This window comes from Lichenostomus cassidix, chromosome 20 (genome assembly GCF_008360975.1).
Source record: "Lichenostomus cassidix isolate B80296 chromosome 20, HeHo_3.0, whole genome shotgun sequence".
In the NCBI taxonomy this organism is placed as follows: domain Eukaryota; kingdom Metazoa; phylum Chordata; class Aves; order Passeriformes; family Meliphagidae; genus Lichenostomus; species Lichenostomus cassidix.
Genome location: NC_139500.1, coordinates 2,246,228 through 2,358,968, shown reverse-complemented (window position 1 = coordinate 2,358,968; position 112,741 = coordinate 2,246,228). Strand labels below are relative to the sequence as shown.

The 112,741-nt window shown below is 45.3% G+C and overlaps 7 protein-coding genes across 8 annotated transcripts; 2 read left to right on the top strand and 5 right to left on the bottom strand.

Annotated features, from left to right (window-relative positions):
- Window positions 1-4,545: 4,545 nt before the first annotated feature.
- RTF2 (replication termination factor 2) lies at window positions 4,546-28,854 on the bottom strand. Its single transcript, XM_085079443.1, has 9 exons — window positions 28,714-28,854; window positions 27,751-27,845; window positions 27,556-27,649; window positions 26,693-26,832; window positions 25,567-25,645; window positions 10,780-10,893; window positions 7,678-7,735; window positions 7,191-7,283; window positions 4,546-5,741 (listed from the first exon to the last, which is right to left on the bottom strand). The coding sequence occupies exons 1-9, from the start codon at window positions 28,780-28,782 to the stop codon at window positions 5,548-5,550; spliced, it is 936 nt and encodes a 311-aa protein (XP_084935569.1). The 5' UTR covers window positions 28,783-28,854; the 3' UTR covers window positions 4,546-5,547.
- LOC146428535 (putative beta-1,3-galactosyl-O-glycosyl-glycoprotein beta-1,6-N-acetylglucosaminyltransferase 7) lies at window positions 14,807-21,832 on the top strand. Of its 2 annotated transcripts, none has more exons than XM_085079442.1 (6): window positions 14,807-15,161; window positions 17,388-17,676; window positions 18,195-18,273; window positions 18,969-19,993; window positions 20,420-20,515; window positions 21,238-21,832. In XM_085079442.1, exons 4-6 carry the CDS (start codon window positions 19,024-19,026, stop codon window positions 21,510-21,512), a joined length of 1,341 nt encoding a protein of 446 aa, XP_084935568.1. In that variant the 5' UTR covers window positions 14,807-15,161; window positions 17,388-17,676; window positions 18,195-18,273; window positions 18,969-19,023; the 3' UTR covers window positions 21,513-21,832. The 2 variants fall into 2 exon arrangements, with proteins under 2 accessions (XP_084935568.1, XP_084935567.1); XM_085079441.1 differs by having other exon boundaries at window positions 17,388-17,736.
- Window positions 28,855-30,336: 1,482 nt separating the features above from the next.
- On the bottom strand, window positions 30,337-38,128 carry CASS4 (Cas scaffold protein family member 4). Its single transcript, XM_085079026.1, has 6 exons — window positions 37,587-38,128; window positions 35,168-35,272; window positions 34,191-34,340; window positions 32,347-33,681; window positions 31,530-31,589; window positions 30,337-30,903 (listed from the first exon to the last, which is right to left on the bottom strand). The coding sequence occupies exons 1-6, from the start codon at window positions 38,025-38,027 to the stop codon at window positions 30,490-30,492; spliced, it is 2,505 nt and encodes an 834-aa protein (XP_084935152.1). The 5' UTR covers window positions 38,028-38,128; the 3' UTR covers window positions 30,337-30,489.
- An 11,657-nt stretch (window positions 38,129-49,785) lies between these two features.
- Window positions 49,786-56,887, bottom strand: CSTF1 (cleavage stimulation factor subunit 1). The gene is made up of 7 exons (XM_085079346.1): window positions 56,752-56,887; window positions 55,867-56,028; window positions 55,084-55,279; window positions 53,565-53,842; window positions 52,466-52,663; window positions 51,607-51,997; window positions 49,786-50,302 (listed from the first exon to the last, which is right to left on the bottom strand). Exons 1-7 carry the CDS (start codon window positions 56,869-56,871, stop codon window positions 50,043-50,045), a joined length of 1,605 nt encoding a protein of 534 aa, XP_084935472.1. The 5' UTR covers window positions 56,872-56,887; the 3' UTR covers window positions 49,786-50,042.
- Window positions 56,888-57,385: 498 nt separating this feature from the next.
- Window positions 57,386-64,446, top strand: AURKA (aurora kinase A). Its single transcript, XM_085079347.1, has 9 exons — window positions 57,386-57,511; window positions 58,010-58,121; window positions 58,782-59,064; window positions 59,605-59,704; window positions 60,313-60,504; window positions 60,709-60,847; window positions 61,196-61,344; window positions 61,896-62,070; window positions 62,369-64,446. The coding sequence occupies exons 1-9, from the start codon at window positions 57,420-57,422 to the stop codon at window positions 62,552-62,554; spliced, it is 1,428 nt and encodes a 475-aa protein (XP_084935473.1). The 5' UTR covers window positions 57,386-57,419; the 3' UTR covers window positions 62,555-64,446.
- Window positions 63,507-68,697, bottom strand: MIMS2 (mitochondrial inner membrane scaffold 2). Its single transcript, XM_085079348.1, has 3 exons — window positions 68,497-68,697; window positions 66,431-66,603; window positions 63,507-65,357 (listed from the first exon to the last, which is right to left on the bottom strand). The coding sequence occupies exons 1-3, from the start codon at window positions 68,623-68,625 to the stop codon at window positions 65,141-65,143; spliced, it is 519 nt and encodes a 172-aa protein (XP_084935474.1). The 5' UTR covers window positions 68,626-68,697; the 3' UTR covers window positions 63,507-65,140.
- A 31,212-nt stretch (window positions 68,698-99,909) lies between these two features.
- Window positions 99,910-100,965, bottom strand: MC3R (melanocortin 3 receptor). The gene has a single exon (XM_085078969.1). The coding sequence runs from the start codon at window positions 100,885-100,887 to the stop codon at window positions 99,910-99,912; it is 978 nt and encodes a 325-aa protein (XP_084935095.1). The 5' UTR covers window positions 100,888-100,965.
- Window positions 100,966-112,741: the final 11,776 nt, after the last annotated feature.

Sequence of the window (112,741 nt, the reverse complement as noted above, 5' to 3'; positions counted from 1 at the left end):
CTTTTTTTGCGGATTTCGCGCACCGGAGCGCCGGGCTGGCGCTGCCCTTGGAGCTTCACTGCTGAATCCAGCGGGACGGGAGCGCTGGGAACTGTTTAGTGATTCCTTAAGGATTCATACATTGGGAACATGCAAACCAAATGAGCTTGGAGCGGCTTAAATCCCAATGGGGGAGTAAATGGCTGCGGCTTAAGGGATCCGAGCAGCGCAGCACGGCTCGATTCAAATGCGAGCAGATCGGGCGGCACTGAATTGAACAGCGCTTGTGCAAATATTGGGAAAGACAGGGAAAAAATCTATTGGAGAACTAAATCCTGCTGTGCTGGATGAGCTCCACGGAGTGACTAAGCCGGGGTTCTGTCCTAGGAGTCACCAAATAGCTGAGAAAGGTGCGACAGACACCTCATGTCCCCTGGGACCTCAGGGGGGTGATAGTTAAGGACAACACAATAAATATATATAAGTGGGTAGTCCAAAGTGAAATATTAGAGCTCAGCTTCATCCGGATGAACAGCCAATGCAGTTTTAACCGCCTGGTTTTCCATGTTGTTAATGCAATTTATTGGTGCCAGTCAGCTGCCGGCAGGGAAGAGGAGCCCAGCTTGAAAGGGCAGCTCTGTCCTCACCAAAAATCCATGTATTCCCATCAGGAATGCCATGTCCTCACCATGCAGAGCCTGCCTGGCAGCTGGAGCAGACGAGGTGGCAGCTGGGAGGTGACACCGGGAAATCCGTGGGGTGAGAGGAGCATTTGCAGGCAGTGCGGTTGGCCCGGCCGCTGCTAATAATCATTGCTATTCATAACCATTACGGAGTCAAGGATTCCCACCGCCCCGCTGCCATTTGAAAAGGATCTGACCTAATTATTACCATCCCTGTTGTGTAAATTCAGCACTTTGTCAGGCTGAATAAATGTACATTAGCCTTAACATGAGCGAAACAAGTTTAAACAATGAAGGCAGCTGTGTGAAGCTCCCTCGCTTTTTAACTTACTTGACACCACACTAAAGAGCCCATTTAGACTAAAGAGTTCAGCACATTTTGGGACCCATTAAATGCCCAGGTTGAGACTAGATATTCCCTTTCTCTTTTTTTTTTTTTTTTTTAATTTGTCCTCCCTGGTTGCTCAAGTCAGCATAACTGAGCAATGAGCTGCTTTGCATTTCTTTAGCTTGGTAGTCAAGTTGCAAAAAGCTACACCGATCCCGGTCAGAACAGCAGCCTTTCCAAGGCAGGGCAAACCCCACTTATCACTGAGAATATGGCATTCCTTGGAATTAGTTTTAATTTTAAAAATTGCTTTTAATTAAAAAAAAAATGAAGGAGGAAACTCATGGCATAAAAATGTGATATTCACGACTGTTAGGAAAACTTACACTGTCAAATTGTTTCTATTTTAGGCTAATAACAGGATTTAGAGTCAGGGCAGCCTTTCATAGAATTATGGAATCATTATGGTTGGAAAAGACCTCCAGGATCATCGAGGACTCCAAAGCTCCCTGGGCAGCCAATCCAAGGCCTGACCACCCTTCCCATGCAGAAATCCCTCCTGACCAAGGAGTGACAAACTCCAAGTCCCTCCTGACTCCAGCTGTTGTCACATTTGGGACATGGCCTGGAAGATGGAGAATGTTCAGCCTGCCTGGGCTGCAGGACAAATCAGGATCACCCTGATCATTCCCTGCCCTCCTCCATCACTGAACAAAGCACAGCCTGGTTTCTGTGGGCAGCAGAAAGAAAGAGGCAAACAAGAGGGAAAAAAGGGAAAAACTGTTAAAAATAGCAGTGCAGTCAGAGCTGAACCCTCCTGCAAGGGGAAGGGGTTGTTCTTCACCAGTCAGCTCTTGACTTTTGAGAAAACCTCTCACAGATACCCACAAAGGTTGGGTTCTGCTGGGTGTGTCACAAAGAACCGGCAGGGAAACATTTTAAAAAGAGAATTTCATTTTCCTTCAAGCCATAATGAAACCGGTTCTGCCCCAAATGAGATCTGTGGTCAGTCTGTAAATTGAATTCTGTCACTGACCTGTAAGAGATACTTTAATCCACACGAAGCTCAGTGCTTGACAAAGCCACAACTACGACATTGGCAGCAGCACCTCCCCAGGAGCTGGGCAGCTGGATGGATATTTAAATTAAAATCCTGGTTTATAGGCAGAGCTGGAGATGGATTTGGATTCCACCCCTCTTACTCACTTGGAAGCTTGGTTAAGTTTGAAGCAGAGAAAAAACCCAACTCAATTATCATTTCTAGCTGTCAGGAAGGAATTCCATCAGCTCCATCCTCCAGAAGGAAATCCACACTGTCTAGCAGTAATCAGTTCCATTTGTGAGCCTCCCAACAAAACACTTCTTGTCTGTGATTTGTATTCAGCTTAGGACACGCTGATTTCAGACCCTCTGTGGATTGTCATGTCTGAAGAGCCCTTTTTATTTTGAAATGCGACTAAGAAACCATTTGGCAGCGTCTGAATCTGGAGGAAAATCTCCCAACTCCAATGGGGTCTGTGCTGCACAGCCAGGCAGCACTCAGACAACTGCATTTGTTCACTTCAGCTAAGAATAGGACATCAGCAAGAAATATTTTCATCGAACAAGCATCGTGTTTTAAAGGGAACTTGCAGCTTTTTTGGCCAATTTGACTGGCATGGGATGATCTCATGGTGTGGAGAAGCTGCAGTTCTGACCCTGATAATGGGCTGAGCTCTGCGGGGTCAGGATGTGGGAATAGCCTCAGGTTTTGGGAACAGCCTCAGGTTTTGGGAACAGCCTCAGGTTTTGGGAACAGCCTCAGGTTTTGGGAATAACCTCAGGTTTTGGGAATAATCTCAGGTTTTGGGAACAGCCTCAGGTTTTGGGAACAACTTCAGGTTTTGGGAACAACCTCAGGTTTTGGGAACAGCCTCAGGTTTTGGGAATAATCTCAGGTTTTGGGAACAATCTCAGGTTTTGGGAACAGCCTCACGTTTTGGGAACAGCCTCAGGTTTTGGGAATAACTTCAGGTTTTGGGAACAGCCTCAGGTTTTGGGAACAATCTCAGGCTTTGGGAACAACGTCAGGTTTTGGGAATAACCTCAGGTTTTGGTATTCAGAGGCACCAGTGTGGAAAGGACTGAGGCAGTTCCCAGCAGGGTGACTCAGGACACAGAAGCTCCCAGCCCCTTTCCAGCTGTGCACATCTGGGCCAGGTTTCACCTCCAGCCTGTGAAGGAAGCTGCTGCACTTCAGCCCAGTCCCCAGTGGGCAGTTCCACACTACAAAACTAACCCCTGCTATACAACTGGCCCTAATTGGATCTTTTTTTAGGTTTTCAGAAGAAAAGCCAAGGCTTGAACAGCATGGAAACAAACCTAACTGTCCCATGAATTGCCCAGAACAGCCCATGGATGCAGTGCTGAAGGACACTCAACGTGGCATCTCAAAAAAAAATACACATTTCAGATCCTAACACTTCTGCAGCTCTCAACTTTCACCAGCATTCAAATTCACCTCCGTTAAAAGAAAATTAAATTGCCCTCCCTGACAAAAAGCAAACCACAACAAAGCAAACATCCTCCAGCAAGCTGTTGCCTCGAATCCATTAAAAACTGCCAAGTCAACGTTGCAGTGCCCATCCTGGGCTGCCAGCAGCTCAAGTGGCACTTTGGGCTCTGCTTGGCACCAGCTGTGGCAAAAACTGCACCCCATGCCAGCAATGCATGCCTTGCCAACAATATTTCACATGCCAAGGATATTTCACATGCCAAGGATATTTCAAATATATCATCACAGTCCTTCACAGCTGGAGTTCTGCAAGGGGAAGGAAAAGCCCTCAATGAAAACATTTCCATAAACCAGAAGGGTTTGAAGAGCTCCACGTGGGGATGGATGGTGAATATTGGACACAAGCCTGACAGAGAGGCAGAGCAGGAGTTAATAAATCCAGAGGTATTGAAGAATTAGCCAGGAGTTTGTTCTAAAAGTGAGCAGATCAGAGTGGAAAAAGGAGTCACCATTATGGGCAGGAAAACCTGTGAGCAACAGCTTGGACTCTGCCTGGTTTATCACTAGGAAAAGAGGAGCAAAACTGCATATTGTGTTTCCTTGTGTATTTTTTTTTGTGTTTCCTTGTGTACTTTTTTGTGTTTCTTTGTGTATTTTTTTGTGTTTCCTTGTGTACTTTTTTGTGTTTCCTCATGTACTTTTTTTGTGTTTCCTTGTGTATTTTTTAGCAAAATAATAGCTAAATCAAGAGCATTAAATTAATTTCTCTGAGGATTTCTAGCTGCTGTAAGGAGAAGCAATGTGCACTCCTATAAAACACAACCAGGACTTTAACATGTGTTGTCAAACAGAATTAAACTGCAAATAAAAGGCCTACTGTGGGACACCTTTTTCATTATCTGTAAGCAACAAACAATAAAGGATAATAATAAGAATATAGAGCAAGGAGAACAAAGCTGATTCCTAGCCATGCATACAAAATGTGGCTGAATGCTTCCTGGAAGCTCCAGCAAACCTCAAACTGTTTGATGTGCTGGTAAATAAAAATTCTTACCACCATATAAATCCTACAGCAAGCCAATTTTTAATTACACCTATCAAAATAATAATAAAATCCCAGCAGTTCCATTCACCACGTTGGAATCACAGAGACCACCTATGCAAATATCGACACAGCATTTGAATCTCCAGGTAACTACAGCCAATTATAACTGGGGACACTTTTAAAAATTAATTACTGGGATAATTAATCATTTTCACACACAAAGGTAACAAGGTAACATCATGCAGTGGTTTTTAAAAGCCTCCTGCCTTCTGCATTTCTGTTCTGGTTAGTTTTGTGCCAAGATTAGAAAAGCAGATTTCAATATTAAAAGAGGGAGAGAGGAAGGTGAGAAACTTCCCTCCCTCCCTCTGCTCATTCCAGGTAGGAATTATTGGATTCAAACATTAACCAGGGAATATTCTGCTGTTCAAAATGAGCTACAACACCATGGACAAGAATTTTCATGTTTGTGCTCTCATCTATTCTGTCAAAAGGTGAATTATTTGAAAATATCTACAGAACCTTTTAGAAATATATAGTTTTACTGAGGGCCCAGTTAGCTCAACAACAACAAAAAAAAAGTATAATTTCTCTTTTTGCTGTCATAAAGCTACAGAGGGTTTGAATTCTGTAGTAACACACTGGAAATTGTAATTCCAGTGGTGGCAGCAATCAGCAGAGGAGGAGAAAAAGCAGAAACTTCTCCCCTCCCTCCTCCTCCTCAGGACACAGCCTGAGACTGAGGGTGACAACATCCAGCTGGGAGGAGAAAAGTTTTGTGCAAAAAAATCCAACATTTTGGGATGAGATCTGCTGCTACAACGTGGATCCTGCTGGTTTACTTCTCATTTACCAGCAGCTAATGCAGGTTCATTAACTCTGAACAGCTTTACACCCAACTTACACAGTGAGTAAGTGCAGAGAGGATCAGCTCAGCACCAGAGCTCTCCATCAGCTGTACACAGACAGCCCTGGGGGAGCAGAGCAGCAGGGGATGCTCCAGAGGCTCCTCACTGGCTCAGAAATAGTAAGCAGTGTGAGTAACCCAGTTGGAACATTCCTCCTTGGAGCGTTTGGCTGAGCTGTGAGTTGTGAAAATCGATTTGTAAGCCTCAGACTTGTCCTCGCTGTCTGCAATGGATCTCTTGGTGGTGCTGCTGGTGGTGGAAGAAGCTTTATTGACTTTTCCTGGCATTGAGGGAGCTCCATTCTCTGAGAGGGAAAAAGGAACAGATGAAGCATAACAGCTTAAAGTGGGTAAAAGTATTTAAATAAAGGTGAAAACCGGTGTTTGACAATGAAAATATATACATTTTTGAGGTCTCTTGTAAAGATTGCCCATAATTGGACTCAACAGCTTTTAGAATTCACACTCAAAAAAAACACATTTAGAAATCTTGAGAGAGGAATTCTGTAAATCCCTTGTACTGCAATTTATTGCTCTAAGTGAGAAATGGAATCCCAAACCCTGCCAGAATTGTGTGTGCAACCCCAAATCACCCCAGAATTGTGTGTAACCCCAAACCCTCCCAGAATTGTGTGTGCAACCCCAAATCACCCCAGAATTGTGTGTGCAACCCCAAATCACCCCAGAATTGTGTGCAACCCCAAACCCTCCCATAATTGTGCAACCCCAAACCCTCCCAGATCAGACCCTTTTCAGATTTGCAGAATATTTGCAATGCCACCAACAGCTGTCTGGAAACAACTGTTTCAAACAACAATTGCCAAAGCCTGGATTTGGAAGGATTCAAGTCCAGGAACCTCAGGGTGCCTTGTTCACAAATTCCTTCCCATGCCTCTGCCATTCCTCATGGATTTCCCTTTATTTTCCCTCTCTCCTCTGAATCTTTTGCTGGTCAATAGAACTGCAGCCAGAAGCAGCAGTTTCAAAAGAAATTTTCATATTTTTGTTTTTCTTTTACACCCTCAGAAAATAAAAAAAATGATTGAACACTTAGAATTACGAGGTTGCTCAACATTCAGGAGCAATTATAATCCTGTGGAATGAAATATTTTAGAAAGTCTGTCCTGTATAAAAGCAGACAGTAGAGGGCAGGTCAGGCATTGCTGGTGGAATTTCAGCTTCTCCCAGTTTGTCTACACATCATCATTCTCAGATTCTTCAAATTTTTCTGATCTTCCCTGTGGCTGTTATGTCCAGGATTTAATAGTTCCCACAGAAACCTCAGACTGACCTGAAAAATGCACCAATTCTGCATGAAAATAGCAGTGTGGAGGCATGAAATAGCAGAATAAATATTAAATAAAGACAGGCACCATCCTTTGGGTTTAAGGGCTGCCAAGTTTATTCAAATAAACTTGGTTTATCCTTCAGTGCAGCCTGAAGTTCTGTTTCTCTGTTCCCAAGGACACACAGGGAAATTAGCAGATAAAAAGAGGCCTAAAAGTCAAATAATTAGGGATTTTTAACAGACTTCATCCAAATAAAGTTCCATAATATAGTTGGTGACCAACTGGACATCAGGGAACTAGTAATTCTCCTCCAGCCAGGAGAGCAGACACATCAGACCCTCAAGTGTGGAAATAATAAAATTTCTAATCCCATTAATTCAGGTTCCCAGCAACCTAAAGCAAGATCAGAATGACAGAAACAAGCCAAATCTGTTCCCATTTTTCACATGAAGATGAAACACCAACCTGAACTTTTGGTGAAGATAATCTGCCTGTTTTCCCCAGAGCTGGAATTGGCACAATCCTTTCCATTCTTAATTTTGGAGGGACCTGGAGAATCTAAAAAAAAAATTTAAAGAATTATTAAAAACCAAACAAACAAAAAAATCAAAAACCAAACAAAAAAACCTTAAAAACAACCCAAAAAAAGAAAAAGAAAAAAGAAAAAAGAAAAAAGAAAAAGAAAAAGGAAAAGGAAAAGGAAAAGGAAAAAAAGAAAAAGAAAAAGAAAAAGAAAAAGAAAAAGAAAAAGAAAAAGAAAAAGAAAAAGAAAAAGAAAAAGAAAAAGAAAAAGAAAAAGAAAAAGAAAAAGAAAAAGAAGAAAAAGAAAAAGGAAAAGAAAAAGAAAAAGAAAAAGGAAAAGGAAAAGAAAAAGAAAAAGAAAAAAACCACAAACCCTGAATCAGCTTCAAGGCTCAGAAGGTGACACAGAATTTTTCTGCTGTGACATTACCTGCAGAGATCTCTTGCTGAGAAGCTGCTGCTGCTGCTGATTTGCCTTTCTTTGATTTCTGAAACAACACAAGCAGCAATCTGGTAATTAACTGAAGGAATACAAAACCTCCAACTTGTATTTGATAGATCCACAATTGAATTTAGTACATTTTAATGTCTTACCCAGCAGAGCTTTTCCTTTCACATTTTTTGTATTATCTCTGCATGGAAAAATGAATAATCTGGGAAACCCTGCAGCTACATTAAAGAAAACTGTGCAGGAAAAAATTGGATTTGTTTGGATTCAGTTTTTGGTTTGCACAGTTTGAAAGGAGGTGTGTTATTATCACTAACTGATAATCTGAACCCACACAGCAGGACAGTAAATTGAACAACATTAATAAGACACAATTGTAATCAATAAAGATGTTTTTCACTAAAAATTTCAGAAGAATCCTGAATCTCATACCCACTAAATTTTGTTTAGTCCATAAAAAATCCATCCTGGGAACCAGTCAAGAACTGGACCCTCTGCTGCAGGATTGGTTGGAAACAAAATAGGCAAATCGTTAATCTAGATTTTTTTAAAAGCATCTGTGCAGCAGATTTTCCAAATTAATTTATGTTTGTCCAGATTAAAAAAACACAGAAAAACCTAGCAAGAATCCCATTACTGGCTTTGATTAAATAAATGCCAAGCTGCAAAAAAAAAGATGTATTAACAGCCATTAGCATGATTCTCACAAAAGATGACTGGATACAAAATTCTGCTTTGTGCACGTGTTTCAAGACAGCTGCACAAAGTCGAAGAAAATAAATACATTTAATTCTGTTCTAAAAATCAGGATGTGAAGGAAAGGATTAATGCTTGAGGGCAAAAATGCCACAGCAAATGCTGCTGCAGAGCTGAGCCAGGAGGTGGTGGCAGAGGGTTGTGGATCTGAGTGCAAACTTGGCTCTTCTGGTGTCACATCCAGGGGATGGTTTGGGTGGGAAGAGCCCTAAATCTCATCCCATTGCAGCCCACCATGGGCAATTTCCACATTTCCACTGTCCCAGGGTGCTCCAAACCCCATCCAGGGAAAGCTGGAAAAGCTCAGGGCAGGGAATTTCCACCTTTTGTTATGGATGGATTTCCAAAGAAAAGTCACCTCCCATGTGTTTTTAGCCATATGGATGCATTTGTTCATGATGCATAACATAGATATTATATTATCGATATTATAGATAATAATAATATTAATAATATTTATAATAATATAGATGATATATGATATATGATATATGATATATGATATATGATATATGATATGATTGATATGATATGATATGATAGATATCAGAGCTATTTCATTATGGGCACTTGGGACACAGCTGAGCTGGAATCATTCTTAATATTCATGCCAGCTGCATCTTCCTGATGTTTTGTCTCCTGGGGATAAAGAAAAGGAACTTGTGCTTCATGGAAGGAAGGGAGGAAGGACTAACAGAAGCTGGGAGTTGGGGCTGGAACTGCCAGCTCTCAGGGGGTGACAGTGGCAGTGCCAGTGGCAGTGGCAGCAGAGGGACCAGCTGGGGCACCAAGGTCATCACTTGAGGCTGAAATCCAAGAGGCTGCTGAGAGATTTGCAAATGCTGTCATGTCATTGCTCACTAACCAAACCAATGCCATTTGCATGCTCCCCCAGGGCAAAGAGCCCCAGGAGCAGGGCACAGTGCCCTTCTGTGCTGCCACCATAAAGCCACAACTGCCCTGCACACTCAGCTACTTCTCTGCTGGGCAGAAATTGTGGGCAGCATCTGATTGCAGGTTATTCACAATTGTTTGACCCAAAGCTCCAGGTGCTTTGTTAGGGCTCTGTTCCTACAGAAAAAAGTGTAACCAAGTACTGCTTTTGGGGCTGAGCACTCATCTGCTGAATTCTGCAATAGTGTATCATCAAATTATAAATTCGTTTTTTTCCAAATGTGCAATTGCAATGTACTGAGGGGAAAAAAAAAAAAAAAAGCAAGCCCATCTGAATAGACACCATGAGATTATCACTCTTCTGCCAGAAGCTATAGACACAACATGCAGAGACTCTGAGAAACAGGAAACAGAACAGCAGGATTTTTATGGAAAACCAGCCTTTTGATGTATTGCCCAGGCCCAGTGACTCTGCAGTGGCACAGATGAATAAAGCCCCTGTGATGAGAAGGAATCATATGCTCCCTGGCTTGGAGTAAACAAGTATTTGCTTTAAAACAAACGAGAAAAATATTTGCATGCCATGGAATCCCACAGCAGACAGAACCAAGGGATGAAACCTCCAGCTCAAGTCTCAGATGCTGAAAGCACCAGACAGTGATTCATGTTGCTGAGATCCACACTAGTCTGAGCAGCCTGAGTCAGCACTGAAGCTCTGCTTGCTTTGGCATCCTCCAGGAAGCACTGGCAGCTCAGGGAAAAACTGGAAAATAGCAATACTGAGAAAATTCCCATAGGCAGAAGTGTGATTGGACATCCCAACAGCACAGAACAACTCACACCTCACAGAGCAGTGCAGCAGAGTGCACAGCAGAGCTGCAAGGACTTCATTCCCACTGCATTTTGCCTGGTCAGATAAAGAGATGTAAAGGCCTCAATAATGTGGTGGGAATTAGCAGCAATTGCTGAGGACTGTGAGAACCGCAAAAGGTGATAAATTTCCACCCTCAGCCCAGGAATGCACAGATCTCAATATCCTGTTTGTGACAGAGGCCAAGAAAAGCCACTCGGAGATCAAAATATTGATGCCATCATCAGGAACCACCAGGAGGAATTCAGGGATGATGGAGATCATTACTAGAATGAATTAATTTCAAGAAAACCCTGAGGTCTTGCTGGCACAGAGTCCATTTGACCCTTTCTGAAGCACAAAGCACTGCCTGCTGGTCAGGAGAAAGTTTGGGATTTACAGCTTCAGGATGTTATTGGGAAAACACACCCACAACCCCACTGTTTTCCAAAGTGGTGCTTAAATCCAACACAGCTCCCAGAGAAAACTCTTCCAGCTGCATAAAGATTAGTAAATCCAAGAGCAGATTCATTGCACACAAGAATTCTTCCAGTTTTATGTCAAATAATGTATCAAAATCTTACCTTTTCTAATTTGCTTTTAAGTCTTCTCTCCTCCATCCTTTTCTTCAAAACTTCCACATCCTCTTTGTTACCATTAAGGACAATCACATCTTCCTCTTGAAAGGGAACACCACACTTGATAAAAAAAGGACAAAGTTGCATATTTATTTCTTTGATCCTATAACCAACTCTGAACTAATTCTTCTTTTTTTCATGAAAAAAGGTCCCTAAGTGTATTTTCTGTTCAAGGGTTCCTTATTTTACTGGCATAAATGTATTTAAAGTATTCCTAATTAGAATCTACTCAATTTTCTGAACCCCACAGCTGAAACCCAAAAGTACTTTCTGATTTATAGTTGTGAATGCATTCAAGACCTTAACAATACAAGAAACAACCACTGATTGTTCCTTTACACTGACCAGGACAACACCATATGTGTTATTCCTTCACATGTAGAACAGACAGAAAATTTTTCTCTTCTGGTAGACAGGAAAATGTGAAGGTGTTTTATTTTTATTCATGAGAAAAACTTCATTATTATTATTATAATTATTACTTTAAAAGGGCTCCTAAAAGCAGAATAATGCATTACCCTTGCCTTGCTGTCTCACTGGACTGTACCACAGAGACCATACCCTTATCTGATTTATCAAACACTCCCAAGTTTCCAACTACTTTCACAAATTAATCTGGATAATGGCTGTAACGTGCTCTGTGTACTTCCACAGTAGTTTCATGCTTGAAGGCACAGATGTTTCCCTGTGCACATTTGCAATCATTTGATGCACCAGCACATTGACCATGATGTTTTCTGTTCTAAGATCTCAATTTGCTTTTATTTTTTTGGTGGCTTTTTTTTATTATTTTTTGGGTTGGCTGGTTGGTTTAGGGGTTCTTTTTTTTTTTGGTTATTTTGTTAAATGCAGAAGCTTTCTGCTAATCTGCAAGATTAATTTATAATCCTGCCTGTGCCATTACTCTTCTTTTTTCTAAACGAAGGTTTCGAAAGGTTACTCCTGTATTTGCAGGAGGAATTAAACAAATGAAAGGACATATGGGCAGGACTTTGCTCAAGTGCTGAGCACAGCTTTGAAAATGAACCTGAACCCAAGTGGCTGGAGATGGAGAGGAGAAAGGAGGGTTAGAGAGAGGCACAGGAGGTCAGAAATCACACCCAAGAAATGGGGAAGTAGCCCAGATTTTCCCATTTCTGCTCCATGAGAAATCTCAGCCTGGTGTGATCTCACACTTGGCAGTGAAAAGGCTCCAAAATCAAGGATTTCAGTCTCCATTCTCAGAAGGAGAACAGCTGACTTGGTTCTAAGGAAGCCTCACAAATCCATTTCTAGTGGGGTGTTTCCTAATAACAGCATTTTTGACATACATTCTGTCAGCAGCACTCTGATTTCAATAAACATTGCATTTTGAAAGAGCAACCAAAGGCAGGTTCTCATGTGGAAAACACAGGTGGGATTGGTCAAAAATAACAAGTATTTACAAGAAACAGGGGAACAAAGGCACTGTTCTCTTTCCATTCCCCAAAACAGATTATTTTTTTTTTTGCCATGACAACATTGGGTCATGTCACAGAGATGAAGATTTTTTATCTTAGTGTTTTAATAATGAGAGAAAAAGCAGAAAGAAATCAGAGTTTTGCAGATTCTGAAAGATTGTTCCTTAAAGGTCTTTTAGGGCAGATGTTTGTTCTGTGGGATCACAGGGTCTCCTTTGCTGTACCCTGTTTATCTTGGGACTTTGCATATATATGAATGTACTTTCTGTAGTTCTTAGCACCTTGACTAGAGGACATTCCTAAATGAGGTATTTCTTATCTTTTTTAAAGTATCAAATACAGGATTTTAAAAGCAATAATGAAGTCTTGATTTAAGATGATTTCCTGAATTCTAGAGTTTACAGTTTCTTATGTTTCAGCTGCCTAAGACATGAGTTTTACTTTATTTCTTGCTGTAAACTACATTGATTCTTTTTTTTATGGCATCTAAAATATAGTTCTATGCATGACTACTCCAGTCTTAATATAATACAAATAAACAACAGGCAAATATGTTTTCACATCCAAATGTCACAGCATACAGGTTACAGTTTCATAACCAGTGTCACAGTTTAATGTCTTCAGAGAAACTTAAAATCCCTTTTTCAAATTTTAAACAGCGAGTGAACTCCTGCAGTCCTCCTAAACGTGATCATCAGTGGGAAATGCACAATTCCCACCAGGATATGGAACATGGATGGCCACAACCTGAGTTTCCCCTCTTTAAACAGTGCAGGTATTTAGGAATAGGATTGAATATCCATGGATCAACTCACTGTTCAGCTCCCAGCCACACAAACTCGTGCATTAAAGATTACTGATGCTTCCCACAGTTAATGAAAATGGGGTTTAAGACAGAATTTTCCAGAGGTTTATCCATTACAAGTTCAGCAGTGTAAGATTTGCTGAACATGTTTTTTTTATACTGTCACCCAACCCAGACATGCAATGGGTCAGAGAGTAAAGGACAACTTGGGAGCAGTGGAAATTTCCCACCTCCTGATTCCCAGAAATGAACTGAATTTCACTCAGGAGCTGCAACATCTACTACAAAACCAGCCCAAGACAAAGCCTCGATTTACAGAATTTCTCTTAAAGTCAGTGATTATTTTGTACTTCTCATACCTGCAGCTGTGCCTTAACTTACTTGAAAGTTTTCTGTTTATTTCTGACCAACGTGGTATTTTTATCTGAATGTTTCCTCCCAATCCCAGTACATTTAAGTTCAACTTCCCCCTTATTCAACTCCCCAAGAACCTTTAAAAGGCTGTAAGAAAAAACAGTCTGTGAAGGATGATTCAAAGGAATTCACTCCACAGCAGGGAAAGTAAAACACACATTTCCTGGTGCCAAGAGAACACGGAGGGGTTAACTCCTCCCTGGACTTGTCTGCCTGTGGTTCATTTACAGGGTTGGATCATTTTCCAGTTGTGGTGTCTGCCCTTGGTTGCTTACCTAAAAGTTACATTTTTAAAAGCTGAGTTCCTAGACAACTTGTGGTTTCTGGATGTCCTGGTTACACAGTGCACACCTGATTTTACTGTTACAAGACTTACATTCTGTTTATAACTATGTTATTATTACGTCCTTCTGTTTCCTATCCGTTACAACATAACTGGTTTTTCTCGCCTTTTTTTGTCAGTTCCCCTTACTTTCTTAGCCTACCACGGCTGAACCTTTGCTTACAGAATCATTTTCAGACACAGCAATCACACTTAAACCTCTTCCTTATCTCACCCCACCGCGCTAAACCCGATTTTGGAGAAGTGGCAACAGTTACATTGAAACCCTTCTTTCTTTTCTCCTTCACTCACTCAGAGCTTGATTCCTGTTTTGCAGAGGTGGTTATAAACATTTATAAGAGGCACTCACACTTAATTCTTTTGCTAGCTTACACATTAATTCCTTTGCTAACTTATACCTTAATTCTTTTGCTAGCTTATACTTTAATTCTGCTGACCTGCACCTTAATTTTTTTGCTAGCTTATACCTTAACTCTTTTGCTAGCTTATACCTTAATTTTTTGCTAGTTTATACCTTAATTCTTTTGCTAGCTTATACCTTCTTTTACGAATTTACACCTTAATTCTTTTGCTAGTTTATACCTTAATTCTTTTGCTAACTTACGCCTTATTTTTTTTGCTATCTTATAACTTTTACTCACTTACACCTTAATTCTTTTGCTAACTTACACCTTAATTTTTTCCTAGTTTATACCTTAATTCTTTTGCTAACTTACACCTTATTTTTTTTGCTAGCTTATACTTTAATTCTTCTGCTAACTTACACTGCAGTGCTTATCCCAAATGTGTTCCAAGGAGACTTTTCTTTTATTCTCTTCCCACCTCCAGCCCCTGGAAACGCCCGGCAGCAGCAATTCCCCGGAGCTGTTGGCTCCAAACTGGAAAGTTTCGGCAGGCGAATGGTTAAGGGCAGAGGGAGGAGGAGGAGGAGGAGGAGGAGGAGGAGGAGGAGGAGGAGGAGGAGGAAGAGGCTCGCAGCTTTCCCAGCCAGCGGGCTCAGCCGGCCGAGCACAGGGCACAGGTTAAAGGCTCGGGGCTAAAGCAAATTCCTGCCAATCCCCAGCCATGTTCCCATCGCATCCACCCCTCTGATCGCAGCCTTTTCCAGGAGAAGTTCTCCGCTTCCTGCCGGGCGGAGCTGAATCCAGGCACGGCGAATTCCCGCGGGATAAATATGCTAAGCACTGCAGGCAGGCAGAGGGGATGAAACCGGTTAATGGTTAACGTGTCCCGCCGTGGGGCTGGGGGACAGCGCTGGGGCTGAAGGACAATGACACCCTGCCTTCATCCTTATTATGCTGCCGTCTCCTGGACAATTCTGCACCAGGTAAGGCTGCAGCAATCCCAGCCAGTTTTTGGCTTTTTTTCCCCCCTGGGTAAAGCGGCGATTTCACTTTATATTTATTTATTTCTGGTTTTTTCCCTTCTTTACCATGTCGCGGATGCACAGAAGGATGGAGGTCATTGCTACTGATTGTTTGTATTATAAAAAAATCACAGTATTTATGCAACTTACTTTTTTTACAGCCCTCTAACTTAAGGGTTTGAATAGCTTTCATAGCATTTGTTTTAAATTACTGTGAGGTCAAATATACAAGGGAAAAAAAACTAGGAAAAACAGCAAAAATGAACTCTAAAACTCCGTAAATTTGCTGAATATGTATCAGTAAATTCGAACGCAGTGTTTTAAAATAAGAATTATTTAAATAACTGGGTTTGATGAAGAAATGTTTTGACTCAATGCATCTCAAAATTTAGAAGCAGACTCCTGTATTCTGACCCCTGTTTAAATAAAAAACAAAGCCATGCAAAAAGCACTTAAAAGCACTGATTTTAACATTATTTATAAGGATTTAATTAGTCCTTCCTTGTTTATAAAATGTCTGCATAAATGCCTGCATAAATACCTTTCAAACAAAACAAACAAAAAAAAAACCAACCAAAAACCAACAGATATATAAAGAGTTGGAAATAAGTATTTAATGCCTTTTCAGCATTTTGTTAGAAGATGATGCATTCACAAGCCGTTTGTCTCACTCAATTAAGAGGTTGCACCAAGCAAACTTTATCTAAACTGTAATATTAGGCAAATGCAAAGAGCACGGAGGAAACAGAGTATTCAGGGATGCAGTGATGCATCTTCAATGCAACGGCAGGGAGAGAGAGCAAAAAGCCAAATGAGTAGTTACACAAAATGCAGAGGCAAGGCTGTGCTAATGGGGCCTCAATGAGCTGAGCTGACATTTCACAGCCTTTTCCAGGCATCATCATCATCATTCCCCTTTCCTCTAGAGTTTACTTTGTTAATTGAGATGGAGTAGCTTAGGCTAACAACAATTTTCTGTTAAGTAATAGCCTTAAAAGCATCCACAAAGGTGCTTGAAAATCCCTTTTTTTTTTTTTTTTTCCAAGAATGTCACACACTATATGCAGGATTTTAAAACATTAATACAGCTTCACAGCTTTAGAAAACCTATGCTTGACATAAGAAATGCTGAGTTTCAAAGCCATTCTGCTCACAAAAAATACCTTTCATGGCGTTCTTGCATAACAAGACTCAAGGGCAAGATAGTCCCAGGCTGGGTTACCCATGGACAGTGGAAATTCCTAACGGGATGTATCGCTCCTCAAGGGCAGCAGGAAACCTGGGAGAACAATCCTTGCCAGCAGCCAGAGGGGAGAGCATCCTGCTGAACCACAAATTTCCCATCCAGTGGCACTGGCAGCTGCGATTGCAGCCCTAAATTTGGTAAAGCACCACCAAAAACCCCTTGCTTTCATTCCACAACATCCCCCGAGGCTGAAAGATGTCCAACTGTGTTCTTGCAGGCTTCATCACTCAGCCAGTCCCCACCGCAGAGGAATTGCTGCCTCTTACCTGATGATGGGCTGTTTGTGTACTTTTATGCTGCCATAAAAATACAGTTCCTAGATGTCACACAGTCCAGTAGGAAAAAATCCATAATGAACACCTAACAGCCCGAAACAGCCCCAGAAGCTAGGACTTGAAGGGTCATAAAAATTCAAGTGTATGAAACAGGCAGGTTACAACTTGGCTCCTTAGAACAACACTTTGCAACCTGTCCAAAGTGTATTTAAGGAAAAAAAAAAAAATCTGCCAAGAATCCTCATTCTGGACAGATTGAGAGAATATTGTGATTTGGAAGGAACCAAGGGCCACTGAGTGCAGCTCTCAAGTAAATGAGCTGTGCAGGGAGCCCACAGTCTTGGTGGTAAGATGTTTTATTTTATTTGATCAGGTAGAAAATCCCAAATATTTCTACAGCTGCCCAATGTCCTATATTGAGAACGAACCATCCCTGTGCCATAGCAGAGATCTCATGACTTTCACCACTCAGAGGAATCTCAATGCTCCTCCTGCAATAATTCCCTCAGAATAAAGAGTTTGTCTGAGTCCAGCTCCACAGAAATCAGTGTTCCCCCAATTTCAACCCCTGGCTACACCATGATCCTCACAGAAATCCCCTCTGGGCTCTGGCACAGGATACAAAATTCCATTATGACTGCAAAACTCCTGCTTTTCACCTTGCAGTGGCATCCCTGCTCTCCTGCTTTCTGCACAGCACCCAAAGGTTGACACGCACTGGATCTGCTGCAGCTTTCTGCTCCGATGGATGCAACTCTCCCATCAAGGTTGTTTACTCAGTAAACGGATCCCTGAGGAGCTCTAAGGCAAATATATTCTCCCGGGAGCTGATTTCCTCGTGTTTTTCTTGGAGCTGCTGAGAGAACATCCCCGGGAAATGGATGAGTTCTCCACCTAACCCGGAATGCTCAGTGGAAAAGCGGCAACCTTCCAGCATGAAATCCAGTGCATTCCAGTAAGGACCAAAAGATAAATACATTCTTTCCCAACAGCCTAACAGGATCTTAAAAATGTGGTAAGAGAGAGGGTTCCTTCCCTTGGTTTGATTTCTGTTCTCAATGCTTTCTGAATTTTGTCTCGTTGCTATTTTAACTGCAATGCCATTTCTATTTTCAAGCTTTTAAGGGAGATAGTGATTTTTCATTTAAAAAACAAACTATTTTCCACTTCTTTCTAATGAAAACCTCGAGCCTTCTAACTACAGTAGCATTCCTGTAATGAAACTACGTCTATAAAAACCTATTTTTCTCTTTTCCTATGTAAAGCCAAATACTTTGTGATTCTGACAGCTGCAAAGTGTAAAATATTTCAAGGTGAAATGCAAATTTTGTTTAAAAAAAATCATTGACTATAAGAAAATTAATTACCTTTAGAAGAAAATTAATTAACTTTAAAATAAAATGAAAATCTTTTAAAATTTAACTGTTAAGCTTCATGGCAGTTGATGGATTTTCTCCTCGATATTTTCTCCAGGAATTTTGACACCAAATGCTTCAAGGATAAATTCGTGTAATTGCTTCTGCACTCTCATTCTTCTGACTGTTCAAACAAGGTAAGGAAAAAATCCTCAGTGGAAAAACTTCTGTGACAATATGCTGTGAATTGGTTATCTCTGAATGCCAATAGTGGCACTTGTGTCCTTATCTCAGGGCATGAACACATGCTAAAAATAAGAAATGAGTGTTGTCCCCATGTCCTGCTTTCCAAAGCAGTAATACAAAGATGTCAGAGGGGGAAAAAAAAAAAAATCTCAAGAGTCAGAAACATTTGCTGACTTTATAAGGATAAAACCCAGTGTATTCCGTGGATTACGTTTTAGTCTCTTCCTTCTGTTTATTTAATAAAGTTTTCTGTTGATTTAATTTACTGAAATTCTGATCCTCTGGCGGAACTTCAGGTTTCCCAGGCCTTGAGGAAATCTCAGCAGCACTCAGAGCTCCCATCTTCCCTGGGGTTCTGCATTCAGCACCACCTCAAAGCCCAGCAGGCTCCCACCTGATGGGCTGAGCTCCCCTTGCTCCAGCAGGGAAGAACTCAAAGCCATTTTTGGGTTCTTTTGTATTATTCTGGAGATGATTTTGTCCTGGAAAGACAAAATTTCTGCCTCGTGGCTCTGCAGGTTCTATTCCCAGGGCTGAGTGCCTCCCAGTAGTAATCCCAGCAGTTATAAATGCAGCACTATCATGACATCTATTTAAAAAAAAATAACAGAAAGTTTCTCTCCATCTATCTCACTTTTCCTTTCAGATCATCTGGATGTTTAACTGGACTATGCTAAGAAGACAGGATCAGGAAATAAAAGATGAACCCACTTCATGCAAAGAAATCAAGATTTTTAGTGTGTGTTGCTGTCTGTACTTTCACCTTCATCTACCTGAAGGTTCCACTCTATGAAGAGCCAAATGACCCAAAATTCCGTGTCAAACAAGCAGAGTGTGGTTTTTACCCAGATGAACTTTGCTCAGCTCTTTTCGTGGGGAAACCTGCTGCCTTCAAAATTGGAAACTTTTGTCAGAAGTCCTACCAGCCCAAACCTCTCAGCTGCATTCACACTTCCTGCAGCTGCTCCACAGTCCTGAAGACTCTGCATTTCATCACCAAACCACTGTCAGAGGAAGAGGGAAATTTCTCCTTAGCATATATAATTACAATTCACAAGGAGCTGGAAATGTTTGTGAGGCTGCTGAGAGCGATTTATATGCCTCAGAATATTTACTGCATCCATATTGATGAAAAGTCACCCAGAGATTATAAAACTGCTGTAGAGAACATTGTTAACTGCTTCGAAAATATTTTCATTTCCTCCAAAAGGGAACACGTTGTTTACGCAGGGTTTTCGAGATTACAAGCTGACATTAACTGCATGAGAGACCTAGTTCATTCCAGAGTTCAGTGGAATTATGTTATTAACCTATGTGGGCAAGATTTCCCCCTGAAAACAAATAAAGAAATCATACAGTACATGAAAAGTAAGTGGAACGGTAAAAACATCACTCCTGGGATAGTCCAGCCCCTCCACATGAAATACAGGACACAGGTCAGCTACAGGGAGTTCATCCACTCTGCAGTGCCATACGTGTATCCATCCAAAAGCAGGAAATCCCAACCTCCCCACAACCTGACACTCTACTTTGGCAGTGCCTATTACATCCTCAGCAAGGACTTTGTGCAGTTTACACTGAGTGATCCTCGGGCCAAAGCCCTGCTGGAGTGGTCCAGGGACACCTACAGCCCTGATGAGCACTACTGGGTCACCCTCAACCGCTTACCTGGTAAGAGTTTGGCAGTTCTGCCAGAAAGAGCCCCAGCAGGGCAAGGCTTCTGCCAGGGAGAGGGTTGGAGCTCCAATCTGGAGCTTAACAGCACTGAATTACAGAAATAAAGTCATTTTTTCAGCCTTTTGAAAGTCACATCTGGTGGCTGAGAAACCAAGCTTGATTGGAGGGAAATGCTACCTCAGTGCAGACCATGCACTAGAGAAATGCTGATTAAAATGGTTTTTTTGCTGCATGGAAGCTTTTGCTCTCAAGGAATAAAAAAAAGCAATAATGCTGAGAAGGATGTCTGCTTTAGGATATAAATATTTGCATATTTGCAAATAAATAACTAATCTGACTGCAGTTCAATGTCTTCAGCAGTGAAAGTTTTCCCTGTAATGAGTAGAAGAGAATCTGATCAGAGCCTTTTGTTTTTTAAAGATGCTCCAGGGGCTACACCCAATGCAGGCTGGCAAGGAGACCTAAGAGCCATTAAATGGCAAGATCAAGAAGGATCCTCACACAAAGGCTGCAAAGGTAATGTGAATTTTGATAATAAGATTCACTAATGAGCATTAATTGGTGAGTGCATATTGTTTAAACCAGCTATTAAATATGCCTCAGTGGTCATCTATAATTTATTTTGGAAGTATCAAATAAAACAGGCACCCTACTAAATTACTGTGCTATATTTAATTAAAGAGATTTTGAGATATACATTATATTAAGAAATATACTAATGGGTTTTTTTACCTAATAATTGAGATTGATATTTTATATTCTATATATTTTGAGGTAATCACATACACTGATAACTCTTCTTTCAGCCCCCAATTACCAATGCAGTAACTCAGTTTTCAGTGGGAGGGCTTTACCTGACAAGGATATTTGCCAGATATTTCCATCAACATTGGGTTAAATCCCTTCAATTTGATCAACAATTAAAAAGAATAGTGCTGACCACACGGAAAACACGCAGAAATCATTAAAATCTGTAAGTGTGCAGGCTGAGCACAGTGTGATTGAACAGGAGATCAGAACATCTGATGCCCAACTACAAGATTTTATTAAGCAGAGCAGCATGGCAGGGAAGCAGCTGGAGGTAACAAGAGTCTGTTTACATAAAACACAAACCTTTGTCTTTATAATATTGCAGCATTATCCTCCAAGCTCCATTTCCACCGTGAAATCAAAAGGTGACACTCTTTAAAAAATAATTCCGTTTGTTTTCCTGCTGATCCCTCCCTTTATCCCTGCAGGTCACTACGTCAGAGACATCTGTATTTACGGCCTGGGGGACCTGCAGTGGATCATTGAGTCTCCTCACCTGTTTGCCAACAAGTTTGAGCCCGGGAGGTACCCGCTGGTGCTGCAGTGCCTGGAGAGGAGGCTGCGCCTCAAGGCGCTGCGCCAGGCTCAGGTGCCCATTGAGCAGCACTGGCGCCTGCAGGAGCACAGCTACTTCAACATGCAGCTCGATGGGGGGAGCTTAACCCACACCCCAGGAGGTGTGCAGAATGCTGATGGGAAATAGGAATATTGACAGCCACTGGCTTCGCTCCGTGCACTAAGGGTAAAGCACAATCCTGCAGTCGCCGAGAAATAAACGGGTTTTATTTATTCTGCTAATGGGTTAACTCCCAAAGAATGTCTAAATCGATACTGGTTTAGGGGTGGGGGGAAGTTCATCATCTATTAAGTCACTTATTTAGCTGGAGAAGTCAATATTCCTCATGTTCACAGCCAAAGCATGACTAACTGGCATGAAAATCATAAAATGGAAGCAGTGACTGAACAAAGATAAAATATGGAGAAATAACGAATTAAAGTCATGGGGCTGGATCTCTTATGAAATGTTTTGAATAATGAAGTTCATGCTAAAATTTCAGAGCTGACAGCCAGTTTCTGACACAGTCCATGCCACCGTGGGGTTTGGGTTGGTTTTCATTTCCCAGCAGCAGCTGCATCCCTAATTTCATTGTGTAGCATGGCAACATCCCTGCTGCCCTGCCCAGGCTTTGCTCCTGGTAACACAGAGATCCTGCAATGCCTGTTCATCTCAAAATCCCTGCTCTGAGTCTCTGCAGAAGTTCAGGGCAAGGAGGCATGGAAAATTCGAGGCTAGGGATCCAGGAAAATGAGCACAAGGCTATTTTTCAGTCATTTTTCCATCCCAGTGTACCTGAGTGAGGGAAGCAAGGAGCCTGCAGCAAGGGCAGAACACCTGGCAGGGAGCAGGGGAACTCACTTGATGAAAAACTAAAAATCACAAATAAAACTCTAGAAGCAATTTAGATATCAGCTTAAATCACATAAACCATCCCTCAGTTTTTACAAGAAAACTGGCTATAAATTGAGCCTATTCCCAAAAAAAAATCAAATTAACCAAGAACAGGACATGAAAGTTTCTCATTACAAACTCATTCCCAGGTTGCTGGCACTTTGCTGCTCATTTTCTGACATGAAAGTTTCTCATTACAAACTCATTCCCAGGTTGCTAGAACTTCACTGCTCATTTTCCCACACGAGTTTCTCGGAAACATCAACTCTTGCAAATGAACTTTAACCCAAAGAAAGGCCATCTGGTCCCTATTTATTTACAAACTCAACCCAAATCATAGTGCTCAGTTTCATGGACAATCCAGGACTTATCTTGGGGCTAAATACTGCTGGAGATACTTTTTTACGGAGGGAAATAAAGCTAAAAGAGAAAAGGAAAATGAAAAAAAAAAAAGCTCTCAATGCTGAGCTTGTTGAGAGTCTCTCTCCAAACCATTACTGAAGCTAATGGGTCTCTGGCATGTATTAATCATAGCAATATTCATAATTAATTTCTCTCCAGTCCACTGTAGGGCACTGCCAGCATTTATCCACTGCATGATGTGTTTTCAGATGGGAATGGAAGGTTCCTTATTGCCATCATTGCAGCACATCCAGGCTCCAGCTCTCACCTCTGGCACCAGCACCCAGAACAAGTGGTGTGCATCACCTCCAAATTGAATTAAAATTAAGAATTCAATAGCAAGGCACTGTAGAACATGGGCTGCTTCTGCAGAAATTGAGCCAAGCAAGAACACTGTACAAAAAACTCTCTTAAAATACAATTTTGGTATGATTTGAGACATGTCAGCCTAGGCAAATCTTTGCAGCATAACCCTCCTTCTTTAAAGGATTTTGTATTGGTAGGAAAATCATCATGAAACCATTCTCCACAGTAAGAAATAGTATTCAACTCATTTATTCTGATTATCACGACCATGCTGCCTCCCTGAAGCACACATGGAAAGCCTACATAAATTCTGTGTCATTACGAGTTGATTAATCACAACTTTTCGAGCTCAGCAAGGAATGTTTGCTGATTTTGGTGCCCTGAGAGCACAAAGTGCCAAAGTGACTCTGTTCCAGGAACCAGGGCTGCACAGCCAGCTCTGCATCTGACAGCAACCTGCACCAACTCTGGTTCAAAAAGCTTTCTATCTAAATTAAACATGGGGTTAAGTGTTTGATATGGCACAGTTTCATAGTTAGGAGATTATTTCAAGTGGAGATTTAGTTGACTCTGAAAACAAGTCCAAAGTAAACCTTGAAGTGATACAGGAAAGTACATTTTAAATGGAATTTTGTCCTTAACTTCCAAAGTGACTCCCAGAAGGACTTCCACCACCAATTCCATAACCTCCATCCTGTCTCCAAACCACTTCTAGCAAACTCTTACACCAAACACAACTTCTTAGAGACTCAACTCCCAAACTGATGATGACTAAAGTATATTTTTTGTCAAATAAGAAACTTCCAATTAGCAGGTACCACAAACTGCCCCTGCAGGAACAGAAGTTCCAAAACATTTGGGCACCAAAATCCACAGAGCAGCACAGATCATCACAAACTTGCAATCTCCAACATCCCATCAGACACAAAAACAGAGAGTAGAGACAGCCTTGCTTGCTCTTTTCATTTTACTAAAATTAAAATTTGAAATTAAAATTAAATCCTCTGTTGGAGAATTAACCACCTTGCTCCAAAGTGCAAGTTTTAAACTGACAGATCCCATCAGAAATAATTCTTCAGAGCTGCTGCTGCTACAGAATCCACATCTGGAAGCAAAGTTATTCCTCTTCCTGCTGACTGAAATGTGACTAAGTCACATTTTAGCATGTGACAGCATTGAGAGTTTAAATTTTGCCTTTTTACTGATCAAAAGCTCCCAAATATGGCTGAAACAAAATCCACTTCTGTGTGAAAAGGTATTACAAGATGGATTTGCACTCCTAAGTTGCTGTTTCAGACAAAAGCTGTTTTCCAACTCTTTTAACTCTTAAACAGAAGCTACAAAATTTGTTCCAAGCATTTTGTCTGCTAAGTCTGCTCTCCAGCTTAAACCAGCACTACAAAATTCTGCTCTTGCAAGAAATCTTTGGCCAAGTTTTCCATCCTGGCAGGACAGTTCAAAGGATTTACCCTGCAGGCAGTGAGAGACAAATCTCTCAGCTCTGCTCCAGTGTCTGACTGCTCCTTTGCCTCTGGCTTTTCACATTTCAGTGTCATTCTTTAAGATGAATCCTTCAAAATGCTACTTAAGAGGGAAAAATGTGGGATCCATTTAGTTTTTATAAGGTTATCAGACTGGCCAAACCATGGACAAAACATCTCATTCCTGCATCTGCTGCTCTGGTTGCACCCATCCATCAAGATGAATTCAGATCCAAACAAAACACTTCATTAAAAATAAATTAGTGTCTGCCAGGAGGAAACAAAGCCATTAGGACAGAACAAAGTGAGCACTGAAAGCAGCAACGTGAGAAAATAAACCTCACAATATCCAATAATTTACCAAGAGAAAAGTTTTTCCTTCACAGGTTTTGTTTAATATAAATATACTCTGTGTTTTATCCAATATCAATGTGTTGCCACAAAAATAACTGCCTAAAGGTGGCAAATCTCACCACAAATCTTGCTGATAATAAAAGCAGTGATAGGAAAAAAAGGTATTTGCAATTTTATCATTTTTAGCTACAAAAAAACCTCTACAGAGATCAAACCAGCAATGTGAAATGAAGGCAGTGTTTGCTACAATAATTCATGGAGCTGCTGGAAATCCTACAAAGTTGGCCCCAACCAAAAATTAAAAAAAAAACCAACAACATCCTTTAAAAATACAGAGATCAATACATAACCTGAACATAGAACCAGTTTAAACATAGAACAGACACTAATAAAACACAAGCCATGTGCATTCAGGAAGAAAAAATAACCAACCAAACAAAACCCCTAAAATCCCAAAACAAATTACCCTTTTAAAACTGAAATTAGAACCAAATATTGGGAAAAAGAATGGAAATATTAAAGTAGTTAGAGAATTCTGAGAACAGAAATGCTATTTTTTACAATTATTTAGAAACCTTTTTTATTTAAAAAGGCCATGCAGAAATACTTGAGGCCATCACAGAACAGAACTTTTTCAAGCTCCATTTCAACCTGCAGACTCAGATTACAAGCACAGTAAAAAATAAAAATTAAAATTGCAGTATTGGCTGCAACTGCACAAACACACACATGGCTCCACTGCTGCTGGAGCTGGAAAAACTCACCTTGTGACAAACTTCTGATTTGATTTCCTTGAGAGCACGCTCAGAGAACACACAGCCACAGTTCCTCAGGAAGCAAAACCTTCAGGGAAAAGACAACACACAATGATTCTCAGAAAACTAAGAGGGATCTGTGCAGTGCTGACTGGGCTGGCAGGTCACAGCTCCCTTTCTTTACAAGTTCTTGCCCCTAATCAATTATTGCCCCTAATTAATTTATTATTAATTTGCACAATGTAAGAATTGAATGAAAAATGTCGGGTACATTAAAGCACAATGGGTATTTTATTTTTTTTTATCTTATCTCCTGGCTAATCCCTCTCTGGAGGAAGAAATTCTTTGCAACCACTCAGCTGTGAATTCATTCTCTTCTCATCCCTCAGGTGACAAAGAAGTTGCTGCTCTGGCCAAAGCAGGGTGTGAGGAAATTCCCTGCTCCAGAGCAATAAAATATAGACATATTGCACAATTAGAACAAACAATCCATCTCCATTCTGATCCTAACACAGGGAGAGGCAGAATGTGAGGAAAGGCTGAGAGAATTGGGATTGTTCAGCCTGGAGAGGAGAAGCTTTGGGGTGAGATAACTGTGACCTTGCAGTGCCTGAAGGAGATGCAGGAAAGCTGGAGAGAGGATTTGAAAGGGATGGAATGGCAGGACTCAGGGAATGGCTTCACACAGACAGAGAGAAGGGTTAGATGGGATTTTGGGAAGGAATTCTTCCCAGTGAGGGTGGGGAGGGGCTGGGATGGAATTCCCAGAGAAGCTGTGGATCCCTGGCAGTGTCCAAGGCCAGGCTGGAGCACCCTGGGACAGTAAAGATGTCCCTGCCATGGCAGGGTGGCACTGCATGAGCTTCCAACTCCATTCCCACCCAACCCACTCCATGATCCCACCTGCCTGATGTGACACAGAGGGATGTCAAATCTTCCCCACCAACACCTGGCTCAGGACATGATTCACACCACCATCCAGCCCATTTCCCCTGCTCTGTGCTCAGGACATGATTTCCACCACCATGCAGCCCATTTCCCCTGCTCTGTGCTCAGGACATGATTTCCACCACCATCCAGCCCATTTCCCCTGCTCTGTGCTCAGTTTAACCCCAGTGAGCTCCTGAGCACTGACCTGTGCCTGCCATTCATCTCCAGCCCCACCACGGGGCAGATGAAGCGTGCAGACTGCAGGTCATCATACTTGTCCCCTTTGATGCTCTCCTTGTCCCCACTCCAGGCTGGGTTGTCCACCAGGTTCAGCTCTGTCACATTCTGGAAAATAAAAATGCAAACCTTCAGCTTGTCCCAGGTTTTGAGCCATGATAACATTTCCTTATAATATAAGCGTTATTAATTATGTCATTATTAATACAATTCCCTTATAATATAATCCCCTTATAGTATAAGATTTATTATTAATTATGTTATTATTAGTATAATTCCCTTATAATTCCCTTAAAATATAAGATTTATTATTAATTATGTTATTATTAGTGTAATTCCCTTATAATATAAGCTTTATTATTAATTATGTTATTATTAATATAATTCCCTTGTAATGCAATTCCCTTATAAGATTTACTATTAGTTATGTTATTATTAATATAATTCCCTTAAAATGTAAGATTTGTTATTAATTACGTTATTAATAGAATTCCCTTAAAATATAAGATTTGTTATTAATTACGTTATTATTAATAGAATTCCCTTAAAATATAAGATTTATTATTATGTTATTATCAATAGAATTCCCTTGTAATATAGCTCCCTTATAATGTAAGATTTATTATTAATTATGTTATTATTAATATAATTCCCTTATAATATAATCCCCTTATAAGATTCCCTTATAATCTTTCCATTGTGTTTTGCTATTTTTAGCACTTTAATACATCCTGAGAACACAAGAAAGTAGAGATTTTACAGTTTGACTGAGCTTTCACTCATGATTTCAACATTTTATTTTCATTTTCATGTTAGACAAAACCTGTTTACCTTAATGCTCTTGATATGGGATGCAGATTCCATGGGGGTTTTGTCAGGGGATTTGTCCAGCAAAAATTCGATGATGGCATCTTTGTTATACAACCTGGAACAGCAAAATTGCAGCAATTACACTGGGTTACCATAACATTTTTATTTATAAATGTATTTCTAAGTGATTTTCACTGCAGAGCTGCACATCCTCACCTGCCCAGCTCACAGGCCACTATGGGTCGACGCAGCTTCTCCTGGCTCAGGGCACAGTAGAACCACCTGGCCACCAGTTCAGCAACTTTGTCAACCTGCAGGGAAAAAAAACCTCATTATTTAGAAATACTTGTCACAATTGTCACAATTATTCAAGCATAAAATCAGGTAGTACTTGAAGCATTCATCAAATCCCAAAGTTTCGTACCAAACCTGCTTTCTGCACTTGAAGTTAATTCATAAAATATCTTCAGCAAAAGGTTCTGGCAAAATTCATCATCAGCTCTCCACCATCTCCCTGGGCAGACCCTTCGAGCTCCTGAGCACCCTTTTCAGGAATAAACTCCTGCTGCTGCCCAGCCTGAGGCTGTTCCTCTCCTGCTGTCCCTGTTCCCTGGAGCACAGCCTGACCCCCGGCTGTCCCCTCCTGGCAGCAGCTGTGCAGAGCCACAAGGTTCCCCTGATCCCCTTTGCTCCAGGCTCAGCTCCTTTCCAGCTCCCTCAGGATTCTCCAGCCCTTTCCCAGCTCCATTCCCACCCTGGACACCTCCAGCCCTCAATGTCCTCCCTGTAACAAAAGCCCAGAACTGGCCGCAGCATTGGCGGTCGCTCAGCACTGCCAGCACCGCAGCAGGGTCACCGCGCTGGCCGTGCTGCCATGTTTGGCACAGCCCGGCTGGCAGTGCCCTCCCGCCCCGCTGGGCTGCTCCCGCCGCTGTCACCGGGTCCGTCCCAGCTTCCCCTCCCGGAGCGCTGCGGGGGCTGTAGTGACCCCAGAACCGCCCTGGCCCTTGCTGACCCTCATGCCCACCCCGTGCGGGATCCAAAGCCCCGCACTGCAGTGCCACCAGCGCCACAACCCGCCCAGCGGCCCCAGCAGCGCCACGCCCGGCTCGCAGCACCGCGGCACCGACCGGGGCTCCCTCTCCCCGCAGCGCCCCCGCCATCGCGGAGCCCTCGCACCTTCTCCACTTTGCGGGGCCCTTTGACCAGCTCGTGCCGCTTGGGGATGGTGCCGCCATCGCACCCCATCGCGCTTCCGGGTTCTCCTATATCGCACTTCCGGGTGTGGCGCGCCACTTCCGGCGCACATCATTGACATCACTGTTGCTTAGCAACGCGCGGCTGGGGGCGCGGCTGAGGCTCCTGGGCGGGGCGGGAGGGAGAGTCCATCGCGGCGGGGCGGGGGGTGCGCGGAATGTACCAAGTGAGGGCAGGGGGGTGCTCAGCGCCCTTCCCGCAGGTTTATTCCTTGATTTTATGAGGAAACCTCTCGGGACACCCATTTTGGGGGATTTACTGCCAAACGTGGCGGTCTCGGCTCGGTCGGGGCTGGCGGGGCGCTGAGGCGGCACGTCCCGCCCTCAGCGATGTCAGGGGCACGGGCGGTGACAGCAGCGAGTTTAATCCACAGCGGCAGGTTCCCGGCGGGATGCAAACACCGCACGGAGTGTGCAAACGGCGATAGGGACTCGTGTGGGCGATAAATCACGCCAGAAGCACGGGGGATGGAGGGAAAGCCCTGGGCGGGAGGATGCTGAGGGGAGCTGCGGGAGGATGCTGAGGGGAGCTGTCGTGGCGGGAGGATGCTGAGGGGAGCTGCCCGGGCGGGAGGATGCTGAGGGGAGCTGCCGAGGCGGGAGGATGCTGAGGGGAGCTGCCGGGGCGGGAGGATGCTGAGGGGAGCTGCCGTGGGAAGGGAGGATGCTGAGGGGAGCTGCCGCGGCTGCTCCGCCGTTCACTGTCCCTCTGAGGGAACACGGCCGGCAAAGGGCAGGCTGCGGCATTTCGGCTACAAATCGCGAAATAAACTAATTAGGAGTACTACAATTAACGCGGTGTAGCCACGCGGGGCCGCAGTGTCTTTGTCGCTCTGTTTCACACCCAGAAATTGGGGATAAAGTTAAAAAGCTGCGCGGCCCGAGGCACTGAGGGCTGCCGTGGAGCCCTGGGAGCTTTGCCGGGATTCCAGCCGGGAATAACATCACCTTTCCCGCTGGGGGAAGAGCTTGTCCAAAGCCTCTGCATATTTAATACTGAAATACATTTTTCCCAGCTGGAGAAAGGCTGTGAGAGCTCCGGGCTGAGACAGAGGGTGACTGAGATGCTCCCTGTGGATTTATCAGAGCCAGGACTTCTCCCAAAGCTTTGCTCTGTGCTCAGGTGCCAGCCTGGAGCATTTCCTTGTCTTTGTGTAGTGCCTGCTAGATTTTTTTCCTTTGTATACTAAACCCAAAAATTAGCTTTGCACTTGTTTGTTGTTTTTTTTTTTTTTAAAAAAAACAGACCTGTAATTACAGATTTTGAGTCAAGTCCTCAGGAAACAATCAATATTGGGAGATCATAAGTTACAGAACGTTGTGCAGCTACATTAAAAGAGAGACTTTACGTGAATAGAAAAAAAAAATAAAAAAAGGAAAATACATTTATCTGACGTACACAGAGAATAAAAATAAGAAACCAGTCCAATAAGAAACCAGTCCAATAAGAAACCAGTCCAATAATAAACCACTTTTGCTCCAATACACAGCAAACATCCCCACCCAGCCACCGTGCCAATGATACTTCCAGGCAAGATCAGAACAGTGGAGAAGAAAATACAAATTTAATTCTTCCACATCTGCTGCCGTGGGGATCTGCAGTGCACCAGGCAGGAGGAATTCCCAGCAGGAATTCTGAGAGGTGACTGCAAACTGATGCCAGGAGGAGCAACGACAGCGGAGATGGTTTGCAGTTCCCTCACTCCATCATGGCCCTGAACTGCTGGATGTATTTCGCCAGCTCCTCTGTCTGATCCTGCAGCTCCCTGGTGGCCTCAGCGTTGGGGTATTTGATGGCTGCACTCTTGGTGGCCAGCGCCAGGTTCTTGAGGAGGCTGCAGAAGCGGCTGCTGCAGTGCAGGACGTCGCTCCGAGCCTCCCTCTCCTGCGTCTCCTGGCACAGGGAGTCCACCAGCTTCTGCCCCACCATGATGATGAGTTTGCTGTGGGAGATGAAGATTTCGGGAGGCTGCTGGTTGCTCAGGCTGGCGGTGAACACGCCGAGGGCTTTGTGCAGGGCGGCAAAGCACAGCCTGCCGGCCTCTGGCAGAGGGATTTTCCTGGCAGGGTCCTGCCTGCTGGGATTCACAGTCTTTTTTGCACATGGCAAAACCTGGGGAAAGGGTTAAAATAAAAATGGGTTCAGCCTGGTGGCACACGCTGGTTGGTTTTTTTGGTTGCTCTACCCTAAATTCTTGTGGTCTCCAAATTGCCCCACCCTGGAGCCTTTACAGTAATTTCTCTTTCCGTAAAGTGTTGGAAATTCTCCCGATTGCCTTTTTTCCCCCCTAAATACAATTTTAATAATGGCACACAAAGTGCTGGTGCCAAACACCATTCCTTTACACAGGCAGGGCTTGAAGCTTTCAAATAATACAAAACATTGATCTTTAATGGGCTTAATCAGGGTTATGAATGATTAAAATGCACAAAACAAGAGTCAATTTTGTGCCAGTGCAGGATAAGATATTTTGAAATGCTAATTGTCACAGCCTTATCCCAAATGATGCTGAAAGGCAATAAAATGAACTGTATGACTTTAAACTGGAGTTGTTTGTTTGAGGAAAATAAGTGTTTTTCACAGGTTTTCAGCAGTAATTCTGGGAAGATTATTCTGAGAAGCAAATAAGTCTCTGTGAATAGATGTATGTCTGAATGCAAATTACTCAGAGTTTTAGCAAGCACAGAAATCAGCGACTAAAAGGCCTCATAAATAACAGTTTTCAAAGTCAGAAATACCTTTGTGTTTGACTCTGTGCTCTTCTTTGCTACTTCTTTACCTGAAATGACTTTCTGTGCCTGTTACAAATTGAAATGAAAGCAAAGTTGAAACAACTACATTAAAGAATTTAAATACAAATGTGTTTTTCTCTTATTTCATGGGGAAACAAATGCTTGTTCTGTAGCCTTCATGTTCCAGACAGAAATGGTGAATTTATTAGAAGGAGCTGTAGGTTTTTTCCTCCTAAAAATGTGTTTGGTCCTGCAAGATCTAAGACTGAAACCAACAAAACATTTCAATATAACATTCCCTAAATTTTAAGGACAAGCAGCATTTCTTTGGGAAACCAAGGGAGATATTCTTAGTAGGTATTTTAGTAATTCTAAAGAGATTCTAACAATCATCCAGAATTATTCTAACAAATAAATGTAATAATTCAGAGTTTAATTTCTATGAGAACAGGATTTCCACGACACCTCAAGTTAGGAAGGAACATCTCTTGTCATGCCAGAGCCAAACACAATGGAGGGGCAGGAAGACAACTGTGAGGGAAAAGAGAAGACAGGAATTGCTAACTTCCAGATAAAATCTGTTTCCCAAATGGATTTAAACTGGCATGATGGAAAAAATGTTTGATTTTCTCTATTGATTAAAATTACTGCTCACTCTACATGTGCACTGTCCCAAAATCCTGAATCCTGGAAAAGTCTGGAAAATGGGATGTAGTGCAAACTGAACCTGGCACTGGTGCAAAGGTACAATAGTGCTGAGAGTGAATAGCTTCATATCTGCAAAAGGTGAAGAATATAATGAGTAAATCCCAGTTTCACTGACCTGTAACTGGACGTAATCACAATCCTCAGTGGCATTTTCTTCTGGTTTCTCCGAAGGAACCCAGCACTGGCTGGGTTTCTGAGGAGCATTTCTCTGGAGTGACTCAATTTCCACCCTCCTTGGCATTGGGATTGGTTTTGCCATTTTGCATTCTGGCTCCACTTTGGATTGCTTGGTCTCTTGCTGCTCCTCGTTCTTCCTGAAGAGCAGCTTCCCGTTGGCGATGATGATGGATACAAACCTCTTGATATCCTCTGGAATCGTCCTGGCCACCATAACGAAGCGATCCAGGTCATCAGGGCTGTTCTGGGGCTTCCTGAGCACCAGAGCCTCCAGGGACCAGCTGCAGTTGTTGAGAGCTTCCCTCGTTTCTGTCAAGATTTTGTAGGAGTTCATTAGGATTTCAAGCTGCTTTTTAATTCTGGCCTGCAGGTGGTTATCAGTGAGGTTGGAGGCATTGCCCTTCAGGCCTTGAGCGAAGGCCAGGAACTCTCCCATCGACACCTTGATGTGATCCACTGCCCTGTGGATCTCCTCCAGGCTTTTCTCCAGGTGCTCCTGCAGTCTCCACTTGCTGCTCACGAAGATCATTAAGCTGGCGATGGAGCTGTTCACGCTGTGCTGCAGCCGAGTCAGGGTCTCGATGGCAGCTTCCAGCTCCAGTTTGATCTCTGGCACAGCCTCTGGTGATGGGGACAGAGTAGAAAAGAACTCAGTAGAAGAGCTGGAGGATGAGGAGAGCGTGCTGCTTCTGCTGTCCACACCAGAAACACACAAACTGTCTTTTTCTAGTTTGGCATCCACAGAGAGCTGAGGAGAAGCACCACGTGCTTGGTCTCCAGCGCCATCACTGTTCTCCATCTCCTTCCTGCAGTGCCCAGCACTGGGCAAACCTTTGGGAATATCATAAACATTCTCCTCAGAGATGTGATTCTCAGCCCTGGCAGCCAGGAGGCTGGGGGGAACCTCAGAGCTGCCGTTGTGCAGCAAAGGGAGAGCATCCCGCGAGGATGGAACGTCATAAAGCAGGATTTCCGTAAGCGTTAATTTCCTCTGGCTCGGTGGAATGTCGTATAATTGCGGATTTCCAGCCTTGGCCTCGGTGGTTGTGGTGTGGGCTTTGTACCTGGCTGGGGGAATGTCGTACAGCACCTGCTTCTCCACACACTGGCCGGCAGGGTTCGGCTTGAATCCGGAATTTTCGGGGGATACCGGAATATCGTAAATCCATTCTGACTTCCGGGGGTTTGGCAAAGTGTTGTAATGGCCCCAGCATTTTTTTGGAGATTTGTTTTCGGAGTCATCAAGGTCTCTTTTGGGAGGGACGTCATATAGCTGCAACAGAGCACAGAGGGCTTGTAAACAGTCTTTTTAAACAAGAGATGAGAAACAAAACTGAATTATTGGAGCACGGATATATGTGCAGCTCCACTGATGTCAATGGAACTGCACCACAAAAAGGCTGCCCATGTTTTTTATTTTCTAACATGCACAAGCTGCAGGTATAAAAGGTAAAATATTTGGGGCACGGGTGATTAATTCCTACAGTCCGCAGCCAGTGAAATCAGTAGACATTTGATTTTTCCCATTCCCATGCATACCCTGACAAACAATAAATCACCAACAGACACCACTGACTCTTCTCAAACATCTTCAATGAATTTAAATTTTCACTTGATACAGATATGTGTGTGTACAGCTGGAGTCCAAGCTGGAAAAGGGAAAAGCAGGACCATTTGCTGTGTAAGAAACAGTGGGGAAGAGATGGGAAACCTGTCCCTGCTCCAAGCCAGGCATCCCAGGAGTGACAGATTATTCTCTTGTGTTCACTAAGCCTTACTTACATTGCCTGCTGGTGATTCTTTCTGGCTGCCAGCTCCTGTTTTTTCGGGGTTGGATGGGATGTTGTAAAGCTGGCTTTGCTCTGCCTGGAAGCTCTCAGTGGATCTGCCAAGCCCGGAGCTCCTCCGTGTGCTGGGGGGAGTGGCACCGCTCTGCTCAACGGGAAAAAAGGGTTGATTTTGATCCTTTTTAGAGCCTGCTGGGGACTTGGGTGGGATCAAAGGGTTTGGCTCTGAGCAGGGATCACCCCCTCACACCGAGGGGTGACTGCAGGAGATGTGTGGGTAACTCGATAATGATGGAGTGAGCTCAACCCTGCAGTGCCAGGGGAGGCTCTCTGGACATTCTTCAGTCCCACTGACACCTTTGTGGGGTGGGTGACAGCATGGGGCTGGTGGCTGTCCCACCCTGGTAACCTGCACAGGCTGAGGGGTGGAGGAAATGGGACAGTCACTGTCCCCAGGGGAGTGGGACAGCACTGAGGACAGGATTGTGTAACAGGACACGTCACGGGGACGTGACCAAACCCAGGGTGTGTTTTTCCCAGGAGGTGGGTGGAGGGGGTGACATTTAGTTTCTTTGAGAAGATGCATTTGTGACTCTTCTCTGACCATCCCCAAATCCCCCCGACCCAATGACACAACCACATTTCCTTGTGGGTTCCAAGGCAGAGAGGTTGACACTGATACTGTGAATTCAGGAAGACATCAGTAGTGTCAACCTCTCTGCCTTGGAATCCATAGGGAAATGCCTTACTAATAGAAAAAATGGAAGTGTTCATTAGAAAAGCACCAGATTTAAGACACGTTGCTCTAAATTCCTAAGAAACGCCGGAGAACTGAGGTTTTGAGCTAAAAATAGATGATTTCCTTCCCAATTTTACAAAAAGCCAACAGAGTGAGAGTAGAATTGCCCTCCAGATCTATTCTGAGGTGCTTCAGGGTGCCAGCTGCAGGGAGGGGAGCAGGGCAGGACTCACCTGGGTGAGCAGGGACTCTTGGGGCTGCCTGGAGGGGACATCGTACACCTCAGCCCTGATGTTTGGGGCTGAAGCTCGGCAAGCTCTCGGCAGAGTAAACAGGTGCTTGGAGGGGAGAGAAAACAATTCTCATAAAACTGTGTCGGTAGGAAGGTCAGAACAGCTTTGATAAACTCATTTAGCTGAGCATTCACTCAGTGATTCCAATGAAATTTGGAGTAATCATTCTTAAGTGATAAAAGCCTTCACCTCTCCACTGAAGGTCAGAAAGAGGAACTGACCTTACAAGCAGAAGGATATTTATTTCCCCATAATTCTCCCTTGCCAGCATTGCTGGTATATTTTAGATAAGATCAGAACTGGCACACACATAGCAAAGACAATCTGCCTTACTAACCATGGGACAGAAAAGGTTTGGAGAAAATCCAGCTGCAGTTATCACTTAAATCTTTCGACTGCCCAAAAGCAGAACCACTTAAAAAAGGAAGTGGGGAAATTTTGACTTCTCCAAGCCCACAGAGTCACTGGGTCAAGCCATATTTGATGTAAGAGCAGCAGAAAGGTGCAGGCTGAGTATTATTCAGTAGTTATGAATGTGGAACCATGGCAGTAGAACTATGGCAGGAGAACCAGAAGGTGCCCTGTGAGTGAAGCAGGAGAGATGAAGCTTCTCTGCGGGGTGAAAACACCCAGGCTCTGAGGGATTTCTCTTTGTTTCATTGCTCAAAGGCTTGGAGTGGCTTTTCCCAGCTGCTCAGAGGACAGCTGAGTATGCCAGGAGCTTTGCCAGTTGTCCCACAGGATCTCTGTGGGTTAGTCTGGATCGTTCTGTGCTCCCTGAGCTCCCCTGCCTTGGGGACAGCTTGTGACCACCAGGGTGCAGCTGGTGTGGGGACAGCTGGGACACTGTGCCACAGGCAGCCCCACTCTCAACTTCTGGATGATAATCACAGGCTGGGACATTTCTTTTTCATTCTTAGTTAGACTAGAAATGGCTTAGGTGGATAAATTAATGAAGTGAGACAGGGAGAGCCAAGGAGCTCTTCTGCTGGGCCATTCATCCAGATAATGACCAGATGACATTTTCCACCTGATTTGCTGGTACAACATGGAAAATTCGTAGCAATCTCTCAATCAGTTTGCAAAAGGCTCCTTTAGGTCAGGGATGTGGAGAAATCAGATCACAGCGAGTGCAAAAGGGTCTCCTGTAGCTGTTACTGGGTTTGGGTTTGAGTTATGGTTGTGCACTGCAGCTGCAGTGCTGAAAATGAGGGTTTGGTCAGCAGGAATGCCCTGGGTTTGTCTGTTTTCCAGCACCCACCTGCCACCCAGCAGGAAGAAGTATCTTGGTTTCCATTGTTTGCTTCCACACAGCAGGAGGAAAGGTGGCTGATGGAGCCCCATAAATCAAATGATCATTAAATCAGCCTCAAAGGCTGTGTAGCTGAATTTTCTTCCTTTTCCTTGTTCAACTACAATTTCTAATGTGATTTTCATGTACAGAATAAAGAGCCATCCAGGGCTGAAGAACTCATGGGAATGAACAAAATCTTGCACTCTATCCCCACCTGCTCTATTTCCCTTTCGTTATGAAATATTCCCCATTCATATTCCCCTGAAGAAAGCACAAGTTTTTATCTTAAGGCACTTGATGCAGCATGTAATCAAATTGCATGTTTCATGTGTGTGTTTCATCTGAATGTCAAACACGAGGAGCTGGGAGAGAGGAGAGCCAGGCCAGGGAGCTGCAGTGAAACCCTGGAAAATCAGGTTGCTCTCACCCTGTACATCCTGATCACTGCCTCAGCAGCAGCAAAAACACAGAGGGAGAGAAACTGGTGGAGGGCATACAGAAAACTCTGTGTGCTTCTGCACATCTGACCGAGGCTGCTGCTTCCTGCAAACCTGGTGACACCTCGAGTAGCACATTGAGGTGCTGGAGACAGTACAAACCAGACCAAACCCAGCAATCACACAGCAAAGGGTGATTTTTTCAAAATTATGAATCATGTTCCTGTGCAGATGGATGCAAAGACCCCACGTGTGCCCAGAGGACTCTGGATGGCTGCGCACTGTGGCCCGTCAGAGGAGAAAGTTCTGTGTCTTGTTATTTTAGCTTTGTAAATCATTTATAGATTCTCCCAAACAAATGTTATAGTTTTTACTTCCTGCCCTATTTTACAGCTGTTCTAAACTGTCAGAAAGGCGAGGGAGTACAGAATATAGAGACTCATACGCTGCCCAGAGCAGCATTTCTCCCATAATACTGTAAACTGCAGTAAAATTGATGGGAGTTTCCTAAACACCATCATTCTTCTGCTGGAAATCCCACTGAGCATCTCAAGCTTTCTCCTTTCCCCACTCCCAATGACTCTTTTACCAACACCACCATTATTTTCAGAGCTGCCTTCACTCTCACCTGGTGCGTGGAGCGCTTGGTCCTCTCGCTGAGCAGCTGGGCAGCCAGGGCTGGCACCTGGTACACGGCCTGGGCAGGGCTGCCCGAAGCCCTGGCCGGAGACTGGACCCAGCCCTCCATCTTCTCGTAGGTGGCCGACAGCGCGGGCACGGAGGGCACCTGGTAGATGTTGTGTCCGGCCGGCGGCTCCGTGGGCTCCCCGCGGGCAGGAGGAGGCCGAGGGCTGGCCGGAGCGGCCGGCAGGAGCTGCAGGCGGTTGGCCGGAGCCAGGCCGTGGCGGCCGTGCAGGGAGCATCGCCACCAGCCCTCGCTGCCCGGCACGTGTCGCTCCAGCACCGTCAGGATGTCCCCTCTGCGGAACGCCAGCTCGTCCGAGCACTCGGCCTTGTTGTCGTAGAGCGCCTTGGCCAGGCTGTGCTGGGGACACGAGGACACCGACATGGTCACACCCACGCCAGGGCTCTTCCCCTGGTGGTTCTCCCCACCGCCAAGTCGGTTTGGTTCACCCACCCATTTGCACTCTCAACAACCTCTGCCCGAGCGTTGGCTTCAGACAGTTAAACTGTTGCAGTTTCAAACTGCGTGTTATGTCTGTTATGTTCAGGGCACTGAAGAAATAGGTGATAGTTATATTATTGCAATATATTTCTTCCTCACCTTTCCCCCCCTCCCCAAGGCTCTTGAAGAGCACTGCTAGCGTTTATTATTTTGATTTATTATATTAGGGTTAAGTATATTAGACTTCTAAGCTCAAACACAAGAAGTTTCACCTCAATGTGAGGAAGAAGCTCTTTCCATGAGGGTGGCAGAGGCCTGGAGCAGCTGCCCAGGGAGGGCATGGGGTGTCCCTCTCCAGAGCCATCCCAGACCCACCTGGATGCTCTCCTGTGTCACCTTCTCCATGTCACCCTGACTTGGCAGTGGGGTTGGACTGAGTGATTTCTAGAGGTCCTTTCCAACCCTAATGATACTGTGATGAGTTATGAACATCCCTGTATGAAAAATAGGTGTTTCTCCCATCGGCATTTTGGGAATTCTTCATCTCACACTTACTCATTACAAGATCATAGAATCATGGAATGGCTTGGGTTGGAAGAGACTTGAAGATCATCCCATTCCACTCCAGCCATGGGTAGTAGGAACACCTTCCACTATCCCAAATTGCTCCAAGCCCTGTCCAGCCTGACCTTGGACACTTCAGGGATCCAGGGGCAGCCACAGCCAGCAGGGAGCTTTAGTCACCCCAGGCATTTGTGCAAAGGGCAGAGAAAGCGGTGGATGTCATTTTTTAGGGTTTTTCAGTGCAAGATAGATTTTGCTCTCAGCTTTAAAACAGGACTGCTTCCCAGTCCGTGGGGCACTGGCTGTGTGTCAGCATGAGTTTCTTATCACCAAGTGCCAGCAATGTCCAGAGAGATAGCACCCAAATAGGAAACGTGATGCCTTGTATTTTTGTATTTTTGTCCAGAGCATTTGCTGGGGAGCAGCAGCTGGCTCCGAGCTGCAGCAGAAGAAACCCAATTTGTCAGCTCAGCTGGTGACAAGGGCTCGTTGTTGGCTGCAGGCGTTTGGTGGTCGGGGTGGCTGTGAACAATGGTGGTTTTGTGGGACCAGGGCAGCTGCCAGGGATGGACAGCAGCCCCTTTGGCCTCCTATCCCAGCCTGAGAACACCGGAATCCACTTTGGATTTGGACAATGCCAAATTTTGGAGTCAGGCCTCCAGGAATCCCCTCCTGGGGCAGCCCTGGGCTCCATACACAGTGAAAAAAAACCAAGGGAGAACAGCCAACTTTTCCTATAATTCATCAGCACTTCTAGACCTTGGTTTTGGATGCTGCACACACACTTCTGAAAGACAGAGCCTCTTCTTCAGCCCTGAGGAGTGTGGGCAGAGGAAAACTCCCCCTTTTCCAGCATGAAGAGCCTTATCCAGGCAGGAAACGGGTGGCAGGGCCAGGAAGCCTGGGGTCAGGAGCTGAGCCTGAGCAAGGCTGCCCTTCCTACTTCACCCACACTACTGAAAGCAACATGTGGTTCACACTGTGGTTTTAAAAGGCATCTAAATATTGATGTTGTACCAGACAAGGCTTTCCTGTGGCAGCAGCACACTCAAGATGTTGCTGAGTCTAATTTTGTAACCAAAGAAAACACAAACCTTTCCATCAGAGAGGTGCCTGGCTCGAGGCTCAGCACGCATTCCTTGGTTTGGCCAAAAAACGATGTGCAAACACCCCAGGGCCAGCCAGCAGCCCCCATGGTGGGTCAGATTTTGCATTTCTGGAGCTCACACTGGGCATGTGGGCTCACATCTGTGATTAATATGAACCCAGGAACCTCTGAAATCATCCCAATTGCAAGCCAAGTGGGAGAGTAATTAATTAATCAATTAAATCATAGGACACTGTGGGAACCCTGACCTAGCTACAAAACAGATCTGGTTGTGGATCATCTCATGTCCCATCCAGAGAGCTGGCATGGGAAAGAGAAGACTTTGAGTAGACAAGTGATGGAGGCAAACCCCAAACTACAGTCTGTAGAACATGAATGAGCTGAGAGGTTGTCACAACTCTGACAATCAGGGTCAGTGGAACTCTCAAAGAAGGAGAGGTTAAAAAAAAGAATAATTAAAAAGCAAACCACAAAGGTTTTTCCAGCTAAGGCAGGGCTTAATTAAATTCCAAATTTCAGGACAAAAGGTCAATACAATGGAGTTGGAGAGCAGATCTTTGCCATCCACTGTCAGTATTTCAGTATTTCAGCAGAAGTGCACAGAACAGGGACAGAAGTTGCAGGAGGTGTTTGCTCCCAGCCCGTCTGTCTCCAGGGCTGTGGAATGAGGTTATCTGCAGTGCAGGCTCTGGCTCATCCCATGTGGGGCTGTGTGCCAAAATGCAGGCCCTGTGTGCACTCCCAGCTCCCCAGGACATGTGTGAGGGATCACTGTGGCAGCCCCTTCCTCTGGCGTGAGCAAAGCATCCCTGACCTGCCCGTGACTGTAAACATCCCTGCATTCCCAGCATCGCAGAGCTCTCGGGCTGCTCAGAGAGCAGGGGAGATGCAGTTTGTCCCTGGGAGCCAGCAGAGCTCTGGCTGCTCCCTGTGCTCCTCAGCCAGGGCTGCTGGAGCTCTCTGGTGCTTTATTGGTTGTGTCCTTAAAAAAACAATGGGTAAAAAGCACTAAAGCAACGCAGGTGAGGTCAGAGTGGTTTTCCTTCTTTGTTTGCTGCTTCATCTCCATCAGAACCTTGTAAAACCTCTCCTGAGACAAACAGCATCCTAAAAGCGCCACAAAAAGCACCCTGAGAGGCAGTGCTGGGACTGTGCTCTCACAGAGGGGTTTGAAGGAGCTGGTGACAGAGCACAGGCCTGGAGAAGGGGACAGGAGTGTCCCACAGCCACCCGAGGGCAAAGCAAGTGGGTCACTGAAGGGATTTACAGTGCAGGAGCTCTGCAACAGCTTCACTTCAAAAGTTTTCAGTGGAAATGCATCTCCTTTATTGGAGTGTGGCTCAGATGTGGAGAGAGCAATTCCCCCCCAAATTGGGCTTTTTACTTATTTATAGTTTGCATATCCTTTTCCAGCACTGGTCCCTCTATAAAACCTAACAGCCCCTGGGAGGCACAGGCATGAAAGCTGCTAATTCATCTTTATTCATGAAGAGAGGGAGAATTGTAATTAAGGGCAGTAAAGCTGATCAGGGCCCAGGTCTGTGATGTACAATTCTATCCCCTCAAAGTGAGGGTGCTCACAGACTGACATCTGTGCCCTGGGCACACAATAGACATTTATGCTAAGGAGGAAATATCCCACTAGGACTGAAATCTCCTGGTGCCTCTCCTATCCCAAGCCTTATCCTGAGTCTATAAGACTGTGCAACAGAAAAAAACCTTTATAAAATATATGCAAACATTGCTAGAAAAATCCAGGTGACACCCAGTGACAAATAGCACGTGATAATTTGAGCATCTTGCCTGCCAAAATATTTTCTCTATTTCCCCTTCCCACTCAGATTTGGAAATCTCAATTTACTACTATACTCCCTACTATAATTTACTAATATTTCATGTGAATGAGTACTGCACTATTTCACAGGGTTTAAAATGAAAAAAATATATTTTCCATTCATTGTCTCAAATTTGCTTCTTAAAAACCCTATCAGCATCACGTAAATAAAGAGACAGTTTTAATCCTGGGAGTTTTTGTGGATCAAGAGAAATATTCCTCCCATTTCACATCAATACATGTGTAATCCCTTTTCCTGCAGGAAAGTGGGACTTGAAATACTTGAGGAGGAAGAGATACAGCAGCGACTTGTGTTTGCTAAACAGTTCTGCTCATGCATCAGTGACACCTCTGACATGTTTACAGAGCAGCTTCCAGTTAATCTCTTCACCTCCCAGCAAAGCTGGCGAAATAAACATTCTCCATCATCCATTAGCTGGGAAAGGCTTCCCCGAGCATTCCCTTTTAAATAGCAGATTTCGTTGAGACATTTCAATTTTGCTCAGTTCGGTCAATTGTAGCGAATTCACAGGAAAATTCACAGCATTTATTTATCTTAAATGCTCAGATCTACCTGCCCATGCCTCCCTCTGATGTGCAGCATTTCCTGTGACTCACAGAAGGTCCTTCTGCAGTTTTTGGTTTTGTTTGCATATTTTGGAAAATAAATGTTCATGTCATACAGAAGTTTTGTGTGAGCTTTGATGAGGAATGAACATCAGGACTCGATTTTTTTTGCTTTAATGGATTTTTGGGGGTGGAACCAGGTGCTGATCAGCAGGTTTGGAATTCTAAACGGTCAAATCAGTTTTGGTTCAAATGTAGAACCGCAGTTTAAAAAAATCAAGCAGAACCACTTACAAACCCACAGCTTCACACAAGGCAGTGCTGCAGAGGTGGGAATTACAAGCTGGAGTTCTGTTCATTTCCCCCAAACTCTCTTTTCTCCACAAATGTAGTTAATCAGATCAGATCCTAGCTGTGTTCAAATCACCAGAACTGGGAAATGCAGTCAGGAATTCACAGCATTTTTACCTGGGTGCTCTCATGCCCAAGTTCAAGGGAAAACAAACTGTCATTTCCTCCTGTTTCCAACCCTCACTGTGTATTCCTGGGGTTTGGGTTCTCCTGCTAGCCAAACTTTTTGGGTTTTTTTTTTTTCCCATATGCACCCAATCCCTTTGGTTTTTTGACTTTTTTAAACCTTCTAGGATCTTAATTATACCTTCCTACATTTATTTCCAAACGTGGGTTCACAGATACAGAAAGCTGTGATGAGTAATGTCCTCCTCAGAGCAATGGCCATGCTGCTGAGCAAATAATTAAACACATTGAATAAATTGAGAAATTAATAATTTCCTGTCAAATATCGTTGAAGTGATAATATTTCTCTGGGTAAAGCAGTGATTTTCCGCCTGCCCTGCTCAGTGGTGTGAATCCCCAGGTCCGGGCAGCAGCTGGACGCTGCTCCTTGCCTGTCATTAGCGCAGGACACATGGTGACAGCCCAGCCCTGCCCTGCCCTGCCCTGCCCAGCTGCCAGCCATCAGCTGGGACTCTGAGCCACTCGCTGTGGCCACCCTGCTCAGCACAAAGCCAGGCTGGGGGCAAAACCAGGGATAAACGACTAGAAAATAGATTTGATCCAGCACTGGTTCCCCCCTGCCACAAGGAGAGAACAGTATTTCTTAAAAGTGAATTAATAAGTATTTCCTCTACTTTCCTCTGTGGAGCTTCAGTTCTCCTCGCAGGCAGCTCTGCAGGATGTGGCCACTCCTTATCCTCAGTGCAAAGACTTTCCCAGCTCACAGAACTCATACTGAAATTACTTGGTGTTTTCCTCATCACAGAATGACCTCAATTTTTGGAGCATTTCCATTACCCATTTTCTAGGAATCAGTGCAAAAACCATCTTTTTTTTTTTTTTTTTTTTGGTAATATACAGTTCAAGTGTTAATGTAATTTTTTTCCCAAGACAATGTGGAAATGACCAGTCTGGGTCATTCGTGATAATTTTTAATAAGCTTGTTATTGTTATTATTGTACTCAGTGTGCACAGAACAAACCCTTACCCTCCTCAGCCACGCTGCTGCTCTTGAGAAAGGATTAATTTGAATTATATATTAAAAATTACACCCACGTCCTCTGGTAGTGATGTGCAAATCAGCCAAAGGCACACATTGCAAACGACCCTGCCAGCCGCAGATTTTACACTCTAAACACTACAAACGAAATCAGAAAAAGTCATCAGACGAACTGCAGCAGAAAGGAAAAAATGCAGTACTTACATTGACCTTCATTTTGCTGCCTGTTTCCCTGCTAGTCCATCACCTGAGGAGGAGGAGGAGGAGGAGGATCTCCCAGCCCTGGCAGCGATCAGGCAGCACTGGAGGCTCTGCTGACAGCCTGGAGAGGGAAAGCTCAGCCTCTGGCACCTCCTGCTCGCCGGGAGCCCCAGGAAAGCAGCTCTGGGCAAGGGGGGAGCTCATTACGTAGCTGAATTCTCTCCAGGGAGCCTCTGGGCTGCAGCTGGTGATGTGCAGGACGCACAGACCCTCCTGCAGGGAGTGCCTTCCCTGCTCTGAGCACAGAGCCCAGGGCAGCAGGGCTGGACTACAAAAATTATTGGATTTGGAAGCTTTTTTTCGGCAGCGTTTTTTACTCCTGGTTTGTTGGGTTTGGGTTTTTTTAACTTAAAAGTGGTTTGAGGTTTGATGCACTTTAAACCTTTCTTATTCAGGTGTCTAGAAAACTGAACAGATGCCCTTTGTGGTTATAAATGCCCTGCAAAACAACCTCACTCTGCAGAGGCAGAAAACCCAAGGAGGAAAGCTGAACATGACCTGCACCTGAAGGGTTTTGTTTCTTGGACTATTTTAAAAAATCCTTGACTATTATTAAGTCAAGTGTTATTTAAATTTAGTCAATAGTGTTATTTAAAATTATTAATGGTTGCTATTTACTCAGCAGCAACTGTGTCCAGGTCATGCTTATGCCAATGCACAGGTTTTACCACTTTGGACTTGGTTTGCAAATTTCTGCTGGTTTTGTTTTTGTACACACTGCCTTTTCTCTGGTAAAAGCCTTTTCCTTCCTCTTTCCATGGTAGCTTCAAGATTAAATTAGACTCTGCCTCCCAAAGCCACAACCACATAGCTAGAAAAGACTTGAATAGAAAACGCTGAGTTGAAAATGTTTTCTTGACAAAATGACACTTTTGGGCTGGGAGCAAAGCAGCTGCTGTGCACAGGAGAGAGAATTCCTGCCATGGCCAGGGACACCTCATGGCCAGGGACACCTTTCACTGTCCCAGGCTGCTCCAAGCCCTGTCCAGCCTGGCCTTGGACACTTCCAGGGATCCAGGGGCAGCCACAGCTTCTCTGGGAATTCCATCCCAGGGCCTCTCTACCCTCACAGGGGAGGATTTCTTTCTAATCTCAACCTCCTCTGTGCCAGTTTGCAGCCATTCCTTGTGTCCTGTCACTCCATCCCTTGTCCCAAATCTCCATCTTCCCTGCAGCTCCTTCAGGCCCTGCAAGGCCACACTGAGGTCACCCCAAAGCTTCTCCTCTCCAGGTGAACAATCCCAGCTCTGCCAGCCTTTCCTCCCAGCAGAGCTGCTCCATCCTCTGCTCATCCTGGTGCTCCCCTGGACTCCCCAGCAGCTCCAGCTCCTTCCTGAGCTCTGCTCTGGGGTCTCACCTGAGTGGGGCACAGGCACAGAATCCCCACCATTCCCCACACCCGTGTTTGTGGGTGAGATGGGAAGCTGTGAAATGGGCATTTTAGGAGAGACAAACTTCAGATCCGCCCCATGCACGTCCCAACCACCCTCCTGTTTTCTCTGTGGCAGCAGCTCAGCCAAAGCTGTCAGACAGCAGGAGCTTCACAGGGTGTGAAATTGCACCGAGGGGTGCAACGCTTCCTGTGCTGCCCCTGGATACACAACAACAAACAAACAGCAGCTTTTTCTGGCTGCACCCCAACTGAACTCGCTGTCAGGAGCGTTTTCCCTGTGCAGGTGCAATAGTTGGGGCACAGGGATAATTGCAGAGCATTTCTTATAACAGGGCTGGTGCTTCAAGGAGTCCAGAGAGTCGAAAAAAAAAATCCTTGCTATTTTTATATTAAGCATAATATACAACTATGATGATAAACAGTACTGCCAGGCTAGTAGAGGCCTTCTAAGCAGTTCATAAATGATGGAGCAGAAATAATTTTGGCTTTTTCTTGCCCAGCTGAATTTGACTGGGAGTGCTCTGGTCATGTCTACAATGCTCACAGCAGAACAGGGAATCAGTTTGCTAGCATTACATTTATTTATTGACAATCCACTTCAGAAAAATGGAAATATACCTAGAAATGGAAAATTTCTCTATAGAGATGAAAGCTGTCCTGCCTCAATTACTGATGATTCACAATGTGAAAAGTATCACCCTAATCTTTACAAGCCTCAATGGAAAATTCTGAGTATATAGAAATGACTCATTGAACTCCCTGAACTAAGCTTTTCCCCTCCACAACATTTGCTATCAAATTTCCTGGAGGAACTTTATTTACAGTAAACACTGATGTCAGAATCCAGGATGAAAATCGTAATTCCATCACACCTATTAGACTTGCAGACAGCAGGACAGCAAGGCACTGACTTGAATCAAGACTTCAGCATCCTCCAACCCTTACAGCTGCTGCAGGGCATCTTAAAATTATATCAAATATAAACTATAAAGTTCATCTAGATGAAATGTGACTACAGAAACAAATATAACAAACCTTAGACACCGGTTCCAGTCTTTAAAATAGGAACATGGAGTGTTTCAAAATGTTTTCTGCTTTGAATGTAACATAAATTACATCATGCAAGAGGTCACCAGGGCTGTCACTGAAAATCTCTGACACTGGAACTGTCTAATGTCTCTAATGTCACTATAGCGTAACAGTGAAGTGGAACCTTGAAGTTATATCTTTATAATTTCACAAATGTGGTTATTTCCAGGTATGTATTGCTTAGGAATCTTGCTTTATTTAGGATCTTCCCCAAGAAGACACTTCTGCCAGTCAGTGGTTTTGTCACCATGAAAGGCACAGGCAGACATCAGGTACCAGAGCCTTCTGTCCCCTGCAAGAGGAGGAACCCAAACACTTCACAGAATGACAGAATCACTGAGGTTGGGAAAGACCTCTGAGACCATCGAGTCCAAGCTGTGTCTTGGGCTGGGGGCAAGCTGAACCTTGATCCCCAGCTTGTCCCCAGCCCAGAGCTCTGATTGTCACCTCCAGGACTTCCTTGGACACCTCTAGGGATGGTGACTGCAAACCTCCCTGGCAGCTCCTTCCAGTGCCTGAGCATCCCTTCCACAGAGAAATTGCTGCTGCTCTCCAGCCTGAGCCTCCCCTGCCCAGCCTGAGGCTGTTCCCTCTCCTGCTGTCCCTGTTCCCTGGAGCACAGCCTGAGCCCCCAGCTGTCCCCTCCTGGCAGCAGCTGTGCAGAGCCACAAGGTTCCCCTGATCCCCTTTGCTCCAGGCTCAGCTCTTTCCCAGCTCCCTCAGGAGTTTTCCAGCCCCTTCCCAGCTCCATTCCCATCCCTGGACACCTCCAGCCCCTCCAGGGCTCTTTGCCAGGAGAGCCCAAATCCAAACACAGCCCTCAAGGGGCCTCATCAGTGCTCCTTCCAACACCACCACAATCCCACTGAATTAACCATCAAACCCTTCCCTACCCGAAAAACCAGACATACCTTTGCAGCTGTGTTGCTCCCTGGCTTTGCATCCATGGTTGTCATTCCCCACTGGGAGCAGCCCAGGGAATTCCAGCAGGATGGGGACACTTCAGCCTTGCCCAGGCGCTGCATGTTGGGAACTCTGCCTCAGCCAAGTCCATTCCATCTGCCAGCTCTGCCCTAACAGCACTCAGACCTTGCAGACAAGGTTCTTGTGAAAGATACTATCTGTGACAACAGGAGATAAAAGGACAGAATGAAAACCCCAAAAAAACCCTCCTGGCGACCAGAAGTGTGAAAACTGCTCTGTGTGCAAGCGGAATTCTCCTCGTTCTGCTGTGCCACCAGCTTGTCGCAACTGACCACAGTGACGAGTGTGAGCCTCTGCACTTGTTCCTGTTTCCTCTCCTGCAGCACGCTGGACACAGGGCTCTGGCACCACAGGAGCTGCACAGGCCTTGATAAAACAGGAGTGCCACAGTACAGCCAGGCAGATTTCCCAGCCAGGCTCTCCAATGCTCTCAGCTCTCACAGCAGCCCAGCAAGAATGGGAACTCAAGGCACCTCCAGGTTTCCACAGAGGAAAGATGTTTGCAGAGTCATGGAATGGGTTGGGTTGGAAGGGACCTTAAGGACATCTCATTCCATGGGCAGGGACACCTTCCAATAGAGCAGCCCTGTCCCACCTGGCCTTGAACATTAAATTTCACCATTTTCTCCCTCAGTGGGGTGAGTTCAGTTCCTCCCTGCCCTTTCTCCAACAGAACCCCACCAACCTCGTGGCCTCAGGGTAAGGGAAGGCAGCAGGGTGCCAGCTGCAGGATGGTGTTATGTTAGTAACTTTTGCACTTGCACTGCAAGGTAAAGCCCACAGAATTAAGGAAGCCTGAGGTGAGAGTTCACACACTGTTCACAGTAACAGCGGTGTTTTAACACAAAAACCACCAAAAGAGGGTTGTAAAAGATGTTCCAACCACCAGTATCAAGTGCATCAATTATGGGCACGTACTTTAGCAGAATTCAAAAAAAGGAAAAAAAAACCACTGCTGTCACCCAGGGCACACCACCCCCAGTGAGTGTCAGGACTTCCTTCTTCCCTCCCCACAGCTCTGCTTCTCCTTGTTTATTAACCAAAAAAGCCACCAGCACCACTATCTCACACCACCACTGCTTCTGAAGGTTCACAAACTCACAGGCAGAGGAGAAGCAAAGGGGATTGCCAAGCCTCAGAAATGTTTTGCAGAGCAGCAGCTTTTGAAGAGAAAATGGAATTTCTTTTGAAAAAACCACCCCACATTCTAGACTGAGTCTGTAACTCTACCTGATTCAGTGTAACACAATGAACTCATCATTAAGAAGTCCCCAAAGCCCCAGCCTCCCATATTTGATCCACTTCTCCTTAGTTTTACAGAAAACAAACACAACTCCTTCTTTAAGTATCAAAGAGCTTTTCAAAAGGCAATCTTTATTTAAATACAGAGAAAACCTGTACCCTCATCAGCCCTTGACAATTGCTCAGTGTAATGGGAAGATCACCCAGCAGCAAGAACCACCTCACATCACCAAACCCTCCTGAAGGCAAGTGCTGAGCTCTGACCCCAGGAGCCTCCCAGGTGTGACCCCAAGAGCTCTGCACAAGGAAGCCTCAAAGAACAAGTGTAAGACTCTGCTCAGGAAGATCTCTGGGAGATTAAGTAGTGAATTTTTAAACTTAGAGGAGTTTTTAAGCACAGTTTCTTAATGAGGGCCACTGGGTTTGAGAATATTTAAAAATAATATAATTCAAGTGCTGTGTAACAGACATAGATGAAGATGTCTCAGTCAAATGGAACAGTGACATTTCTGAGGTACATATACAAAAATCCAGGTGCACAAGTCGCTTTCTTTGAGAGGATACTAAAGGTCTCTAAGGCAAAATTATTCTCATTTTCACCTGCAGCAGCACTGTCACATTTTAGTTGCAATGTGGATATTCCTTAACACTATTAGGAATTCATTTTGAGGTGCCACTTGTTAAGATAAATTCAAAAGAAGGTGAGATGAAGTCTAAGTTATAACACCAGAACCAGAAGACCATTTCTTGAATTCATCTAAACAATTTAAAATCCCATTTGAATTCCTATGGCACAACTCAGAACTGAAGGCCCACTTGGCCAATGAACAAAAAACACAAAAAAGAATTCACCAAAACCCCAGACTAAAAGATACAAACCAGAGCTTTACAAAGAATGAATTGTGGCTGAAGGCAGCTTAAGGCTTCATTAAAGTATCTAGCAAGTTCTGCTGCTCCTGGTGTGATCTATTCTCTAGCAGAGTTCAGTGGGATTGCACAGACACAACACAGAGCAGAACTGGCTCCATCTGCCCAGTGTGAGCAACACTGTCCCATCATCCTTGTGAGATTCAGAAAGGCTTTCAGGAGAACAAGCTCAGCCCTTCCTGCCACCTTTGTGAGATTCAGAAAGGCAGGAGAACAAGCTCAGCCCTTCCTGCCAGCATCACTTAATCTCCACCCCTTCTCCCTTCAGTACAATTAGAGATGACTTACAAAAATCAAACCGCGCACACTAATAAAAAATTAGTGTGGGGCGAAGAGTCTCAATATTCTGTTATTTTCCTGCCACGTCTGACAGAATCAAACCCGGGCTCAGCACGGCTTTTCCGGAGGCAGCTGCTGGCAGTACAATCACCCAGGTGCTGCAGGAGCTGGAAAACGTGTGCTTGGGCAGCTCCTCAGTCTGTAGTGGATCTCCTGTACCAGAACCTGGCCCTGTAGTCGTCACTGCAGGTCATGAAGCCAGGGTTGGTGGGCGAGTGGACGATGCAGCGCACGATGCTGTTGTGCCCCAGGGACAGGAGGTTCCTCCTCTCAGCAGTTCTGGAATCCCAGCAGCAGAGGCTTATGGTCCTTTCATCTGGAAGCAGCACGTAATCTTCTGTGTGGTTGAAGACAGCCTGTGTCCTGTGCACTTGGCGGCCACTCAAACCAGCACCTAAACACAGGCAGCAAAATATTACATTTCAGGAAGTTTCCAATGAGCTAAGAATAAATTTTCTCTAAGCATTGATTTTCTGGCAAGGAGCTGTTTTTTCTCTGCTGTCCAACCACTTCCACAAGCAACAGGTGACGGAGTAATCAATATTCTTTTGTAGTTATATTGGTAATAACAATATTGTAATATACAATATTGTAGTTACAGAACCATTAAGATGGGGAAGTGTCAGAGTGCAACCTGTGATGGCCACCTTGTCCCCAGCCCAGAGCACTGAGTGCCACATCCAGGCATCCCCTGGACACCTTCAGGGATGGGGATTCCAAACCTCCCTGGGCAGCCCCTTCCAGTCCTGACCACAATTCCAGGAAGGAATTCCTCCTGCTGTTCATGGATATATCCTACAATTCCTTAGAGGACAGAAGGAATACCTGCTCCAGCTATGCCAAGCCCAGTGCTTTACCTTCAAGAGTATTTTTGCATGAGGCTTTCAGCTGTGACCAGGGGGGAAAAAGCACTGAGAGGAGAACCCAGAGATTCCCACGATCCTTGAGGACTTTTCAGGGTATTTATCATATGACACACGCTGTATGACCTACCTTGGCCATACCTTCAGACCAAATGTGTTTCCTACACAGACACTGACTGCACTGCACAGCTTTCCCAGCAAAGTGCTGCTCCCTGCTGGGCAGGAGCAGCAGAGCTGCAGAGCAAAAGGACTACAAACCCCAAAAGCTACACACACCATTCTCAGCATCTTTTGTGCTCCTGCTGCTTAAGCACATCAGTGCTTGACCCCAAAGCTTCTCACACTGCTGCTGTCACATGCAAAGCTTCACGTTATTCAGCATTCCCTAAGCCCTGCTGAGATCCAAGCATGGCACTGGCAGCATGCCCAAGGATGACTACCTTGGGCAAACTGCAAACTTGAAAAAAATTCACAAAGCAGGGAAAAAACAGCTGTAGGTACATTTCAGAGTATTGTCATGGCTATAGAGACACAACAGGTAATGATTACACCAACTGCCCTGAAGTGGTAACTTCCCTCCAAAACAACGGAGTAATGTCAGAAAAGTCTCCAAAATCTACTCAGGCTAAAACGCATTGACACAGAATCACAGCGTCTCTTCTGGAATTAGCCTACATTAAGTGTTTCCAAATATTTGGGGCAATTTATCCTCAGAGAGGAGAGCAGCAGTTTCTCCATTGCCTTTAGGAATTACTGCTGTTCTGACAATATTTCCAGCCCTGCCCAGGCTCAGCACCTGAAAGAGAAGGTGCCTGCAAGGTCACCTGCCACATACCTGTGTATTTAACCAGCGTCCGACCAGTGGATATCTCCCAGAGTTTAGCTACAGAGTCTTTCCCACTGGACAAGATATACTTGGAGTTTTTGGAAAAAATCGCAGAGCAGACTTCAGCTCCGTCGTGTGCCTTCTCGAAGGTGGTGATGCAGCGGTTGGAGACGCCATCCCAGAGTTTGATGCAGCCATCCTTGCTGCCTGTCACGTACATGTTGGCGCTGGCGTTGTAGTTGACAGAGCAGATGGCATCAGTGTGCTGATCCTGGGGGTTGCAGGACACGAAGCACTGGAAGGTGTTGATGTCGTACAGCCGAAGGGTTGGGTGCTGGGTGCCCACCAGGATGAAATCCCCAGAAGGGTGGAAAGAAATGGAGCGTAGCATCTCTGCTTCCTGTTGGATGGAAAGGACACAGCGGGGTGAGGAGGGAAAAAGATGAAATGGAAGGGTCAGTGCTGGTGGTGGTAAAGTGCTAAAAAGTACTTGAATTAGCAGTGCACACTGGATTGAAGTGACAGGCTGCCTGTAGCTTTTCTCCTAGAGCAGCCTGCAGTGCCCCTCATCTTTGGGGTTCCACATCCCCAGCCCACCACCTAATCCCAAATACTCCTCCAAAAAAAATGGAACAATTACTTTCAAGTTACTCATATTAGAGTTGGTCTAATGAACAAAAAGCTGACTGGCACTAATTTAAATTCAGGTGTCTATGATGCACAAAATTAAGACACAACCTCTAGAACATCTGCAGAAGCTGTACCTGTGCCCTCCTCCATCCCTAACCCCAGACCACCTGAGGCACAACTCAGCTCACAATTCAACACTCGAACATCTGAATTTTGGCAGCTCTGCAAAGTATCTCACCTGGATATATTTGAAGGCTCTTTTGGCAGAAGGCTTTGAATAATCAAACAGTTTAAGTGTGTAGTCCCTTGACCCAGATGCCAGGATCTGTTCTGTTGGGTGGAAAGCTAAACACGTCACTTCATCCACGTGATCATACAGAGTCCGGATCACCGGGTGGTTCTCCATGTTCTGCTGGGCTGTCTCATTCATCATGACCTACAGAGAACATTCAACATGCTGCTGTTAGAAAACAGAGCAGGGTTTGGACAGGAAAAGTAGGTTTTAGGCTTGCCAGAGTGGCTGAACAGCAGCTCCTTTCTGACACGACCAGGCACACAATCTGTTCCCTTCATCATTTGAAGGCCTTGTTTATGTCACCAAATAAGATCCCAGTGTCTTTATAAAGGTCAAAACAACTTGGCTCAAGGACAAACCAGTTTCAGTAGCACAGAGCTGGTGCAAGAAAACATCACCTTCATAAACAGCCCAAAACAAAACACTGACTGCTGGCAGAATGGAGAGAAGCTGCCCTGAAACTGCAGCTATTTGCTGAGAATTTGGTGTGTACTCTGTGCAAAAAAAAAATCCCACTTTTTGCTGCCACGTGATAACTGCCTTGGAGAAAGATAAAGCTAATCAATGTGTGAAACACTTCTGAAACACTCAGTGAAAACATGGGTGGCCCTGGAGGGCTGCAGAGGCCAAAAGTGGGCTCAACACGAACTGTGCTCAGCAATACAGCCATGGTCAGCAGCCAGGAAAAGCCACTTGTGGCTCAGTTCTCTCCCTGCTGCCAGAAGTGACACCAGTGTCCTTGCCCTGGTTCCTCTTCCTTCAAAGGGACTCAATGAGCTGCTGGAGTAGGAAATATGGTGAGACAGAGGTTTAATCTGAGCCACTGAGGCAGCCCCAAGGTGCAGACATGGCATGCAGAGAACTCCCAAGGTTATTACAATCCATTACCTCAATGGGCATGGTGTGGACAGGATTCCCAAAGTGATTACAACTCATTACCTCCATGGGCATGGTGTGGACAGCATTCCCAAAGTCACGATTACAACTCATTACCTCAATGGGCATGACAAACACAATTCCCAGGCTGGTTCCAATCCCTTACCTCAATGGGCATGGCACTCTTGGCCAGCATCCTCTCGGTGTCCAGGATTTTGATGGAGGCATCAGCAGAGCCTGTGGCTATTAACTGTCCATCCCTGCTGTAGGTGGCCACCCGACAGGGCCCTTTATGGGATGTCACATAGCAGGTCTCATACTCAGAAGCCTCGGGGGACATGGTTTGCACATCTGCATCGAACTCCAGGTCGATGCCGGTGCCCGGCGCCACGGTGTCCGAGCGGCCGATGGCGTACTGGACAGCGCTGTCATCGTTCTCCATGCCTGGGGACACAGCAGGACAGGCACTCAGAGCAGGGACACTCTCCTCAGCCCCTGCCACGGCTCCAGGGAAGCTCTGGGGAAAGGCAGCCCCGAGGGAGGGCTGAGCTGGCAGAGCAGGTTTGGTCACACAGCACTGGGGAGGAATGAATGAGTTGGGCTGCAGTGAGCAGGCACAGCTCTGAGCTAAGTGTGGGGATTCCCCCAGTGAGGACTGGGAAGTGCTGATAAATGCACTGAGAATCCAGCACTGGCCATGGACAGGCCTCTGGGCAGCTTTTCACAGGGGAGCCACAAGCCCCAACACCATTACTTGAGTTTTCAAGTGAAAAAAACCAGCATTTACTGATGCTTTTCCTACTTGACTGCACTGAAGGACAAAGCCAAACTCCACAAACTATCCCAGCAGTAAAAGGGAAAACTCTTCTTCAAACCCACTTTGCAAATCTTTATTTCCAGAATGCAGCTACAGACCAGAGGGTTCAGAAGCAGAAGTGGCAACAGGGCAGACAAAGTTTTCAGCCCAGTGGTGATCTTTTTGCTGCTTCCAAGTGCTCATTTCAAGCCTAGGATTTGTATTTCAAACAGACACAAAGCTTCACAGATTTATACCCTCAGAACTCAGCTAGCTCAGGCAGCAGAACCGGTTGAATTACACCCAGTGTCATGGCCAGAGCCCGTCCAGGACTTGGGCAGCTTGTTCCAGCTGCAGCTCAGGGGTTTTCCCTGTTTTCCCTACACTGTGGCACTGCCAGAGGGAAGTACAGGGAGAGAACAAGTGACAGCCCTGCTGAGGCCCCAGACTGTGAAGCTATTTCTTGGAGACTGATATATAAAAGCCAGCAAAGATTGCCAATGGAAGGATTTGCTCCCTTCCAACACCATCAGAACAATCAGATAGGAACTGTTTATTTCTAGAGTCAGCAGAACTGTGAGAGTGAGGTTTTCACTCAGATCTGTGGATGTTTTGAGAAGGCTGCCACTCACCCAGGAGCCTGAGCAAGTGTCCTTAGGGGAGTTCAGACAGATTTGGGCACTATTCAGGGATCTATTTTACTTTTAACCAAACAGGAATGCCTTTCTAAAAACCCCACAGAGGCAAAGGCTGTACCCAAATGCACAAGCACTGTGCTATTACCAGACACCACCTCTGCATCAGAGATGTCTTTCCAGTGACACCAACCTCTCAATTCACTGGGGATTTAGAAACTAGACTTTTATGTCAGCTTTGGATTCCAGCTTACCTAACTTAATTAGGTGCAGCAGTTGTTCAGAGGGTGCACAGACAGACTGTGGTTTGATCTCATTTATCAAGCCATTGGCAATGTTGATGTATCCATCATAGAGCAGCTGACTAATTATCAGTTTGTAAAGTTGCTGGCGGTCTTTCAAACTGACTTTTGTCCTATACATTGTGAGCAAGGACTGCCTTGGGGGGGCCTGGAATGAAGAACAAAAATCACACAAGAAAGTTGCATGAAACTGCCACAAGCTTCGAACAAATCCCAGTGCAGGCACCAAATACTGCTGTGGTTTTGGTCAGAATCTGACAGGGGAGGAAAAGCAGGGAAAAGGGGAGGAAAAGCAAGAGAAAAAGAAGGGAAAAGAAAGGAAAAAGGGAGGAAAAGGAAGGAGAAAAGGGGAGGAAATGGGAAGGAAAAGAGGAGGAAAGGGGGGAGGAAAAGGCGGGAGAAAAGGGAAGGAAAAGAAGGAAGAAAGGAGAGGAAAAGGGGAGGAAAAACCTGTTGCGCTTGTTTGCTGTGTAAATGGAAAGCTGGGCCCTAGAGCGGCCCGAACTGCGCTCAGCAGCACCGGAGCCGGCAGCAGCGCCGCGGCACGAGCGGAACGAGGCAGCCGGTGCTGCCGGCGGGCCCGGGCTGCGATGGATGGATGCACGGGGCGCGCAGGACAGCCCCGCGCCGGCCCCGCCGCCCTCCCCGCCCTCCCCCCGGCCCGGGCGGCCCGCAGCCCCGCGGCGGGCGGTGCCGGAGCGGAGCGCGGCGCGGCCCGCCGGTCCCGGTACGTACCGAGCCTTCCTTCTGCCGCCCGCGCTCTGCCCCTAAGATGGCGGCGGGAGCGCGGAGCGCATCGAGCGGCGGCGGCGGCAGCGGCGGGGGCGGCCGAGCCCGCAGGACGCTCCTCCGCGAAGGCTGCTGCATCGAGCGCCCGCACATCGATGGGAGGCGGCTCTTGGGGGGGGCGACACAACGGGCCGGCGTCACGTGACCGCCACACCCCGCGCCTCACGCGGCGAGGAGGCGGGAGGAGCCCCGGGGGGATGAGGGGGGCCGAGCCCCGAGCCTCAGCCCCGAGCACCGAGCCCTAATCCCGTTTGGGGGGCCCGAGCACCGAGCCCCGCCCTGGGGGCCCCGAGCCCCGCTCCCCCCTGCCCCTCCCCGGATCCCGGGCTCCTTCCCCCCGTTCCCCCTCTCCGGGGCTCCTGCGGGTCCCTCTCCCCATCCCTCCCCTGGCGGGGCTCCCTTCTCTCCGTTGTCTCCTTCCGGGGGTCCCGCTCCCCATTCTCCCTTCCAGGGATCCCGGGGTCCATCTCCCCACTCCTTCCCCTGCCGGGGATCCCGAGGGTCCATCCCCCCGTTCCTCCTTCCGGGGGTCCCTCTCCCCGTTCCCATTCCCCGTTCCGGGGCCGCGGGGCCTTGGCGGAGGCCGCAGAGCGGCGCTCGGGGCGGGCCGGCGGGCGGGGGAGCGGCGGGGCTCGGCCCTCAGCGGGCGCGGGGGGAGCCCGGCGCTTCTTTTGTGTCGCAGCCGCAAAGCTCCGAAGCGCCGCTTCCGCCACAGCCCGGATCCCAAACACGGCGACGTGAACGGGCTGGGAATTAAGTTGCTGGCGCCGCTGGCCGGCCCGCTCGGCCCCATCCCCAGCGCAAACCGTCCCCTCCCCGAGTCCTACTCACGTCAGCCTCGAGAAAGGGCAGCCGGAGCGGGCGCGGGTCGAGCAGCGGCGCTGCCATGCTCCCCATGCCCCGGGGCAGCTGTCGTCTGTCACACGCTGCAGCGACACGGCGACCCGACATCTTCTTTTTACCTATCCTGAACCACTTGTAAACACCGACACACACAACTACGGTCTCCTTCGCTCTTGTTTTCAGCACCGCGGAGACAGTGAAAAGTTGCCTTGGATCGCAGTTCTTCGCGAGCCCCGAGTGCCGACTGGAGTTTCCTCGCTCCGCGGCGCCTCGCAGGGACCCGGCGGCTCCGGGCTGCGGGGCGGCAGCGCCTCACGCCGCGCTCGCTGCGCTACTCACGGGCCGCGTTCGCTGACCGGCCGCGCTCCCGCTGTCCCGGCGTCTCCTGGGGAGCCGCGCGGGTCTGGGCGCTGCCGGGGCTGCGGCTCGAGGGCTCCGCGCGTCGCTCGGGCCGGGCCGGGCGGTGCCTTCGCACTTGGCGCTCGCCCCGAGGCGCTGGCGGCACGTGGCGCTGTGCGGGGCCGCTGGGCCGGGACGCACCGGGAGGCTCCGGCCCTGCTCGGCCCGTCCGGGGGGCACCCACACAATGGCCCCGCTCGCACTCGGCCCCACGCGCGGTGGCAGCAGCGCCGCTCGCCGGCCTCGCCCGGAGGTGGATGGGGGTGTCTCGGGGGGGGTCCGGCCGGAGCGGGACTGACCTGGCGGCGCTCCCGGGCGCGGGGCGGAGCGGAGGCGGCGGCGGCCACAGGTGGGAGCGCGGCGCGTTACGCGATTTGCGTAGCGGAAGCGGCGGCTCGGCCGGCGGGAAGTGCGCGGGCGGCGCGCGCCGGGGGGCGCGGCGCTACGCAAAGTGCGTAACGCGCCGCGCGGCGACAACGCCGCCGACGGGGCGGGAGCCGCGCGTGCGCCCCTCGCGGCGCGGCGGAGCGCGCCGGGCAGCCAATGGGCGGGCGGGCGGCCCGCGAGAGGAGCCAATCGGCGTGCGCGGGCTGCGGGAGGGCGGCCAATGGCGGGCGGCGGGGGTTTAAAGGGGTATTTAAGGCGCGGCGGTTTGAATTCAAACAGCTCCGGCGGCCGTGAGGCGGCGGGTGAGGGGAGAGCGGCGCGGCCCGGGGAGAGCGGCGCGGCCCGGGGAGAGCGGCACGGCCCGGGGAGAGCGGCACGGCCCGGGGAGAGCGGCAAGGCAAGGCCCGGCTCGATGGGGTTGCGGCCAGGGGGGCATTGATCACCGATCGGTGTCGATCAGGGCTCCGAGACCCGCCGCGCTCCGCTCGCTGTGCCCCGCTGGCTCTGTCTCGCTCCGCTCGGGCGCTATGGATAGGCACATGAAGGAGAACCACGCCGGCCGCGTTGCCAAGGTAAAGCTCGGAAATACGCGCTTCATGTTCCTTTTCCTGAGCAGTTTGCTACACTGGATCGCTGGTCTCGATGCCTGGGAGTTTGGCATTAATATTCTGCAGGCCGGGTCGGTTCTGGGGTTGGCGGTTTTAGTTTTTACTGGGGGGCTGCGGTTCGCCCGATTACACATTAACTACAGGTTAAAAAATAGCGATTTTATCTTTCAGTAGCTTTTTCCTGGAGAGAGCAGTGCCCAGAGCTGACCAGTTATTACTGCTAATATTAGTATGTCTTATTAAATGGGGAATTCCTCCCTGTATTTTAAGTACTTTAAGGAGAGCAAGTGAGTATAATAAACTCATTCCAGACACAGTTTCTCGAAGCAAGCCCTGTGTCGATATCGCTATTGATACACACGTGCAGCAGTGCTCAAGATCACCCTGATTATGTATTTCCTCCATTTAGAAACACAGGCGCTTTCTCACTACTTTAACATAAAACCAAGTAGGCCTGGTAAGTTTTTGGAACACCATTAACACAACTTCCCGTTAATCAAGCTGTCAGTAAATGGTTTTTAGTGTTCAATGTGTTTTGTGGTGGTTTGCCTCCCATACCGACTGGGGCCATAAAAACCCTGGTGTGCCGTTCCGCAATTAACGTGTCCTCGTTTCTCTTTGAAGGTGGCAAATCCCATTGGGGCTGGCCCCAGACGTGTCCCTGTGTCCCAGCACTCAGCCCCGAGCCGCTCACTGACCAGCGGAGCTCCAGCACAACGGGTTCTGTGTCCTGCCAACTTCGCCCAGCGAGTTCCTGTGCAATCCCAAAAACCCCTACTGTCGACCCAAAAAGTGGCCAATAACCAAGCAACGCAGCAGGTCCGACCCAAGCTGCCCCTGCAGGCGTCTGTGAGGCCTCAGGCTGCAAGCAAGAGCAGTGAGAAACCTCCCCCGACTGCAGGACCTGGTAATCCTGAGGATGATTTCCATGTGGTCACAGCTGTGACACTCAGGATGCTCCCTGAAGCTGCTGCTGAGCTGGGGACAGTCCTGGAGGGAAGGTTTTGGTTGTGCCCCCGAGCAGAAGGGCAGCACGTGGTTCACCTCGGGTGTTACTGCACCCTCCTTGTGAATTTATCTCTGAATTAACCATTTAGAGCCAGTATGGTGTTGAAAACTTCCAGGTGCTCAGTAGCCAGCTGGGAGTTAACATAATTGGCACTAAGACCTCACAGGTTTTCCAGAATTCATGTTAATCTCTTATACACAAAAATACTCTTTTTTTCTTTTGGTGGGAGGAACTTAATGGGTTTTTAATTTCAGAAAGCTTTTAAAATTACATTTTTCCAGTGCTGGTTCTTTCCCAGCAGCCAGTTATGATAGGTTGCTTAAAATGTCATTGAAGTAGTTCTTAGAATCCACTCAGATGATGCAGAGGGGTTAGATTTGCTCCTGGGTGTGTGTTTGGGGGTCTGGTTTGTAAATGGATCTACTTCTCTGCACACAGCAAAAAACCCTGAAGCAGAAAGCACCTCTAAACAGAAAACTGATGAGACTGCTAAGAAGAAAACCGAGGAGACCAAAAAGAAAAGTGAAGAGACTAAAAAGTAAGTTTCATACTTAAATTCCAGATAACTGAGCCCTGCTGGAATTCCCTTGGCTGTGGAGCCTGGTGATCCCCATGCTTTGCAGACACAAGAATGGGAAAGCTGCCTTTGACCTGATAATTGTCAGGAACAAGGACTTGGTGTAATCTAAAGAAAACTTTGGGCTACACACAGAATAGCTCTTCCCATGGGAGAGCACTGATAGCTGCTGCCCCAGTCGTGAGATGTACTCCTGAAAACAAATCCTCCTCATCTTGGCAAGAGGCTGGAATCTAACTGGGAATTCAGTTGGATTTGTTTATGGCAACTTGAAATTGTTTTGCCATGAACTTGTGATGTGTTTGGCTTAAGTGTATCCAAAGGAGCCCAGCTTGGTAAAAATCTTCATTTTGTAGAGTCTGCAAAAACTTCAGGAAGGAAGAAAATAGCTTTCAGAGCTTCCTTTTGAAAAATCTCAATGCCTATTTTATTCTCTCGGTGTTTTCTTAAAGACTAAAATCTAGTTTAGAGCACGAAGCACCTTTTAAACAGGAATGTTATAAACTGTAAATTTGTGAGTCAAAGCCAACACAACTATCCAGCATTTAACTTCCTCTCTCCTCTTGCAGAAGGCAATGGTCTCTTGAGGATTTTGAAATTGGTCGTCCTCTGGGGAAAGGAAAATTTGGGAATGTGTACCTGGCACGTGAAAAACAGAGCAAATTTATTCTTGCACTGAAAGTGCTCTTTAAAACACAACTTGAGGAAGCTGGTGTAGAACATCAACTACGAAGAGAGGTGGAAATACAGTCTCATCTTAGGTAAAGTTTAGTGACTAATTACTCTGCTTTGTTTGCATCTAAAGAAAGTAACCTTGATTATGATAAAGTTTCTTTTTTATTACAAGATTTCTTTGTGTGTGAAGTTCCTATGCTTGCCTTGAAAGAGGGAGCAGGACAGGGAAATTAAAGGTTTTGGACAAACCAGAACAGAATGTTCAGAAGAACATTGCAATCTCTTTGCAGGCACCCCAACATTCTCAGATTATATGGCTACTTCCATGATGTGACAAGAGTCTACCTGATCCTGGAGCATGCACCTCGTGGAGAAGTCTACAAGGAACTTCAGAAGCTCACCAAGTTTGATGAGCAAAGAACTGCTACTGTAGGTTGTTCCAGCTTCCTATCCATTCCTTTGTGTGTCTGGAGTATCTGCAGGATTGAGTCAGCTCTTCAGATCAAATTCTGTATTCTGCTGGGGGAAACTGGGACTCCTTAGATGCTAGTTGGTGTGTGGCCAGGGAATAATTTGGGAAGATCTAGTGCTGTGTAGGAATTTATATTCAGAATTGCTTAGTATTGCAAGGCACAACCTGTATTGCCAGACTTAAGGGTTAAGGAATAATTGCTTTAACTTAAAACTATCATTATGCCTTCAAAAGGCTGAGCTGCAGCCAAATAAACTCAGGTGACAATGTCTTTGTAGCTTAAAGATTGTTCTTTGTGCACCCAGTACATCACAGAGCTGGCAGATGCCCTCTCCTACTGTCACTCCAAGAGTGTGATCCACAGAGACATCAAGCCTGAGAACTTGCTGCTTGGATCCAACGGAGAGTTAAAAATTGCTGACTTTGGCTGGTCTGTGCATGCTCCATCTTCTAGGTGAGAATTCAGTCTCTGTGCTGTGAAATCCTTCTGTAGTGTCAGTTTTTGTGTCACACAGTTGTGCAGGGGAGGTATGTGTGAGCTTCTTAAAGTACTGGGGAAAAATGCTGCTACAGCAAAGGTCTTAACAGCCAACTGGTGTGACAGAGGAGTGGTGTTATCCTGATTTTTAGGTCAAACCTTGCTGACCCTGAAAGAGATGAGGGTTGGTGTAGGGTTACAGTGGTTCCTGAGATGACAAACCAGCACTTGGCAATTTGGTTATTTCTCAGAGAATGTGAAAGTGTACCTGACAATGGAGGAACAGATTTGTTTTAGCAAATGGGGTGAAGAAAGGAGAGATAAGATTCATTGCAGGGGCTGAAATACTTTGGGGAGAAGTGGAAATTGTACTGCTGCCTTTTCTTTCCCAGCTGTTCTGGTGGTGTTTAGTCTGTTCAGTTGGATTGCACTGAGGTACAGATGATTGCCAGCATTAGTTTTTATCTAGCTCTTGAAATACATCCTCTAATTATCTTAATCAATGATTAACTTGGACTTTTCTTCAGGAGAACAACTCTCTGTGGGACACTTGATTACCTGCCTCCTGAAATGATTGAGGGAAGAACACATGATGAAAAGGTGGATATTTGGAGCCTGGGAGTTCTGTGCTATGAATTCCTTGTAGGAAAACCACCTTTTGAAGCAGCAACCTATCAGGAAACCTACAGAGCTATTTCCAGGGTAAGTGCCAGTGCTTATCTGGGTTAGCTGGGTCATGCTTTCAGTTCTAGAAAGGGTTCAGCAAGCTTAAGTTTGAAGCATAATGAAAGCAAACAATAAAATGCAAATATTCCTACAAGCAGTGAGAAGCTTGTTCAGGATTATCATGAAATTATTTGATCTCATCTCAATAGGCAGAAGGTGCACAGCCTGCAAGGCCAGCACAGCTTTCAAGGTGTAACTATGATTACACCTTGGATTCTATAGTTTGGTTATTGTCAAAGAACTTTTGCATCATCTGTAGTCCTTTTCTCCTCAGGTGGAATTCAAGTTTCCTCCATTTGTAACAGAAGGCGCGAGGGATTTAATTTCCAAGCTCCTGAAGCACAACCCCTTCCATCGGCTGCCCCTGAAGGATGTACTCCTCCATCCCTGGATCACAGCAAACTCCACCAAGATTCCCACCAGCAGGAAGAGTGATGGTGCTGCCCCTTCCAAAACATAGCTTTAGGAGAGGTGACTTCTTGGATCAACATGAGGAGTCTTGTACTGTGACTACTGTAATGCTTACGATAGAAAAAGCAGGTCTTGGAATCTAGTGGCAATTGGGATGCAAATCCTTGGGTTGACTGATGTCTTACACTCGAATTGCAGCATAAAATTATTTGACTTTAGCTGGAGCTGGTGGAATATTTAATATACTTGAAGTCCAGTGCCAGGAGGGCCAGGTTTGCTGATATAAGTATGAAGCTCTCATGCTGTGGTCTGTGCTGAAAATGGTTCGTTGTTCACCGAGAGGAAGTTGTTGTTCTGGCTTACTGAACAGTGCAATATCCTGGAGATGCCTGCTCCTGCCTGCCTGGGCTGCTCAGGGTGTCCTACCTGTGGTGTAACCTGAGACTGAACGAGGTGAATGTGTTTTTTCAAGTGTTCTGAAATGATGTGTCAATTGTTTCTGTTGCTAGTTTTAAATGTGAGCACTCAATTTGTGAAAATAAAGACTTGTTCTACTGCACCCAGCAGGGTGAGGTTCCTTGTGGCACTGGTTAGCTCCAGCACAGCTCAACTCCTCCTGGTCAGAGTTCAATTCCCATAATTCTAGTTCCCACCTGTCAAAAAGGAAGCTCCAAGTGCTGGTAGCACACAGTCATTTACTATCCCCAATCCCCATTCATTTAGGATTACAAGCTAAGTACCAAATGTGTTGCAACTTAACCTGCTTGGTTTAGTGAGAGCTTGGCCTGCTCTGTCCTTTTTCCAATGAATTTATTCAGAGAGCTCCCAGCTGATAATATTTTCCAGCCCTTTCTCTCAGAAGTACTTCCAGATGGTGTTGTGTAACAGGAAATACTAACATCTGGTGTTTTAAGACATTCCTTAAAATGTACTAAAGGTCAGGCCCCTTGCCACCAAAATAAAGAGACCCGCTCTTTTCAAGTAAAACACTTCAAGCAAACTAAGAGAAACCAATTTATTGTCTTTTCATTATAAGACTTCACTATCTTACAAACAATTTTAAAAAATGATCCTTTTACAAGCAAGGATTCCAGAATTCAAAATATATTCTCGAATTAATTTAAAATATACTTTGCAAAAAAACTTAATCTAAAACTGCCAGTAGTTTGTACAACCATATTTACCTTAAGTAGTTGGAATTCTGGTCATAATTTATATGAAGCTATTTCTTTACAGCAAAAAACCTCTAGTTTATTGCTGGTGCCTACTACTGACTTTTAGGTACATTTACTTTAAATGTTTTCAGCTTTACACATGATTTTGAAAAAGAAGCTTTTGAGTATTCCTTCTGTATCAAGTTTAAGACAAAACATCCTTCTTAGAAATTATTTTAACTTAAGTAAACAAGGCTGCCTCAGAGTTATTTTGGGATTCTTATCCTTACTACACGTGAAGCCTGGGCCTTTCTGTGGGGGGAAGGAGTTAAGGTGCAATTTAATGTTCTGGCTAAGGGGTGACAAGAGGCTGCTCCTAATAAGTTATTTGCTTCTCATCAAAACTCCACTTCTCTGTTTTGGGATTCAGTCTTCAGGTTAACTGGAAGGTGGAATGTGGAAATAACTACATTCTAACAGAACAGTGTTCCCATAAGGAAAGGCAAAACCCTCTCATTGCTACATTCACCAATCAGCCCAAAGCACAGGAATTCTTCCTGGGAAGCTGTGAATTGGAATGTCTGGGCTTCAGGTGCACCCACAGGAGCAGAGAGCTGCTGGGGTTAGTTGTAAGATAAAAAAAAGGTATTTCCAGTACAAAGCCAGATCTCAAAATGTTAAAACCCCCCAGCTTATCTCTGACTTGCTGTTTGGAGTGTGTTCACATAGGTTATTCTGGTTACACTGATTTTGGTAGACTTAGGATTTCTTCTGAGTATATAGACATAAGGACAAAAAAAAAAAAAGGACTTCAGTAAGGCTGGCTTCCAGCCAGCACATTTTCAAACAGTAAAACCTTGGAATATGGAAGCACCACACAGTGCATTCAGAACAGTGCATCAGCTACTGTGACTAAACCAATTATGACTGCAATAATTGTGAGATGGGTACTCCCACTGAAGTGAGCTCAGTGCCTGTGTTGTACTGCAAGAGAGGCTATAATAAAAGCCTCTTCTACCAAAAGAAACACCCACCTGCCACTTTGGATTCCAATATACACCCTTATCAAGAGAACTACCCCTGCTGTAAGATGTTCTTTATTCTAGTGGAAAGATAATCTCACTGTTTCTCAGCTACACAGTAATAAATCAATGCTACGATTCTGTTTTGAAAAGAAAAAACATGAAGGCTCAAAAAGCTGCATTATAAAGACCCAGAACTGTGTGCCCCTTGTCAAGCATTTATATTCCCACTTGCAGTGCAAACCAGATCCCATTTGAACAGGTTTTTCCAAAGAATAAGTGGCAAAAGGGAAAGGAGATAAGGACAGCACTTTTCACAGTGACATTTACCTGAAAGAACAACTAGAAACTCAAGATGAGGTCAACATGATCCCAAACCAAGTCCTTGAAAGAATCTTTGCACCTGAAGAGCTCCGTGGCCATGGAAGAGCTGACCCCAAGCAGGCAGGCAGGCAGGGCTCAGGGGCTGGAGGCAGGGGGTTTGAAGAAGCCAGCCTTGCGGCAGTAGCGCACGATGAGGGGCACAGACACCACGGTGATGCTGATGCGCACCGGGGCAAAGAGCTTGTGCACAGCGTAGGCCAGGACGAAGGTGCTGGTGCCAGCTGCCATCCTGGACTGCAGCGAGGCCTCGCTGAAACCCAGCTTCAACAGAACTGCACTCATGTCCACGCCACTGGGGAAACAAAGGATTGCTTTAGCTGGAGCTAAAAAATAGAAATGCTGTTTTTCTGTTCAGGGAATTGATGTGTTGCACTTCCAATGCGGCTTTTAGAGAGAAAATTTCTCTGCACAGTGATTTTCAAAAAGTTCCTGTGAGATTGTGTTGGAATTCCATCTTCCCAGATTTAACATTAAACTCTATTCTGTGCCTTGAGGTAATTTATCAGCTGAACACCGATCAATGCAAACCAAATGAGGTACGTGTTGTTAGGCTTAGTGTTCTAACACAGGAGTACAAAGGTCTTAAAATGACAAGTCTTTAAAATCTAGCAACTGAAGGAAGTGTTCTGGATCTCAAATAAGCATTATGCACTAAATCCATAAATTGTTTAATTCTCTATAGACATGGCAGTTTTCATCAAGGGTTCAACCATACCTGAAGGAAAAAAAAATGTTTGCAGCCTGTGCCATGATGCAGTAAACAGGAGAAATCAGGCACTCACATATTCCCCCTGGAGTCAGGAATAAGGAGCAGGGAATATTGGGAGAAACAAAATGTTCCCCTGTTCAGCTGGAAAACCTCATGTGACTGATGCATTCCCACAAAGCCACACACAAAACTCTCCACCTGACTCCTCTACGCTTCTGCCGCATTTTCTTTTTCACTCTGATCCTGTTCTAGTGGCTGTTGTTTTCTGCAGTTCTACTGCACAAACTGTTCAACACCCAGAAAAGTAAGTTTATCTCTAAGCCCCAGCACTTTTGCATAGCTCTATCTCTCCAGACCAAGCAAGAACAAAAGATATCTGCAAAACAAATACATTCTCTGCCTGGTCAGTTATGTTGGTGCTGTGTCTGCTGTTTTCACTACTGGTGAAACTGCAAAAAGTCTATGTATAGCTTTCTTCTGTCATGCCTGATGGGAGATCATGTCCATTTATGGACTCATCCACACTCAAAATTCAGGAGGTGACTGTACAGATCCAACAGGCACAAGGTATTTGTCTCCTGTCAGAGATTAGCACAACGGTAAATGTATTTTATTTTGCATTACCTAGATGTGACAGACAGCTGCACAAACCTCACCTTGAAACAGCCAGGTAGAAGATTCCCAGAGACACTAATGAAATTCCAACATGGAAGGAAACCCCTACAGCACCATATTCTTTAAAAACTTGTTTCAGCTGCTGGGATTTGTTGAGTTTCTTGGTTTCAGCACTGGGATCAGTGGCTGTCTTTTTGAGGGGTTCACCTGCATCCTAAAAGGAAAACAATTGAAAGTATTTATTTGCATTAAGCACAAAATCATATTCCAGTTAGTATGAAATAATGGAAGAAGTGTCTTGCACACAGAGTGATTTGGGAAGACAGTTCCACACTTCTGCTCTTCCACATCAGCACAGCAGATCCTGTGGCAGAGCCAACCTCCCTTCTCCCAACTACTCCTCTCAAAAGGATGCACTGAGCTTGCTGTAAATTCTTACACAACTCAAGTTTCATAATTAAAACCAGATTATTTGATCCAAATGTGTGCCAAGGCACACCCACACAACTGCCTGAGACATGAGATTGAGGTGTCAGAGCTATTTGCTTCCACCCACTGCTCAGCTTTACCCAGCGAGTCCTCGGAGCACAGCTTTTTGTTCAGGGCTAAGCAGCCAGTGGCACTGGAAGCCTCCCTGGTACCACTGAATAACAACTCACTGATGGAAGAGATCCAGAGTTTAAGTGCCTATAAATCACCCTGAATGGATGAGCTGATAAAAGGAAGAACTGGAGAACTGCAAGTGTTGACAGCAACGAGCAGCCCTGTTGCCACGGTGCAGACAACAACTGCAGGGACATGCCAGGGCTGGTGTCAAGGGCCCAGCTGCACTGAAAACGTTTGTCACAGTAGAAGTTATTGATAGATTTTTATCTGGGTACATTTCAAGCGCAGAACTTCATAGTAAAACATATCCCAAAGCAATCTGAAAAGATATCAAGGACGGCCAGCTATGTTGGCAGCAATCAGGCAGACCTTGGAAGCTCCCCATGCTCTCCAGAGAAAAAGCACTGACAGCAAGAAAACATTTCCACAAAAACCTCTGGATTTGTCTCTAATTAGTCAGCAGTTGTCAGGAAAGATTAGAGGAGTTCTTTCTTCCCAGCTGAGCTCAGCAGCAGCCGTGACAATGTGACGGCCAGGCTGAAGGCCACCACAGGACAGGTGACAACCTCCCCTGCCATCACTGTGGTTTCAAGGCACACAGATCAGGAGAAAAATATTCTTGATTAATTCTTGGACTTATTAAGACTGTAAATTAGGATACAAGCCAGTCTTACGACCCTCACGGTAAGCACGCCACCCGCCCAAACCCTAAACCCCATTTGTTTGCGGCTGGTTTTCTCTTTTAAAACTATAATTTGTGTTACTTTGTATATCATTTTGACAGGAAACCATACTGATACATAAACCGGGAATTGTGTAGCTCAGCTTATCCTGATTCTTGTCGCTTTGAAATTTTCAGGCATAATGGATAGTTTTGGATTTTACTTTTGTGGCTCATGAGCTCTGGGTCCTACAGATGGATGGCAAGGACTGTAAAATTCCTTGTTCTGATCTTCCAAGTCCATTCCAATTCGCCCTTGTTCCCAGGCTGACACACCAGGAATGGTGTTGTAGCAAAATGTCAAAAAAGAACCACTTCAACAGATATTATTTGGAGTATCCAGGGCAGTCATGTCCAGAATAATGTACAGCTTAGCAAGTAAAGCTGCTGCCTAGTTCCACGTCAATCCGCTACAACATTTCATCTAAAAAGTCGATTTTATTCGCATCGTTCAGACGATGAAAATAAACCTAAAACATTCTGTTACGCTTCGCAACGAGGCTACAGAAATCACCGCAAATTCAGCAGCAGAAATTAGCCTTTAAACCGCAGAAGAGGCATCCCGGCAAGCTCACAGTGACAATGCCAGCCCAGCAGGTGCAAACCAGCGCCTGGAGACAGCCGGGATAACCGCGATTCCATCATCCCACGGGGATGGCAGTGAGCACAGAGGTGGAGACACCCCCGAAGAGCTCAGACAACCTGCAAAGAGCTGAGGAGCACGTTTGCTGAGGGCGTTCAGCCCCGCTCGCCTCAGCCCGGCCCGCGGCCCTCACCTACCTTGGCGGCGGCGCGGCGCGGGCTCAGCCCCGGCGGCAGCGCGGCCCAGGCGGCCCGGGGGGCACAGCGCGGGGACACCGGCGACAGCAGCGGCGACAGCAGCGGGGACAGGCGGCACAGGCGGTACATGGCGGCACACGGCAGCGGGCCGGCCCCCGAGCGCGCATGGCGGGCCGGGAACCCGCCCCGAGCAACGCCTTAAAGCCGCAGCGTTCCCTTCGTGAGGGACGGGTTCTCGCACAGAGCCGTGCTCCGAGCCCTGGACAGCCTGGCCTTGGACACTGCCGGGGATCCAGGGGCACCCACAGCTCCTCTGGGCACCCACAGCTCCTCTGGGCACCCACAGCTTCTTCGGGCACCCTGGGCCAGCGTCTCACCTCCTCACTTGTCACCTATGGCCACTGTAATCCATCCCTTTTTCGTTTTGAAGTGATGCTCCCTCATCGTGTCACTCCAGGCGCTTGTAAATAGTCACAGTCACGAGAGGGGAGTTGGAAGGCACCCAGCAGGATTATGTCCTGCACACGACAGCCCGACAATGCCCACAAAGAGAGGGATTCCTCCTCAGGAGCTGGAGTGACAAGGCAAGGGAGAATGGCTTCAAACGGAGAGGAAATTGACACCCAACAATGCCACCCTGGCAGTGCTGTCCAAACGCTCCTGGAGCTCTGGCAATCTTGGGGCTGTGCCCATTCCCTGGGGAGCCTAGGCAGTGCCAGCACTCTCTGGGGAAGAACCTTTCCCTAAAATCCAACCCAAACCTCCCCTGACACAGCTCCAGCCTTCCCCGGGTTCCCATAAGTGCAGCACCTTGCACTTGGCCCTGCTGAACTTCACGAAGTTCACACGGTTCCACCTCTGAAGTCTGTCCAGATCCCTCTGGATGCCACCCCGTTCCTCCAGGGTGTGACCCACACAGCTGGGAGCTGCCAGCAAAGGGTGTCCCCATAACTGTGATCACAGGGGTTTTACAGCTGCATTCTTCCTAAATGGCTCTGTGCCATTGCAGACACGGCTGCTCATGGCAGGGTGAAGGGTGAACATCACAGAACTGCACTAATGCCCTGAAATTTCATCCCAACGCCGAGCCCCAGCAATAAAATCCTGCTCTCTCCCAGCTGCCAAGCCTTTTCTCTTCAGGCACGCCGTGTGAGCACACAGGGCTGAGTACAATGGGAGAACTGTGTGGGATAAATAGGAGTTCCCTCCGGAAGAGCTCGCAGTTGAGGAGCACAAGCGGAGCTGCACAGGGCAGCCCACCATGGTGCAGTGCTGTTGTTAAGTGCAAAGCTCCACAGAACAGATGGGTTTCAAGGAGGATCTCAGGGGGAGAGAGGGAGAGAGCTTTGCTTGCATTGAAATAGGGTCTGTTCTGTTTCACCAGCACTGCCAGTTCCAGGGCTTTACACTTCCTTCAGTTCCTGCTTCATAAATCCAGCCCCTCTCTGAACTCTTTGGAGAAGATTAGTTTCTCAGAACACAATTTCAGTGTTTATTACTGTTCCAAAGAAATTTGCTCTGTGTTTTCTGTGACTGTTTACACACCAGCACCATCAGAGCAAACAGATGATTATTGTCAAGGCAGTGCTCTGAGCAGAGCACACTACAACTTTGTCCTTTTTCTTTCCAAGTAATAAAAAAAACCCCATGAGGTAATTCTGGTCTCAGTAAAGGAGATGTCAGAGGCACAGGGCAGCTCTGGGCTCTGCAGAGGGACATTGGGCACTTCCGTGGGTTTGTCTGGCAGATTCATCAGAGCCATTGTGGGACAGAGACCTCGGAGCTGCTCTGCTGTGACAGATGTGATGCTGCTGCTGGACATCCAGAAATCCTGGGAAGTGCAGAAAAGAGCAGGAGGTCACTTAATGAGGCATGGAAGGATTAGGGCTGGCAGTTGTACAGGCACAGCCTGGCTGTCTGCTGGCTCCAAATCTCAGTGGGAGGCTTTGCTTGGAAGCAGGAAGGAACAATATGATAAATATCCAGTGATACATGCTCAGTGAAAAAGGAGTAAACACCCGGGCTGGAGACATCTTCATGTGAAGCTGGTTTACAAGTGCAGGAAAAAAGACATTAGCTCTGTCCTGCTCATTGTAACTAAGACAAAGGGGAGAAGGTACCACTTTCAAAGATGGCTCAAGAAAATGCTTCTGCACAGACATACATGCTTGAAAACACTCACATCTCAGAGTGTTTTGGTATCTACACTAAATATAGGATAAACTGAAAAAAGAGATGCTACAAAATGCTAAAAAAAATATCTAGATCTTAAAAGTGTGTTCCACAGTCCTGAAACGAGCACGGGGTGTGGAGATGTGAACCCCAAATCCAGAAGGCTTAGGGATTAGTTATTTAAAAATAAACCTAAATTACTGATGCACTTAATCTACTGCATTCGTGCTCTGTCTGAAGCCCTGTTCCATCTCTCAGCTTGCCTCTATCTAGATTTACCCTTATTTTCCATTTGCAGTTTTCCAACAGGCAGAGAGTGCTGCTCTGGTTTTGTGTTATTTGTGTTTTTGCAGCCACTGTTTATCATCAGCAAGAGGAAAGCTGGGAATTGAGCTGAGAGCTATTGAAGAAGGCAGTAGCTATAATAGCATCAGGAGATGCATTTGAATTCCTATGAGGCAAAAACTTTTCCATAATGACCATTCTCTGTAATTTGTCAGAAAGGTTTGTCATGTTATTATCAGAATGTGTATGATGTAGTAACACAGGGAGTACTCTTTATCAAGGTATCCATTATAGACCTCTTAGATAACAATTTCCTTCCCATAATTTGACTTTTTGAAGTCAAAATCTCTCTTGGTTTGACAGCGCTGTAGAAACAGTGACAAAACTGAAGTGTGCTCTAATGTGCAATTTCTGTAACCAGAAATCCAGGATGCAGAGTTGTTCAGTCTGTGTTTTGCCAGGAGTCCAAGCTAAATACAGCCACTGATGCCTGTGGGACTCTGCAATGAGCTGGTTCAGGAGATAAATCCATTTGCAGGGATAAATGTGATCAGTAATTCAGCAACAGCTCATGAGAATGCCTTGGCCAAACTACAAGGATGTTTTGATGATGAAGAAATCTTAGAAGTCTGCTAAGTTTTCTAAATTGCATGAGAGCAGATTCATTACACGTTTTTCAAATCATTTAATCTACAAATAATTCAGGGACTGTGAATGTGCTGGTTCCAACATTTAATGCCTTCTAATGGACACATAGGAATTGGTTCCTGTGTGAGAGTGGGAGGCAATTCCTCCTTCGTGCTTGAAGCTGTGCCATTTAGCATTATTACAAATGCAGTAATGCCATGCATATGAATATAATGAGAGGAGCTGGGAACTGATCATGAACCTCATTTAGAACAGAAGCAAAGGTAAATTTCTTTCATATTAGGGCAAATTAAGGGCATGGCATGTGAACTAATTTTAAGTGGCCCCGTTCTTTAGTACATTGGCTTTTTCACATCATGTTCCAAGAGTGTTTGAATCATAAAGGTGAGATAATGGGGCTGGTTGATAAGATGAGTAAGAATTGAAATGAAACCAGGAAAGGAATATCCATCTGCAGTTGATAAACATATTTATTAGGGAAGTCCTGTGTCACAAATCCTCGAGTACATCCAATCAGCTTTCTGGGACATCTGCTTCTCAAGCAAAACCACTGGGAAGTCATTACTCTTGGTATCTTCTCTTCAAATGGGAGAATACTGCTGTGCTAGGATTGCTAAATCTGAAGAAAGGCAGCCCAGATATTTTCATCATTGAGAGGAATTCAGGGTGAGAAAAATCTCCCAACAGGACAGTGAAGAAGGAATTGTTTAATTTGCCTTGAAATCCTTGCAGAACGGGGCTGTGTGGGGCTGTCCTGGGGCTGTGTGGGAATCCATGGCTGTCCAAGCAAGGGGAGCTGTGGCTTCAACACAAGCGCTTCTTAAAGCTAATCAGGTAATTTGTGGGATGACTCATGGGAGCCTCAGCACAAAGGTGAATTTCCCCTACTAAACAGGTCTTGCTCTTTAACCCCTTAGTTTTGTGGAGCAAAAAAAGGGTGTAAAGTCAAAATCAAACAGAAGTGAGACTATCCATATTTCTCGTGTTTATGGGATGTGCTGCTGATCTCCTGTGCATGTCTGGGAGTGAGCAGAGTGTTGCTGCTGCTCTCTTTGCCATGGAGGAAGCATCATTCTTTCAGCAGCTTTGTCCCTTGGTTGACACAAGCCTGCAGCATTAATTCTCCTCTCCACAAGATCCTGCCCGGCCATCCTCTGAGGAGATGTTTTTCCATTTGGCTGGTGTGATGTGCAGCTGCTGGGATGTGTGTGACTGCAAATCACATCCTGCCAGGTGTGGGATTGATAGCCCCAGCAAAGCAGGGAGGTGATTTTCTCACAGAACTGCTGAACTGCAGGGAGTGACAGCAGACATCTCTTCCTTGGCACCCACTAATGTGTGTCACCTAAGGGGGTGACTCAGCTCTGTGCCCAAGCAGCTCTTGGCCTGTTTGCCCTGGCTCTGGGGGCACTGAGGTCACACTCAACTCCCTTCACAGAAGCACTGGCAGCTCTCACCTTGCTGTAGCCACTCCTCTGGGTTACACTGGAGGAGCAATAATTGCTGCATCCACTGCTGCTTCCTTGAGATGTGTTTGTCATGGATGCATTCCCCACTGGAACACAGGCTTTAACATTGAACTCACCTTTTCTGGTACTCATCAAAGTTTCCATAACTCATCTCTGTGAAGTATTTATCATCTTCTACCTTAGATTGATATTTATGTTGCATTGAAGTGCAAACAGTCACTGTGGGTTGGCATTTGGAGAAGGTTTCTGATGGTTATTTATTTATCATTCAGTGCTGCCCACTCTATTTGTCATTCAGTGCAGCCCACTCTGAGAAGATGTGTCTGCTCCAGACCTGCACCTCTGGAAAAGAGCTGTCAAACTTCTTCACCAGATGAAGTCAAGCAGCCCAGCAAAAGGGCAGTGTTTTGTGCTGACTGGTAAACACAGAGAGGAATGAAAAATGATGCTGTTTGGTGAGTTCTGTGTAACATCTGCTGCCACTAAAATGGGGAGAGTGGTATTTTGTGTAGAGACAAATGATGGGGCCACATTTGGAAGCTGAGTGTTCAAACTGCTTTTCCTCCTCAAGGTGTTTCACACCTCACCTGATTCCCACGGACTTTCAAATATGCACAGAGGTTCTTTAGATTAAAAAACTTCTTATTTAGTGTAATTTTTGATTCCTCTCACTAATGATGATAATTTAGTTTCATGAGAACTTAAGAAAAATTAGGCAAGGGATGTTCCAGGCAAGTAGGGAAGACTGTCCATGGCCAGGTTGGACAGGGCTTGGAGCAACCTGGGATAGTAGAAGGTGTTGTGCCCACAGCAGGGGATGGAACTGGATGATCTTCAAGGTCCCTTCCAACCCAAACCATTCTATGTGGTTTGTGTTGTTTTTTTTAAGTGTCCAGCAATTTCAAACTCTTTTCACAGTATAAAAGTTGTCCTCTGCCCCTTCAGGCTGAAAAGCTGTGTAAATAGCTGGTAACATCCTCTTGTGGCAGCCCATAGCTCACATTCCCAAGGACAGATTTTCCTGCCCTTTGCTCCTTACCACTATTGCTGTAAAGCAAATTATCAGCCCATTTAGGTGGAACAGGCAACAGCCAAGGCCAGATTCCCTCTTTTCCACCTCTCACTGCATAATGCCATAATGAGATTCTGGTCAAAGGGTTCAGTGCAATGCAATAGTCAATCTGCAGAGCTCAGAAGAGGCTGCTGTGAATTACTTATCTCTGTTCTGGCATCTGACAGAGAGGAGCTTCAGATGGAATATTAGGAAAAATTTCTTCCTGTGAGTGTGGGGAGGCTTTGGCACAGGGTGCCCAGAGAAGCTGTGGCTACCCCTGGAGCCCTGCAAGTGTCCAAGGCCAGGCTGGACATTGGGGTTTGGAGCATCCTGGGGCAGTGGAAGGTGTCACTGCCCATGGCACAAGGTGGCCTTTAAGTTCCTTTCCAACCCAAACCATTCCGTGTTTCTCTAAGAGCCCTGAGGCCAGCAGGAGGAGAGGTGCCTTCATTTGGTGTCTTCTGCTCTTCTTTTCAGCCAGAATTTGAGATATGCTAAAAATTGTAACTACTTGAATGACCAGCCTTCAAACAGTGGTAATATTACTTGTATCTATACAGACTTTTCACAGATATGAATAGCTTATAACGAGCCCATAGCTAGGGAGCAATGGGGATTACAACCACAGTTATAAGCAGCTCTTTGGTCTGCTGATCTTTCTAACATTTAACAATGGGGAGCATTCTTTTAAAGCATCTCACTTATCACTTGGAGAACACTTGTGTCATATTTTCAAGTGTGAATTGATGAAGTAGAACCACTATAAATAGAGCCACTCTGTCTGAGGTTGTCAGCTCTGAGATCTTACAAAATAAGGAGCCTTTCCTGGGGCTCTGGGCGTGTGATGCCCTATTAGCAGCTGTGCTGTAGTGCTGTGAATTCTTGTTCTGATCTTGCTTTGTGGCAGTGCTTGTTGTGTGACCTCAGGAGGAGCAAAGAGCCTGTTCTGTGGCTCTGGGAGTGTGATCACCCTGTGACCTGCTGTGTTCTGTGTGTGACACCAATTACCTGGCACAGGAACCCATCCATCACCATGTATGTGAGCAGAAATGTTCTGTCTGTACCAGTGAAGTCCTTTCACACATCTGGCGGCTGATCTTGAGAGCAGGCATTGCAGGAACTCGTTTGGGAGCAGACTCTGATCAGGGAGGCTTTGTCAAACGATCTGCCCTGGCAGGAAGGCAGAGTGGAGGATGCTGATGGGGATTTCTGCCCTGCCGGGCACATGCCTTACATCCTTCAGTCAATGGATGGCACTGCTGGCTTTTCGCAGCCAGGCTCGTTCGGGAGCTGCTTTCTGAAGTGCGTTTCTGACTCACTGCTCAGTTTGAAACACGCTCTTGGGAAGGGTTACTGCAGGAGCAGCCAGATCCCCTGGACAGGGGTGGACAGGGGCCTTTAGGGGTCTGTCAGGGGGATGGAACTGTTCCCCCAGCCAGTCCTCACTCCTCACTGCCCAGTTCTTGTTGGGAGCAAGGCTTGCTGTGCCTCAGTCTGCACAGAGAGACAGGAGATTCCTGCTAGCTGAGAAGGTCCAAAGCACATTTTGCAGATGGGAGCTCAGCCTGCTTGGGCTCAGCCTGGAGCCAAATATGAGCTGATCTCATATATATAATATATATAAGGATATAATGGCATCCCATCAGAGAATCATGGAACTGTTTGGGTGGGAAGGAACCTTAAATTCCATCCCATTCCACCCCTGCCATGGCAGGGACACCTTCCACTGTCCCAAGTTGCTCTAAGCCCCATCCAGCCTGTCCTTGGACACTTCCAGGGATCCACAGCTTCTCTGGGCAACCTGTGCAAGGGCCTCACCACCCTCACAGGAAAGAATTCCTCCCCAACATCCCATTATTCATTATTTCTTATTAATAATAACTCATTCTTCATTATTTGTTATCCTGTGGGACAGTGCATGAGAATTCACTTATTATTCATGGATTTAGCAATTTTATTGGTTTGTCACAGACTACTCCTCACTCGAGCTTGCTGAGGCAAATTCTTAATTACACTGTGGTGACCCCAGAGTTGGTAAAATGGGAGAGAAGAGCAAGGAGGTAGAGCAATGTGAATTTAAAAGGGGAGTCAGAAAGGAGAGCTGAAAAATTGAAAGCTGTAAGGATCTTTGATGTTGTACAAAGGTTAGTAAGCACTCAAAGTGAAGAAGAAACAGAAGGGCAAGGTTAGAAGAAAAACTGTGAGCAGATCCTCTTTTTCCAGAAGCCTGGATAAGTTTTAAAAAAGAACCCAATTCCAATAGCTCCTGAAGAAACTCAACCTGCAAACACTCTTGGTTCAGCTGGATGCAGCTCAGTGACATGAACAGTGTTGCAATTAAAAAAATGGATATAAATCAGAGAGATCTGTGCCTTCATTACCAGTCTGCCACAGCAGCAGAAGCAGTCCTGTGCAAACCCCAAGTGGTTTCTGTGCTGTATCACCCCACAGACTAATTGGTCACTTGCCTTCTAGAAATGCTTTCCAGATAATTAAGAAAAATAATAAATTGGGAGAATATTTTTCTTCTAATTGGGTGTCAGATGCACTAATCCCTTGAAAAACTGCGGGTTTTGCTAACAACCAGAAACCCTGAGTTTTCTCTGGTGCTGTTCTGCTTTGTTCTGAAATAATCAGGTTTTTAATGGATGTGTCATGCACCACAGCTAACCAAGAGACTTCGCTTTGGGAGAAGCTCTTCTGCTCTGCTGCCAAAGTGGGAATGAATTTTTCGGGCCTGAAAAGAAAGAATTCCTCACCTTTGGGGCTACAAAACCCAATTTCGCCTGCTATTAGAAAAGCCTTCAGCTGCCTCTGACAGTACTGAAGTAATTGTCCTGGAGAAAAATACCTAAAATATACATTGTCTGCTTTAAACTTCACTAGGTTAAGCAGCTCTGTTTTCTGCTGGCTTGTGAAGTAAAATAAATATCAGTGTGTATCAATTGCTGGGAATGGGCCTGAGGAATTCAGCTTAATGATGCAGCTTTTGGAGTTTCTGGATGATGCTTGAACCCACAAACATCAGGCATGTGCTTGTAAGTGGTTTCCATGGAAATGACATTAAAAGCTATTTAAAGAATGGGAGAAAAATGTACACATCTCTGATGGATTTTTACGCCAAAATAATTGATCTTAAGAGCTGGTGTGAAGCAGTTCACCCACTGATGCAACAGGGCTCAGAGCTGGTTAATTCTGGTTTTGTGAGGGGTGAAGTGTTTCTGGATGCTTGTGGCAGGAAAATACTCTGCAGACAGAAGTTACATCAGCATTTATAATTCAGTTTTATCTTCACTTTAGGTGCAGAGGAACTGAACTGCTGAACATGGCAGTCTTTTGTAAACCTGTATTTAATGTCAAGGTTTAATTCTCAGTGAGCAGAAAGAGCTCAGGCGTAGTTCAGATTCTTGCTTTTTTGTTGTCAGAATAAAGTCAAGAATTTAGGAGGAAATGATGAGCTCTTTGGTCTGTTTTGAAGCTGAGGATGTGGCACTGAAGTCACAAACCAGATCATTCAACACTCACAGAGACCCCAAAATAACAACCCAGCATGTAAACAGCAGTGAGAAAAGGGGGAACCAGTCTGGGAAAAAACCCTCTGCTGAGCACCTCTGCTTTTGCTGGGTAACTGCAGGGGGCAGGGAAGGGAAAGAGGAGGGTGAGAATGGGGCAGGAGTGGTTTGAGAAGAGAAAGAAGAGGGTGGGAATGGGGCAGGAAGGATTTGGGAAGTGAAAGAAGAGGGTAGGAATGGGGCAGGAGTGATTTGAGAAGCAGGATCCCAGTCCAGGCTGACAGTGCCAGGGGATATTGCCCACAGCAAATGTCTGTTATTAATGCAACAAGAGCAGAACTGCCTGGGCAGTGCCATTTTCAATGGGGTCACTGCTGCTCCAGTACAACATCATCACCAGGGCTGGGCATGATGAAATTTATAGAAACTGGGAATGTTAATTATAACCAGGCCAGCTCTCCTTGGCTCCTAGTGCCATCCAGCTGTGATCCCTGAGTAGATCTTCTCACCCACCAGGGGCAGACAGGAATTTTTAGCAGCTGCCAGACCCCAAATCAATAACTTACATAATGCAGCTCCTGAGTCACCCTCCAACAAGTTGACACATGTGAAATTGGGAAGAAATAACCCTGAGCTTGGCTATCCTGGGAACACAGAGTGGGTGAGCTCGGGAGCTTGCAGCTCTCTCCCCAATTCTCCCACAGCTGCTTCTCTCAGAAGCAGATGTTCTCCCCAGATGTTTCCCACAGCTGCTTCTCATGGCAGCAGATGTTCTCTCCAGGCAGCACCTCCTGCCTGCTCCTCTGAACTGCTCTGCTCTGAGCAGCACCGGCAGCCTGGAAAAGCTCCCTCCTTGCTGAAAGTTCCCCTTTTAGGCTGGAGCAGATATAAAATGTGATTTTGGAAGCACATGGCAATGTTTGCCTCTGCCCACGTTGCCAAAGGCAGCCAAGCAGGGCCTGACCTTGTAGCAAATCACGGTGTGCTGCAAGAAATGCTGAAAAAAACCTTGGGATTTTTCAGGTTTTTCGTTGAAGGAATGAGGAGATAATTAGTTCACAGGAAATACTTCAGTGGACAATACCAAGCCAATTGAAATTTTGAGCTGTATATTCATGGTCAGCCGTAGATTTATTATATTTTTTTAAAAATTATGTAAAATGCCAGCTAGAAAAGTGTTTTCCATCTAGGTTAACAATAGGGGTTCTTGCATAAGCCACTAGAGCTTTCAAAAAAATGCTTAAAAATAATTTCCTGGAAACTTTAAATGGAACAGACAGAAGATAATATTTGGAACAATTTCCTCGGGGACTTACATTACTTTTAACTTCTTGTTTTCAACATCTGAATTGAATATCTAAGGCAGCAGCCATATACACTCACAAATAAATATAGTCCTATATTGCATGCTTTTATTTTAGTTCTTAAAAATGCTCCAAATGACTGGAGGGACCTTTATTTAGGAAAAAAAAAATCTTAATGATAATTAGAAGGGTACAAGAATGTCCAATATTCAACTTTCTGGAAATTTGTGGAAGATCATGGAATGCTACCAAGTATTTTTCTCTTCCAAAATGTAGTTGAACATTTAATAAAAATTACAGAATTTGTGACATTTCCATTCCTATATATGTCTTAATATGAAAGGACCTGAAGGTTGCACATTTCCATACTCAGAGGTTGGCAACTAGGGAAAAAAACCAAAAAACAACCCAGATGAACATCTTGTAATGAATACTGGGTTTGTTTTGGGATTTTTGGGGGTTTTTCCAGCATGTGTGAATGTGAAAAAGTCTGATTATAACAGATTTATCTTCTGATTTTTCAAAAGTCTTTTGATTTCTTCTTCGCTTTCTTTCTTAAACCACAGTGTAAGACTACTGTGAGCTCTCAGGCTCAGCTTTAATTGTACCTCAGAAGAATCTGGTGGCTTTTTGAACATTTTGTAAAGCACATGAGATAAAAAGAACTCTAGTGGTGAGCAGGTACTTCAAAGCTGTATGTGGGGCTTTGTAAAAAACCCAAACAATGCTTTTGTCTTCTCTTGTAAAACAGTTCGGATGTCGCTGCTTCCTCATTCATAGGAAATTGTATTCTTATTTACAATAAACCCTTTTATGGTGTGTTTTATGAAGCTGTCTGAGGTGCTGAGCTCTGTCACCCTGCTGGTGGCACATGGCATGTGGGGACAGCTCCTTGCTGGCCAGCTGCTCCCGAGAACTCATCCCATATGCAGATCCCAGACTTTAATGAGCGACTAATTAATGATGTGAGCCTCAGCAGCCTGGCTGCTCCTTCAGGCTCCTGACCAGCAGCTGCACTGCCACTTGGGTTTGTCACCTGAGCTCCTGGCTCAGCTCAGCCACACTCCTGTCACCACCAGGCCCTGAAGGTGAAGGAGAATAACATCCAATTCCTTTAAATTTCCCTTGGAGTTCAGTGCCAGCTTCAGCTGCTAATGACCTAGAGGTGATTCATCCATTATCAGATAATCTGCCTTTTCCTGAAGTTATTTAAATCCAGGGAGCTGAAGACAAAAACCTCATCTCCTTTAACACAGAGCTGCCCAGAGAAATGAGCAAAGAATTTAAAGTTAACAAAACCCTTTCAAAATTAAAAAAAAACTCTGGCTGCCTTGAACTGCTCGTGGAAGCAAAGGAGAAGGAAATCTGATTTTCCATGAGTTGAGATGTGCTTTCAGTGATTCTGTGATTCTGAGCAAGGTAAATAAGAGGTTTACACAGGGATATTCTGCACATCCAAAATATCCCGAGGGAGGAAACGGGTTGAGTGCCTGATCCTGCAACTCTGTGCCTGATCCTGCAACTCAGTTGACAGCAGAGCTCAGATTAAGTCCTGGCTTTTCCATGAAAAAGCCATAATCTGGCAGAGTAATAATAAATAAGTCATCTCTTGGTTTTACAGAGCTGACATTAATGGGTGCTGAAGGGAATGCTCATCATTTGAGTTATTTTCGTAGTTATAAAATACATTGATGAGATAAACTTTTGGAAGAACCAGTGAATATTTTAAATTTTTTTGCTTTTCCAGGACTTGACATCTCTCTTTAATACATCCTGAATATGAGTCACCCTCAGCCTGCAGTTAGATAATACTGATGAATTCTCCCCTGTATCACTCACAGTGATACATTTATTTTCTTTGTCTGTTTTGTTTGATTTTCATCTTGCATTGATGAAACCTTGCACAAGCTCTCCAGGGTGACTCCCCAGCTCCCAGACGAACACAAACAGGATTTTTCTCCCTTCGTGTATTTGCCATTTTTAATTTAAGCAGCCATACCACGCAGACACAACTGGGATGAAACTGTCCTGTGATATTTCCCTGCCTCCTCCACATCTGTTTTTTGTTCCCTTCTCCCATTTTCTGTGCTCCTGGAGTTGTGGGACAAGTGAGAGTGAGGAGAGGTTTTGGAGAGCAGGGAGACAATTCCATTTATTTCATTCCTCTGTTCCAAGGCCATGGAGACAGAGGGCAGCAAGGAATTGCACTCAACTTGAAACGATCTATGAATCAAGATGTGAAGTTACCCTGAGAGATGAGGAGGAAAGAAGAAAGAAACAATCTGTGGGTTTCTTCCACCCATCCTGACCCCACCATCAGGGATTTATTTATTTATTTGTTTGTTTGTTTATTTAAGTTTTAAAAAGTATCTGTGGTTTAAAAAAACAACAACCAACCAACCAACCCACAACAAAACAACATAAAAAGCTTCTTAATTAACCCCCTCTGCTAAAAAAGCTACTTTCTTGCTGTGGTGCTTTTCTGGGGCTGAGATTAACCATGCAGCTGGCAGCTTGGGGGAGCTCTGTGTGGGTTGGGGAGTGTGGAGGGATGAATTGCAGGAGATTTGGGACTGAAATCTGCACTCAGATTTTCCAGCCCCTTAGAGCAGAGCAGCTGCAGAATTTGGGGATTAAAGGAAACTTTGATAAATGAAGCAACAGGTGATCCATAACGATTTCTTCCTTTGAATTCCTATGAATCCTTCTGAAATCCTGCCTTTTGATACAGCTTGGCTCAACCTTTGAATTCCTGGCCCTGGGAAACTGGACCTTAAACCAGAATTTTCTCACTGTGTCCTGCTGACTGAATCCCTTCAGCATCCACCAGGATTCCTCCTGCCTCAATCTCACCCCAAGCTCAGCAGCTGAGAGCACAACAGTTAGGACATGATAGCTTCGGGTTGTATCAAGATGAACTCTGTGCTTTCAATCTCATCTCCTGTTTGATCTTCCCAACCCCAAATCAAAGCTATTTTCTGAAGCATTGCCATGGTGATGCACAACACGGTGTGTTGTCACTGCCAGGGCTTTTAGAGCTTTATTGAAATGCTTTTCAGCTGTAGAAAAAGATCTATGGCAAATGATGGTACATTATGTCGGAGATTGATTTACAATGGGCTGCCCTATAAAATAGTTAATAGAATCTCTAAAATTACATCAAGACAAGTTACCAGAAAATTAAAAATACCGAAGTATATAGAGCTGCAAACGTGGACATTAGTGTGTGAGTGCAACCAGGCCTCTCCTTGCTCTGAAGGAAAATATGTTTGCTGGCAAATTGAGTAATTGTTTTTGCAAATTGGCAGCTCCCTCGTTTCTGGATAAGCCTTCAGTATTACCTGTTCCTGAGAAACTTTGTATTCACAGAGTGCTTACTATTGTGAGGCTAATAGATATGTTTTTGATGAACACATTTTCCCATTTGAATTGAGCAGGAACCTTTAGTCATCCACAGACAAGATCATTTAAATTCGAGGCTCAGTGCAGCAGAATTGCTTGATTCAGAATCTGATATGCACATTGGCTTAATTATTTTGGGGTTGAGTTGGTTTTTTTACACTGTGATGAATCTTATGATCAGATAGTGAAGTTTATTTTATGTGTATGGTAAAGTTTATTTTATGTGAAGTTTATTTTATGTGTATGGTAAATTCACCTGTGATCTGGTGAATTTATTTCTCCTCTGTCCAACCCTGCTCTTGAAAAATACACAGGATTGCTTTTATTGCTTTTTCAGAGCACCCTGTGTAAACATCAGCTCCTGTACATCTAATTCCATCTGCCCTGCAAGCAGCAGGGAGTGGTGGATGTGAAACCCTGACCTGCTGAGGACTGAGCAGGAATCTTTAACCATCCCCAGGTAGTTCAGACCCCACTCAGTGCACATGAGAGCCAAACCTCATCCATCTCCCAGGTCAGGCCAGAGCCCTGCAGCTGCTCCTGAGCTCTGGGAGGTGCTGATGAGTGTGAGTCTGCTGGGATCCAGGCTGCTAAAAGTGCACTCAGTGCTCTGCCTTTCACCTTGGATGGCATTAATATGAACATATTCTGTCACTTCCTCGGAAGATTAGTTAATGGGAATAGAAACATTACATTTGCATACATCAATTGCTGAGCAGTTATGTTCACCAGATCGTTAGGAACATTAATACTGCTGGAGAGTGGGGCTAATTATATCCTGCTTCCCATTTTGGGTGTTGTTTCTGCCTGGATTGTAATGTGACTAAATGATTATTTTGATTATGCTGATGAGTTAGCTCGTTCTCATTTATCTCCTGATTTATTTCATTCACAAACCTGTTAGATCTGCACAGCTGCCCCACTCTGAGACTAAAATTCAAGCAATAGAGTTCTGTTTTTCCCAGGACAGAGTTATGGGAAACTGGGAGAGGGAAGAGAATGGGATATTCTCTACCCATAAGGATATTTCAGGTCCAGGATAGTACTGGACTTTCTGAGGGAGTTTGGACAAGTTATTACAAATCAATGCACATTAGTTCAGCTTTGCATGCAAGCAGCCCAATAAATGGATCAGAGCAGCAGATTTGAACATGCTTGTGCTAACAGGCACCCTGCTCAGGTCTCACCAGCTCTGGAAAAATCCTTTCCCAAGGATCTTTATTTTCCATTCTATGTGTCATTTGCTGAGCCTGACGCCGTGCCAGTTGGTAAAATCACTGTCTGTCCTGAAGGAGGCACCTGCCACATTCACCAGGCTGCTTCCTAAATAATGGCAAAGATTGTACAAGTCCTCTGAGAATGAACAGGAGCTCTCCGTGGTGAGGCTGACAAGCACTCCTGCCTGTTCTCATTCTCTGCCTGCCGTGTGAGTGGAGCTGCATGGAGTCAGGAGAGAGCAAAGAATGAAGTGCCAGGAGAGTCTCCAATCCAACCCACGGTGTTTGTCTAACCTAGAGCAGTGCCACAGCTTTTCTTTGCCTCATGCATTTGCAAGGCTCATTAGCACTCGGTTGGCTGTGCAGAAATGAAAGGAAATGGAAGCACAGCAGTCAAAATAACAAACTGGGAATGATGGGAGTTGTGTTGGAGCATTAGCTGGTCACTTGAGGGCTGTGGCTGAGCATGTTCTGGTTGTCCTGGGTTGGTGCCACTCTGCTTTTCCCACCTCTGCAGGTGTCCAAGGAGCACCTGGATGTGGCTCTCAGTGCTCTGGGCTGGGGACAAGGTGGGATGAGGCACAGCTCGGAGGTCTTTCCCAGCCTCAGTGATTCTGTAACACCAACAAAATCTTTCAGCTAGTGCTGAGCTTTGCCAGAGCTCTCCTCTTCCTGGCTGTGACATCCAGAGAAGCCACGAGCTACAGAGAAGTGACAGAGCCACCAGTGTTCCTCCCACCCCCTGTGTCTGGGATTTGTGCCATTGCCTCCTCCATTCCCAGTGAGCCATTACCAGAAGGGCAAACTACCAGCCATGAGAACTTGTTAATTAAACCAATAAATGGATTAAATGCTGCATTGTTTGTACATGAAAAAGAGAATGCTTCAGATTACCAGAGAGTTTTTTGGTTTTTTGCATATCTTGAGCTCCCAGGGTGTTCTGTGTTGCAGGCTGTCTTCTCCCACAGGAAGATCCATTCCTGTTCCTGTTCCTGTTCCTGTTCCTGTTCCTGTTCCTGTTCCTATTCCATTCCCATTCCCATTCCCATTCCTATTCCTATTCCTATTCCTATTCCCTATTCCTATTCCTATTCCTATTCCTATTCCCATTCCATTCTCATCCCCATTCCCATTCCCATTCCCATTCCCAGGTTTGTTTCTGCCCCTGTCCAGCTCGAATGCAGGCTGTGCACTCTCCCTGTGTCCTGGGCAGGCTGGATACACCAGATAACCTAATTAAGGATGCTCTGGGGGGAAAAGCAGAGTCTGCAGCAGCCAGGCGAGAGCACAGCAAAGCAGAGCATCCTCTGCAGCTAAATGATCAATTATATTGCAAAAGGAATAGCAGATCCTGTGAGGAGCTGGGAAAAAGGCAGTTTGGATAAACTCAAGGATCCCAGAGGATCAGGACACAGCACATTCTTGTGGGAGCTATTGCAGCTCATAAAAAATGAAAAATAAACAGTACAAGTGGTGTGCCTTTGTGCAATGCTTCGTTTTTCCAATTGGGCCATGGCATTTAATGAAACTGGGATTTCCCCCCTCATTAATAATGCAATATATTTAAACAGCATGCAGTGGGTTTAGAGGCTTTGCTGGTGATTTGTGTTGCTCGAAGCAGAACTGGCTACTCTCCCTGAGGAGAAAAGCACAGTCTGGCCATGTGGTGCAGTTCAGAACCTGCAGGGCTCCAGCAGGAGAATCTCCAGCCCTGCTTTCAGCACCTCATTTCCCCCCAGGCTGCACAAACAGCTCTGCTCCCCTGCCAGCAGTGTCCAGCAGGCTGAGTGTGGAGCCATCCTCGAGGAAAGCTCAGCTGGCATTGCCCAGAGGTGTGCACACATCTTCCACCTTGGCATGGATTGACCTCTTTTCTTTTGAAGACTTTTATCTCTGTGTGTGGCACAGGATGGAGGGTCAGAGATTGAACAAGTCTCCATTTTGTTACTTCTCTCGTAAAACTTCCTAATTCCCTGAGGCTTTTAGAGGGGGAAATGGCCTCTAACTTGATCTTGGACAGAAAATAAAATGCCCACATTCTCTCCACGCTGCTTGTGGCATCATTAGGGCAACTCTAATTGCCCTGGTTTTAGTGGAAAGAAACCTACTTCAGTTTCCTCGTTGCAGCAGGAATTTTGAGATTATTGTGTTGCTGAAATGGTTTTAAAAGTTAAATACTGCAGCTGTTTCAGAAGCTGGCTTAAAAAAAAACTATAAATCCAAACTCATTCTAATGTTAATTGCACTGAACTATGTCCTGGGCTAATTGAAAGCTTTTAGCTATTTTGGTTGTCCATGCATTCCCCACTTCCTCGTCCAGAAGTCCCAAATTACATATAATGAAAAAAATGAAAGCATTAAATGGTGGCTGCAAGTGCTTGGATTGCAGTGTGCCATAACATCCACGTCACCAGCACAGGAAACAGAAAATGTTCTTGTCTGGAACATTTCCATTCATAGAATCACGGAATGCTTTGGTTTGAGAGGGAGCTGAAGGAACATCTCCACCCCTGCCATGGGGAGGACACTTTCCACCATGCCAGGCTGCTCCAAACCCTGTCCAGCCTGGCCTTGGACAGTCCAGGGATCCAGGGGCAGCACAGCTTCTCTGGAATCTGTGCCAGAGCCTCCCCACCCTGTAAATAAAGAATTTCTTCCTTGTAGCTAATCCCATGCTGCTCTTTGGCAGCTTGAAGCCATTCCCTGTCACTCCATGTCCTTGTAAAATCCCTCTGCAGCTCTCTTGGAGCTCCTTTAGGTACTGGAAGGTAAAATAAGGTTCATCTACAAGATGTGGGAAACCCAACCAAAATAAGGTTCATCTACAAGACAAGGGGAAGGACCAGCACTTGGCTCTCACATGAAAAATTACTTTCTATTTAAATACTACAAAACAAACAAAAAAGGAGTTTTCTTAGCATGTATTTGAGATTCTGGAAGATTCCTGAAAGCTGTAGATTTACAGCTAAGGACTGTAGATTAAAGAGTAAAAATCTTGAGCAAAAGAACAGAAATTCCTCAATTTTTGTGGTTAATATTGAAGCAGCATGCCTTGACAGGGCAGAGGGATGAACCACACTATCACCCCATGGTGACAGGCCTTGTCACTGGAAGGAAACAAGGACAAGGACTCCTTGTTCCTCTCGAAGGAGGGAACTCATCAGTGGCAAGGCCACCAAGCTATTTCATTCTTGAGCTCTGTGCTGATGGGAGAGAAGCTGGAAGATTTGCAGAGCAATCAGAGCCACGTAAGCAGCTGTCCTTTTCCTGAGAAGGAGTGACTCACAGGCTGCAAAAATGCCCTGAAACATCCCAGAGTTCCACCAGAACCGAGCTCATCCAGGGCTGCTCAGGCTGCAGCACATTTCACACACTTGGCACTGCAGGGACCCACCTGGTCTGCAGGGGAATTTCTTGTTAGGAAGGTGAATTTCTTGTTAGGAAGGTGAATTTCTTGTTGTTGAGGTGAATTTCTTGTTGAGAAGGTGAATTTCTTGTTGAGGTGAATTTCTTGTTGAGAAGGTGAATTTCTTGTTGAGAAGGTGAATTTCTTGTTGAGAAGGTGAATTTCTTTTTGTGAAGGTGAATTTCTTGTTGAGAAGGTGAATTTCTTGTTGAGAAGGTGAATTTCTTCTCTGCTGAGCTGCAGAACTGAATGGCTGCAAATATTCCTCCAGCTTGAATTTTTCCATGATTCTCCAAGCAGTGCTTGGCTCGAAGCTTCCATGGAGAATCCCATTTTCACCCTAATAAAAAACAATTTTCAGGAACTATTTATCTGAGCTCATTTCTGTTTCCTACACGCTGCTCTTGCACTCTGCCACCAACACCAGGTGGAGGCTGAGAAGTTTTTCTGTGCCTGCAGCAAAGCAGAAGGGTTTGTTTGTGATTTATACATTCAAAGATGATAAAAGCATGCCCAGCACTTGTCAGTGAGCAGATCAGTCCCTGCTGGAGGTCTGTGCCTGCGTGGCTGCGTCATCACAACCACAGTGGATGGATTGATGGTACCTGAAAACAAGTTTTCCTTGAAAACAGTGTGTTGTGCTAAGTCCTTCAATTACCTCCTCCTGCTGCAACTGCTGTGAGGGAGATCTGTGCCACTGACAGCAGGGGTGAGAAAATGAAACAAACACTCCAGCATTTTGTGTTGGTAAACCCTAGGGAAGAGAGGAACTGAAATTTTGGTGTCTCCTGACTGTTCTGCTCTGTAGTTTCCTCCTCATCCCTACAGCGGAGAAATATCTTCATAAAACATGAATTCATCTCCTGGGTGAGAAGGAAGCTGAGTGAGAAGAGAAGGAGGCATTAATGAGTCTGCTAAAAGAGGGGGTGTGCTGGTATGATCTGTGGATTTTCTGTGCTGTCCTTATCTCTGTTTTAGCTCTTTGCAGTCCTGCTGTGGAGCTGCTGCTCTTTGCCATGAGCTGCACCATCAGGGATAGATTTGGAAAGTTGTGCTTTCCCAAGAGGATATCAATCCTTGGAACTGTCAGGGTGGAGTTTGCAGAGTCAGGGAATTCCTGGGGTTGGAAAAGACCCTCGAGAACATCGACTCCAACTGGAAACCCAACACTGCCAAGTCCACCTCTAAACATGCAAAACAATCCAAAGCCTTGGGAAGGGGCAGGAAAATGGTTGATTTTTCAGGTTCTGCCTCTTGCTTTGGTCCTCTCCACTTGCTCTACCAACAGGAATTCTCCTGCAGCTCCTCTTGAAGTGAGCTACCTCAAACCCCTATGGGAAAGTGGCAGTCAAAAGAGACTGAGGAAAACAGTCTCTTAGGTAAATCCAGCATGAAATATTCACCATGTGTGGCACAATCCTTCCTCCTTTAACCTACTAAACACCCTTCTCAGATGTGATGTTTGCAGCAGAAATCACAAAGTCCTGTGTTGTTCATTTTGAAAAATGTCATGAAATTTGGGGAAAAGTGCATGGAGTCTTCTTTTGGACCACAGAAATAGCAGGGTATTGCCAATCTTTCCTCCCTTTAATATCTGGAGGAGAAAAAAAATCCCTTTCCAGTGCTTTATGGCAAACTTTTAAGCGGCAGCATCTCTGAGGTGAAAAGTTGTCATATAATCCATATCAGCCTGAGTGAAATGGAGTTAGCTTGGATGTCCTCTTCCCATTGTTCAGCAAACCACTTTTGGAGCCTCCCAGCTGCTTCTGTGTGCTGTGCAGGATCCCCAGCGAGAGGACAATCACCCATTGTCCGACAGGAGCACACTCCCTAATGAGGACAGTGGTTGGAGAGGCACGGCTGTGGGGTTGGGGCAGCGTGAGGCAAACGAGAGCAGCCAGCAGCCAGCCGATGCACAAATCTGCTTCCTGAGGCACAGGGAAAGTGCAGCTGGCATCAGCCGGGACAACAAAAGCAGCAGGGAAAGAAAGCACTGATGAGTGCAAGAGATGCTGATGCACTGAGAGTGTCTTTCATTCATTCATGCTCTTTGGACACTTCCTTTAGTCACCTCGGCCATCAGCTGCTGGCGGTGGGATTTTATTTGGAGAAGGGAAATGGAGAATTGCAGGTGTAAATATTTGAATTTTAGCGGTCAGGCTATGGGGGGAATGGGCCAGTTGTGCTGCTGTTGTGGCTTCTAGCTTCCCACACCCACTGGTCAGTGCTGCTTCTCCTCTGGGAAGCCCTCTGACAGATTTTGGGATCAGTTTTTGGAGTTGAAGTGATTCTCAAGGATTTTTTGTCCCTGAAGTGGGCCAGTGTAACGAGCCAGGGCTTGCAGCACTTTTCCCACTAGAAAACCCCTGCCAGTAGCTCCCAGTAGGGCATCAAGAAAGCTTTAATTATCCTGTGCTTGACAGCAAGGGGTAATTGATTTGTAATTAGTCTTGGGTTTGTGGTTTGGTTCGGGTTTGGCTTTTAATAAGGAATTTCTCTAATTGCCATTTAACGGGCACTGTTCCATCCAGTGCTTCAGTTTTCCCACTCGAGGGATTCTTCCCATCGTGGTGTCTGTGGAAAAGGAAGTTTTTTGTCAAAGCAGGAGCTGTGGTGGGCCATAACCTTCCTCCCTCAAAAGAAAGCAATTATTCGGCCAAAACGTGTGCACTTTGGTGATTATGTTGATGTATCACTTCCTGCTGGGCATTAAAGTGTATTATTCCTGGAGTCTGAGCTGGGAATATGATTAATAACAGCGTCTGATACAGCAGATAGCAAATGAAGGCCGAGTAATAGTAATTTTTCATTTGAATCACGGCCAAATTGGCTGTTTTGCAGTACTTGTCTATGGCAATTATTAGTTGTTTGGCTTCCTAATGCTGATTTCCTTCCAGGGTTTATCAGCATGAATTTCAGGGAAGCACTGGCACATTGTTAGTGTCTATAAACACTCGTGGCCAGGTGGGGAAAGCAGCCTGAGCTGCTGATTAGATCTGTCTGAATCTCCTTCTCTCCTCCAGGCTGAACAATCCCAATTCTTTTAGCCTTATCCCAGTTTGCTTAGCCTTAAATTTGGCCCCAGCATGTCTTTGAATACACAGAGAAATTAAAAGGGAGAAAAATAATTGGAAAAAAAAAAAAGAGTCACCTTTGTTTTCTAATTTCTCCATCTAATTTCTCCAGCTGTGCTTTGTAATTCCACCAAATAAAATAAAAATAAAGTTGGATTAAGTTGATAGAAGAAAGTCTCTAAAAGAGAACCATTGAGATTAAACTTCCCTCCAGAAGCAGGCACTGTTATTCTTTCCAAGTAAATTATAAATTGCTTTGTGCCAGTTTGTCTTCAAACGACCCTTGGAAATGTGTGAATCTCCTTTGGTTTTCACTTTTTAATTGAAACTAGCTGGGTGTAAGGCAGAAGAACTGAGGGTGCCTGAATTCTTATTAAAACAACACAAACAGAAACCACTTTCTATGTGCAAGGAGCAAATGTGACTGCAAAAACCAGTTCATTCCAGGTTTTCTAGGAGCTGTCAGCCACTTGTTCAAAGTGTGTCTCCATAAAGAAAATTAAATATACATGGACATATATAGGTGTAAATGCATCTATATCAAAGTGTGTCTCCATAAAGAAAATTAAATATACATGTCCATATATAGGTGTAAATGCATCTATATCAAAGTGTGTCTCCATAAAGACAATTAAATATACATGTCCATATATAGGTGTAAATGCATCTATATCTATCAAAATCTGTATAAATACATCTAGAACTCATCATGACTGGAAAGTTCTTGGCAAGCTGCTGTTTTTTTACTGTGAGCTACTAATTGCAGGCTGTGAAAAAGCCCATTTTGGCCTCTCAGCCCCCATGAATGCACAGCCCAAGTGGGTGTGATTGCACAGCTTCCAGCACGTTGGGCCAGGCACTGTTGGATTCACAAAGGAAACAAAATGATGTTGGAAATTTATATATTACAGCATTAACGTGAGCCTGCTAAACAATTTTTTTTTTTTTTGGGGAACAATTAGAACTTTTCAATCAGAAATGGCTTTTTTCCAGGCTTTTCTCCCTTACAGAAATTACTTTTTGCTTTTAACACATGCTCACTGATTATGCAGATGCCTTAATGACCTTCTACTCACTGCTGCTCAATGTGGGAGCTGCGTTCTCAGTTAATTCCATCCTCTCCTTTATTCAGAACATCTGATTGCTCCCAGCTCTTTGATCTGGTGGTTTTGATCATGCAGGGCTCCCCATTTACAGAGCTGCCTTAATGCACTGATCTCTTCAGACAAAGTCACATTAAACCTCGTGTTGCATGCCCTGCCCTCCCCAGCAGCCCAGCAGTGATTTCATTTTCCAAACAGCAGTATTTGTGCTTTTTATTTTTATTTTTATTTGCCTTTTCTGATCAGCGGTTCAGACAACAAATGGGCAGTAATTATCACATTGGAAGGAAAGTATTACTTCAGGGTAGCTGAATAATTTTTCATTAAGGAGAGCTTCCAGAGGGACAGCATTTAAGAAAACAAACCACAGAAGTGTCACAGTTTTGTGACAGATTCCAGCTATCCCTGGGAATTCTGCTCCCTGAGCTGTTGCAATCTGGAAAATGCTGCTCCCAGAACCAAATATCCTCCCTGCCAACTCTTCTACTTCCATTATTTGACTTTGATAAGGACGTGGAATCCCCTATGTATTTTCTAATATCTCCCCTTGCAGGATGCAAACTCCTGAGCAGCAGGTTTTGGTGGCTGAACGAGAAATCCTGTTGCTTTAGGAGGGAGCAGCAGCAGGCAGGGATGCAGGAATTGCTTCTGCCCAGGGTGTCACTAAAGTCCCACTCTGCTCTCTAAAGCATCAACCAGGGGAAAGCAAAGCCTTTCCTCCAATTTTCCTGAAGCAAAGCAAACCTGAGGTGCCCAAGAGGATGTTCAGCACCTCTTCACATCTTGCTTTTCACAGGATAATTGAGCTGGGCTTGAATATTTCTCCTGTGTTCAGCCTGACAGCAATTTAACAGCTCTTAGGTTCTGGCAAGGAGCTGCACTTGGGTCAAAAAATGATATTTTAAATCCAGCTTGTCTGAGAAATAATTAGTTGCATTTTGAGGGAGAGCATTGATTTTCACTGTGCTTGTGCTATCATCACACAGAATTTAGATATCTGCTGGATTAACACTGTTATTTGGTCTTGGTGGCTTTAAATGTCTGTATTTTGGAGGCTTTAAGTTTTAAAGGATTGTTGGGTTATTTATCATTTAACCCTTACAAGTGCAATATGTTCTCAGCCAGCACAAATTAAAAATACCAAAACAGAGAGGCCAAAGCCACAGGGAGAAATTTTGGAAGTTTTCTCTCTCTGTGCCTTTGGGAACAAGCAGTGGTTGGGATTAATTCCCATCAAACCAACTGGATAAAATAACATGAAGTCTCCTTGCTAACAGAGCAAATGTTCTCTTGTCTCATTGCTGTGTTTGCCTTTGGAAACAGATGAGCATGGGAAGTGCAGCTGCTGTAGATTTTTGTTATCAGCCAGCAAAAAAGGTATTTTAATACAGTAGATTTTTATTATCAGCCAGCAAAAAAGGAATTTTAATACAAGAGACACAACCCATCACAAGGAGAAGTCATAGTGACATGTCAGCTCCTGGTGAAACTGCAAATAAACAACCAGAGATGGCAGAAATAGAATCCAAACCAAGTCAAAGTAATATGGTATTGAGAAAAGAAGGCAATTAATTTAAACTCGGGGAACATGATGTTTTTCTACTTGGTGAATTGGTTTTTTTTAAAAAAAGAATATTTGGTCAGTTGTGTGTGCCCCATCTGGTTCCATGTGTGCTCAGTTTAATTTCAATAGATTTTGTACCTATTTGCTGCCCACTCATAGAAAATCTGAAAAAGAGAGAACTGCACTCTTTTGTCTCTTGATAAAAATGCACTGTCCTGTGATAATTCACTTGTTTCCAGTGTCATTCCCATTTCTTCCAGCTCATGATTTAAAAATTAGGGGTTTGTAGTCGTGAACTTCATAGCAGAATCGATGACATGTCTGGTTCCTGTTTTAAGGAGGCTTTTCTTAAGAACAAAAGAATATGACAGACTTATCAAATTGCATATCAGCTCATCCACAATGAGGCTAAATTCCATGAATCAGGGATGGAAACAATGCTGGCGCTGTTCTTACACCCACAAGTCCACTTGTACCTGTTCTCAGCTGGATATAATTTCAGTTTCAGCTTCTCTTGCCTAGTTAAAAGCAAAAAAAAACCCAAACTTGTGGTTTTCCATCTAAATGCAGGTAGCAGAAGAGAACAATTGCTCATTAGGAAAAGCTTTTCACCACTGCAACATGCAACTGTCCCTTTGTCCAGAAATACACACAACTCCTCATTGAACATTCTCATTGCACATTTTTCTGCTGCTTCTCGTTTCAATCAAAGGGAACTTCTTTGATTTCATTAAGAATCCTCTATGGGGTCTTACTGACTGCTGGAATTTACCTGAGTTTATTTTAAATGTTTATTTCTGGGCTCTCCAAAGCAGATTGGCCAAGAGGAAGTTGCTCTGAGTTACTCCTGGGCACACAGCTGCATTTTTTTGGGAACAGCAGTGACACCCCAGCAGCTGGAGCCACACAGCTGTAGGTTTATGTACAGAATGCAGGTTTGGGCCAGGTGTACACATGGATTATTGGGATTTTTTTAGGTTTCACCCTGGCATTAGCAGGGAAGAACTGTCAAACAGTACTTAAGAATGGGGGAATGATTTATCTGTTAATAAATAGATATTTTTTATCTATTTAAAGGGAGAAGGGTGGGAGCTGAGAGGCTGGCAGAGCTCTGGGCAGGGCTGAGGGGCACAGAGGGGCACAGAGTGGCACCAAAGAACCAGAGCAGCATCTCCCATTCCCCTTTTTTTTGGGAGCTGCCTGCTGGGATGGATGGCACAGCAGTGTTCTTCTGTGAGCTTAAACAAACTTGAGGGGAAAATTGATTGGAGAGAATTGTAGCTGATTCTGCTTTAAAAAAAATCAGTTTTAACTCTGCTTTGGTGTTCACTGATGGGCATTCTGCCCCTTTTTGCTGTTCCCTTCCCCTGGAACTGAATGTTCAGGTCACAGCATAATGCAGGGATTGGAATTCTCCCCTGATTTGTGCTTTTCAACAGCCCCTGCTTTCATTACTTTGGTCCTGAGACAGTTGTCCTTCAGAAGAAATAGATGGGCTCTTACATAAACAGAGCAAATAATGCAGCTCACTTCATTGTGACAGCAGTGCAGCGTTTGGTGTCATTTTGTACATCAAGTTATGTATTTGGTACATCATATATATATTTGTACATCAAGTTACAGATGCAAATCCATGAATTACTTTCTTGAAGATAAATTTACTTCATGCCTCATGTGTGGTCCTGCCTCCTTTTTGCTCTGTTTTGCCAAATGTTCTGAATTCCCAAGCCCACCTCGGTTCCCTTCCTGCAGAGAAATTTGAAAATGAAAGATTATATTTATTTACTGGCCCTGCACCATTTCAGAAATCGAAATGACGAGTCCTTGGTTTGGATTCAGACCTTCCCAAGTACATGCTGTACAATTTGCAGATGACTAAAGGCAAATCTCTTCCCAAGTGGCACATAATTGACTCTACGTGGAGGCAATAAAAGGCTACAAATACAAGGTCTGGTGTTCTGCCCAGGCGAAGAATAAGCTCAGACTCATTTGGGGCCACAAGTGGTTCTGTGAAGAGGTGCTTTGGGCTCGAAGGCTGAGGACAGGAGTGCCATGCAGGCTGTGTGGGATCAGACAGGAGCAGGGATGAAGTCCTCGTTAGCTGCAGGCTCTTGGTTTCACACTCCTTGTCTCCTGCTTGGCACCAAGGATATCCACGCTCAGCTCCTGCCCTGTCCCACATCTCAACCATCCCTGCTGCACCCTGGGCTGCTGTGCACAGCTGCTCAGCCTCTGCCTCCCAGCTGCTTGGTTTTGGGCAATCTTTGAGTCAGATTGTCTCTGGTGTCTCAGAAGTGATGGCAGAGCTGATAGGGATAGAGATGCCTCTGCCTGACCCTTCCCATCATTGCAGAAAAATCCAGCTTTGTAAATCTTTCACTATTTCCAGCGAATTTGGGAAGGTCAAGGTCTACAAGGCTGGGTAGAAATCCACTGTCTCTCACTGAGGCAAAGATGAAAAGACTCCTCAGTCCCTAAGCAAGTTATTTCTTAAAAAAATCATGTTCCTTCTCTACTTTTTCCTGCATACAGAATTCTGTGTCACTCCTCACCTTAACAAACACAGTGATTAGGTAAAAACCATTTAACAGGCTGAAGCAGAAGAACCTCATGTTCTCCACTGCCTGCTGAAGAGGAATTTCCCTTCCTGCAGCCTCACCCTGTCTGAATGCTCACCACCATGCCAGAAAGCTTTATGACAACAGGAGTTCAATTCCCTTGGAGCTGAAAATGCTGCGATGACCCTGAGCTCTGGAAGGGTCAACAGGGACCCTGAGGAAATGAGGGGTCAGAGTCCCTCTCTGCCTTTTCTCACCACAGAAATAACTGGTTACAGTGCTCCCCAAGCTGCTCCTTTTCATGCTGAGATTATCAGTGGGATGGCTGCTCTGGGTGAGGTGATTCCTGTGGCAGAGATGCTGCAATTGCTGCCCAACCACTTGGATAATGTGGGATTGCAAGGAGAGAGGATGGGAATGTGCAGCAGCACAGCTCTGCTGTGGGATGTGTTGTGAAGTTGGATTTTTCTGCTGTTGTTCTGCCTCACCTCTTCCTCTTATTCCCCTGTGAATACGTAAGTCTAAGGAAATCTTCATTTCTCAGGATCTCTCTGAACCTGTCTGTGTGAAATATTAATTCAGGCTAAGTCAGTGAGTTTAAATAGCTGGAAGTGTTTCTGTTTCTGTGTTTATTTCAAAAACCCCCAAGTTTTCACGCTATGAATTGAAATTCTATCCACTGTGTTTATTTCAAAAACCCCCAAGTTTTCATGCTATTAATTGAAATTCTATCCACTGTGTTTATTTCAAAAACCCCCAAGTTTTCACGCTATTAATTGAAATTCTATCCACTCTTGCATCAATAAATACCTGTTTACAATATTCATGTGTTAATACACAGTAATCTCACACCCATCACGTTTGGCCTCTGGCTTTGTAGTTCAATTGCTGTTGGATTAACCCCAATGTTCATCCCTGTAATTGCAGCAATTATATCACTCCTGTTGGGAGGGTTGTGCTGCTGTGTTCCCTTTGTGGTGAACAAGTGCTGCTCTCTGCATTTTCATTTTTCTCTAGAATGCTCCTTCGTGGCCTTGAACCAGTGATAGGTACAGAGCAAACCCAAACTGCACCAGAGAGGCTTGGAGGTGGATTTTGTGTTTGTAACTCATGGAGACAGCTGGAGCAGTGGAATCATGGATTTATAGATTTTCTGAGTCAATCTCATTCCAGCAGTGCTTTTGTTTGTAATCACAAGAGATGAATAACCTCAAATAAAAACTGTGTGTTTGTTTCAGAAATAAATACAAAATGTAGAATGAGACAAAGGAATCAGAAATTCCTGTGTGTTTAGGGCAGCTGTGGGGTTATGAAGATATCAGGTTTTTTTTTATCAGATAATAAATTTCTCTCCATCACCATCCCAGAACAAGGAGGTTCCTCCCAGTCTTATGCAGAATCACCTAAATGAGCAAGAACAGCAAGTGAATCTACTTTTCATGAGTGTTTTCAGAACTATGTGGATATTGCATAAATTTATCTTAACTCTTTGAAATCCTGGTTCTAGTGTTCCTGACAAACTCTTTGACCCCACTGCCCAGCCCAGCATTGCCCAAATCTAGTCTTCAACAAACAGAAACATCTTATTTCAGTGAAAAATAAGGGAGGTATTTGTATTAATGGCCCTAAGAATGGCCTCGTTTGACTGCAGAGTTCTGTGCCTGGATTTTGTTTGCCCATCAAGACAAGTGCTGTCAATGATGAAATATTTAGGCACCTATTGATGGGAAAATTGCATGCACAGTGCTGAATTTAATGTGAAAGAAACAAATCTGTCTGTAATTTGCAGGATATCTCTGTTGGGTTGACTTAGCAGGATAGCTCTTGCTCCTGGGAATTCAAATATTTGTCTTAAATACATGAGGATTTCCTAACAAGTCTGAGCAAATGCCAGTCCTGCAGTGTCTGTGAACTGCTTGATTTTCTTGCAGGAAAACTGACTCAATAAATCCATATTAATGACAGTTTTAGATGGAAAAGATATTATTTCAGCCCTGTTCCTCCCTTGCATTTCCCAGCTGGAGCTGTGAGGATTTGCTCACTAATTCTCATTGTGGGGTTCACTCCCTCTTTCCCTTTGTTGTGATCCCACAGTCCTGGCTCCATGCACTATGGAATTCCCAAGGATTTAAGGTTCCTTCCCACCCAAACCATCCCACAATTCAACAAATTCAGAGGATTTTCCCCAGTGTTAGGCTGTATTTCTGGTTCAGTGAGCTCTGACAGAACCAAACGGGATTCTGAGTGATCTCTTCAGATAGTTTTATTCAGCAGAACATGTTTTGCTTAAAGGCAAAGCACTGCATGAATCAGTCCTGTTCAAATTGCTTTTCAGGGAGAAATAAGTGGGGCATCAGAGGAATAAGTAGGACATGAGGAGCAACAAGAGCTAAACACACAATAACCTGAGGCAGAATATCATGGCAAACCATGCTCCAGAGTGTGAGGATACAGAACACTGAAAACAGGCAGAGATTTTGTACAACAGGTAGCTACAGACTGCCCACCCCACGGAGGTTTCCTGGTTTCCTCTGCTGCTTTCATCTCCAGGTGCCACAGCAGGTGCTGAAGTGTGACAGGCTGAGCTAACAGAGCTCATCTTGAGCTGGGATCTCTGATAAATACAAATATATGTTTGTGTTTATGCACTGATAAGGCTGAAAGCATTTGGCTTTGCCACTTGGTGGGGTTTTCTTTGGTCTCTTCCTGCAACAGGGGAGAATTTTCATTTGTGCCTGTTCTGCTTCACAGTGACCTTGGCTTTAATTTTATTTATTTATTTTTAATTTAGCCTTTTTTAAATTTGAGGGTGATAGGATTAGGTAAGTGTTGGAAAGGGGGAGGTTTGGAGGATGTGATTATGGGAGGAAGTGAGAAAATTAGGGAATTTAGGGGAAATAAATTTAGGGAATGTGAGGTTGGTTTGTGCTGATGGGGAGAGGTGGTGCTTGGAAATTGGGCTGTTTGCTGTAGGATGCTGAGGGTCAAACACAGGAGGAGCAGAGTGAGAAATGTGAGTCCCCACAGGCAGCAGGGCTGGGTTAGGAGCCCCTGGCACCAAAATATATCAGTGAGGGGCAGAACTGGGGGAACAGGAGCTGGGGGAGCTCTGGGCTGCATGAACAGCTTCTCACCTGGCAGAGGGGACTGCCAGAAATAACAACAACAACAACAACAACAATAATAATAATAATAATAATAAAAACAACCCAGCAAGTCCACTCAAATGAAGCAGGTGAGGGGAATAAAAGAGTTTGAAGTCAGATGAGATCCTTGAGATGTCTGAAAGCATCAGGCAGGTCTGGGGGTTTGGGGATTCTGCCCCTCCCCAAAGCCAGGTGCTGGACAGCCTCAGGGTGCTCAGAGCTCTCAGCCTGGCACTGCCTGTCCCCGTGCTGTGACACACTGCACCCATGGCATTGTGCCATTTCCACAAACCTCCGGGGTTTGTTCTTGCAGAAAGCAGAGGCTAAACTATTGTAGCTGCAGGAGTTTGCTGTGCTTGCCACCAACACACACAGCTGGGCAGGGGTGGCAATCAGCCCTGGAGCTTTGCTGTCCCCAGAGCAGAGCAGGGTGAAGCTGGAGAAGAATCTGCCCAGTGACATTTATTTCTCAATGCATAAAGTCCTCTCTGCCCTGCACATCTCATTTCTTCAGGAGCTGAACACACAGGTGGATATTTCTAATGACTCCCTGCAGCTTTGACAAGGAGCTACATTCAAAGTATTTTGCATTTTAGCTCTTTCTGCTGTTCGCATCTCTGGGTCTCTATCAGAGATGTTCACATCTCTGTTCACATCTCTGTTCACATCTCTGTTCACATCTCTGTTCACATCTCTAGTGGGGATTTGTCAAAAGGAGACTTCTGTGACTTTTTACGAACACACCAAATACTACATTGATCAGTGCATTGCAGCTTTAAAAAATAATTAAAAATTGAAGTCTCTAATACCCTGATATCACAATGTATAATGTAAAAGCTTTCATATGAGTTCATCCTGTCTGGCTGCTGCTGAAGTCACACTGACACTGACACTGTAGTGATAACTGATTTCAGTGCAAGAGAAATGTTTGCTGTCACCCTTGAAAAATTGTACTCGGGCTGCTTTGTGGCAAGCAGCAAAAATGTCAATCTGTTTTCTCGTGAAAAGGTGGAGGAGTGGATGTAGGTGTAGAACAATGCTGTTACCTGTTGGTGTCTGGAAAAACAGCTTTCCTCAGAGGTTACTAATGAGATCTTTTAGAAAACACTGGCTTGTTGGCAGTGGCACAGAGATAAAGCAACAGGCACAAATGAATGCTGGAGAGAATATTATCTCAGTCTCTAGAAGGTGGCATTCCTTCTCAGGATTCATTTTTCCCAGCAAGTTTTTGAAGCTATTTTGCAAGCCACTCTGGATTCCCTTCTGCTAGAACTATTATTAAAAAAACTTCAAATAATTCATTTGAAACCGGTTTGCATTCTAAAAAGTAGGAAACAAGGCATCATGTAGAAGGCTTTTGTCTTTCCTGCACCCTTCCTTCAGGCACTGCATCTCGAGTGAGCTGCTCTGTATTTTGATACATACATACATATATATATATATACATATTTGCATTTATCCACCTCTGGGGTGTATTTTTCACCCCCCAAGCCAGGTGCCTACAGCATGCACTGTCCCACACTCATGCCATAACAGCAACACACGATCTCCTTGAAGGTCTTCCTCATCTCCAGGCTGCGGAAGGCGTAGATGAGCGGGTCGACGACGGAGTTGCACATGATGAGCACCAGGTAGGTGTTGAAGTGCGCCGTGTAGCAGGCGCAGTAGGGGTTGGTGGGGCAGGAGATGATGAGGATGAGGTGCAGGAAGAAGGGGGCCCAGCAGACGACGAAGACCCCCAGGAGGATGGTGATGGTGACGGCGCCCTTCATGCAGGTGCGCTGGGGCGGCACGCCCTCGACGGGCAGCGCGGCGATGCGCTTGACGTGCAGCCGGGCGAAGAGGAACATGTGCACGTACAGAGAGGCCATCAGAAGCAGCATGGCGAAGAACAGCGTGATGAGGCACACGATGACGGTCTTGCTCTCCGAGTAGGCGATGAAGATGATGCCACAGATGATGCAAGCCACCCAGATGAGCACAATGAGGGACAGGGCTTTCTTCACCGTCATGATGCTGTGGTAACGGAGGGCATAGAAAATGGTGATGTACCTGTCGATGGCTATGACCAGCAGGTTGCAAATGGAGGCTACCAGGGAAATGCAAATCATGGAGTCAAAGACATTGTCCATGTGCTGGATGAAGTGGTCGTCGATGACCAGGTAGCCGCTGCTGAGGATGGCGATCATGATGGTCTCCAGGGCGTTGGACATGCTCACCAGCATATCTGCCACGGCCAGGCTGCACAGGAAGAAGTACATGGGGGAGTGCAGGTTGCCGTTCTTCAGCACTGCCAGGATGACCAGGATGTTTTCCAGGAGGCTGATGATCCCCAGGGTCAAGAAGACCTCGGCTTTGATGAAGACCTGCTCACAAAATCCATCGTTGCTCCTGTTGTTCAGGACAGAGTCGTTGAAGTCTTCGGTGGCATTGAGCAGCACAGGCTGAAATGAGAATGCAGAGTGTGTGGTGTTCATTGTCAGCCAAGGAGTTCAGTTCACCAGTGCTTGTGCACCCCAGAGAGCACAGGTTAAAAAGAGACAAAAAAATAGAAAAAGGAAAGCAAGTCCTTCCAGCTGCTGCTGTGCATATGGGGTGGAATCAAGCAGGACTTCAGTCACTTTTACAAGTGCAAACATCAAAAAATCTGCATTTGCAGTGAGTTTTCTGTCAGTCCCAGGCTGCTCTCTCCTCTATAAGCAAGTGAGCTTCCAAGCTTGCAGGCAGCAAGCAGTTTTCTCGGCAGGGCAGGATCGGCAGCAGGACATTGCTGGGCTCAGCTCTGCTGCAGGTTAGAAGCAGGGAGTTCTCCCGTCTGCTGGGGCAGGTGGGTTTGCAGCATGCTGCAGCTCAGCCGAGCATCTGTTGCTATTTCAGCGGGACGAAAAGAGAACTAAGGGATTTATAGATGCCAGGAGGACAAACCAACTCCTACCTCAGCCTGCGAGCAGAGCATTGGCCACTGCAGAGCGAGCACCTTGGTGAGTGACAGCCGCAGCACCTGGAGCGACATCCCCGCGCATCCCAAACTGCTGGCGCCCTCTGCAGATCCAGAGCAGCACGGATTTGCCGTGAAATTCCTCGGGAAAAGGGGATTGGGATCGCTTAAAAGTTTTCTGGCTGCTCTGGTGGGAGGATTTGGGGCAGGCAGGGTGCTCATCCTCCATCCATCCACACACATTTGAGCATCATTTGAGCATCCCGAGTGGTGCTGGGACTGGTCTGAACTGGGGTTGTATTGTTTCAAACCTCTGCAGCACCCAGGAGATTTTCTTTTATCACATATAAGATATCATGAAGTGCAAGATTTTCCTTGCACTCCATTCATTCCGTATTTCTGCGGTGCAATTTTCTTAGTTTGATTTTTTTTTAAAAAGCACTTGCTGACGTCTGAATACTTCCCAGCTTGTGTTTTTGCAGAAGTACTTTAGAATCAAAGCCACTCAATATTAATTGAACTAATGTTTATGGCTTCTGCTGCAGGTTTGTTAGCTAAAAAGTCACAAATCTCCAGTTCCATTCTGAGCCCACAGAATTATTATTATTATTATGCACCTATAATTCAATACCAAGAGGCAACAAATCTCAAATTTAACCTCCAGGTGATAACTTTGCAAGGACAATATCCAGTGCAGTAATTTTAAGCTGAATAAATAGCTGAGGACTCACCCACCAAATCGTACAGGAAATGTTTTAAAGATCTGAGTTGTTCTCCCCCTAAATTCTCAATGATGTATTTTAAAGCAGATTTCTTAAACTTTCTGAAGTGCTGGCTTTTTGGGACCCATGGTGCCCCCAGGATGGTGATTTCTGGACAGAACGGCTATCACTGCTCTTGAAAATGTTGTTTCCAGCATGTTGAAAATGCTCAGGAAGTCATTAAATGTTGCTGCACCGTGAATTTCTGAACGTGTGTGACAGCAGGATGAGCTGCCATTTGCACTGAGGTGCAATTTGAAGTGGAAATCAAACGTTGTGCACCAAAGTGGATTAATGGCACTATCAGCTTTGCCATTAAGTGCTAAAAATAGTGGGCTAGAGCCTCCTGTGTCTGATAGCAAACCAGACTGGCTCTGAGGCCTGTGCAGATGGGGGAAGAAGCTGTGAAGCTGTCACACATGTGAGCTTTATTTCCAAAAGGATTTCTCTGCTCAGCACTGGAAAAGCTCCATGATCTGAAACGTCACAATATATTTCACATTCCCATCGAGTTGCTGCTCCTCAGCTGTCAGTTCCTGCTCCATGTCCAGAGATCCAGGAGGTGACTGGGGCTCTGGCAGGGCAGAGCAGGCAGGTTTGTCTCACACCCACCCCAGGATGTCCTGGATTTGTGTCCTGCACTGCACCTGAGGGGTGGCAAATGGCCAGAATGGTGTCACTCATTCCTGTCCTCCATCTCCTGGGCAATTCTCCTTGTCCTGGGCAGGGGAGCAGAGCTGTGACATTGCTGCAATCCAGGGGGTGTAAAACAAAATGATAACTTGGTTTAGATCCTCCCTGCAGCAAAGAAGGTTGGGGAGTTAGGGATGGGAGATGTCTGTGTGTATTCCCCAAGCTCTGCCTTGCCCACAGCTCTTCCCATGTCTTCTCCTGAGGTCCAGGGGCAGCAGCTGCAGCCTGGATGAGCTCAGGGCTCTGGTCAGGGATGGTCTGTGATGGAGAAGGTCCAGCTGGAGTGGTCCAGTCGAGGCTGGGATCACTGGGCTTTGCTGGCTCAGGGGAGTCAGGAAGCTCAAGGTACGCCTGAGTGTGTCCTTGCAGCTCTGTTTGTGTCCCCAAAGTGTCACCTTCTGCCCAAATCAGTGATAAATGCTCTCCTCCCCTCTTGCCTGGGCTCTGCAGCCCATGGCTGACATTCCCACCCCCGGCCTGCTCCCCAGGCACTGAGAGGACATCTATTGACCCCCAGGGAGCACAGTCCCCTTCCAGCTGTGTCCTTGTTCATTCCCCAGACTCAAACCCCAAACCTGCAGTTTTTCCATCCCCTGGTGTGTGAGTGACACAAGTCCTTGGCTGCTGTCCCTGTGGTTGCTACACAACTGTCACCTCCTCATGGCTCTCATGCCATCCTCGGTGCCAACAGCAGCTGGGCCAGAGGTGAGAGGAGAAGGGCTGCTTGGGATGGAAAACATCCCCTGCAGCATTGTTCATCCCCTCTCTGTTTCCCATGTTTTATTCTCCTTCCCATGTTTTGTTCTCTCAGCCCCAGGGCAGGATCCCTGACCTGTTTTGTTCCCTGCGGATGGAGAGGAAATGTGGATTTCAAAAGCTTGCCATGACTCAGGCTCTCATGTCTGTGGTGATCAAACAGGTCACCTTTTGAGGAGAATTCTCTGGGTTTGGCTGCCAGAATCACCCTCTGCAGAGCATTTCTCACGAGGAGTTCTCACAGCCCCAGAAGCTGTAGCGACAAGGGGTGATTGTTATGTGTGTTTTATTGACCCCCTAGGTTCTGATTCTGTCTGAAGAAGTCCTCTTCACCCTCCAGACTGATTTTTGGGAGGTGGATTGTGGAGATGGCTTCAGGGTCTCACTTGGCTGAGAAACAGAAATCTTTTGGAACACAGCTGGAACTCCAAAGCTGTGCTGGTTCTGTGTGCAAACACCAGTGCTGGGCTGCTGCAGCCAAAGCTGCTCTGTGACTAGGGGTTTTTACTGGGGAAAACACCCCCCTGTGCTTCTATAAGAATTTAAAACCCCATAAAAATGAACTTTTAGCAGTTCAAAACAGGTCCAGAATTGATAATATTTCCCAATGGCATCCTTCTTTTAGAATATGTTCAGAGGAAAATGCTCAGTGCTGTTCTGTACTCTGGGCTGTGCAATTCCTGATTCCCATCCCTTCCTTTGCCAGAAAAGACTCAACAGCTCACAAGCACAACCCTGGATTATTTCAGGGTTTGCCCTGTCCTTTCAGTGCTCTGGGCAAACCATTCCTTTGGCAGCAGCCTCTGGCACATCTCTGCTCATCCCCCCTTCCCAGGGCTGCCCTTCTCTGTCTGAGGTTTCCAAAATTGAAATTATTATCCAGCCCAAGAACCTGTAATGAGGGTTTTGTGTGCTTCAATCGCAGCAGATGGGTCCTTCAAAGAATTCCTTAAAAAAAATGTCAGGGCAACCCACCCCAATGCAGTGGGTTAAATGTGGAAATGGGATTTATTGGGATGTCTCTTGCATTGCTTTCATTCGTGTTCTTTCCTAAAATAACTCAATTTCTAAGAAAAACAAGCTGTAGATAAGAGGATGGCAGCACAGTTAATGAAATATTGGCTGTGATGAAGGCAAAGGCAAAGGTTTGGCTGGTTTAGCTACCAGCAGAAATGAACAATTTTCCCAGGTAAAAACCTCTGCCATGTTTTACAAAGCAAGGTTTATTTTATTTTATTATTTTTTTTTAATGCTGCTATTGCTCAGTTGTTTCTTCACTAGTGAAACTATTTAATCTTTGGGGAAAGGTAAAGTAACATTTACTGCTCAAGGTGGATAATGGAGTTTCCTAAGAGAATTCCCTGGTGAGGTTGCTGAATGAAAAATCTTGTTGAGAGCTTGACATGAGATTAAGCTGATAATGGCTGATAAATGCATATCACTTTCCTTTATTTTCTCTCTTTTTCAACAGTGGTTCCTGCCAGACAAAAGTGGAAATTTTAAAGGAAATTAGAGGATAATAAGCAGATGATTTCTCCCATGCAGCAGGGAATTATTACTATCCTGAAGTTTCAAGGAGCCAAATTAGTGAGTAAAAAACTCTTGAAGACTTCTCCTCTGTTATATTCTTTATAAAAAAGGACTTAAAAATTGAAATATTTTCTCTTAGCAAAGCAAAGTGTGCTGGTTTTGAATTCTGTGCACAATTCTGGAGTGTCCATGAGGGTTTTGATTGGGAATATCTGTAAACACAGCCCTGATTTCACCCTCTGGGCACTTCAGAGTCCTGTCAGAGTCCCAGGCTGCAGAATCACTTGCAATATCAGGTTTTACATCTAATAATGGAAAATTCCAACAGTCTTCTCCCAAGAAGTTTAAATCCCTGCAGCTCCCAGTGATACCCACAGCTAATAATCTTATTTTCAAGGATGAATCTGACACCAGCTGAGGTCAGTGGAAGTTAAACGTCTGCAGCAGGTTGCTGGCAGAGATTTTCAAACTGGAAGAGTAAATCCTCACCCAATCCCACCAACTGAATCCCTCCTGGAGCCAAGCTCTGGGAGTTTGCATCCTTTAGGAAATTCAGCTCTGAATTTTCCTCCAATCCTGGCTGCAGCAACAGCAGCAGCACTGCAAGGGAGGAGTGCCAAAATCTGCCATTAGTGAGGAGAAGGAACACGAAATTGTGATTGCAATGAGGGGCCTTTCAGATGAGGGTTGCTATAATTCCAGCCAGTTAAAAGGTTATTTTAAACAGACGCAACTTTGGGATATTTTGGATGATTTTCCTTCTCACGCCTGGGTGAAAGGAGACAAAGCAGACCTGATTGCAAAACACTTCCCAGCAGCTGCAGGTGCTCCTCATGTGCAGAGGATTTTTAGTGCTTTAGGCTAATAATGCTCAGAATCAGTTTTGTTCTCTCATTGACACAGCGAGAGACAAGCAGATGTGATTGAGCCACCTGCATTCTGCTCTTCAGCTCCATCAGCGCCAAACACCCCTGGAATATCTTCCTCCTCTCCCTGGATGATCTTTTCTTCATGAATCTCATGGCTCTGGGGCTGAGCAATGTGTGCATTTGGCCTTTGAAAACCTGATTTTTCTGCTGCTGCTGACCTGCCTCCTGGCACCAGGGAGAAATGTAAGATTTGGGAGGCTGGTGAGCTTTAAAGGTGATTTTACTGAGCTGTCAGGTGGCTGTGGATGGGTGGATGGATGGATGGATGGATGGAGGATGGATGGATGGATGGATGGATGTAGGGATGGATGATGGATGGATGGATGGATGGATGGATGGATGGAGGATGGATGGATGGATAGGGGATGGATGGATGGATGATGGATGGATGGATGATGGAGGGATGGAGAGGGATGATGAATGGATGGATGGATGGAGGGATGGATGGAGGATAGATGGAGAATGGAGGATGGATGGATGATGGATGGATGGATGATGAAGGGATGGATGGATGGATGGATGGATGGATAGATGAATGGATGGATGAATGGATAGAGGATGGATGGATGGACGGATGGATGGATGGATAGATGGATAGATGGATAGATGGATGGATGAAGGGATGGATGGATGGATGGATGGATGATGGATATTGAGACAAATTTTCTGCTGATGCTCAAAGCTCCTCACTTTGTTGCTGCATTGCAGTCCAGTGTTGCTGCTTTCCACGCAAAAAACACAGAAAAAACCCCACAATCCTTTCATTTCACCACTTAGACCTCACTTCTGCCTTTCTAATTCTGTCCAAGGGTTTCCTGCTCTAATCCTTTTGTGTTTTGAAGATACTGTTCTGTGGTTATTAAAAAAAAATCCAACTTCAGTGCTTTTATTTACATCAGTTTTGCAAATAACTTCTAGAGCAGAGCGAGGCAATCTTTATTTACTTGTTATGGTTTGGGGATAACAAAGAATGTGCTGCCCTTTAAAAATGTTTCTCTTCAACATTAAAATAGGATTTAGAGGTTCCCTTTTCTAGATTCTGAGGTTTGCAGTGTGAGGCAGCTGTTTGGACAGCGTGACAGTTGTTTTGTCAAACTCCAGGGTGTCAATATAGAATATTTTCAGTGAGAAACAGAATCATCTTGATTTAGAAAGCAAAACAGATTTGGAAAGCCAGTATGATTCACATAACCCTGTAAGAATTTATTGTGGAAAACAGAAGTGACAACTAGTTATTCTCAGCATTTCTTTCCTTTTCCTCCCTTTTCTTTTCAGTTGAAGTGTACAAGGTTACTTACACATCTTTGAGTTTAATAATAACCTATGGTTAGGTGTTTCTGAATAGCACATTTTCCTATTTAACACAAGAGAAGGAGCTGAGGTTTGAGGTCTTGTTTGCTCTGAAGATTGGCTTGACAAGAGAAGGTGTTGTCATGGGAAGGTTACATCTGTCACTCATCCTGCACAGCTTCTGGTGGCAGAAATAATGAAATCACAGCTGATTTCACACTTTTGTGGCTGCTAAGACACTTCCCCAGATGTTTTGCAGCCTTGCTGTCCCTTGCAGGGCTCAGGTGACACAACCTGCAGGCAATCAAGGCTGACCTGAGGAGCTCCTCAGTCCCAGGAGGGTGTTTTTGTGTCACTGCTGCACAAACTGCTGCACAAGGGCAGAATGAACCTCCAATCCCCTCCTGCTCCCCTGAGTCTGAATCCCCTTGTGCAATCTGTGCTCTGTTATTGTCTTCTGGTAGTCATTAATTAATTTTTGTAATATATGCATGATAAGTGTGTCTAGATACCATTTACAGGGCAGAGCTGTGCAGATGTCCCCCTGCTCCTCCCATTCCTTAGCCATTCCTTAGCCATTCCTTAGCCATTCCTTGGCCATTCCTTAGCCATTCCTTAGCCATTCCTTAGCCATCCACCATTCCTGGTGATGAACAACTCACTGGAGCTGAGGCTGGCATTTCAAAAAGCTCTCAGTAGCAACCTGCCACTGGCAAACAGCACTGACTGAGGTTCCCTAATAGCATCTCTGGGTAATAATCCAGGAGAGAGTGCAGCTGAGTGCTCATTGTGAAGAGAGGATAATGATGAATCCCTCCTGGAGGGAACATTGCCAGGCCAGGAGCTCAATTTAGCCCATTTGGGTGTTTTGTGGCTGCTGCTGCCCACTCTGTGCCCTCAGGGCTCTTCCCTTGGGGATGTTCTGCCAGCTGCTGTGCCAAAAGGAGCTGCCCAAAGGTTTACCTCAATGGATTTCCCCATCTGAACAGCAATTTTGTCAGTTGTTTTTAGAGCCAGCATCGAGGGAAGCTGGCTGCTGTTAGCTCTCCGTGTCACAGCGTCAGAAAAACGGCCCTGTGAATGTGCTTGCTGAGGTTTGGGTGATTCAGTGCCTTGCTGGGGCTGTAAATCACCCCACGGGGAGTAGGAAGGGAGAGGATTTTGGGGAGTGCTTGGATATTGTGTTTGCAGCACCCCTGGCTGTGGCCTGCAGGAATGGAATGGAATGGAATGGGATGGGATGGGATGGGATAGGATAGAATAGAATAGAATAGAATAGAATAGAATGGAATAGGATAGAATAGAATAGAATAGAATAGAATAGAATAGAATAGAATAAAATAGAATGGAAAGGAATGGAATGGAATAGGATAGAATAGAATAGAATAGAATAGAATAGAATGGAATAGGATAGAATAGAATAGAGTAGAATAGAATAGAATGGAATAGAATAGGATAGGATAGAATAGAATAGATTAGAATAGAATAGAATGGAATAGAATAGGATAGGATAGAATAGAATAGAATAGAATAGAATAGAATAGAATGGAATCCCTGTGCAGGGGATGGATGAGGAGCTTCAGGAGCATCACTGACCTGGGACACTGTGGCTTTACATTATTCTGATTTTGCTGCCCAGGACTGGAAACAGAGGAGAGCACTGGACCAGAGCTGTCCCAGTCTGAGGTGTCCAGACCAGACCAACAAGGAGAAGGTGAGGAGGCAGCTGCAATCCACTGTCATTTTTTTTTTTTTTAATTTTGTCCTATTTTTTAATCTTCTAATATTTGGTTTGCCCAAACCAGAATATCTGCTGATTGATGAAAGGATTGAGGTTTCAAAGGGAGGTTGCAGGAGAAGAGGCAGCCCTTGGTCACAGAGCTCTTTCCAGAGTGAAAAGAGCTCCCTGGACTGTGGAGAACCTGGTTCTGTCCCTGGGCACAGTCACTGGAGAGTCCTTGGTGTTCTGACTCATTTAAACCCACAAACTCCTCAAAGATTTTGCTTTATGGTCCATTTTTTACCAGCCTGAAACGAAGGCAGTGTCTGGTGCCATCTTGTGTCCCAGAGGGGCAGATCTGTGCAGTTGTCACCTCCTTTTGGCGTTGGAATAATGTGGGTTTAACTTCTGGAATCTGAGGTGCAGCTTTGGTCTGTGTTAACAAGGTGAGATCACCAGGGAGATGCAGAGGGATGAGAGTTTTACATAAAATGTGTTTTAAAAATGAATTAAAGAATGAATTGGTGCAGTGATACTCTGGATTTTTACTCTGGGAATGCCCAAGGCCATGCTGGGTGAGGCTTGGAGCACCCTTGGGCAGTGGAAGGTGTCCATGGCAGGGGTGAAATGAGATTTAAGTTCTCTTCCCTCTGTGGTTCTGTGATTTCCTTTATCACTGTTTGTTGCACACAGTGAGAAGCTCCAAGGAAATTGCTCAGGTAGATGTAGAATTGTTATTTTTAGAAACATATCCATTATTCTTTTCCTCTCCTCAATGGTGACCATGAACCATTGCCAAAGGCAGAAACTGCTGGAAACATTTTGTTGTTCAAAATTCATCAGCTGAGTAGTTTGTGCAATGCCAAACCACAGGGAACTACTAATAATTCCATTGCTAATTACTGATTTGTTTTATTTAGTATCAAGCTACCTCTGTGATTTACAGATGTATTGTACACAAAAGCGAGCAAGAAGAAGACAAAAAACCAAAAAATTACATTTCCATCAATCAGACCTCACATACCAACTTCTCCATTGTAATGAGCAGATATATTTTCTCTGTCTCCAAGTTACTACTTTATCTTTTTTTTCCTTTTCTGGATTCTCCCACTGTTCATTCCAAAGAGTGAATTAATTAAAAAACTAACTCATATTACCCGAAAAAAATTTTTAAACCCACAGTTTATGGGAAAATACTTCTTTTATGGTGTATCTTGTGCAACATGGTAAAAGTTTATATTTTCTGCATGAGTGAGGCTATTGCAAAAAGAGGCAGAATTCGTGCTGAGCATCACTGGGTGTCACCCTCGATCTGAATTTAGTTTCCCAGACTTGTCAGAAGTTATAATTTGAAATTCCTCATCTTCTCAAACACACCCCTTTCCCCCCACCTTGCATTTAATGCATTTTCCCCTGCAGTGTGGCACAAACAGCTGTGCATCACTAGTCCTCCTGCTTTAAACCAGAATCGAAATGAATTTTGCAATGCAATCCATTTCTGAGCCAGATCAGCACTGAGAAAATAGAAAAAAAGCAAAACCCCCTAGAAAAGGGTTTCTCCCCAGCGTGGCTGGTTGTTTCTCCAGTTTTGCTCAGACCTCACTGGTATCTCCACCATGTGAGGTGATGAAGAGGAATGCTGAGGCCAAACCCCATGAAGTCACGAGGAGCTCTGACTTCCTCTCTGTTTCAGCACCATTCCACAGGAAAGAAAAAAAAAGAGAAAAAAGAAAAAAAAGAAAGAAGAAAGAGGCCTCTTATAAAACAGGTTTAGGCAGTAATTCTGAGGTGAAGGAAGTTTTCAGGGAAAGGCTTTGTTTTTCAATCAGAACTACCTGGTGAGAGCATTCCAGCCCTGCTGGGACATTCACGCTTGAACGAGAGATGAAAATGTTTCTGTGAACTTCATGTTGTTGCTATTTATTTATTTATTTAAAGAATGGTTTGATTCAGCTCTCGTTTTTCAAGGTATTGGGAAGGAATTCCTCCCTGGGAGGGTGGGGAGGGCTGGGATGGAATTCCCAGAGAAGCTGTGGCTGCCCCTGGATCCCTGCAGTGTCCAAGGCCAGGCTGGGCAGAGTTGTTGATGTTTTTCTGCAGCAAAACTTGAATTTCTGGTCCAATATTCACCCTGTGCATTTCCCAGACAATTCACAAAGAATTCTTGTTTTTCCCCGTTCATTCCAAGCCCTTTCCCCATAACTTCCACCCCCACTGCAGGGCAGTTTATTCCAGCACTGAATTTCCTGTATTTGCTGCAGCATGTGTTGGAATCGATTAACTGAGAGCAAAAACAAAAAAAGAAAATTACACCTTTATTAAAGGAAGGTGTAATTAACGACTTCAGATTAATTGAAAATGTTTGCAATTGAGCTCTGTTCTGATTAACTGCTTTCTCTCAGGCTCTGCAGCCTTGCAGGACGTGCAGCTCTCCAGGCAGAGAGGGGAAAACACCATCTCCCATCTCTGCAGAACCTTTGTGAAAGAAACCTATTTTCCCATCCTGAAATGTCCTGGGCCGCTATAATCACATTATAAAAAGAGTTCCTTGGGATTCTTTAATTGAAAATGAAAATTGCAGCTCCTCAGGGGCTGAGGACTGAGGGGGAATGGACAGATTTGATTCTGAGTGAATCAGTTCTGTTTTATTTGAACCAAATGGCTTCAGACAGCTGACAAAGAAACATGTTTCCCGTGATTTCTTCTCCCAGTTTAGTGAAAATTTTCCATCTTGTCATGCTGGACATGGAGCAGAATTGAGGGCACTGAAAGCCAATCTTTATTAAACATTTCTCCAGGAGATCTGGACTGAGCCCTGTTACATTATCAGCCTGTGTTAAACTAACACTCCTTCAAAGACTAGGACTTGCTTTTAATCACTCCAGATGATTAAACCCTGTTTATATTAGCATAGATTGACCTTCCACTTACTTTCCAGTGCCTCGAGGGATCTGGGAGAGTTCATCCCAATCCCTTCTCTCCCATCTCAGCTGCAGAGCTCTGGCAGTGGGGTTTGGCTGTGGGGTTTGGCTGTGGGGTTTGGCTGTGGGGTTTGCCAGAACCACCCCTGGCTCAGGGTGACCCACCTGCTCTGCCCTGACCTCCTCAACTTCCTCTCTTGCTTCTGTTAAAAGCTGTTTTTAGAGCAGCAGAGGAAGGAGAGCCGTCAGCAAAACCCAACGTTTTCAATTCCTGTCCCTTCTTGAAAACTCTCCCTTGCAGGTGATGCCTCAGAGCTTCTGATTTTCCCTTCTGCCTCTGCCTGGGGGAGAAGAAGAAATTTTAAAATATGAAGAGTTCACCTCCCAGCTGTGTCTCTTCAGAGCTTTCAGTCTCCAGACTGATTTTGACCTGGTTTTGTGATCTTGCAGAAGTCACCATGTGTTTTCCCTGTAGCTCCTGAGCAATTTTGGTCAGGAATTTCAGGAATGCCTTGCTGGCAATTCCCTCTTTTATCTCTAGGCTCTCTCCTCCAGTACAGGCAGCAAAGGAAAAATTTAAAATGCTGTTTATTTTTAGGGGAATGTTGTGCATTGAGCTGCAGGTGCCTCGTGCTCCCATCCAATATGCACAGCTTCGTGCTGGAGTTTGGAGATGTGTTAGAAATTGCTGCTGTGCATAAAAACCCACTGAGCACTGTGTTTGTGGCTCCTCAGGAAAACTTCCTTACATTTAGCATGGAATTTATTTGGGTAACTAATGTATATTGGGTGT

Bases quoted from the DNA above. Each gene is read 5' to 3' on its own strand.
- LOC146428535 (XM_085079442.1), top strand. From the start codon at position 19,024: ATGAACCCACTTCATGCAAAGAAATCAAGATTTTTAGTGTGTGTTGCT. The intron at 19,994-20,419 runs GTAAGAGTTTGG...TGTTTTTTAAAG, and splicing joins CACCCTCAACCGCTTACCTG to ATGCTCCAGGGGCTACACCC. The intron at 20,516-21,237 runs GTAATGTGAATT...TTATCCCTGCAG, and splicing joins CTCACACAAAGGCTGCAAAG to GTCACTACGTCAGAGACATC.
- RTF2 (XM_085079443.1), bottom strand. From the start codon at position 28,782: ATGGGGTGCGATGGCGGCACCATCCCCAAGCGGCACGAGCTGGTCAAA. The intron at 25,646-26,692 runs GTCAGTGCTCAG...TTTTCCCTGAAG, and splicing joins GAGATGAATGGCAGGCACAG to GTTTTGCTTCCTGAGGAACT. The intron at 7,736-10,779 runs GTAAGATTTTGA...GTGTTGTTTCAG, and splicing joins TTAAAAGCAAATTAGAAAAG to AAATCAAAGAAAGGCAAATC.
- CASS4 (XM_085079026.1), bottom strand. From the start codon at position 38,027: ATGTCGGTGTCCTCGTGTCCCCAGCACAGCCTGGCCAAGGCGCTCTAC. The intron at 34,341-35,167 runs GTGAGTCCTGCC...CCCGTTGAGCAG, and splicing joins AAGAGTCCCTGCTCACCCAG to AGCGGTGCCACTCCCCCCAG. The intron at 33,682-34,190 runs GTAAGTAAGGCT...GCTCTGTTGCAG, and splicing joins AAGAATCACCAGCAGGCAAT to CTATATGACGTCCCTCCCAA.
- CSTF1 (XM_085079346.1), bottom strand. From the start codon at position 56,871: ATGTCGGGTCGCCGTGTCGCTGCAGCGTGTGACAGACGACAGCTGCCC. The intron at 56,029-56,751 runs GTGAGTAGGACT...GCCCCCCCCAAG, and splicing joins TGCCCTTTCTCGAGGCTGAC to AGCCGCCTCCCATCGATGTG. The intron at 52,664-53,564 runs GTAAGGGATTGG...TGTTCTCTGTAG, and splicing joins AGAGTGCCATGCCCATTGAG to GTCATGATGAATGAGACAGC.
- AURKA (XM_085079347.1), top strand. From the start codon at position 57,420: ATGGGGGTGTCTCGGGGGGGGTCCGGCCGGAGCGGGACTGACCTGGCG. The intron at 59,065-59,604 runs GTAATCCTGAGG...CTCTGCACACAG, and splicing joins TCCCCCGACTGCAGGACCTG to CAAAAAACCCTGAAGCAGAA. The intron at 60,848-61,195 runs GTAGGTTGTTCC...TTGTGCACCCAG, and splicing joins ATGAGCAAAGAACTGCTACT to TACATCACAGAGCTGGCAGA.
- MIMS2 (XM_085079348.1), bottom strand. From the start codon at position 68,625: ATGTACCGCCTGTGCCGCCTGTCCCCGCTGCTGTCGCCGCTGCTGTCG. The intron at 66,604-68,496 runs GTAGGTGAGGGC...TTTTCCTTTTAG, and splicing joins CGCGCCGCGCCGCCGCCAAG to GATGCAGGTGAACCCCTCAA. The intron at 65,358-66,430 runs GTGAGGTTTGTG...TTGTTTCCCCAG, and splicing joins TTCTACCTGGCTGTTTCAAG to TGGCGTGGACATGAGTGCAG.
- MC3R (XM_085078969.1), bottom strand. From the start codon at position 100,887: ATGAACACCACACACTCTGCATTCTCATTTCAGCCTGTGCTGCTCAAT.